This window comes from Panicum virgatum, chromosome 9K, assembly GCF_016808335.1.
Source record: "Panicum virgatum strain AP13 chromosome 9K, P.virgatum_v5, whole genome shotgun sequence".
Taxonomy (NCBI): domain Eukaryota; kingdom Viridiplantae; phylum Streptophyta; class Magnoliopsida; order Poales; family Poaceae; genus Panicum; species Panicum virgatum.
Genome location: NC_053144.1, coordinates 1,663,991 through 1,785,584, shown reverse-complemented (window position 1 = coordinate 1,785,584; position 121,594 = coordinate 1,663,991). Strand labels below are relative to the sequence as shown.

Here is a 121,594-nt window from a genome sequence, read left to right as displayed (position 1 = left end):
CAACTCAAACTTTACCTTGTGAAGACCTTTGGTGAGGATATGAGGAGTATGCTCTTCTAGCTCGGTAGGCACCATATTAATCTCTCCCTCGTGTACCTTTTTCCTTATGTAGTGATAGTGAACTTCTACGTGCTTAGTCCTTATGCGGAAGATTAGATTTTTCGCCAAACGAATAGAAGATAGATTATCATAGAAAATCCTTACTTGGTATTCTTGCGGCTGGTGGGAGATTCTCCATTAACTACTTGACATAGATGCTCTATTATGCTCTCTTGGCTGCTTGTAGAATTGCTAGGCTGCAGTAGGCAGCCAAACAGCAGCTGGTAGCCATGAGCCACAAGCCCAGCTAGCTGCTTTCTAGCCGAACAACTGTAAAGCTGTAAAGACTTTCATCTTCTTCTACAATAAAGAAACCCCAAACGTGATTGGACATTTCAGTAGCCAGCTGATACCCTAGAATAGCACCTGAGTGCTGCGCGCTGTCGATGTCGACACAAACCTAGGAGAGATCCAGCCAAGGCGGCCTGGAGTTTGAGAGGAAAGCGCCAGTGCCCAGACCCAGGCCCAGGGGTATTTGGCGGTGGCGAGTTGTGGTGCCTGTGGGTCAAGCAGATCCGTGAACTCCAAGCCAAGTCCATTCTTGAGAGCCATCTTGTCTTCGCCTGCAGTCCTATTGAAGGATCGAGTTCGGCCGCCTCTATTTATCTGCCGCCACGAACCGATCAAGTCCGTGGATGGATTATCGTCAGCTCGTTCCATGATGCGAAGGCGTCGAGCCATCGGAGGAGTTTGTTCCAGCCATTGTCCATGGTGCGGTGTTGCCTTCCCGAACGGTGCCGTGGCTCCCCGGACCTAGGTGCTACCTTCTCAAACGGTGGCCACCGCTCACCAAACCTCTGCGCGTCGCCCACACAAACGGAGGTCGCAGGAGGAAGACAATAAGGCGTCATTGATAGTTGTCCATGTGATCGAGACCTATTCAATGCATCAACAATAGTCACAGTGGGCAAAGGAAATAAGGCTAGTTTTTGGCACTCAAGTTGGGTTAACGGAGTGGCACCAAAAAAATCCGGCACCAAGTCTTTGAAAAAAACAAGGAGAAAAATTTTTACTGTACAACAGGCTTTGCATAATAAATTTTGGATTAATCAGGTGTTCTCTTTACATACGGGTACTAAACTGGAGTATACAAGTCTGTGGGAACAGATCGGTTTACTTAATCGCAATTCAGATATGGATAATGAGATTGTTTGGAGATGGACGTCGGATGGGAATATACAACTAAGAGTGCATATCGCATCCAGTTTGTTGGGTAGGCAGGAAGACAATCCATTACCCCAATTTGGAAGGCAAAGGCGGAACCAAAATGTAAATTCTTTGCATGGATTTTGCTACACCGAAAGATATTAACAACAAACAACTTGAAGAAAAGAGGATGGTCCCATGACCCGTTGTGCAAACTATGCAACACAACACCAGAGATGCCAAAACACCTTTGTAAAGACTGCTCGTTCACTTTTGCAGTTTGGGGTTAGCTAGTTAATTGGCTCAATTTACACCAACTATCGGCCAGCGGTTATGTGAGTTCTATCTACAGATGGTGAAAGAAATGTCGAGCGATGGTTGCGAAAGATAGTAAATCCTTTTTTGACGGACTTGTTATTTATTTTTGGTGGAACATTTGGAAGGAGCACAACAGAAGAACATTCATACAGGAAGAAAAGACTGTCACATAGATAACTTATCTAATCCAGAAAGATGTCCGGCAGTTTCAGCAGGAAGATGTCCAGTGTTCTATCTACACCTCCTAGCGTTTTTTTTTTGTTTCTTGCTATTTTTGTTGTTGCTGTGGCGTTCTTACTGGTAGTTTGCTGTTTTTGCTGTGGGCGTGTGCTGGGATGCATAGTCGGTTTGGGTGCAGTTGTATTTTAAATTTTTCATTCTAATAAAAATTCGGTAAAACTCTTGCTGTCTTTTAGCAAAAAAAAAGGATCTGTCTCCTTGCAAGTTGACTTACATTTAGCTATGTGTAAGTCACTATCTTTTTTACGAGTGACTTATTTTTTGCTTATGTGTAAGTCATTATCCTGAACCATTGGATGTCATCCAAGGATCCATAGACCACTAAAAGTAAATTCGAAATTGGGTTCCTGTAAAGCACCATTTGAATTGTTGGATTGGTGACTGAAAGCTGACTTCCTGTAAGTCCCCGTTTGAACTATTGGATTGAAATCCAACAGTCTAGATTAAATTTTTAGTGATCCTACACAAACAGTTTCATGATGTGTATATATGGCAGCCTGGCCCGCTATATACCCTGTAAGTGTGCCCAGGTCATCTGACCGATCAGTATGTTGACAGACCTGTTATGATATTTTGAGCTGTATAGAACATTGAGCCCAATAGACCTAGACTCATTGTACCCGTTATCTTTCAATTTTCACATTACTTAGAAAAAAATAAAAATAACAGTAGCACACCGTCTATCGAAAATTTACATAAAAATTGAAAAATGATAGTAGCACACTATCTGTCCAAAATTTACAAGTATTTGGCATTCAAAATTTGAATAAATAAATAAATAAATAGGAAATATTACAACATTGCTATGGACTAGTTTCACACACTAAAGCTGTGATCGATTCTAGACCTGCTAACAACATTTAGGGAGGCATGTCAATCTAAAGTAGAATTCATATAACACAATGCCTTCTATGGTGATTGACTGGCAAGTCAACTAAGCTTCTAACATTAGAAATGTCTGATTCAGAATCGTATTGCTAGTTGAAACATGATGACATATGAGTGACTTATCATAACATATTGAACACATTTGCATAGAAATAGAAGTATACACATCTGGGTCATAAGATTGTGTTTTCTTTCAATACACGGCAAGATACACAAGAATACTAGTTAACTTAGCACATGTACTTACATATGAGAAATTGCACAGCATGGTATAATAATATAATCTTGTTAGAGCACTAGCTTGGATATGTATATTCTGTATCAGGAAGCCAACTTTGTGGAATGCTTCAATGACTGAATAAGATGTACTTCCAGTGACTTTTCAAACCCAATCTCTTCCGGTGACTTTTCAAACCCAATCTCAAGTCTGAACATACAAATGGAGAGGGAACCAAGCCACAAGATATTAAGAGAAATCAATGTATTCTAAAGAGAACAATCAGATTACTCTGCACTAGAGTAGAGAAACATCAATATATCAGCACTGCAGTCATGATGGAGCAATACCAAGTCATGCATGTTTACACAAAATTCAGTATGCAAATAAGTATTGGAGATAGCAAATAGTACAGAACTGGAAGCTTACCTTTGAGAAATAACAAACTTGATTTGTCAAAATCAATGACAAAGAAGCCCACCAGTGGAAGCATACTGAAATTAAAAGTAGCGTTCCTAACATTAATATATTACTTTCAAGATTGATGGGTTTTAGAATAGAAATTGGAGTGCAGAAGAAATATGCTCAACAAAGTAGGTTCAGAATAGTCTCACTTTACAGATTGCAGGAACATGGTGAGAGTGAGAGCCTTTAATTAACATAAATGCATATAAACAACCAAACAGTATAGCCTGCCTCAAGCCTATCAGATATGGTACATATTTAAGGAGTTGGAGGAAACTTAACAGACATGTTTTTCTTTGCCTGCTATACAAATTTTGCCTAAATTCAAATAAACAATAATGGCCAAGTGTAAAACTTATATCTAATTTTGACCTATAAAACAGCACAATTGCTCACTAAGGATCAGCATTTGCACTTCACAAAATAATCGACTATGCTATGTCTAAACAACCGTGAATGACAAATCACAACTCTGATCAAAACTACTAGCTTAATTATACAGTTTTTGCATGTTCTAGATTTTTTTTCATTGCAAAAATTAATATCACTAAACTAAAAAAACAGTAAGAAATCAGATATGGAGACAGATCGATGCAGCACACTGATGGGTAACTGATAGGGATAGTCACCAAGGATGTGCACAACCCTAGCAGGACACATGCAAGTGCAAATTACTACTAGATTGATCTCAAATCCAACACAAATAAATAACATATCAATTCACGGACATATAGACATATGTTGCACACTGATCGGTAACAACATATGGAAGTTATTGTATGCATTTGTGTCTAGAAATCATTCCCAATTCAAAATTTGAAGAAGAAAAATCAAGTTCCGAGTCACTATCTGTCTATTGCTTAGACTCAATTATAAGAAGCAATGGGCCGACCTACTTTATGAAACAATTATAAGAAGCAATGCAGGTTAAGGATTCTGTCGTGGTGCTGCAAACCACAGCCGGGTGGCGGAAGGCACCCGCCTAAGCCCAGAGGGTGTGTACTCAGGGGTTAGCTAGTCCTAGTTCAATCTCGCTCAAGAACACGATGAACACAGCGGGATTAGAGTGGTTTGGGCCGCCGGAGCGTAATACCCTACGTCCACTGTGTGTTGTATTGCCTTGCCTCGAGAGAGTTCGCGAGGGCTTGTGTGTGTCTGGAGAGCCTGTTTTGCCTGTTGTGTACAGCGAGCGCCTCCCTTTTATATCTCAAGGGGGCGCGTACATGGCCGTTGGGACCCCGACAGGTGGGCCCAACGATGCAGTACAAGATAACGTACTGTTCATAATTATGGCGTCGCAGGCGAAGGAGATCCCTTTCCTGGATTCCATTGCCTGCTCCCGGAATCCTCCGTCCGGCGTGTCCAGGCGCTGTCTTGTTGGGCGGCGCCAGGCATAGCTAGCGGCGTTGCCTGCCACGTAGCTGAACAGGCCGCGTAGCTTGCGGCGTAGGAGGCATGATGGAAAAGTGCCGTGCCGTCGTATCCAATTAATGCGGCAGACGGGCTCTGCGCGGGTGTGACACAGGCAGCTACACTGTGTACCTTGGTAATACACGGTGCACAGTGAGGCCTAACAAAGGCTGTCCCGCGTGCCGCGGCGACAGAGCACGCCTCAACCATCTGCATTAAATGCGGTAGGTGCGCGAGTCTTCCAGCGGAAGACTCGCGCACAAGTCCGCGCCCGTGCCTCCGGGCCACGTGGCGGCTCCGGACTCCCGCGCGGTAAGGGAGGTCCGGATGGACGCAGGAAGGTCCCGGACCCCTATAGGGGGTCCGAGGCCTCGGCTGTCAGCTCGGAGTTTTCCTTCCTTAGGGACATGTGGCGTCTCCGGACCCACCCCCAGGCGGAGGACAGGTCCGGGGCCATTGGCTTGGTGAGGAAATAGCCTGACCCGTGGGGCCTGGCTACTCCGTCCTTTGCGTGCAGTTACGGATAACTACGCGGGTCCTGCCTTGCCGCAGTAAGAGTGGGTATCCCTGTTATAGGGTACCGACAGTGGCCCCCGGGCCCACCTTGGGGGAGGTACGAACCCGCAGGTGGGGCCACTACTGAGATTTGGCTCTGCATAGCTTGAAGCTTCTTACTGCAGGGGCCTTGACCGGCTTTGACCATCCGTCGGGTTGTTTGCTGCCTCATCACTTCGCAATGGCTTACTGACTCATGGCCCCCACGCACAGTGGTTCACCTCGTCACGCGCGCGACGCTCGGCATTGTTGCGGCCGGAGTAAACGGTACATTTACCACCGGCGCAGTTCCCGAAAAGCTCGGCCACGCCAGCGCTTAATACGCGCACGTCAGCTCAGTTTCTGCCTCGCTTCACGCGTGGGCGACGGTTCAGATCCCGCCTTTTCACACCTTTGTTGGTTACCCGCCCTCCCTGACAGATGGGCCTGGGCCCCCTTGTCAGGGACTGGGCAGTTAACACCAGGTGCGGGCGTCGCTTGGGTTCCAGCGACGGTTTCGGGGCGCGCCGGTTGAGTCAGGCTTTATAATGGGGCGAGCCGTATACCGCGGTTACTTTCCCACATTCGCCTTCTTCCTTCCAACCTTTGCGCCCCTTTGCCTTCGAGCTTTCCTTGCCCCTTGCTCCCCCACGCAGGCTGCTCCTCACCTCCACAGAGAGATGGCATCCCTCGCTCATCCCCGCCGTTTCCAGTCCGAGGAGGAGTTGAACACGGTGCGCCGCCTGCTTGGGTGGAGTGCTCAGGAGACCAGCTGGGGGGTCCGAGCAGGCTCGGTTCCCCTTGGCAACCTCCGCGCCGGGGAGTTTGTGCTATTCACCTCGCACATCTCCACCGGCGTGGGGCTGCCAATCTCTTCGTTCCTGCTACTGCTGCTGGAAGACTTCGGCCTCCAACTTCAGCACCTGACGCCCCACTTCCTCCTCCTGACGTCCATCTTCGTGCATTTGTGCGAGATGTTTGTGGGAGTACGGCCCTGCGTCATCCTCTTCCGCTACTTCTTCGTCCTGGTGAGGTCCGGAAGGAGCAAGGACGAAGTGGGGGGTACTACTTCCAGATGAGGAGTGACCTGCCGACGCCTTACATTTCGGGCCTTACTGGCGGGAAGTGGGAGGAGTGGCGCAGGGATTGGGTGATTGCCACCACCGAAGCCAACGAGCGCCTCGCCCTGCCGACCGAGGGACCTGTCACCGACCGTGGATCCTGGAGGGCCAAGCCGTCCCTGCAGCCGGAATTCGACTCTGTGCTAGGCAAGATCAGGTCACTGGCGGAGAGCGGCCTCAGCTCGTGGCACATGCTCGGAGATTTCCTGAAGCACCGGATCGCCCCCCTGAAGCAGCGGCCGCGCCCTGCTTGGAGCTTCACCGGCCTCAACGACTGCAGCAGGACCCACCACGGAGAGGGGAGCGACCTGACTCAGGAAGCCTTGGAGGTCCTGGTGCGGGCTGTGACGGGAGACGCCTTCATCCCGGAGAACCTGATCCTCCCTCAGGGTATTGTCCCCCTCTGCGAGGATTCCGCGAGGGCGGCGGTGCTGGCTACCCTGCCAACACTTGACGATGCGGGGCTGGCCCCACGCCAGACTGGGGGCGATCCGAACCATGGGCTCCGGATCCCTGGCGCGTCAGGGGATCAAGCTACACTGAGCACCGCGGGGTCCGGCGCCACCACGAAGGGGAAGCAGGCCGTGGCTAGTAGCGCCGCCACAGCCGGTTCCAGCCAGGTACAGAGCAGCTCCGGTGCGTCGTCGGGGGATGCAGGCCGGCGCAGGCTACTCAGGGGTGACGGGACCCCAGTCACGAAGCCCGCCACGAAGCGTCAGAGGGCCGCTGAGGGCGCGGGCCAGGGTAACTCCCGGGTCACCGGCCCTCGCGGGTCCTCCGGGGCGACTGCGCCGCCACCATCGCCGCCGAGAGATACCTCCCGCCGGCAGCAACAGCAGCAGTAGCAGCCATAGGAGCAGCTGCAGCGGGCGCGAGAGCGGCAACAGCAGCAACAGGTACAACCCCGGGTTGCACCCGTGCCGCAGCCACGGGAACAGCAGCAGCATCAGGAGCAAGCCCGGGTTGCGCCTGCATCGCAGCTGCGGGAGCAGCAGCAGCAGCAGGAGCGGAGGTCGGGCCTCCGAGGACGCTGGGTACCCGGCACATCTGGGTTAGTGTTATTCTTCTCTCTTCCCCTATGCCAGGTGCTCTGCTTTTTGCTGAAGGTTTCTCCGCTTGTTGCCAGGGCTCCTCGCCCCAGCAGTTCTTCTACCATCGCCGGCTCGTCGGCTGGTGCCCAGGCGACCGCGGCCTCGGCGGCGACAGCAGCGGCGACGGCGGGTGCGGGATCCTCAGGTACAGCAACCTCTGCCAGTCCGGTGGTGCCTGATGTGGTGCTGACAGGCGCGTCATTACCAGACTCAGCAGCACACAACGCTGCAGCGGCGGGGGTGCCTGTGGCGGGCACGGCAGATGCAGCGGCGGCGGAGGCGCCGGTGCTGGGCGCAGCCGCACCCGACGCAGCGACGACGGAGGCGCCGGCGCTGGGCGCAGCAGCACCCGACGTGGCGGCGGCGGAGGCGCCGGCGCTGGGCGCAGCCGCACCCGACGTGGCGGCGGCGGAAGCGCCGGCGCTGAGCGCTGTAACACCTTGGGTGTCTGCACAGTAATTAAAAAGGTGTCTGCACAGTAATTGTGTATGTTTGCTATGCATCATGTGCTTGAATTGCTTAAAAAAGATCTTTTTGTAATTATAAAAGGCTATATGTGTAATTATGATTTTATGCAAGGTCCTTTCTTTAGTTATTTCTGAATATAGCTTTTGTGGAGGGTGTTTTTGCAAAATTTCAGTGCATTTATTGCATGGCAGCAAATTTTGCTTTTAAGTCTATGTTTAAAGTGAATTTGCTTTGAAAAAGACAAAATTCCTAGAATTCAAAATCCCTTCAATGTTTTTTAATTTTAGATCTTGAATCTTTGATCAAATGAATTTTTGCACAACATCAAAGTTGTAGATCTTGAAAAGTTGAACAACTTTCATGTTGAGCACTTTTTCATTTGAGCCCTATTTTAAAAGTTATCGCTGGTTTACAGAGTGGTCCCTGGAATTTTTGGAAATTTCAAAACGACCCTTATCCCCATCTCCTCCTCCCCCTCCTGTTGCCTCGCGCTGGAGCTCCCCGGCCGTGCCACGCGCGCCGCCGAGTCCAGAAGCACCCGCGCCGCCACCACCTCGCCGTCGCGGTGGAGAGCCCGCTGCAGAAGCCGCCGCACCCTTCTAGCGAGCGCCTGAGCACTACAAGAGCCCCAGAAATCCATTCCTCTCTCTTTTTCTTTCCCCTATCTCCCACGCCTCGGAACGCCGCCGCCGCATCACCCCGAACCCCGGCGAGCTCACCCCGCCGCGGAGCCGCCACCACAGACCCGCTCCACCCCAATAGCCCCCACCATTAGCCGCGCCTCGTCCTAGCGCAGCTCCCAGACCGCTTCCCCTCGCCCAACCCTCACCGGAGCACCCTCGCCGTCGGTTGCCTCGGCCGCCGAGCCGCCCTGCTCCGTCGAGCCGCCGCCTCCGAGCCCCTCCCCGCAACCCTAGACCACCCAGAGGTGCGCCTTGAACCCATGAAGCTCACGCACCCCTCCACCCTCGCCGCCGGTGAGCCCCTCGCCGGGAAACCGCCGGTCAAACCCGCGCTCCCCCTCTGACCCGACCCGAGGACCTCGGGTTTGAAATTCCAGAAAACCCGGGGGGTTATTTGAATAGACAGAGACTCAGAGGAATAGTGCTTTGAGTTATTTATTTATTAGCAAACATGGAATTAATTGCTATAGGAATCAACCACCACTCATTTTATGAAGTTAGTCAACTTCTTTTGTGCTGTTGATCATGATGCCTTGTGTAGTTAAATTTGGTATTTAACTACTCTATAAACGATTGTCCATGTGTGTATTTATAATGTTGTTCTTGCATTACATATAGACACGACTGCCTTATCGGACGGGACGTACGAGCTGATTCCGGAGTCCGACGGAGGTGATCTCGAAGCTCAAGTAAACACTGCTGAACTAACTGAAGCCCCGAACCAAAGTTCGGAAGAGCCTAGGGCTGAAATAGTTAGCAACTACCGAGAAGGCAAGCCCCGGACATAACCTATATTTCAAATTATTACCATTTACTGTTATTATTTACTTGTGCATTTACAGTTCTTAGGATTTGAATTGAAACCCTAGATGCATGATCCTAGGAACCTATGTACTGAACACTAGACCTAAGTTTGGCTACTTGCTAAGCTTATAGGACCGGTAAAAGTCGAGTGATTGCCTATCACTTGCGAGCTTTATAGGCATTGCTTGTTTACTTCTGTTATCAATATAAGGACGATGGACGGGGTTGTGATCGATATCATAACTTCATGTGAGACCCCGTCTGTGTTGATGAACTTGCTAAGGTCGCGGTGTGTGGTAGCGATGGTTAAGTCTTTGAAAGTACTAGCCACATGCCGTCAATATGGTACGCGGCAAGCCTAGTAGCCGATTGGACCGGGGAGTGGATATACCTGACACTCTCTCTTAGGGATAGGTTTTATTTTTATGTTGCGCAACACTGCGACTTCAAGGGACAAGGGTGGACCTCGTAGAAGGGTGGACCTTGGAGCCCTGTAGTCGGGGAGAGTGTTCCTATCCACAAGCCGGAAAGAAATGTCAACGGTTGTTTGGGAATGACCCGACGGTGTTCCAGACGTGTGTGCTAGGTTTATCCTTGCAAGGTTGAATTTCGATTCAGAATCGTCCGCCTCTCACGATGAAATGAGACTGCTTGATCCCTTTGCCACACAGAGTAATAAGAGCAACAATATTATTTATCAATCTTGATGTTTGATTAGTTTTCTACCATAATTGAATAGTAGTTGCTTACATAGAATGATTAATCAACTAGAATCTTGAAAGCTAAAACTTGAAAGTAAGGACATACTCTTTATTGCTTTTCAGCAAAAGGAAAACCAAAGCCTCACAAAACCTTGCATAGTCTAGCTAAAGTGGGCTATTTATACCCGTTGACAGTTAAGTCTTGCTGAGTACTAGAATACTCAGCCTTGCTGTTGAACTTTCTTTCAGATATGAGTTTTGAGGATCAGATCGCTAGCTTGACCTACCCTTGCTCGTTGCCTCCTGGCTGGTCCGTAGAGTGGGAGACGTCTGCGACCGGCAATGACTATGACGAGTGATACCATGCTTGGGCTAGCCTGGTGTCCTTTTGCGACGTGTTGTAGCCGTCGTGTTTTATCTTCCGCTGTTTTAAACTCTGAACTTATAGTTGGGGCTTGTATAACTGCTTTACTACGTTTGGTCTAGTATTAATGCTTTAGAACTGGTTTGTAATAACTTTTGTGCCTGTGATGTAAAAATTGTGGTTGTAAAATCTCTGGACTCGCCTTCGTGCGGGGTATGCTTGTTCGATCCGAGAACCGGTGGTTGTATCGGGACGTTACCCAACAGACCAAGAATTGTTCCGTTTGAAGTGCGTTTGAGCCGGTGTTGCCTTTATGGTGATGGCCTGCGCACTTGAGCCGGGATAATTTAGGCGGTTCTGCCACAGCTGGTATCAGAGCTGCCAGCATACACCAGAGGTGTTGGAACCTTAAAAATCGTTTTCCGTATAAAACGGAACAACAAAGGATTTCGAAAAACTACGTTGGATTCGTTAAGGGTTGTGCATAGAACGTAAAGTCCTAGGGAATTTACGGGAATTACTAGGTGGCTATTTGTGTATGGTTTATGTTATCTGACTTCCAGCACTTTACATTTTGTTAAACCATACTCACAAGCAACTCTTAATTCTTGTAACGACGCACCTACGTTGAGGTAAGAAGGTAAGGATCCTCAGTCAGCTGAGGGAGTCTGACCTTCCCGTCGGTGATGCGAGCCGAACACTGCCCTCAAGCAGTGGCTTACTTGAGGTGCTTCCAATATATCGATGATTAGTTGACTATATTGGAAGTAAAGTGTGCTCAGTCAGCTGAGGGAGTCTGACCTTCCCGTCGGCGATGCGAACCGAATGCTGCGCCCAAGCAGTGACCTACTTGAGCTGCTGCCAATATACCGATCTCGGTCGACTATATTGGGAGTAAAGGAACTTGTGAATACGCCACCAAGTAGCGTATATTAAACGTTGGCCATACGGCAGAAATTGTATGGCTGCCGCTTCTATAGTGAGCGGTAATGTTTGGGGACGCTTTCATGTGTGCTGGCATGAAAGGTTCAATGGATATATATATATATTCTGTCAATCTTCTGCAGGTACACTAACCACGATTTGATATGTTAAGAACGGTTAGAGTGTATCGACTAGTTATATAGGGAGAGCCGTATCTATGTATGCCACCGTGCTAACCACGTAAGCCCAACCATAGTTGGCAATTGTTTATCTTGTGAGAACGGTCAGGACGTGCATGCATATTTGGTTGATGTTTGATTTTGTTCCTAGTATGAATCCTCATAGATAAGTGTTAGTGTGCTTAAGCCATAAGTAAGTTAATTTTGAATTTAGAGAGCATGTTTGTTGCAATACTTAGATATTCTTGGTTGAAAAAGATGGTTTCGAGTCGTGTGTTCATTCTAAGCCCCATCTTGTTGTTATAAGGATCTTTCCATTCCTTTGAATCTCAAATGATGAACCAGTACCGATTGTGGTTTATTATTTTCTGAGTATGGAACCATATCATCTTTGAATTAGAATCACATTTGTTTTACCGCAGTCTTCTTAAAGCTTTATTTGAGAAGTCTTGAGATAATTGTATTACTCACATTTGAATCCTAAAGACAAGCCTGCCCACTGGGGCATTTCTTTGTGGAGGCCTGGGTGGAGTGTTTTGCACCAGACGATACCTCGGTGGCTGAGCACTCGAGGGTCCTGTTGGTGCCTTTCGCTTCTTTTCGGCATGATGCACAGCAGTACAGTCCTCCTGAGTAATGGCCATATTAACCAGCTCATTATAAGTATTCGGCTTTGAGATAATTGTATTACTCACATTTGTTTTCCTTGAGCTTGGTTAAGGAAGCCGCACCCGTCGCAGCGGCGGCAGAAGCGCCGGTACTGGGCGCCGCCGCACTCGACGCAGCGGCGGCGGAGACGCCGATGCCGGGCGCAGCCGCATCCGACGTAGCGGCGGCAGAGGCGCCGGAGACAAGTGCTGCAGTGGAAGCTCCCACCTCCAGCTCCGATCCTGCTGCAGAGGAGGAGTTGGAGGTGGTCTTTGGCAGGCAGCTCCTGCAGCTCCAACTCCCGGAGGAGGAAGCGACTCCCCTTCCCCAGGTGCTGACTCAGGTCCGGCGGTCGATAGTGGAGGCAACCTCCTCCGCCGAGGCGGCCTTCCGGCGGGAGTGGTCTGCCCTGGAGAGCGAACGCCAGTGCCTCTTCGACTGGCACTCCCGCCTGGAGGCACACACGAAGGCGGAAGCCTCCTGTGCTGCGGAAACCCGGTCGAAGCTCAAAGCCGACCAGGAGGCCTATCGAGCCAACCTTCTGAAGGTATTCAACCGGGAGCTTGCAGTATCGAGCCGGGAGAAGACCCTGGCCCAGCGGGAGGAGACTTTTGCCTTAGAGGTTGTTGGCTTCGCGGCTCAGCGGTCCGACCTTGACACTCGCCTCGCGGCCCAACAGTCCGAGCTAGAGACTCACAGCCAGGGTCTCGAGGTCCGGAGGCAGGAGCTCGACGACCTCTCTGCGACTCCGCAGGGATGGCGCGAGCAACTGCAGGAGAGAGCCAGCAAGCTGACTGTTGCTGAGGCGGATCTAGAAGAGGATCGGAAGTCCCTCACCAAGCGGGAGGCCCACGCCACCGGCATAGAGAAGGAACTTGGGCACCAGCGATACTCAAGAAGCTAAAGGAGTAGTCGGAGAAGAGGAAGGCCGAGCTCGAGGAGAGGTCCCGCGAGGTGGAGGTGGCCAAGGCGGCTCTGGACTCCCGGATGCAAGAGGCGGTCCAGGAGGCGGTCCGGAAGCACCAGGAGGACCAGCGCGTGGGGGCCCAGCAGATCGCTGACTGGGCGGCCGAAGCGAGCCTAGCACTGGTGCCACTTGGAATGAGCCCAATCCAGGTGGCGGAGCCGCCAGCTTCGATAGCTGACGCCCTCCCAGTGCTGAGTTCTGCTTCGGATAGGCTCCGGCGTCTAGAGCCGGTCCTTGCTGGTCAGCTCGAAGCCGAGGGTCGCGAGCTGATCCGAATGGTGGCGGAGCACATCCTGACCTGCCTCCGGAGCCACGACCCAGCCATCTCGCTGACGCCCGTGGTCGATGGTCTTGTCGCGGTGATGGAGGCCGCCGCTCGGGACAGCGTGCGGGAGGTCGTCGACTTCGTTGCCGCCTACTTCAAGCGGGAGTCTGCAGACCCTTGAGCTGGGCTTTGTATCTTTTGCGTTATGTAACAAACCTTGTAATAGTTGAAATTTTTGAAATAGAAGAAAACTTCAACTTAGTTGTTTGTCAGTTACTGATTTGCGGTATGCAGCACCCCGGCGCCCTGGCCCCTGGCGGATAGGTTCAGTTGTTTGGACCTGTCTGCCACCTGAGACGTAGAAGATACTCCGGATCTCCTTGGGCATAGGTGCCGCATAGTTTGCAAGGCGAGCAAGCGTCTTGTTTGCTGTGTAGCATACAGAACTACAGAGAGAAGTATCAAATTCGCTTATACGGTAGTAATGATACTGCAACTTAGCTGTTTGATGCATGCAGAATCCATTCATGATGTCTGGGACAAAGAGGATGCTCCGGGCCCCCTGGGAGATAGACTCAGTTGTTTTGAGTCTGTCTACCATTGAGACTGCACCGTGATCTGCATGAAACCTTTGAAGCGGATGCCAGGACCCCCTGGTAGGTAGGCTCAATGGTTTGAGGCTGGTTACCATCAGTCAGGGCTTAACCTGTGTACCACTTCAAAGTTACAGCTTAGTAGCAGGCCCGCGGGACTCATCCTGGACCGGTCCCAGGCTGGTACCAGGTCCGGGGCTCTAGATGCACAGGTCCAGGTAGGTCAGTGCTTGTTACAGAGTGGTGGAGTGCGTAGCCTTAGGGTACGGAACCAGGCTAAGGCGCTACACAGGGCTCCGAACCACTCCAGGAAACAGCACGATCTTTCCGGACCTGGTTTCATCGTCCCAGACCCTTCGCAGCAGTGGGTGAGGTCACTTTGTTGTACTCGATCCTTTGAGATATAGGGATGGACATGCCGTGTAGGACTTGGGAAGCCAACTCTTGAGGTGGAACGAGGTCCAGGCCCCTAATTATCCAACCCCGGGTACTAGGGCACTCATTACAGGGTGGTGGAGTGTGTAGGCTTTGGGTACGGAACCGGCTAAGCGGCTACACAGGGCTCCGGACCACCCTAGGAAACAAGTACCCCCTCTCCGGAGCTGGTTCTTAGGGGTCCGGACCTCTCTCCCAGCAGCAAGAGGGTCCGGATCTGTACGGCAGTCCAGCGACTCAATACAGATCTTAGTTGTAGCAACAAGAGTAGAGGTCCACGCGGGGGTTAGAAAGGTAAAAACTTCGAGAATCAGAATGCAAAATTAAATTTTGACACAAAGACAGAACTGGGAGAAATTATTTCCTTTGCAATCTTGATGTACATGGCCTTGCGCGATGGATGCCAGAGGCCGGGTTTACGAGGTCGGACCTCTACCGCTCTGAGCCGCGCGTTAGCCGACGGTGCGATGGATGCTAGAGGTCGGGTTTATGAGGGTGGCCCCCAACCGCTCTGGGCCGCACGCTAACTCTAACTTATTACAAAGGAAAAGTTTATTTCTCTGCTCTGCCTAGGTGTAAAACTTACGCAGATGCTCTATGTTCCATGGGTTGGGCAGCGGCACTCCATCTTCTGTGGCGAGGCGAACGCATCCGGGCCGGCATACCTCTGTAACCTTGAAGGCCCCCTCCCAGCTGGGGAAAGTTTGTGGAACCCAGCTCGGTTCAGAATCCGTCTGAGGACGAGGTCACCAGCCCGGAGCTCCCTACTGTGCACGAACCGTTGATGATAGCGCCTGAGCGCCTGGTTGTAGCGTGTATTTCGGATTGCTGCTCGCCACCTTCGTTCGTCAACGAAGTCCACGTCGTCACGCCGCAGCTGCTCCTGTATGGATTCGTCAAAAGCCTGGACCCGTGGTGAGCCCAGGTGAATTTCTGGGGAAGGCATGATTCAGCCCCGTAGACCAGGAAGAACGGAGTCTCCCCGGTGGTTCGGCTGGGTGTGGTCCGGTTGCCCCATGAAGCGTCCCCCCATAAGAGAGGACTTAAATGTGATACAAAACATCAGTCCCAGGAGGCTGATGCCACATTTATTACATCAGATGGTTCAAAACCGTACAAACCTTGGAGGACATTCGATACAGATGATAACAAGGATTAACCAAGCTACGACAATACACCAGAGTGCTACCAATACGGGATCTAACTCAGGCTCAGAGTACTGCGACAGCGGAGGCATCTCGACAGGGCCGGTACCACAGGCAAGGTTGGGTGTAGAACGATAACCCTACTCGGCGTCGACTGGCACGAAGTCGGGGTCTTCTTCTGTAAAAAGTAAGAGTGGGGTGAGTACAAACGTACTCAGCAAGTCCAACCACACCCACGGAGGGGGTTATAACAGAATAATATGCATAGGTAAATCAAGGGATAGGTTACGGTTTAATCTGCAGAAAAACGATATTTTATGCAGGGGTTCATTTAACAGAAAACTTTTTTTTTGAAATCAGTTTTTGCAGTAACACAGAGTTCAGGTTTTAAAGCTGCTACCGGACTCCCCGTCCGTCGTAGCACACGGCACAACTGCCGGACATAATTCCAAAACAACTCACACCAGCCCATCCCAAGGAAACACTAGTTATGTGACCACACCGTAACTCGCCCAATACCGTGGGCACGGACTATTCGAATAGATTCTTAACTCTGCAGAGGTGTGCAACTTTACCCACAAGTAGGATACCACAACTCGAACACCGTCGTGTCGGTGTAGATCCCAACATAGCCATTACCCACCATAGCTAAGCCTGACTAGCCATCACGGGATGCACCAAGGGGTCATTGACCGTTCACTTAGGTATAACCGGGCATAAGTCACTCGGGGCTTATCCCTTTTCCTTAGTTACCCGTTGCTCTCAGCTCTCCTGATGGCTATCACACCAACTAGTGGGATTTATGCTACGCCGTTGCCCATACAACGGTCGAGTGGTCTGCACGATAGTGGAGTTAGGTGAGATGACACACCAACTCGGTCCTTAGACACGACAAGATGGATATCTCCCTTCTTTGCCCTGCCACACAGGCATAAGCACACCAATCGGCAAATCACACAGAAATGCCGTCCATCCTGCCCATACTCATCTTTCGAAAATCCACCTTTTTATCCCTTCCCACACGCACACATTTTCTTTATAAATCAAATAGTATTATGAGTAAAGTCCTAAACATTCTAATATCGATTAACGTCCAAACACAAATCAGACATTAATCTAGGTGGTCAAGGAATGGTCATCACAAATCAAGGGGTGGCTATCCAACCGTGTTTTCATGCAAGCAAAACATATGCAATTTTATAAAACAGGCCATTGGGTTGTGTTTATAAAAATTAGGACAGAAACATGCATCAAAGGATGGGATTGAACTTGCCGTCTTCAAAGCCTTCGGGGAAGTCCTGTCCTTCGGGCTCGGGGTCGCGGAACGGGTCCTCGTTCACCTGCTCACAGCACTGCTCGCCAACGGGTTCTCCTTCGTTCACTCCGTGGTCTACAGCGCACACAAACAGGCACACAATCAAAATACAGAAAGTAAAGATCTGTCGTTGAGCTCGAAACGGGAACACATGAAATATAGAGCATAGAGTATTATTTTTGGGCGGTTTCTGAATAGTATGGCCAGAACTGAGTTAGGAGAGGCGGGGTAAAATTTTAGGTTAAGCTGGGGTCGTTAGGCACATAAAATGATAGGTCAGGGGAGCGTTTAGGCCCTAAACAGGGGTCCAGGGACCTAATTGCAATTAAAATTAAGTAGGCAGGGGCTTGGTTTATATTTTAGAAGTTTCTTGGGTTAATTAAAAAGGGTCAGGGTGTTATTTGTAATTAAGTTTATATGGTGGGGGTTTGTTTTGGAAATATAACACAAAAAGGGGTTTATTTGCAAAAATGCCAAAAGGTAGATGGGCTCTTAAACAATTAGGAGAGAAGGGAAGGGCCTAGGGGCAAATGTGCCCCTTCTTCCTCCCCTCTCCACGGGAGAACAGGGGAGGGGCCGAGCGGCGCCGGCGGCGGCCGATTCGGGCGCCCTGCGCTTCGGCGGCGGCCCGGGGTAGGGGAAAAAGGAGCAGGGAGGTGGGGCGGCTCGATTCCCCCACCTGGCTCGCCTTGGGTTGGAGCGAGGAGGCGGGTCTTCGGGGGCGGGCGGCGGCGGCCACCGGGGTCCGGCGGGGCGACGCTGCAGCAAGGGAGAGGGGGCCGTGAGGGGGTCAGTGAGGTCGGGGTGAGGTGCGGAGCTCGGAGGCGAAGGGGGTGATGCTAGGCGCCCATTTATAGGCGAGCTAAGGCGGTTGGGGTTCGCCGGGACGCTGCGGAGGCCGGCGACCGGGTTAATGGCGGTGGGACTGACTTGGTTCTGTGCGGGCGTCAACGCACGGCTAGCTGGTGAAGCGACGGCTCGACGAGCGGCGCTGTGCTTCGTCAATGGCGCCAGTGGGGGGGGGGGGCGAGGTGACAAGAGGCGGCGACCACCGCAGGCGGCACTGCACTAGGGTCGCCGGCGCTGTGCGCCGGGGCAGCGGCGTGCGCGCGCAGGGGGTTTGGGGAAGGCGCGCGCGCGGGGCGCCCGGTGGCAGGCCGAGCGGGGCAGGGGTGGCGTGCCCGGAGGCGTGCTCCGTTGGGGCACGGTCGGGCGAGCAGGGGGCGAAGGGGGAAAGGGCGCGGGCCAGGCGTGCGCGGCAGAGAAGAAAGGAAGGGGAGAGAGGGAGATGGAAAAGAAAAAAGAAAAAGAAAAAAGAAAATGGGAAAAAAAGAAATAAAGAGAAGAAAAGAAAAAGGAAGGAAAATGGAGAGGGGGAGGGGCGGGAATCGCGCTGACGCGATGCGGCCCCGGCCGGCCACGCGCGGCGGTCGCGTGCGACGAGTACAGGCAGGATTCGCGGCGTGGTCTACGGCCGGTCGGCCACGCGCGCGTCGCGCGGAGAGGAGGATGGGACAACGGGTGTTCGGGAAGGAGAAATTATCTCGGGATTTGGGTTTAGGGTTTTAGAAGGATCTCGAGCTCAACGACGAAACACAACATTAGCGCATGATTTATTTTAGTCCATTTTCGGGATGTTACAAACCTACCCCACTTAAAATGAATCTCGTCCTCGAGATTCGACTGGTTCCTAAATAGGTGGGGAAATTCCTTCTTCAGAGCATCTTCGCGTTCCCACGTAGCTTCTTTTACTCCGTGTCTGCTCCACTGAACTCTGCAAATTCGTACTTCGGAGTTTCTGGTCCTCCTGGTGACGGTGTCTAGGATCTTCACCGGTATTTCCTGATATCGCAGGTCTGGCTGCAGATCTATCGTTTCAACCGGCACATGCTCTACTTCGGGTATCCTTAAACACCTTCTCAACTGCGAGACATGGAATACTGGGTGGATATCCGACATTTCTTCTGGTAGCTCCAAACGGTACGCCACCGCTCCAACCTTCTTCAGAACTCGGTATGGTCCAATATACCGAGGGGCCAATTTTCCTTGTACTTGAAATCTTCGGGTTCCTCGAATAGGCGATACCTTGAGATACACGAAATCTCCTGGGTTGAAACTTATTTCCCGTCTTTTCTTGTCCGCATAGTTCTTTTGTCGGGACTGGGCTGCTTTTAGCTTTTCTCGAATCTCGGCGACTCTTTCTTCGGCTTCTTTTATGAGTGCGGGGCCGACTAGGGCTCGTTCTCCAACTTCTGACCACATCAAAGGGGTTCTGCATTTTCTTCCGTAGAGAGCTTCAAACGGTGACATGCCCAAACTTGCTTGGTACCCGTTGTTGTATGAGAACTCGGCATAGGGTAAGCTTTGTTCCCAATCTTTGCCATAAGTGAGGACACATGCCCTCAACATATCTTCCAAAATCTGATTTACCCTTTCTGTCTGACCATCAGTCTGCGGGTGATAAGCGGAACTAAAGTCCAGCTTGGTGCCCATGGCTTTATGCACACTTTTCCAAAATCTAGAGGTGAACTGGGTTCCTCTATCTGAGACGATTCGGCTGGGCACACCATGCAATTTCACTATGTTCTCTATATAGAGCTTAGCTAGCTTCTCCCCGTCATAGTTGGTCCGTACGGGTATGAAGTGAGCTGATTTAGTAAGGCGATCCACTATTACCCATATGGAGTCATGTCCTTTCTGGGTTCTGGGCAAGCCCACCACAAAGTCCATTCCCACTTCATCCCATTTCCACACCGGAATGGGTAGGGGTTGCAGTAATCCTGCCGGCTTCTGGTGTTCAGCTTTGATTCTCTGGCAAGTATCACAACGGGCGACAAATCGTGCAATATCTGCCTTCATCCCATTCCACCAATACTTCTGTTTTATGTCCATGTACATTTTGGTGGATCCTGGGTGAATTGAGTAGGCCGAGTTATGGGCTTCATCCATGATCATCTGCCTGAAATCTCCTTTCAGGGGCACACAAATTCTGTCTTTATACCACAACGTTCCCTTATTATCAACTCGAAAGTCTGTGGCCTTATTTTCTCCGGTTTGCCTCCGGATTTCCATCAGTCCCTTGTCCGATCTCTGGGCTTTCCTGATTCTTTCTTCTAGAGTGGATTGAACGTTCAGCACTTGGCTGGAACCTCGAGGGACAATGTGCACATTTAATCGTGCCATTTCCTCTTGTAAATGGTCATTCTTGGGCCCATAGGATTTCCGACTTAGGGCATCGGCTACTACATTAGCTTTACCTGGGTGATAATGAATTTCCAAATTATAATCTTTGACTAATTCCAGCCATCTTCTCTGCCTCAGGTTTAGGTCTGGTTGGGTGAAGATATACTTCAGACTTTTATGATCGGTAAAGATTTCGCACTTATTTCCAATCAAATAGTGCCTCCAGATCTTAAGTGCGTGCACTACGGCAGCAAGCTCCAAATCATGAGTCGGGTAATTTTGCTCATGAGTCCTGAGTTGACGGGAAGCATATGCAACGACTTTCCCATCTTGCATCAGCACACAACCCAATCCTTGTCGGGACGCATCACAATAGATGACAAAATCCCGATGAATATCCGGCAGGGTTAGCACTGGGGCTGTCGTCAATCTTCGCTTCAACTCCTGGAAACTTCTTTCACACGACTCCGTCCAGGTGAATTTCTTCTCCTTCTTAAGCAGCTCCGTCATGGGTCGGGCTATTTTAGAAAATCCTTCAATGAATCTCCGATAATAACCAGCTAATCCAAGAAAGCTTCTGATCTCACTGACATTGGTCGGCGGCTGCCAGTTGGATACTGCTTCGACCTTCTCGGGGTCTACTGCCACTCCTTCTGCGGTCAAAATGTGACCAAGGAAGGCTACTTTCTCCAGCCAAAATTCACACTTGCTGAATTTGGCGTATAGCCTATGCACTCTCAGTTTTTCCAAAACTACCCTCAGGTGCTGCTCGTGCTCCTGAATGCTCTTCGAGTAAATAAGTATGTCGTCAATGAAGACTACGACAAACTTATCTAGCTCGTCCATAAAAACTTTATTCATGAGGTTCATGAAATAAGCAGGTGCATTTGTTAGTCCAAAAGACATTACTGTGAACTCAAATTGTCCGTATCGGGTGACAAAGGCTGTCTTCGGGATGTCGCTTTCCCTAATCTTGAGCTGAAAATATCCGGACCTTAGGTCGATCTTGGAGAAGTACTTGGCTCCTTTTAACTGGTCAAAAAGGTCATCGATCCTGGGGAGAGGGTACTTGTTTTTGATAGTGACCTCGTTCAGTGCTCGATAATCAACGCACAACCTCATACTTCCATCTTTCTTCTTGACAAATAGGACCGGGGCTCCCCAAGGAGACGAACTTGGCCTGATAAAGCCAATTCGTTGTAGTTCCTCTAATTGTTTCTTTAATTCTGCCAACTCAGAGGCTGCCATCCTATAGGGTCTTTTGGCTATGGGGGCGGTTCCAGGAACAAGATCAATGATAAATTCTATGTCCCTATCTGGTGGCATACCGGGAAGTTCTTCGGGAAAGACATCGGGGTATTCATTCACTACTGGGACTTCTTCCAAGGACTTGGCTTCCATGCTGAATACCATCGGGTTTGCTCCACATTCCCGGGTATGACAGGTCACTCGGACTCCCTCCGGGTTTGTTAGATGGACTACTTTGTCCGTACAACCTATGAGGCCATTATGTTTGCTTAACCAGTCCATTCCGAGGATCACATCTATCCCTTCTGACTTAAGTACTACTAGGTCTGCTAGAAACTCTACCCCACTTAAATTGATCCTTACCCGTAGACAACCCAGTTGACACCTGATGTCTCCTCCGGGCGTCCGGGTTATTAGGGGTGTTTTTAGTAGTACCGTAGGTATTTTATGTTTCTCCACAAAGCTCGAGGATATGAATGAGTGTGATGCTCCAGAATCAAACAGTACTGTTGCAAGAGTTGAGCTGACTAGGTACTCACCGAGTACTACGCCCTGGGCTCCTTGAGCTTCCTGTGCGTCGATGTGGTTGACACGGGCTCGTCCAAAAGACTGCTGGGATTGCCTCTGCTGGTTATTGTTGTTGTTGTTGCTGTTGCCACGGAGGGGCACTCGGTTGGCACCGGTCAGAACTGGCTTGGGTCCGTTCACCGTGTTGGAGAAAGCTGATGTAGCCGGCTTGTTCTTAGCATAGGGGCAGTCGGCAATGAAATGACCCGTCTCTCGACAGTTGAAGCAGGCCCTCACGTTGTTGTGGTTGGTGACCTGGCTTGCGTTACTCTGAGGGGCCCTCATGGTGTTCTGGCTTCTGGGCTGTGTGTTGGGGGCCCGTGGTCCTGTCACTTGAGACTGAGTTTTGTACTGCATTGGGGCTTGGGACCTTGGTGCGTTGTAGCTGAGACTTCTGGTCTTCTGAAAACGATCCTGCTGGCGAGACTTACTCTCCAGAAACTTGCGCTTGTTCTCTTTCCTTTCATCAATCTTAGCCTTCTCGGTGAGGATTGCCTTATTCATCAAGGTGTTGAAATCCGGATAGATCTGAGGGGTGAGCAAGGTCCTGAGTTCTGGGTTTAGTCCCTTCTTGAACATGTCCTGCTTCTTCTCGTCGTCGTTCACTTCATCTGGCGCATATCGAGACAGCTCCATAAACTGGTGAGTATACTCTTCCACCGACATACTCCCCTGCTGAAGTGCGCGGAATTCATCTGCCTTGCGCTTCATGGTGGCTGAGGGGATGTGATATCGGCGGAACTCCCTCACGAATTCATTCCAGGTGATGGTGGTGGCATCTCTGGCAGCAGCGCAGTAATTCTCCCACCAGGCTAAGGCAGTCCCGGTGAGCTGATGTGCAGCCAGAAGAACTTTATCTCGATCCTGGCACCCAAATGGCTCGAGCTTCCTCTGGATCACGCGGAGCCAGTCATCTGCATCCAAGGGATTGCTAGATCCAGCAAAAGTGGGTGGCTTGGCCCTTAGAAAAGCTGTCAGCTTGTCATTAAAGGTCTGCTCTCGTGGCTGCCTGTTTACTAGAGCATTGGCCAGTGTCTCCAGTATGAGAGTCTGGTTATGGATTACTTGTGCCAGGTCCACGAAAGGTGGTGGTGGTGGTGGCAGCTGTGCACCAAGATTTTCTCCTCTGCCCTGACTCACTTCTTGTTCTTCCTGAGGATGGTTTTGCCCGTCAGGGTGTATTCCTGCGTCAGCGGCTGCAGGGTCCCTGACTCGGGAGGCCCTTGTGATGCTTCGGGAAACCATCTGCAGAACGAGTGGATTGGGACTAAGATTAGGTGATGTTTAAGTTGGTTAAGTCGTATTTTTGAAAAGGCAGTATCTATTTACTGCCGGCAAGCACACAATCAACAAGCAATCATCACAAACAACAAGCACAAGCAACTTTATTACAGCAAGGGTGGTACAACAAGGGGGACACGACTAGAACGCGTACTACACGTCCGGGTACACACTTCAAAAGAAAAGGGCACAGAACTTCTTCGGACCACACGGCTTCATCCCTTGACGGTCGCCAGCACTTTAGGCTGTCTCTTCGGCTTGAGTGGGTTCCTCCCTCGGAAAGGAACTCACGATCTCCGGGGAAATGAGTGGTCCTTGCTCGCCGTCCTCTAGATCTCCGTTTTCCCGGGGTTGCGTTGCGGCTTCTCTTGCGGCGGCGGCCGTAGACCTTCCAGGATTCTCGGGTGGGGCTAGTGGGTTTCCAACGAGTGGTCCCCATCCTATGACGGGCGTTCCGAGCAGAACATGGTCTTCTCCTATTGCCGGGACTGGGGTTCCACTGTTAGTCCATTCTTGCATACGCTGGTCTCGGGCTTGTCTGAGGCTCTCCTGAGCAACTGCTTCACTGCTGACCGCGGCTGCGGCTCTTGCCTCGGCTTGGACTGCTCGGATCTGCTGCAATCTTAGCGCGAGCTCTGCTTGCTCGGCTCGATGGGTCTGTTCCCTCAGCAGATTGGCTTGCTCATCAAAGAGCTGATCCAGGGAGGCTAGGTAGGTAGCCACTTGGTACAGGAGGACTTCTTCATGGCGACGCCGTTCCAGGCTTCTCATTCGGGCTTCCCAAACTGGAGTTCTGATGGCTGGTGGGAAGAACCTCATTGGTGTGGGGGTGAGGTGTCTTTCGAAAATCCGGCACAGGTAACGAAGTGCTTTCCTGACGGCTAGGGGATAGGTGTCCTGGTGCCTAAACCCTGTAGCAGTCACTCGCCATGACAGGATGTCGGGGTAGCGGTCACTTCTGGCGACGACTAGGATCACCCTGCAGCGGAGAGTGCCATGATGCTCGTACTCTCTGCTGTAGTACCTTGGGCGTTCCGTGACGCCAAGGCTCTCCAGGGCGTTGATCAAGAGACTGGGGAAGCCAGGTGCAGCTTGGCAGTCGCCCTGGGTCCATCCTTCCTCAGCCATCTGAAAACAAAGATATGGTGAAAACTTGCACAATTATTTGAGGTACACAAAGGGGTAGATGACTTTTATTTATGGCGTCATGGGGGGTACAACTTCATGGGTACATGATTATTATTAGAGCAAAGGTTCTAGCTTGGAGACAACTCCTATCACGGAGACTCTTCCTCGATCCTTAGAGGGCGTTTCTTCAGTGGGAGATACTGATCCATCATGTCATCCTCGGTCTGAGTTCCTTTATCCCAGTGGGTCTCTTCAGGTTCTTCTTCTTCAGTTTGAGTTCCAACATCCCAATGGGTTTCCATGGGCTCTTCTTCTTCGGCCTGAATGCCTACATCCCATTGAGCCTCTTCGGGTTCTTCTTCTTCGTCTTCTTCTATCCATCCACCTATTCCCCAGCGAGCCTCATACCTCCGCATGCGAGCTTGGAGAGCGGCTAGCGAGTCCTCAGCGCGTGTGGCTCTTGCCCGTTGCTCTTCCAGTTCTTCTTCCTTTTCATCCATTTGAACTTGGAGGGCGGCTAGGGAATACTCGGCATGGAAAGTCCTCGACCGTTGTTCCTCCATCTCCTGGGTTGCTTTTTCTGCTCTGTGGACCTGCTGTTTCAGTTGTGCTGCTTGCTCGCGATAGAGCTCATCCAGGCCGGTGAGATAGATGGATAGGTGAGAGACCGTGTCTTCCAGGTCTTCTTCTTCTCTTCCAAGTCCTCTCATCCTGGCAATCCATGTGCGTCCTCTTCCTTCAGTCGGCGGGAAAAATCCCATAGGAGTACGCTGGAGGTGATGCCTGTAGATCACACGCAGACGCCGCAGGGCTTTGCGGGCGGCCTTCCGATAGGTATCCGGGAAACGGAATCCAGTGGTGGAGATGAACCAGGGGTCCACATCAGGGTAGCGGGTGCTCCTTGCTATGAAGATCATCAAGTCACACCGAAGAGTGCCCTTGGAGTCGTACTCCCGGTAAAGAAATTCTGGCGGATCCACAACTCCAATGCGTTCCAGGCTGAGTATCAACAACTTAGGAAGGCCGGGCTCTGCGAAACAGATTCCGCCGATCCATCCATTGTCAGCCATCTGGAACAGGGCAAGAACCAAGGGTAAGTATTTGTGTGAGGAAAGGATTAAGGATCGAAAAGTCTCAAGGTGAAAGGTCCTGAAAACGGGTTTCGCTCCTAGGGTCACGTCCTACGGCCAACCTACGGCTCTGATACCACCTGAAGCGTCCCCCCATAAGAGAGGACTTAAATGTGATACAAAACATCAGTCCCAGGAGGCTGATGCCACATTTATTACATCAGATGGTTCAAAACCGTACAAACCTTGGAGGACATTCGATACAGATGATAACAAGGATTAACCAAGCTACGACAATACACCAGAGTGCTACCAATACGGGATCTAACTCAGGCTCAGAGTACTGCGACAGCGGAGGCATCTCGACAGGGCCGGTACCACAGGCAAGGTTGGGTGTAGAACGATAACCCTACTCGGCGTCGACTGGCACGAAGTCGGGGTCTTCTTCTGTAAAAAGTAAGAGTGGGGTGAGTACAAACGTACTCAGCAAGTCCAACCACACCCACGGAGGGGGTTATAACAGAATAATATGCATAGGTAAATCAAGGGATAGGTTACGGTTTAATCTGCAGAAAAACGATATTTTATGCAGGGGTTCATTTAACAGAAAACTTTTTTTTTGAAATCAGTTTTTGCAGTAACACAGAGTTCAGGTTTTAAAGCTGCTACCGGACTCCCCGTCCGTCGTAGCACACGGCACAACTGCCGGACATAATTCCAAAACAACTCACACCAGCCCATCCCAAGGAAACACTAGTTATGTGACCACACCGTAACTCGCCCAATACCGTGGGCACGGACTATTCGAATAGATTCTTAACTCTGCAGAGGTGTGCAACTTTACCCACAAGTAGGATACCACAACTCGAACACCGTCGTGTCGGTGTAGATCCCAACATAGCCATTACCCACCATAGCTAAGCCTGACTAGCCATCACGGGATGCACCAAGGGGTCATTGACCGTTCACTTAGGTATAACCGGGCATAAGTCACTCGGGGCTTATCCCTTTTCCTTAGTTACCCGTTGCTCTCAGCTCTCCTGATGGCTATCACACCAACTAGTGGGATTTATGCTACGCCGTTGCCCATACAACGGTCGAGTGGTCTGCACGATAGTGGAGTTAGGTGAGATGACACACCAACTCGGTCCTTAGACACGACAAGATGGATATCTCCCTTCTTTGCCCTGCCACACAGGCATAAGCACACCAATCGGCAAATCACACAGAAATGCCGTCCATCCTGCCCATACTCATCTTTCGAAAATCCACCTTTTTATCCCTTCCCACACGCACACATTTTCTTTATAAATCAAATAGTATTATGAGTAAAGTCCTAAACATTCTAATATCGATTAACGTCCAAACACAAATCAGACATTAATCTAGGTGGTCAAGGAATGGTCATCACAAATCAAGGGGTGGCTATCCAACCGTGTTTTCATGCAAGCAAAACATATGCAATTTTATAAAACAGGCCATTGGGTTGTGTTTATAAAAATTAGGACAGAAACATGCATCAAAGGATGGGATTGAACTTGCCGTCTTCAAAGCCTTCGGGGAAGTCCTGTCCTTCGGGCTCGGGGTCGCGGAACGGGTCCTCGTTCACCTGCTCACAGCACTGCTCGCCAACGGGTTCTCCTTCGTTCACTCCGTGGTCTACAGCGCACACAAACAGGCACACAATCAAAATACAGAAAGTAAAGATCTGTCGTTGAGCTCGAAACGGGAACACATGAAATATAGAGCATAGAGTATTATTTTTGGGCGGTTTCTGAATAGTATGGCCAGAACTGAGTTAGGAGAGGCGGGGTAAAATTTTAGGTTAAGCTGGGGTCGTTAGGCACATAAAATGATAGGTCAGGGGAGCGTTTAGGCCCTAAACAGGGGTCCAGGGACCTAATTGCAATTAAAATTAAGTAGGCAGGGGCTTGGTTTATATTTTAGAAGTTTCTTGGGTTAATTAAAAAGGGTCAGGGTGTTATTTGTAATTAAGTTTATATGGTGGGGGTTTGTTTTGGAAATATAACACAAAAAGGGGTTTATTTGCAAAAATGCCAAAAGGTAGATGGGCTCTTAAACAATTAGGAGAGAAGGGAAGGGCCTAGGGGCAAATGTGCCCCTTCTTCCTCCCCTCTCCACGGGAGAATAGGGGAGGGGCCGAGCGGCGCCGGCGGCGGCCGATTCGGGCGCCCTGCGCTTCGGCGGCGGCCCGGGGTAGGGGAAAAAGGAGCAGGGAGGTGGGGCGGCTCGATTCCCCCACCTGGCTCGCCTTGGGTTGGAGCGAGGAGGCGGGTCTACGGGGGCGGGCGGCGGCGGCCACCGGGGTCCGGCGGGGCGACGCTGCAGCAAGGGAGAGGGGGCCGTGAGGGGGTCAGTGAGGTCGGGGTGAGGTGCGGAGCTCGGAGGCGAAGGGGGTGATGCTAGGCGCCCATTTATAGGCGAGCTAAGGCGGTTGGGGTTCGCCGGGACGCTGCGGAGGCCGGCGACCGGGTTAATGGCGGTGGGACTGACTTGGTTCTGTGCGGGCGTCAACGCACGGCTAGCTGGTGAAGCGACGGCTCGACGAGCGGCGCTGTGCTTCGTCAATGGCGCCAGTGGGGGGGGCGAGGTGACAAGAGGCGGCGACCACCGCAGGCGGCACTGCACTAGGGTCGCCGGCGCTGTGCGCCGGGGCAGCGGCGTGCGCGCGCAGGGGGTTTGGGGAAGGCGCGCGCGCGGGGCGCCCGGTGGCAGGCCGAGCCGGGCAGGGGTGGCGTGCCCGGAGGCGTGCTCCGTTGGGGCACGGTCGGGCGAGCAGGGGGCGAAGGGGGAAAGGGCGCGGGCCAGGCGTGCGCGGCAGAGAAGAAAGGAAGGGGAGAGAGGGAGAAGGAAAAGAAAAAAGAAAAAGAAAAAAGAAAATGGGAAAAAAAGAAATAAAGAGAAGAAAAGAAAAAGGAAGGAAAATGGAGAGGGGGAGGGGCGGGAATCGCGCTGACGCGATGCGGCCCCGGCCGGCCACGCGCGGCGGTCGCGTGCGACGAGTACAGGCAGGATTCGCGGCGTGGTCTACGGCCGGTCGGCCACGTGCGCGTCGCGCGGAGAGGAGGATGGGACAACGGGTGTTCGGGAAGGAGAAATTATCTCGGGATTTGGGTTTAGGGTTTTAGAAGGATCTCGAGCTCAACGACGAAACACAACATTAGCGCATGATTTATTTTAGTCCATTTTCGGGATGTTACACCCCATAGTACACATGAAAGCTCATCAACCCATTTGGCACCATGCTTTTTCAAGCAGTTGTAGGTGCGGGTCTTGAGTCCCCTGAGGATCTCTGCATTCGCTCTCTCAACCTGTCCATTGCTGCGGGGATGTGCCACGGACGCAAAGCATAGCTGGATGCCGATGTCCTCGCAGTACTCTTGGAAGAGTCTGCTTTTGAATTGGGTCCCGTTGTCCGCGATGATGTGGTTTGGGACGCCAAATCTGCACACAATGGACTTGAGGAATGCGACTGCTGATTTCTTTGTGATATTCACCACAGGGGTAACCTCCGGCCACTTTGTGAACTTGTTGATGGCGACGTAGAGGAACCGGTACCCGCCGACGGCCCGGCGGAATGGCCCCAGGATATCCACACCCCACACGGCAAATGGCCATGAGCGCGAGATGAAGGCCTGGAGCGTTTCTCCGGGTTTTTGCCTCACGGCGTGAAGGTGTGCCTCAACACCATGCTGCTGGTATGCGCTAGCGAAGTTCGCTGTGAACCTCGCACAGAGCTCCTCCCAGGACTGGATCGTCCCAGGTGTGAGATTCATGAGCCAAGTCCGGGCTGGCCCAGACAAGGCTACATGAAAGTAGCTCGCCATGACGGCGTCATTACCATCAGCTGCTGTGATGGCGGTAACGTACACCTGCAGGAATTCCGACGGGTTAGTGGTACCGTCGTACTTCTCCGGCAGGTGCGGGTGGAACTTGGACGGCCATGCCACCGCGCGGAGGTGCTCTGCCAGCGCAGCGCAGCCCACCCCAGCCACCGGGTTGTACGCCTGTATCTGGGCGTTCACTGGAGGCTTGGGTGCTGCCACGTCCAAGCCGGCGTTGAGGTTGCGTCCCTCAACGTTGAGACGGCGCTCTCGTGCCCTCTCGATGGAGATGCGGGCATCCTCTCCCGCACACCGGCGGTTGAGCTCCGCACGCAAGTCTTCTGTCCGTGCACCCCTCACGGTGGGGGAGCGCACAGATGCCGACGCACCACCCTGGCGCTGGTGGTAGGGTACCACCGCATTGCCGGGCGGAGGTCGTTGCCCAGTCCTTGCAGAACTGGGGGAGGCCTGAGCCAGATGGAGGAGACGGTCAACGTCGTCCCGCCGCTGCCTCAGGGCGTCTGGCGAGGCTGCAGCAGCCGGAGGGTTGCGAAACAACTCCCTAGCCGCCGCCAGCGCTCCGCCGCTCGCAGCCTGCGAGGGGGCCCGTGACGGCCGCCCTGTCCCTTGCCGTCGAGCAGCGCGCGCTGCCGCCGACGGTGCCTGCCCCACAGGCACAATTGCCCCTGGAGCAGGAACTCGAGAGGCATGTGGCGTGGAGGACGCCACACCCTCCGTCATCTCCACATCGTCCACACAAACCATGGAGACGGGGAAGAGATGAACTGTGACCAACTTCCCCCTACCTGGCGCGCCAAATGTCGTGGTGCTGCAAACCACAGCCGGGTGGCGGAAGGCAGCCGCCTAAGCCCAGAGGGTGTGTACTCAGGGGTTAGCTAGTCCTAGTACGATCTCGCTCAAGAACATGATGAACACAGTGGGATTAGAGTGGTTCGGGCCGCCGGAGCGTAATACCCTACGTCCACTGTGTGTTGTATTGCCTTGCCTCGAGAGAGTTCGCGAGGGCTTGTGTGTGTCTGGAGAGCCTATTTTGCCTGTTGTGTACAGCGAGCGCCTCCCTTTTATATCTCAAGGGGGCGCGTACATGGCCGTTGGGACCCCGACAGGTGGGCCCAACGATGCAGTACAAGATAACGTACTGTTCATAATTATGGCGTCGCAGGTGAAGGAGATCCCTTTCCTGGATTCCATTGCCTGCTCCCGGAATCCTCCGTCCGGCGTGTCCAGGGGCTGTCTTGTCGGAGCGGCGCCAGGCATAGCTAGCGGCGTTGCCTGCCACGTAGCTGAACGGGCCGCGTAGCTTGCGGCGTAGGAGGCATGATGGAAAAGTGTCATGCCGTCGTATCTAATTAATGCGGCAAACGGGCTCTGCGCGGGTGTGGCACAGGCGGCTACACTGTGTACCTTGGTAATACGCGGTGCACAGTGAGGCCTGACAAAGGCTGTCCCGCGTGCCGCGGCGACAGAGCACACCTCAACCATCTGCATTAAATGCGGTAGGTGCGTGAGTCTTCCAGCGGAAGACAAGCGCACAAGTCCGCGCCCGTGCCTCCGGGCCACGTGGCGGCTCCGGACCCCCGCGCGGTAAGGGAGGTCTGGATGGACGCAGGAAGGTCCCGGACCCCTATAGGGGGTCCGAGGCCTCGGCTGTCAGCTCAGAGTTTTCCTTCCTTAGGGACATGTGGCGTCTCCAGACCCACCCCCAGGCGGAGGACGGGTCCGGGGCCATTGGCTTGGTGAGGAAATAGCCTGACCCGTGGGGCCTGGCTACTCCGTCCTTTGCGCGCAGTTACGGATAACTACGCGGGTCCTGCCTTGCCGCAGTAAGAGTGGGTATCCCTGTTACAGGGTACCGACAGATTCAGATTTTTCTAATTTTCTAATGCTTGGAGCCAATCTGACGCTGGTTCCAAGAGATACCCTACATGCACACAATGTGCATTCTGAAGCATATGCAAAAGGTCCAAAAAAATACAAACAAAAAATTACAAGGAGGGTGTAATTCTCACTTGACACACTGCCTTCTCACTTGTAAAGCATGCACTATGTCATTTTTTACAGTTAAAAATGAGAAAATTACAATAATAAATGAGGGTGTAATTCTAGAATAAGTGTACTCATAGATTTCTTGTCATTGGTTAGGAGTGATAATTAACAAAAAAAATGACCAATCAGCAACCACATATAAGAACACATATAAGAATGCATGTAAAGAAAATCCTAGTACCGAGAACTTGACTCCACGTAACGCTAGATTCACATACTTAGGGGAGGCAATTTAGCCATCCCTATCAAGTAATATTTCCCTTCGAAATGCAGGCATTAAAGACTATCCAAAGTTTAAGAAGATGAACACAACCTATAAAGTTATTCTTATTATGTTGTTTTGTGATGTAGTGTTTACCCAGAACAAAGGAACTCCAAAACACATTTGAGCTTCGACAGTTGTTCTTGTTGCACACCAAGAAACCTTACAAAATGGAATTTCTTATCCCTAAACCGAGCTTTGGAGGTTTACATTTGGATTAGGGTGGTCACCATTCAAAACATGTTGATCAGAGTCTTTAAAATAGGCAGGTTGCAGTACCTGCAGCACACCAGAGGTGCAATCTCTATAACATCAGCAGTTGAAACTACTGGAAATCAATTCAAAATGAATACAGGGCTATGGAGATTTAGTTGACAACACTTTCATGGCAAAGTCTGTGTCTAACTCAAATTCAGAAAGGATTGCCCTATTTTCTACATTGTTAAAACTACATGAAATCAATTCAAAATGAATACAGGTCTATGGAGATAGAGGTGGCAACACTTTCATCGCAAAGTCTGTTGAACTAACTTAAACATTCTACAGTAATGATGTCCAGTATTTATTGCATGATATCAACAGATGATTAGTGCTTAGTGCCTAGCAGCAGGGTATTATTGTGGTCAATTTAGTATGCAAAAAAAATGTCTAGTCTAATTTTGTAGATAAGACAAGCTAAGAAACAGGTTAATTGCACTCTCCAAGGTTTAGTGGTGTCAAATTCTGAGTGTTAACAAGTAGAAAAGTGGCTAGGAGGCTAGGAGGATGCCATTAGTCATTTTACTAAGGGTGTAATTTTCCCTATGACACTGACAAACAAGACATTTAGTTGAAAATCAAAGTTACTTTCATCAAATTAGCACTCAGTGAAACTTTTATGAAAAAGTTAGGAACAGGAAATTCTTTTAATTTAGAGAAGAGCGAAGACATATATTAATTTAGAGAAGATCGAAGACATATATTACACAAATAAACAGATGAACAGTTCAACAAGAAACTCCTTTGGATTTTTATGACCCCAATTAAAGACTTATGCAACTCACAACGACTCATAGAAAACTAGACCTACTGCTAACAGTTTTTAGTTAAGGTTTTGTAACTTTAACAACATACTAAAATGCTAAGTCAAATCTTTGCAGGAAAGGAGTTATTCACCTGAGTTCTCCCTCTATCAACTCATCAACTCTGGTGATGCAATTCCATAAAGTAACATATTAGTTATGACACATCCACGTTCAGAAAACATGTGCAGCCACAAGAGTAGAAAAAAGGAATCTACCACATACCTCGCAATCGAACCACAAATCAGTACGCACAAAGGGGCAACCTCAAAAGCAAATCATGAATGCAACTTTAACAAACCTGACTGCAGGCGCAAAAAAAATATCAAGGTAGGTGAAGCAATAGTGCTTGAATTGTTGAAGACAAAAAAACACAAGTATAGCATACATAAGAGCTAGTATTATGGTTCAGGATCAGTACGCACCAAGCTAGCACTATAAAAATAGAGAAGAAAAAGAAATCCTTCTAAAAAAAGCTTGAGCCTCTGCCTTCTCACATGTATAGCATACAATATGCCGTATTTTACAGCTAAAACTAGGAAATTATAGTATTAAACGAGGGTCAGGGTGTAATTCTATAATAAGTTAATAGTAGTTTTCTAGCCATTGATCAGGAGTGCTAATTAAACAAAATAAGTAACCAATCAGCAATCACAATTAACAAATACTGTATATAAGACTATACTACTAATGAACAAAAACAAGGGTTAATATATCAAACTAATAATCCATTAGCCTCTAAAAAAATGCTTCTATGGTAACCAAAACAAAAATGTAAAACTCTAAAACTAAAGTATGTGCAGGAAAAACTCTAAACCAAAGTATGTCCAGGTAACATTAAAAAGCATACTAAATTCTTTGATGAATATTTGTAGCGAAGGAGAAGTTCTTCACCTGATTTCTCCCTCCCTCAACTCATCAACTCCACTCCTGCAATCCTAGAAAGTAACACGTCAGGGAGAAACTAAAATACTTGCGTATATTTGGCATAGAAAATCCTAGTGAACTATTGCTGACTACTATGTTTTATAGTAACAAACTACAAAATTACAACACTAAATGAGGATGTAATTTTAGCATAACAATCCTAAAATTTCAGGCAATATTTTCATATTTACTTGATTGCTCATATCGAGACTGGAGATCAAAGTTTAAATGAAAGAAGTTTTCAATCAGGAATGAGTAAACCAAATAACCAATAAAAGGGATATGACAGGTAGGAAGAAAAACATTCAGTCAGAGAGTAGCATATATAAGAAGACTTTATATGGACCACTGGATAACTATATATTGCAAAATAGAGTAAATGATCCACTGGATAACTATATATTGCAAAATAGAGTAAATGATCCACTGGATGTAATGACAATTTGAGAAGAAAGTGAGGTTGCAAGCAATCTTTATATATCACAGCAATCCAAGTCTAGTTAAACATTGTTGTATTTGTCAACATTAAGCCCCACTCGCAGTCGAAAAACAAAGTATGGAAAAAATATATAGATTACAACTGACCAAATTAAATGAAACATTTCAGATCAGAGTGCAGATAATCCAAGTGAAAGATGGAGCATCACAAACATAGATGGCAAATAAAAAAATTGGATATAGTAGTTCCTTAGCTTATAAACTACTAGACCAACAATCAAATACATGTTAGCTTGCAGCCTGATGGATGAAACAAATGTCTAGATGAAAATGAATTGCTTAGTCTAGATAAGTGGCAGACCTTGAAGTCATCCAGAGGGGGCTAATCTAAGAGATATAGCCTGCTAATTAGCATATATATGAAAAATCTAGATGCAGAAAGGGACACTCTCCGGTGGAAAAATAGCATCAATAATAGATATGCAATAAGTTTTGCAAAAAAGCTCTTTTACTTACACAATAAATCGTGAGATACAATAAAACAAGAGACATCAAGTGTATTTTTAAGAAGCTTGATAGCTGAACAAAAGAAAACATCAAATTCTATGGTCTATTCGACAACATTTCTCACAGATAACAGTTTTCAGTTGAATAAGAGTAGGTAGCTTACACGCAGCTTGCAGCTTGGCAAAATATCAAATTCCACTAGACAGATTAAATACAACATTTCAGATATTTCAAGCCAATGCAAGTAGGGGTAGGAGATAAAGAGATGGCAAACATACTTCACCTGGTACTTCCTCTAACCCAAAACTGTAAGACTGCAGATAAAACTCTGACCTTGATAACTTCTAGTCTAAAAGGGCAGCCCGGTGCACGTAGTTCCCGCTTGCGCAGGGTCCGGGAAGGGTAGCTTCTAGTCTAAAAGGGCAGCCTGGTGCACATAGTTCCCGCTTGCACAAGGTCCGGGAAGGGTCCGACCACTTTGGGTCTTTTGTACGCAGTCATTCTCTGCATTTCTGCAAGTGGCTGTTTTCAAGACTCGAGCCTGTGACCTCATGGTCACAAGGTAACAGCTTTAACGCTGCGCCAAGGCTCCCCTTCTGATAAATTCTAATCTAATGAAAATAAAAGGCTAATAAAACTACAACCTTGACAACATCTACAGACTGCAGATATTTGAGGCCAATGTTGGTTCATTACAAGCAGAGGTGATCAGGTGGCTAAAATATAAATTGAAACTGGACAAATTAAATACAACATTTAAGATCAGTTAGTGTATCACAAGCACTGGTTTAGGGTTTCTAGTGTTCAGGATTCAAAATCACATATAAGCCTAACAAAAATTGCAATGAGAGGTGCACACCTTGCAAACAGATCCATGCACATCCTAAACATAAGTAAAAGAGTATTTAAATGCACATAGAAATATGTTTATGCTCACGGTGATGACTTTCTAAAGGCATAGAAAACAAGACAAACAACACACAAAGGTGTGTTAACATTAAAAAACAATTTTGAAGTAAGCGTCCAGGAACAAGGTTGCTTTCATTCAGTTATCTTTCAAAGTACCAGAATCAACATTAAATGTCGATCCAAAATAAGGATTGCAGCATACCAATGAGTCTTTCAACACACAGCAGCACAACCTAAGAAACAGCAGCATAACCTGATTTTCCTAAAGCAAACATACATAAGTATTGCCACATTATAACCATGATGGTTTAACAGATAGAATGATTTTTTCAACACATAAACATCCACATAAAAAAGAACAGATTAGATTATGACTTTTTTCAGGTAATCAAACAAGAAATATAATGTTCCAACATACTACACAAGACTTCAAGATAATTAACATGGTGACTACATGATGGGGCACCTGTATCGAGTTAAATCAAGATGCAACCAGAGACTAGCATGATATGTACAACTTAAAAAAATGAAAGTGAAATTTCATCAGGTCAAAAGACTACAGCCATATACGACATATTTTATGAATGATGCTCTTAAGATATTTCACAAAGATATGTCCCACATACCACAACTACAGAGACGTGCATGAAAAAAAGTTTTTCTTTGCCTACTATACTATTTTACCTAATAAATAAATGATGATGCTTAAGTATGAAATTTATATCTGGTTTTCACCTAGAAAAAAACCATTGCACACTGAGGATCAACATATGAACTACACAAAATAATCAACTATGTTGTCGATCACAAAACGACATGGAATTACATATCACAACACTAATGAATGTTGTTACTCTGCTAGTTTAATCATACAATTGCTGCGGGTTTTGGAAAATTTTTAACAAAAAAAAATTGGCACCACTAAACTAGCAAAAGAAATGAGAAATGGAGGCATATTGTTGCTGGACACTGATGGCCAACTCAATGCATGTCATAGTTGTTATGCAGAGTCAGTAAGGATAAGCAAACAAATCCTAGCAGCACACATGCAAGTGCAACTCACTTGTACATCTCATATCTAACACAAATAGACAACAAATCTACTACTGCAAAGATCAAATTACCAAAAATAAGGGGGCAACTGATACAACCACAGGACTTATACTCGTCAAATAACATGGGGAATAATGGACAGACACAAGGGAAGAGAATCCCCAACATCTGAAACCTGACTTCTGGAGATTAATTGCCATCAAGGTCCATGACACAGCAGACTAGGTCTCCGATTCACACCCCACTCGTCGATCTCAGTTCAACAACTACTAATACCCTGAACCTAGAACCCTAACCAATAGATAATCCTCAAATCAAAGCCACATACATCTCAATTCAACAACTTCAAGACCCAATCGAACAACTACAATCTCGATTCGAATCCTAACAAATCCCATCCCATAAGTCTAACTGCTCCTCGCGAGAGAGGAACAAGAGAACAGGGGAGACGAAGAAGAAGTTGACGAGAAAGCGTATTCGTGACCGATGGAGTTGACGCCCCACCATGCTCCAGCTACCGATGTCCTGCGACCCCCCCCCCCCCCCCCACACACACACACTCCAAGAGCTCGACCTCGAACACATCTCTAGGCCCACCGCCGACGGCGGCGAGGAGGCCCGAGTTCGGCCGAGGTGGGGACAGAACAGGCGGAGGCGGCCATGAGGAGCTGCTAGTGGAGGGACCGCACAGGGGCATCACACGTCGCAGCACCGGACTGCAAAGGATCTGAATCCCACACGGGGCGGCGGGTGGGTTCTCGGCGAGGGCGCATGGAGGCGACTGGGAATGGAGAGGAACGGTAGGAGGAGAGAGAGGATCGACACACTGGTTGAATGGACAATAAGCAAACAGGTACCTAGCCCACTCGGCGTACATCACAGTTCACATACAACAATTGACACTGATAGAGAAAACCACTGACTGGTTGCCCACAGGTCGGATGCTCTCACGATCGACTTACACAAACACAGAAAATAAGTCACCTTACATCTAGCAAATCTGTAAAAAAAAAGATAGTTGTCCCTGCCAATCTCGGCAGCACGTGTCCGATCCAACGGCTATAGCAAGCCCAGGGCTGGACAGTATCTGATTTGCGGTCCAACCCCGGGGTCGCCGTGTCGCTGGCACACCGCCGTGCTCTGGCCGTTCTCCCGTCTTGGTCGTCGTACCGCAGGCGCTCTCTCACCCCATGATTGAGTTGGGCACGGGGAACCGCTCGCCGCCCGAATTTGCATTTGCCTCAACCGGAGTGCTCTCCCGTCCTCCGCTACTACGGAAAAGATTTGGCCCTATTTATTTTCGCTTATCCTATAATTTAAGCGTGGCCGGGAGAAACGAAGATTTTCTCGCTTCTTGATTCTCACTTCTCACTTCTCATAGTTCAAATCTTTAGAGCGGATTACCACAGAAGCAAAAATAAGAGAGATGGTTGGTGGGATTATCGTTTATTTCCACTGGTAAGCCTATTATAATCGGAAACAAACACAGGTAACGCGACTGTCCTTGAAAATAATTTTAGGGAAAATAATATCCTAGCCAACCAGCCGCCGGCGTACCTTCTTTACCATCACACTATATAATCACTTGTTACTATATTTTTTTTGTTTAAAATCACTTGTTACTCTATGGGATATGCTATTCTTTTATATTAACTTTAAAACTGATTTGTGGTGGCGGGTGACGCCATCACCTGCCCCTACAGATCGTTTCTAGAGCGGATGATGACGCCACCACCCTCACATAAAAATATTTTTCTATTTTATCCTAAAATTTATTTAAATCTTTACATATAGTAAAACAAATAAAAAATGAAACTTCTACACTATGGTTATTGTGAACTACAGAAATAAAAAAATATGTCATGTATATTTCAATGTATATAAAGGTTAAGATTGTGGAAATATCAATGTATGACTTGAGTTATATGAGATACTATATAATTATATCTATTAGAGAACTTATAATAAATTTTTGAACCACTAAATGACCTTAAATAAAAAGGTTGTCAACTACAAAGTTTTAGATCCCGTCATTCTCTACAATTTTGATATAAAGTTTGACTTCATTCTAGATCAAATGAAAAAATCATATTTTTTGCGTGGAGCCATTTGTAGGGACGATAGGCCATGCCATCACGCGCATCTAAAAATGCATTTTTAGAGGCGAACGACCTCATCATCTGAACCTAAAAGTATATTTTTAGAAACGAATAACGCCATCACCCGCCTCTAGAAATGTATTTTTAGAGACGGATCGGTTGCTCGATAGCCCTACTATTTTGACCCACCTCAAAAAAAGTGTTGTTCCTACAAATTGTTTATGTTAAGCCGCTGGCCGGCATCGCCACGCCGAAGGGATCCAACGTTGCAACGCTCAGGAAACGATGACACCGGCGATGGAGAAGAACAGGAGCCGCTGGTTGGGTTATCCGGCAACGAGTTGCTTGCAGTTCTTGCTGTTTTGGATCATGACTTGCGGCGGTTCTGCTGGAACAAAGCTCGGCCGCTCCTGCTTTTCGCGGCCATCTTCCCCTTCTCCTCCTGTTCCAAGCCGCTATCTGTGTTTAATTTCTTCTTTTCGCTCGTGGAATGGAAAGAAAAGCCATCGAAAATGCGGGAAATTTCGGCACTATCTTTGTAAAGGTTCAGGGGACGGTTAACTTAACCTTGAAGAGGGTGCGAGATGCAGGATCGACGATAAGAAGATCAGAATTCTGAACATATTCAGCCTGGAGTTGGTCACCCCCAGGTCCAGGCGTTCGGCGGCGGCGATCTGACCAATGCAGTCCGTGCGCCGCGCGTCGTCGTCGTCGACCCCTTCCTACGCACGAGGGAGCTGGACGGTGGCTGCAGATCAAGATTGAGTGCCCCGCTGCTAGTGACAACGACGCATCGATCCGAAGCAATCTGCCATGTCCATCAGAGGAAGTTTCTGCGGCCGCTGTCCATACCGCCTTGTCGGGTGGTGGCGCGGCTCGCCGGAGGCCGGACCTCAGCGTATCGCCGAGGGGGCACTGCGATCGCGCGAGGAAGACAACAAGGACACGTGTCCGATCCAACGGCTACTGGGGATCCGCGGTGAACGGTATTTGGGATACTGTCCGGGGTGGTCGGTATCTCATTTACAGTCCACCCCCGGGGTCGCCGCCTCGCCGACGCACCGCTGTATGCCGGCGTTCTGCAGTCTTGGTCGTCGTACTGGAGGCATCGCCGAAGGCATCTGTACTTCAGGCTTCAGCGTCGAGACGCGAACGTCGCAAGTTGGGACGGAGATCGCCTGCAGTCGCTACTGCGACTGCAAGATAGCGACTGCCTCCAGTACGAGAAGAAACAGTTGCAATGATGACAACGGCGGTGGAGAAGAAACAGGCTGCCGGCCGGATTTCCCGGCAACGTGTTGCTTTGCTGAGCTCAGCGGCCCGCGCTTTCCCCAGCCGTCATCATCTGTTCCTGCTGTTCCAACCTGGTGGTGTCTTTGTTTCTTCTTGTTGCTCGTGAACTGGAAAGTGCTAACGAAAATGCGACAAATTTCCGCACTCGATGGTCAACCTACCATGACGAGGTTGCGAGATTCAGGATCGACGATAAAAGGATCAGAACTCTGAACATATTCAGTTCATCAGTTAGGTAGGTCGTTTTTGCTGCGGGCAATTTGGTGATTGCACAATTAAAAGGCGTGTTCAGCACACTTGCTTGGTCACAACAAGAACGGTCGCTCCTTTTCTATTGAGAAACAAATGATACATTAATTTATATGCATATCACAGATACGAGTCTCAACCGACCCCATTCAAAGTTTTCTAGTGTCTGCTGCACTGGAAAAATTTGCAGGGTGCTGCGTGCATTAGAAATGTTGCGTTACAACTTACAAGACGATTCCACTTTCTTAAGCGGTAGACGAAATACCACATGCCAAAGATGAACAAACACCTTCACTCCCTCGCTCTCTCTACAAAATGTAAAATCTCCATGCCATGCGTATGGACTATATGTTCCAAGCGCAAAAAATGTACAGCGCTACAAAACTACCAGACTATTTGGGTTCTGTACAGAGGCCACCAATCTCACAGTTTCGAGATTTTTAGTGTCGAAACACCAGTTCCAAACTTCTTGATGTAGTCATAGACGTGCTCACTGATTTCTTGTGCTCTTTCCTGCTGGATGAAGTGCCCAGCGCCCTTGATAACCACCACCTCCTCAAGCATAGGCACATCCCTCTTGAGCCCGCCCTTGTGGATGTAGCTTTTCACTCCAGAGTGATGGTATGCCAGGTCACCGTCCCCAACAATGAACTTAGTAGGAACTTGCACTTTTGCTCCTGTCCATGGAGCCATCAGTTCCCAGTTCCTGTGCACACATGTCAGCTAGATTGAACTACTTACTGATACATGCATGATGCAGTATGCAGGCAATGATGATGCATGATGCAATTATCCATTCTACAATGATGTAAGATTGTGACGATGGATAGAAACAAAGTAGTTGAAAAATACTCTAGTAGTCGAAACGATTTGTAGTTCAAGCAGGAGTTGCTTTATGGCTAATATGTTCAACATTTCGTGGCAACACAGTTCAAAATATATTTTACAAAGAAAAAGAGATGATAGAGATCTTTCCAGCATCTTGCAAACATTGATGTAGGTTTCCAGTAACTTACTAAAATTACATATTATACCATGGTTTATGTTAATTGTGAGATACTGCTGCTCGAAAAAATCAATGTTACCATTTTGGAGACATGAGGATGTGGCGATTCTTATATTATTGATGACTGCTGAATGACATTACAGCAGCAGGACGATAAGGGAGGAGAATGATTGATACAAAGCAATGAGTTGCACAAACAGTCAAGCACGTCGAACTCGCAAGGTAAATTGAAACAAAATGTAGTGATAATCATACATATCTCTGTTTCTGATTTCTATCCTACAATTGCTGCTGATAAAATCCTAAGGCATAATATTTGAGACAATAGCATTGCCGTTGATATCAACATGTTGCAAATTGCAATGCTCTACACTGCATCTCACTACTGCAGCCTGTGAGTTGCATGTAAAATGGAAATAGGTGATACATGTGTGGTTTAGAAGATGGTGTGTGCCGAAAGGTTTTAGGAAAATGTTATGTATTCAGAAGATCATGACTTGATTTCACGCTTATGAAATTCAAATTATTTGAAAACTTACAGGTCTAAGCAGCGGTAGTAATTTACCCCACCAGCAAATCCAGTTTTTGCATACACATTTGCAAGGTAGCTGATATCTTCCTCAGAGAGCCAAGAAGGGAGTTTGATTTCCTTATTGTATGCTTGCATTTTTCGAAGGTTCATAGTAGAAGAACCTATGGTTTGAACAGTCAATGCCAATTTGAAGAAATTCTTCAAGTCAAAAGCAGTGAATTCAGCTTCAACTCCAGGTTCCTGCCAATCAATGTGACACTTAGAAGGTAAGTTTTCAAAATCAGCATTACTTCTCTGACCTTTTTAGGTTCAAAATATGGAAGTTCAAAAACAGATAGGGTCCCAAGTTGATGCAAGTATTCCACAACTTCAAATTGCTGGTGATAATTACTCACATACTAGAGAACAGATATCGGTAAATAACTCAAACGGAAGAATAACTATTACCCAACTAAGAAAAACAAAGGCAACTTCGAAAGATCGGTTGATGGGAAACTTCAAGGCACCAATCCAGAATTTATTGACATTTTCAAGGGTGCCACTAATGCATCATGATGAACACACATGAGAGCACCACTTTGGGATTAGGTTTGGACTCTCTGGAGCACCACTATAGTCTGCATCAGATTCAGTAAATTGGCACAAAGCGGAATCTCATCTCATTTCTCCTCTCTCCACAAGCAAACCACACAGCCACTCCAGTGCCACCTCATTCCACATCGGGGAAACCTAAGAAGCACACCAACAGTGCACAAATACTAATCACGTTCAAAAATATGCTCGAATTAAAACAAATAGCCAACCAATCCGCGGATGCCTAACATTTATTTGCAGAAGCGACATTGCCTTCGATCCCTCTGCTACTGATTAGGTGGGAAAGGCGCATCCACAGGGTCACAGGAGGAGCAATTGCTCACCTGGAATCGGCAGACATAGTAATCGTCGCCGTATGCGGCGCGGAAGTACTCGACGGGCTTGACGCCTGGGCGCCTGGGCATGAAGGCAACGCTGAGGTTGACAAGCGCGCGCACCCGATCCGGCCGCAGCAGGCACAGGTTCCACGACACGATGGCGCCCCAGTCGTGCCCCACCACGAACACCTGCACGCGCAAAGCCAGCACGTCAATCTCCACCCACGGCAAGTACCCACGGTCCAGTAATTTCCGCGAGGATTGGGGGGTACCTGCGGGAGGCGGAGAGCGTCGAGGAGCGCGATGAGGTCGCCGACGATGTGGAAGGCAGTGTAGTAGAACGGTTCCGGCGGCGCGGTGGTGCTGCCGTAGCCCCGGAGATCGGGCGCGACGCAGCGGTAGCCGCGCGCGGCGAGGTACCCCATCTGGTGGCGCCACGAGTACCACAGCTCCGGGAAGCCGTGCACGAACAGCACCGCGGGCGCGGCGCCCCCCTCCGGGCCGGCCTCCGCGACGTGCATCGAGATGCCGTTGGCCTCCACCTGCCGGTGCCTCACCGCTGCCTCCGCCGCCATGGTGCTCTCTGGAGCCCCGTGCCTAGGTGCCGTGCTCCCCCGACAACCGCTGCTGACTGCTGACTGATGTTGTGCGTTGATCTGGACAGCTTAGCGGGCCCGTCCTTTCTCACATGGGCCTAAGTATATATGGTGGGTTGGGCCAAACTTGAACCGCACTGGGCCCAAGTAGCTGATGCAGTCCATCTGTATCCAATATCCATCGATACGGTCCAACTCAATTAACTCACTTTCAGTTTGAGTTATACAAACTGAAACTAATTAATTAAGTTGCAGTGAAGTGAATCGATGGGCTGATATCCATGACCATCCCTAATCGTATCAGCACAACAATTTATTAGAAGTTGCCTAGCCCCGCATACAATTGGGAGCAATGGAAAATCCTTGAGGTCTGAGTCTGACCCAGCATCATATAGTTTAATCGTCTGTTCTTCCTTAAATTCAATGTAAAACACATCACAGCACAAACTCAAGAAAACTACCAGAAAGCAACTCCCGATGACAGCACTATTACACAGGACAGCAATTTGGTGGAATTCTTAATCAGTTTGATGACCGCAGTTCTGAAGATGCAGCATGGCTCAGTAACCAGAGTTTCAGGTGATGGCGGCGTCATACACAACACATGACAACAGTTAAACGCAACCCAAAATTGCAGGACACAGTTCTGGATTGAAGGAAAACAATCTAGAGCAGAGGTGAGCTCGCTGTTTACCCTTTCTTAAACTGCATAGGGCCCGGTTTGTCCGTGTTCAGGACGAAGAGCGACATCCAATTATCCAAGTGCATCATTTCCCTTGTGCGCACGGGCTACCACGGTGATGGCGCACTCCCTGCAGCAGGAGCCTCGTCGAGCCCGAGCGGAGGAGCGGCCGCCGCACCGCGCTTGCCACCAGTGCCGGCCATCTACCCATCTCGACTGGACTTGTCTCTGTTGGCTCCGTCTCCTCGCTTTGTGGCGTCGAAAAGGTCGAGTCGTCGAGAGAGACGGAACGGAAAGGGTTCCGCTTTGCCTGCGCCGGACGCGTCTGCCAACACTCCCTGACAAGTGGGGCCAGGTCCATTTCAATCTACTTTGGACCCACTTGTCGTTGCAGGGTCTTCCTTGAAATTTCAATACCAAATTCCATGTTTCAGTGTGTTTTAAAAAATTCCATGTTACAGTTTGTTTTTAATTCGAGATACATGTGAGCTTCAAATTTTGATGTGTTTTGTCGAGCAAAGCCACTGGCTCCCGTGAAAGTTAACAACCAAATAAACAGACATGCATCCATATTCCATAGGGATTAATTCGAAACACGACACCCAATTCCATGTTTCACCACATCAGCCGAGAGCTGCTGATCCATCAGACGAACTTTGAGATGAAGTCGTAGATGTGGTTGCTGACCTCGTCGGCCTTCTCCTGCTGGATGAAATGGCCGGCGCCGGGGATGACGACGACGTCCTCCAGCAGCGGCACGTCGGCCTTGAAGCCGCCCTTGTGGATGTAGTCCTGGATGCCCGGGTAGTGGTACGTGAGGTCGCCGTCGCCGACGACGAACCTGGTGGGCACCGCCACCTTGGCGTCCGCCCACGGCGCAGCCAGCTCCCAGTTCCAGTCCATGTTGCGGTAGTAGTTGATGGCGCCCGTGAACCCTGTCCGCTCGAACTCCGACGCGAACTGGTCCACGTCCGCCTCCGTCAGCCACGGCGGGAGCGGCTCCTCGTCCGCCGCCGCCGGCGGCTTGGCGCCGCCGGCCGCCTCGGAGGTGAAGCGGTTGCACAGGATCTGCCTGACGATGTACCGGGCGTTGGCCGGGGAGAATTCCTTCTCTGCAACCCCAGGCTCCTGCACCAAGAACGTGCAAATGTTAGAAAAAAAAAATCCTTGTTCATCACCCTATCCGTATCCGAATGATCGGCGCCAAGAACAACGTGCAAGTTTACATGCGCGATGCATGGAAGCGTACGTTCTAATTCATATGGAAAGGGATCGAAGGATGCCACCAGACAAAATCAAATCACGCGATCCCATTTCCCCCGCACCTGCTCGATTTGCTCCCCAGCCCTCTCTTCTCCATAAAGCCAGCCATTGCCGCACCCAGTTCGTTCTAGCTGCACGCACACTCCGATCCGGCCACCACGCAACGCAAGAGGCTCGGCGGCCATGGCTCCGGTGATCCTCCGCATGGACGTGCACTGCTACGGCTGCGCCGGCAGGATCCGCAAGGCCGTCAAGAACCTCCTCGGTACATACGTGTCCGATCCTTCTCGTGCTCTCGGGTCCGGCTCCGGCCGCCCGGCCGTGCATAAGCCCGCCGCGCTTGGATCTAGTAATTAACATGGCCTTGCGTTGCAATGCAGGGGTGGAAGAGGTGTGGGTGTCGGTGGACACGGGGCTGGTGGTCGTCTCCGGGTCGTCCCTGGACGCGTCGCTGCTGAGGTGGAAGATCCAGGCGCGGACCAAGAGGCCCGTCGCCATCGTCAGCGACGGCGGCGGCGCGGAGGAGCCGCCGCCCCCGCAGCAGGGGTACCCGCTCCCGCCGCGCTACAGTGGGATGGTGCACCCGGGCCCGCACGCGCCCTACGCCCACTACCCGTGCGCCGGCGCCGTGAGCTGGGTGCCCGCGGCGGCGCCGCCGCAGCACCTGCTCCAGTACGTGCCGCCCGAGATGCTGCACGCGCGCCACCAGTACGTGCCCAACGAGGCGCCGCTGTGGTTCAACGACGAGAACCCCAACGGCTGCTGCTCCGTCCAGTGATGAAGGACTGGCCGCCGGCGATCGACGACGTGCACCAGCGGCGGCGCTAGCTGTTTCATTTGGTCGACGCCGTTTAGGCCCTGTTTAATTCTCTTTACATGTAAACGCAAAAAAATTTTGCGAAGGAATCTTGCCAATTTGAAGTACTAAATGAAGTCTATTTACAAAACTTTTTACACAAATGGGTTGTAAATCACGAGACGAATCTAATGATGCTAATTAATCTATGATTAAGTAATAATTAGTGGATGATCACTGTAGCATCACTGTTGCAAATCATGGATTAAGTAGGTTCATTAGATTCGTCTCGTGATTTACAGCCCATCCATGCAAAAAATTTTATAAATAGACTTCATTTAGTGCTTTAAATTAGCAAGATTCTTTTGTAAAATTTTGTGTTTTTGTGTTTACGGAGTGAGAACTCAAGGCCTTAGTTTCTTGCTTGCCGTGGTCGTGTCCCGTGTGCCGTGTTAGATCAGATAGATGTCGCAGCTGGCAGCATGCAGTAGTAGGTTGGTTCAATAAGATATTATTATTAAGTTTGCTTATCACAGACATCATGCCATTTTTTTTGTCCTGCTGATCTGCTGGTGATCTAGTATCGCCTCGATAGGTTATCAATTTGCTGAAATCGATCGCATCACTCTTTTATTTGGAAAAAAATAAATTTGCTGGAATAAAAAAGGCAACAATATATCTGAAATTATGGACGCCGTGTATGGTACGGAAGGAAGGCGAGATATCTACGGGTGGTCGGCGGCAGGATCTGATCGATCCGCGGCATTATCCAATGCCAGAAAGTTAATTACCGTACAAAGTGATACGATACGGTAGAAATGCAGGGCAGGTAATTAATAAGGCAAATCCCTTATAGTACTAGTACTTTATACTAGTATACCGTATAGATAGAGTGGCAGTATATAAGTAGTAGTGAGTACCTGGAAGCGGCAGATGTAGTAGGTGGGCCCGTAGGTGCGGTTGAAGAAGTCGGTGGGCTTGACGGCGGCGGCGCCGGCGCGGATGAAGATGTGGCGCATGAAGGCCACGCTGGTGTTGACCAGCGCCGTCACGCGGTCCGGCCGGAACAGGCACAGGTACCACGCGATGATGGCGCCCCAGTCGTGACCCACAACGAACACCTGCTTCGTCAGTTCGGCGTCGATTAATCACAGATTCACAGTGCAGCAGCAACCATGCATATACACAAAGTCACCGTCAAGGTTCACTTCAAAATAGAGTTAATTCCAATGCATCCATCCTACTCAAACTAGCTAGCACGTTATTGGTACAACAATCTCTCTTCTTCTTCTTCTTTTCAATTTTTCAATGCCTGCAACCTTGCTAGTGGCCATTTTAAAATTTCAGTCTCAAGGGACAGGGTTTCAGATTAATTAGCTGTTTTATTTTATCATTTGTATTTTATAGGAGCAGGTGAAGCGGCATGCGGTGACCGCACGCATGCACATCATGTGTTGACTCGTGTTTCTGGACGGCACGGAACAAACGATCCAAAAAACCCTTTGGCTTCCTCCTTATTATATAGTATATATATTAAAAAAAAATTTGGCTTGCCGTCCCAATCAAGCCCCGCTAGGCGCTAGCATCTTCTTCAGCTGGTTGGGACTTTTCTTTTAATTTGGCACGTCTCCAAAAATTCGTGAAATGGAAAAGAAGCCACGCCCCAGAAATAAAACATCAAGAAAATAGGTCGAGAGGTTGACGTGGGCGTGCTTCCCAATGCAATTCTACTCTCGAGTCTCAAGGTATAGCGATGTGGACATGGAGATGAGCAAGCTGCAGCGTGTGCGTACCTTGGCGAGGCCGAGCGCGTCGAGGAGCGCGACGACGTCGCCGACGACGTGGAAGGCGGAGTAGGAGGCGACGTCGGGCGGCGCGCCGGTGCCGCCGTAGCCGCGGAGGTCGGGCGCCACGCAGCGGTAGCCCCGCGCGGCCAGGTGCTCCATCTGGTGGCGCCACGAGTACCAGAGCTCCGGGAAGCCGTGCAGGAACACCACCACCGCCCGCGGGCTCGTTTCCTCCTCGCCGCCGCACTCCGCCACGTGCATCGCGATGCCGTTCGCCTCCACCGTCCGGTGCCGAATCGCCGCCGCCGCCGCCGCCCCGTCCATGCTAGTAGTAACAGGCAGGTCGCTCGCTCACTTGCTTCTCCTCTCTCTCAAGCCGTGGTGTCGATCGATCTTGGTCTTGCTCTGCCGGTCTGCCCGCCGAGCTGCTGCCTCTGGCTGCTATTTATGGTGGAGCCTAGCGTAGTAGCGTCCTGGCTTTTGCTTGGGAAGGGGAGGAAGGAGCTGAAGAGTGTGGACGGACGGAGGGGCGGCCGGCCGGGAGGGTCAAACACTCAAATTCTCTCTCTGTGTGTTGCGCAGCTGTGACGTCAACTCTGACGCATCGGCCGGGGGCGCTCCGTGCCAAATGGCCGGCCGGGTCGATGGGCACGGGCTAGCGGCGTTTCCGGCGGACATGCGTGTGTCGTCGGCGCATCCACCGCCAGCACTTGTTGCGACTGTCACTTGATTCTCCTCAGCACGGATAGACTTTATTTAAATCATCACGGGTTCCCGCATCACGTGACGGACCGAGGTCGTGTGCCGATGCGACGCCACAATCTTTTTTCAACTGATGAGGAAGATATGATCCGTTCACCAATTCCATCGGTTTAGACCGACAGTTACTATTCAAGCCTGGCTTGAGTAGTTTCTGAACTCTGAGCGCGTGATATATGGTTTCAAGTGAGAAGGCAAGTTGGATCTCCAGATCACAGCCGAAGAACGCAGGGCACAGATCATAGACGGCCCCAAAACCCTTCATGAATTCTTTGTATCCTTGTACGACGAGTATCTGACTTCTGAAGAAGACGAATCTGAAACAGTGGTGCTCATCAACGAAGAGGAGATGCCACACTCAAAGCCTCATGTGGGCTGTAGGCAGTAGCGTACTAGCATATACTTGTAACAAACATGCTACAGGCCGGCCGTTGTTTTCTAGCATGTACGCTAGCTAGTTTTTTTTTATTATTTATTTGATTGAGGCCGGCCTTTCCATCTTTCAGATTAGTTGCCAGTAGCGTTCAATCCTTTACTCCACCGGCTAGCTAAAAAGCAGTCATTTTCCTTTCCCTTGCCCAAGCAAAAACAGTTGCCAGCCATAAATCTTTTTTATTTGGCAATCAGCCATTACTATATAAACGCATTAAATATTTTTTAGGCAGCCGCTCAGCATATTAACTGCTAGATATTTCAATTAAGAAGGATATGGAGAAGAGGGAAGATCAAGAAAAAGCGAGCGGAGACCGTACGTAGACCTAACAATCACACCAGCACATCGTACAATGTACTAGTAACTAACACACGCATACGCACACGCACATATGTTGGTCTTCTGTAATTCTGTCGCATGCCACAACAACACGGTCTGGTGCTAAAAGCCCACGCTGTTCCCAGGAACCGTGTGCATTGTCAAATGCAGAGTCTGTTCTGGTGCTCAAGTTTCTTGAATGAAAGCATACAGTGCAGAAGGTTCATCACTAACTCACAGCCGACTAATGGCCAGCCCTATTGTCGGTGTTTTTTTACCACCAGCTACTAATTCTCAAGGATTGCACGCTTAGAGGCGGATAGTATGCACGAAGACACAAACATTATATTAGTTCGGACCGCTTAGAAGCGTAATATCCTACGTTCAATTCGCTGCAGCTCGTGTATCATGCTTCATTTTGCAGTAGAGGGATACAAACGAGCGAGAGAGAGACCGACGTCCCAAGTCTCTGGTGTGAGTGTGAGTGTGGGCTAATCTATCATCTAGTCGGGACAGCCCAGGAGCTCTGGTCGGGCAGAGTCCCACGGCGACCAGTCCAGAGAAGTGTGTTCTTGTGTGTGGAAAATATATCAAAGAGAGCCCCCCTGCCTTTTATACGTCAAGGGAGGGACGGAGAACAGTAATGTGACGGCTCAAGTTTTTAAATATCCACTTCAGGGTAATTAGCATCAAATCATGCATCATTAAATAGGAAACCTTGAATTAATGTATGTGTATGTATGAATATGCATGTGTATGTATGTGTGTTTATGTGTATATGAAATTTTGCACATAAAATGACAGGTCAAATGAACCATAGTATTCGAGGTTTTAAACAATTTTTCAAATTTTAAACAAATATGCTTTGAAAATAATTTCTAAAATATAGCTCAACTGAATTTTTTGTCCAAAACCAAAGTTGTAGGTTTTCAAAAGACGAACAACTTTTGTGTTCAAAGTTTTTCGAGTTATCACACAAAAATGGGAGAAAATTTTGAATTTCGAAGCATATAGTACCTTTTCAAATACACTCAAGTTTCAAATTTTATTTTTCAAACGAAGCCTCAAATGAAAAAGTGCCTAAAACAAAAGTTGTAGATCTCGAAATTTTAAGCAAGTTTGATATTCAAAAGTTTTTCATTTAACCTTTGGAATAGGGATAAAAATGGAGTTTACAAACTGGAGTTTTGAACTTCACTTTATTTACGAAACTGCCCTCACTCCATCTCCCTTCTCTATTTCTCGCCGTGACGGCGTTCGCCGCCGGCGTCGGCCACGCGTCGCGCCCCCGGCCAAATCCACCTCGCACACCCTCGGTTTCGCTCGAAACCGCTCGCCCTGGCACCCTCCCGCGCTCGCCACGCGTAGGGATGAAAACAGTCGGGAAAACCCCTAACTATTCCCACAACCATATTTTTTGACCGGGAACGGGATCGGGAACGGGAATGTCGGACGGGAAAACGAAATCGGTATTACGGAATATCGAGAACGGAAGAGTTCGATCAGGATCATGACGATTACGATCGGGAATCAGGAACTCAAGACGGGAATATACATGTAAGCACTTGAAATATTAAGCTTGAGAAGATAGTTCCAACTATGCATAAATTACACACAAATAAGAGACATAACCAAGCATTCAAGCAAGTGATGTGAAGGAACGCACAGTCACACAGCAATAGAATTCAAATATTCGTGATCCAACAGTTCCAACAGAAAGCAGACAGAGAGTACCCAACACAAGCATAGCAATTGCCAAAGCCTCCAGCACCTTTGATAAAAAAATGCTTCCAGCAGCAGTCAATAAGTCGTCCTACAGTTTAAGCATAAAAAAATTGTGAGGAGATCGGAGGCACTTGGTGTCGGCACCCTACTGGACTAGGACTAGGGGTGAGCGGGCTTGGGAGATGGCCGACTGCATGCTTTAGGTGCGGCGGCGGCCAGCTGCAGGCTTGGGTGCGCGGCGGCCTCGGGGCTGGGGGTGGGACGCCAGGACGCCCCACCGCCTACGGGCGCTGGCTGAGAGATGCGGCGGCCTGGGCTGAGGGTGACCAGGTGGGGACGGCGGCGGCCTGGTCGCCCCACTGGCCAATGCCTGGGGGCGGTGGCGCCTGAGAAGGGCGAGAGCGGGAGGAGAGACAGAGAGACTGAGGCTAGCTAGCTAGGGTTCGGCAGAGGCTGGAGTTTGGGCGGGGTGGGGGCTCGGGCGGGGGGCAGGTAGGCAGCAGTGGGTTGGGCCGAAGAAGTAAACGTGGGCTGAATATGAGGTTTGTTAGTGGAAATTCGGGAATCAACCGCGGGAACATTCCCAGATAAATACGGGAACCGCGAAAACAGTCCGGAAAACATCCCAACTGTTTCCGTTCCCGCAACCGCCGGATTTTCCCGGATTTTTTTCCCGTTTCCTGTTTTTCCTGCTAATACGGTATCCGATTGATTTAAACGGTATACGGTGCCGGTCGGGACGGGATTTTCCTGTTCCCGCTTTCATCCCTAGCCACGCGCCCCGCCACCCTCTGCTCGCCACGACGTAGAGGATGGCCGGCCACGTGCCGCTCGACCCGTGCAACTCGTCCACGACCCGCACAGCACCTTCTCAGCTTGCTTGCGTCCCCATCTCACTCTCCTCCCCTCCCTCGACACGGAAACCCGGCCCCTGCCCCCAGCTGCTCGCGGGCGAGCTCGCCGTCGCGCCCATGGCGCCGCCGCCCACGGCCTCCACGTGGAGCCCCCTCCTCCGCCCTCCCTCGACCCGAGCCACCCCCGAGAACGAGTCCCTCTCGGCTCACTGGTCCTCCCCGACCCCTCCACCACAGCCCAGCCACACCGGAGCGCCACCGCCCGCCTCCATGAACGCCGGCGAGCCCCTGCTCGCCGTGGCGCCGCCCGTCCGCTCTCCCATGGCCCAAATCGAGTACCCCAATACCTTCCTAGACTCTCCGTGAAGCTTCTCAGCCCAGCCTCGCCGCCCCTCCCTCACCGGAACACCGCCTCCGCCGCTGGCCGCCGCCGCCGGAGCAACTGCTCCGCGGGGAAACACCAATCCGGCCTCCCCAACCCCGTCCAAGACCATCTACAGGTCCCTCTCGACGTCCTCTTGCTCATCCCCCTGTTCCCCTCGCCGCCGGCGACCACAGCCGCCGGAAAAACGGCCGGCCGCAACTCCCCTGTTCTTCTACCTCCGGCCAGGGACCTCTATGCAATTTATTTTTAGATTCCAGGGGGTTTTGTGCAAGATCCAGGGGCTATTCTGTAAAACTAATTTGGGTTTTCTTTATTTCTTGCTGCAAAATTTGAAATTCTTTTAAAAATCGTAGAGAAAACAGAAAAATGCAAACTTAATTGTTCTGAGTTCCCCATGAGTAGATCTACAACTTTCTATACATGCACTTTTCTATTTTCGCAATGTATTTTTCTCTATGTTAAATGCAATTTTATGTGTCACTTAATTAGATCTCAAGTTCCATGTACTGCATGGCCACCATTTTTGGCCAGTGATCTATATGCTAGTAGAGTAGTCTTGTGTAAAAATTTGATGGCCAGTCCTCACACCTAACTTAGGTTTTGAAATAGATCTTGATTTATGCCTAGGTTAGGTGGTTTTATTGCTCCAAGTTGTTCTACTATGTTTCATGAGTTGAAACTTTTATAGTACCTTTATTTTGGTTCCTAATTACTATATAAAAAGTTTGAGAATTTTTAGTTAAGCTCAACTTGACCAAATGATTTTTGGTAAGGAGAAATACATTAAATCATGAAAAATAGTTTTTTAACTAAAAAATCTGATATTTTTACTGGAGCTTTTATTTGGTTACATCTTGATTCTGGTAAATTATGAGCTTCTGAAACATAATAGAACTAGCTGTAGAAATTTATCTTTATACATGTCTTAGAAAGGAATCTTATTTTTTTCATGCTTTCTGGGTAGATCCTTTAATTCTGAAAAATTTACCACAAACTCATCCTAAGGAGTACAACCTTTAGTTAAAATATCATTACCAGCACTTACATTCCCTAGCCTGGAGAATTATTTTTAGGTAGAAATGTTTTTTCTGTACTTATATAAAAAAAGCAACACACCCAGCTCTTTTATGAGTTAGTATAGATAAAATTACTACTCTGTAAATGACTGCCCAATAAGTAGAAAATAAAATAGTTATTTTCTTAACTTGAGTTTTATTGGACTACAACTTTATCGTGAAGAAGAAATAATAACATCTACATTGTTGAGCAACCCGAAACTGTGCATTCATACATATGCATTGTCACATTTCATTTAGGTACGATAGAAGAACCGCGTGAATGACGTGATATCGGAGCCGAGGCAGAAGACGGTGAATGGTGGATACGTCTAGAAGATGGACGGGTGGATCCCGATGTACAAGAACGAAGGAAGCTGCTCGTTGAGCAATTCTTCTCTAACTAACACTGACCTAGTGTTATTCCCAGGCAAGCCTCGGAGCATGTCCTTCTATTTTAAATTTATGCAACTTATTATTATTCCTACCTACTTGCGCATTTAAGTTTACAGGAGTTGCTTGGAACCTTAGCTGCATGATCCTAGGTACCTATGCTTGAACACTAGTATGTGTAGGTCGCTAGTTGGCTAGGCTAATGGTTCGGTAGAAGTCGAGTGATTTTCTGTCACTCGCGAGAATTTTAGGAATTGAATGTTTATTACATGCGGAAACTATAAGCTCACGGGCGGGGCTGTGGTACTTGTGATGCCCCGTCTGTTTAGTGAAAAATGATAAGGCCGCAGTGTGTGGTAGTGGTGATTAAGCTTTTGAACGTACTAACCACATGCCGAGAAATATGGTAATTGGTAAGCTTAAGTACCTGATCGGCCCGGCGAGTGGACTTCTCCCTCACCCTCTTTGAACGTTGTTCTCATGCGGCCACATGCGGGTGCAAGAAGGCTCACGACCCGACGTACTGTGGCGTGGATTATTGTAGTCGAGGTGGGTGACCCTGATCCACAACCCGGAAAGAAAGGGGAAAAGTCGTGTGGGTGACTTGTTCCCATACGTGTGTGTTAGGTCTGCCTGGCCAGGTTAATAAATTCGATTCGAATCGTCCGTTTCTCACGGTTTGGGACTGCTTAATCCTTTTGCCACATAGAGTAAGAAGTGAAAGATGATGATGATGAATATGGTTGATTGGATGATAAAAGATAATTGTTTTCACCATGTATGCTATTGGATAGATGCTCACCTAGAATGGTTAATTGAACTAGAACCTGCAAGCTAAAACCTGCAATTAAGGATCTACTCTTACTGTTTTTCGGCAAACCAAACCCCTCAAGCCAAAAACCTTGCATGTCTAGATAAAGGGCTAAGTATACGCTTAGTCGGGTAAGTCTTGCTAAGTATTAGTATACTAAGCCTTACTTGTGGCTTTGTTTTTCAGGTGGTACATCTGAGGATGTGGCTGGCGTCATGTACGGGCTTCATCATGATGTCTTTTTCGTCGCTAGACTATCGTTCGTTTTCCGTCAAACTTAAAACTCTGTTGTACTTTTATAAATTAAAACTTGGTTTGCAATAATAATTCAATTTCATAGTCTGTGCTGTAAAATTTGTGGAATGTTGCATTCTCTAGATTGCTTTGTCGATCCTATTTCAAGTGGTTTAATCGGTATTTTATCCGACAGCACTGCCGGATTACTTCGTTTTAAATGCATGTTAACCCTAGGTACCGTTTCGATGAAGGTTAGCGCAGTTAAACCGGATTAATTTAGGCGGGACTGCCACAAGTATATAGAGAGAGGGGGAAGTCATGTTGCCTCAGTCCTTGAACGAATGCAGGGCGACGGCCACCAGCTCCTTAAACGAATGCATCTCGCTAATTCACAGCCGACCAATGACTGAAACACCACCAGCTCCTTGAACGAAAGCATCTCGCTAACTCACAGCCGACCAATGACTAAAAACTCAGGAGAGGAGACAGCACTCACGGTTAATTAACACCACTGTATATAATTTTTTCCCTAGAGACACACACTACATATAGCAAAACTTGCAAAAAAAAAAGCATGAAAAGAAGAAAAACTCTGCAAAAACGAACTACAAGAAGAAAAACTCTGTAAAAACGAACTACATTACGTATAGGAGCTGTTCTTGTTCTGCTTTCCACTCGTATTTCAGTACGTAGTTTTCGGAATAAATAAAAGTTCCCTACAGTGGCTAATTTCCCTTGGTCAAACTCAAACCTTGTGGTCGACGTCGTCAACCACCACCATCTTATAGGCGTACCCATACTTTCGGTACTGCTCGAGGATGGCCGTCTCATGGTCAGCCAAGGCCTGGCGTTGCTCCAACATCTCGGCACAGCAATCCCACAGCTCCCGTTCCTCCAGGGAATCGGCGGACCACAGGCGGACTTCTTCAGGAGGACAGATCGGCGGGGGCAGGGAGCCGTCAGTCTCCAGGCATTTGATTTCCTCGTCGCTCACAGGCACCACCTTCGTCTTCTTCCCTGGCCTCACCGGAAAGGCCGGCACGGGGGCCGGTACTTCGACCTTGTTCCCCGCCCCGGCCGCCAGGTTCTCCATGTCACTCCAGGATGCCGCCTTCACGATTCCTCCCCCGGCCGCCGCCGCCGCCTTGTTCCCAGCTCCGGATGCCGCCTTCACGATCCCTCCACCGGCCGCCGCCGCCGCCTTGTTCCCAGCACCGGATGCCGCCTTCACGATTCCTCCCACGGCCGCCGCCGCCGCCTTGTTCCCAGCTCCGGTCCCCGCAACCGATCTTGCGCTCAGCCTGGGGACGCTTGGTGACGACGATATTGTCGAAGAAGGCGCCGACGGCCGCCGAATCCTCCTTCGCAGGCTTGGTGCTGCGACTCGGGAAGAGACGACCGTAACCCGGCGCAGACACCATCCGCATCTCGCTCATCTCCACCGCTACCGCCTCCATCGCCATGGGCGCTTTCTCCCTCCCTCTCTCTCGAACCCTAACCTCTCACCCTCGAACCCTAGATCTGAATTGTGAGGCCGCGGCGGCTGCGTTTGTCCAGCGGAGGGACCGGGCGGTGGAATATACTGTGTGACCTCTCAAAAAATTCACCAAAATAAATTATTCGTTAAAAGTAATTTTCAAAATCTTTTTCGTCGTAGAACCCAAATCTATTCAAAATCCTTTACCGCCCGATTGATTAGCAAAACACACGGACAGACAGAAACCACCCTGTGTCGTGGACACCGTAGCATTTTTATTATTATGTTTTTTTCTTGCTTCGACCGTACTTAAACATTGTGCTTTTTAATTTTCCTTTTTCAACAACAAAAAATGAGTAAATGTTGAGCTAGTATATTTTATTTCAACATTTGAAAATAAAGGATTCAATAATACTCCAACTCTGTTTTTATATAGTTATGTTGAAAGCATACCTAAAATGTTGAAACTAAAAATAATAATAATATAGTCATATGGGTTTTAGAGAGAAAATTTAGATTGAAGTTTGCAAATCAAATCTCCCATGAGCCAACAACATTATGCCACCTGTGTCCATCCTCTCTGTCCACATCCTGCTAGGTCCCAGGCTCCCAGCACATGCTAGCACTTAGGCCATCTCTAGTGACCGAACCGTCATCTCCGACATGGATCTCCCGAAGTGAATCTTCACCACTGCAGCAATTGAATCATAGTACGAGAGAGAAAGAGTCGAATCGTATTTGAGAGTCGACTCATGCAGACTAAACAATGAATTGACCCTACCTGACCCATGGATGAGTGGCTGCCAGACTAACTTGAGCCAAGGGCGTGTGACAGGAGGGATTTTTATTTGTTTTTTCAAGGGGGCCACATTACTTTGGTGCAGGAATCAACTTCTACTTTTTGCGTACGTGGCTGTCTCTCTCCTTGAAAATTCGACTCGCTGATGTGGATGCTCTTATGGTTGGTCCGGTCGCGGCTAACTCCAGATAGCATTAAGTGATTAAATCCAGTATGCTTACATTCAGGCCATTAGCCTAAACATATACACGTATCTTAAAGCAGAAGATGGATAAAAAACTTTCTTTCGGAACATACATAGGAGTTCCGCTCTGCCTGTGCCTCTGACTCGTCTCAAGCTCAGGCCGCGCGCGCCTTGTCCTTGTTGATGGATCGGTGAGAGGAGACCTAGTTGAGCCAATTGGGCCAATAGCCAACTCGTCGCCTGGTCCGGTCCACCATGGGAGGCTGCTGCGGCCTGCGGCCTGCGACCGGCGTGGGGTTTGTTGGGCTTGTTCATCTTGTTGATGGCAGCATCTTTTGGAACTCGGTGAGGCTCTGCACGATGAATATGATGAGGCGCTCCTTGCAGCTGACCGAGCACGACGACACGTCGGTGAAGGAGCGCGACGCCAGGTTCGTTCTTGGCCACGTCTGGTCACGGAGCAGTTGCCCAGGCATAGTGGCACTTGCGGAAGTCGGGCACGCCGGCTTCCCCTCGAAGATGGACGCCGCCTGTAGGGCCACGGCCACCAGCTCCTTCACGTCCACCCGCCTCGGCGCAGCCGACGCGATCGCCGTCTGGATGTCCAGGAGACGCTGCCCCCGCTGACGCGGCGCACGCACAGGCACAGCTTGGAACGGGCCCGTCATGCGGTGGACGCAGCTGCTACTCTCCTCCCACTGCTCGATCGAGGTAGCATATATATATACGGCGGCGGATCGCTGAAGGAGTGGCTCGCGGTGCTCGTAGTCGTCGGTCTAGTAGTGTGGTCGGGAGGCTTTTCCGACGAGACAGATGGACGCATGGCAGGCCGCGCGAGAGCAGAGGAATCGGGGCGAGCTGTTCTGCTCTGCATGTTTCCTACTATTGTTTTTCTTGGTTTGCATGCCATTACCCTCTGCAACATTCACTTAGTCTCGACGAGCATCTGACTACGCGATCATTGACATGATGGCAGGGAGAACTCGAGTTGGTTGAGCGTTGACGAGCAGGACATTCTCTGCATTTCTGGTTTAATTTTAAGGGTACAAGGACCTACCTGACTCACATACCTACAGCTACATGTGTGCACGTCTAAGGAACAAACATACAGTACTGAAACAACTGAACACAAATTTGTATGTTGTAACCCATGAACATGCATGAAGGAACACTTGATGCAGGCGCAAAAAGAAAACCTTGCTTAGGTTCAGGTTGTGTTGCGGTGATGCTAATGAGAGAGTTTGGTTGGTCCCACCTCATCCAAAAGTTGATGATGGTCGGAGCCGCAACATCTCATAGCGGTGCCAAACAGAAAACAATGTGGCATTAGTAAGAACTATACACAAAAGTCTTGTACGACTAGTGCAAAGTGATATCATCATCAGAAGCTCGAAAACAACGCTCACTGAACATTTCTTTTTGTCTAAGAAATGCAGTTACTTGAACATTTACTTACAGAGAATTGGGAACACACGGCCTTTCAAAGTCATGCGTGACTAATGCAAAATGGTACTACCTCCGTCCCAAAATATAATAACTTCTAATTTTTCAAAATCAAATATTTTCATATTTGACCAATAATATCTTCAAAAATTAGAAAAGGTTAGATGTTATGATAGTTGGTTTTCATTATGAATAAACTGATATCACTTTTATGTTGTCAATCTTTATAATTTTTTTACCATCTACAAATCAAATCCATTTGATTTGTTCGGAATATCTGGAAACTCTGAAGGTTACTGACAGATTGTTTTAAGTGTTATAATTTCTAGTTTTCACTATTCACCCCCCCTCTAGTCGACATTAGGGACCTTTCTGTGCTGCAGTGTTTGGCAGAGAAACCCTGGATGAAACCCCTAGAGGACACCGCGAGTCTATAATCGGCACAACTTGTCTTGTGCTATATAATTTTTTGATACAAATTTGAAATATCTGATGGCATCACATTTGTCACAAATCATATACCAGCAGAGTTTGTTGGTCATTACCTTACTCTAACAGAATTCCTAACTATTACTCGAGTATACTCTAATTATGTAAGTTCCGATGGAGAGTACTTATCATCAATCAGAAACCATTATATGTATTTTTTTTCTGTCTGTTTGGAGCTTTGGATGGCTGAAATCTGGAATGGACCTTTATATGGCTGGCATAGTCTTTAATCATATACTAGTAGAGTTTGTTGGTCATAACCTTACTCTAATGGAATTCCTAACTATCACTCGAGTATACTCTAATTATGTGAGTTCTGATGGAGAGTACTTATCATCTATTTTTCTGTCTATTTGGAGCTTTGGATGGTTGAAATGTGGAATGAGCCTTTATTTCACTGGCATAGTCATATTTATCACCATAACAACACAAGATACGTTATTATCTCGAAACAAACATAACATAGACAGATCTGTCACCACAACAGTGCATTAATTATCTCGAAACGAACATAACATAGACAGATTTTTCACCACAACAGTGCATTAGTTATCTCGAAACAGACAGACAACAATCCATTAACTCGAAACAACAATTGAGATTACTCATTAAGGCTACCATTAGAAATTTTGTATAGCTAGCTATCATATTTGTTGTTTGATGAACTATCTTGTGAAATAGCTAAATCCATTTCGTCTTAATAATTGCGTCTTTTTTGAAATTTGTCGTCTTAATAATTGACTCCTTTTCTTGAAATTTGGCAGTCGTGATCGCCCGCTTAGTTAACATGATGAAGAAAATGGAGATCTTTAGGAAAAGAGAGGTAGGTCTTCTCACTTACGAAATGTTAAGCTACCATCGACACTGTGGTACCTTACATGGTGAATGAACTGAAGTTCTATGACATTGGTTGGGGGATATTGTGTGCAGTATGGATCCTACTACATGGTTAGGATTGCACAGTTTTGGACAATGTATGCCATATTATTGGAAATTAGGGGTGGCCCTAATACCTATTAAGCTGATAATCTACACCTATGACACACCAACTCACTCTAGAGTCGATCGCATTTTTTAATTTCTAGTTACTTGTATTGGGTCCTTTTGACAGCAGTATCGTCTTTTCATTTCCGGGTGGTAGAGGCTACCAACAAATGAAGCTGGCTTTCGAGTGATAGAGCCAACCTTCAATAAAGCACACACCCTTTTGTGATCTCGGGTGATAAAGCCAACCTTTGATGGATCACAACTTATACACTAAGCACTTATAAACTATATGGCTTAACCGAGAGACTGACACTAACAAGAACAAGACTTTATTACAACACAATGGTTCACAAGAGCATATAACACTCTCTTCTTGAGTGGCTAGCCTAGCACTCACCCTTCTCTCCTAGGATTACCACCTCTCATCTACCATGCTCATGGATGGATGCCATGGAAGAGAGGGGGTTCTCTATTTATAGGCCAAAGAGAGACATGATATTTAGACAAGTGTCCCCTTCTAGCCTAAACATTCTAACATTTTCTAAATTTATTTATTACTAATTCTAGAGTTCTTCATAGAAAATATCTCATTCTTACAATGTGAAGAATTTGTATGTTGTAACCCATGAAGATGAAGGAACACTCAATGCAGTCGCAAAAATAAAACCTTGCTTAGGTTTAGGTTGTGTTGCGGTGATGCTGAATGAAACAGTTTAATTAGTTGGTGCCACCTCATCCAAGCTGGGTGATGGTCGGAGCAGCAACATCATACATAGCAGTGACAAACAGAAAGCAATGTGACATTATTAGGAAGACTTACAAAAGTGTTGTACGACTAAGCAAAGTGATATCATCATTAGAAGCTCAATGACAACCTGCACTAAACATTTTTTTTGTCTGAAAATGCAATTACTTGAACATTTACTTACGGAAAATTGGGAACAAGAGACCTTTCAAAATCATGTATAACTAATGCAAAATGGTATAATACAAAAATGATATAGATAGCGTCATACATTTTTGTGTCTGCTTACCTGAAAATTTGATATGGACGGTTATTGGGAAAGTCGTGTACATATGACTGGTCCAAAATGATATCATCAAAATATTATGATAGCTGGCGCCAAAAACTATTACCATTTCTTGTCTGAAAGTGTACTTACCTGAACATTGATATGGAAGATTAGGAATACAATATATCTGCGCGAAGTCGCATAGGACGACTAATCCCTAGTGATATCATCGAAGATTGTGTGTGCATTTTATTACTAACACATTTGTCTTGTTAGACGGAGCATGCAAGGCTAGATAGATGATTCTTTATTTGATACCAAGTACCTCTAATTTCTTTTTCCGTCTTATTGTCCTAGCTCCCGTTAACAATCATCCATGTTGGCACCAGCAGAGTTGAACGTACGCATCAGACGTTTCTTGGCTAGGCAAGAAATAGAAATCTGATCTCCAGCGAATTTACAATCAGCAACGACCGGCTGAATAATGTTGCGTCGTCTCAGTTATTAAGGATTGGGAGCTGAAGTTAAACTGATGTTATTAGCATGTCATTTTTACTTCCTTCCGATGACAGGGAGATTATATTAGCACTTGAGGAACACTTCGTTTTCCTTGAGGATCACTTAAAATCTACATTTTTTTATTCCAAACCATGGAAGAACCAAGAAATATGTAGTAGTCCTTTCAAAAAAAAGAAAAGAAATATGTAGTAGTAACAAAAGAAAAAGGAAACGTACATCACTCCGTACTGATGATGTTTACATGCACATTTCTTTTTGCTGGCTGATGCAAGAGACCAAACACACACACAAGTAATGAAATAAACACATAGCAGTACGTACGTAGTACAATCCACCATGCACGAATATAATTCGAAGCAGCAAATTAAATAAACTCGTCGACTGATGACCATCATCAGCACGGATGACTGAGATTATGAGATGAGATCGTCCATGATGAGCAAGTAGCAAGTTCAGCGGCCCATGCCCTGTGCGGCGGGCGGGTACATGGCGCTGGCCCTCTGGGCGTTGAGTTCCCAGCCGAGGTCCGGGTCGAAGCCGCGGGCCTTGAGCTCCTTGTACTGCTGGCAGAGCGCGCAGGGCTCGCAGCAGAAGTGGACGCAGCAGTCGCAGCAGGGGTCCTCGGGGAGCCCGAACTGGGCGCGCATCTTGGCGCGGTACATGCACGAGTAGATCCACTGGCCCATGAGGCAGGCCAGCACCGCGTACACCGCCCCGCTCGTCCCGCACGACGTCGCGCCACGGTCCACCATCTCCGCCACGCGCCCGAACGTGATACACGGGCACCAGCACGTCACGCAGCACAGCCCGCAGTCGTCGGAGCAGTCCAGCAGCCCCGAGGACCACTGCCCGGCGGGGACGCCGCCCACGGGGACCCCGGTCACCGGCGCCGCCGCCGCCGCCGCCGCCTCGCCGGGCTTGGCCGGATACATCGTCTCGACTCGACGATCTAATGCTAGCTGCCTTTGAGCAGAGAAGCAGTGGTGTGTTTGCTCGGTGTTGCTGAGTTGCTGGTGTTGGTTGCCGGGGATCGGAGGAGCGAGCCGCGTTGCTCCTATATAGCGGGAGCGGGCCGGGCCAAAGTGAGGGGGGCGCTAATTTACGGTCGCCCGTAAATTGGGCTCCGTACGGTGGATTCCGACCGCACTGTCCGGGCCCTTTCTGCATGTTGAGCTGATGTACCCAGTCCCACTGTCACATCACGTCATCTCATTTCGTTACCAGCTGTGTGAAACAAACTGCCGTGACAAATCAAGATATCACAAAAATACGAACTTCCACATGGAGTACTAAATGTAGTCTATTTTACAAAACCTAAAAGGACAGATGTAATTTTTTGAGACGAATCTAATGACGGAAATTATTGATGATTTGCTACAGTAACCATCATCTAATCACGCGTCAAAAAGTCTCATTAGATTCGTCTCGCGATTTGCACAGGGGGTTGTGGAGGTGGTTTTGCAATTAGACTTTATTTGATACTCTAAATTAGTGGTCAAAGGTGCAAAAAGTTTTCGCAAAAAAATTTTCAGACTTAACCAAACACGGCTACTAAACTATACTAACTTATACAAATAAAAAGTTAACCAAACTCATACAAACAATTTTTAACAAAGTTTTGAGAAAAAATGAAAGAAAAAAATTCTGAACAGAAAATTTCGTAAAATTTGGATTAGAATATTTTGTGATCGATAAATTTTGGAAAGAAAAGTTGGGGTGCAAAATTTTTTCAGCAAGCAAAAATTTAGGAGCCAAAAAAGTCCATCAAAAGATTCTGAGATAGAAAACTTGGAGAAATATTTTGACACAAAATTTTAGGATAAAAAAAAGATTAAAGACAAAAAATAAAACACATGAAAGTTAGTAAAAGATAAGGTGAAGTGGAGCCGGAAGAACGTGCGCAGCCCACTAGCCCCACGTGCATCGGCGCGTCGACCGCGGCGAGGGTCGACCGCAAAACCAGTATTGCGCCAAAGTGCAGATGTGCCAAGTTGGGGGATCGGCCTGATCCGGTTGTGTTCCAATGCGCGTCGCAAGTAGCCCGCCCGCCGCCGGTCTCAGCCTACTACGTACCAACGGGGTTGACTGACCGGCGCGGCGGGGAAGGCGGCTCGAAACTCACCTCCTCTACGCAGCACATGGGCCAAACTTTTTTCCAACTAGCAAGTGCGCCTGGGATGCGTTTGATCTGATCAATTCCTTGCCGTATAACGTGTTTTTTTTTTGGCCCAAGTCTGCGGCGGACTCTGCCCCTGCCGACGTGCCGCGTACGCGAGTAGTTCGACGAGCGCGCGTCCGTGCGATGCGATGCGATGCGATGCGATGCGATCATGTGCTCGGCGGTTGGTGGGCCCCGAAATTCAGCCTCCATGCATCTTCCTCGGTTGCTTGGCGGTTCGTTCGTTCAGCTCAAAATGGGGGTGGGTCAACCTTAGGTTGAACCGCCACCGAACCACCGATCCATTTGCTAGCTAGAGGAGCACCCGACGATCCATTTAATTAATCTTCTGACATGCGGTGCACCAGTGGATATCAAGGTTCGATTCTACGTGACCTGACCTGCCTGCTTGCCGGAGAGTCTACGTGACTTGCCTGTCTGCCGGAGCTAACATGTACATTCAAATTACAAGCACATGTACGTACAGTGCCACCCACTACTGCATAAATATAACAACCTAAGATGGTGAAAAAAAAGTTCAATGCAAGATCACAACTGCAGTGGACTTGAACAGTAACTAGTTCAATAAATAAAAACAAAAGTTTCTATGCTTTGGACTTGATCTGCAGTGGAAAGACAAGCTCCTCTGAACAAAAGTTCACAACTTCTCAAAGCAGATCAGTCAAGTGCTGCACACTACTGCAGCCACCCACTACTGCAGCCTTGTAACAGACTTGACATGGTTTAATTTACAACTTCTCAAAGCCTTGATATGGGCATGTGTGTCCCTTTACACTCCTGGTGCTAACCTGCAAATGAACTGCAAACAATTCAAAGACAAGAGCCTGCAGCTGAACAAGTTGTTCCATTGAATTGCAATTCTCATAAGTGTCATGGCAATTCTCATAAGTATTAATATTATATCCCAAACAAAAGGTACTATAATTGAACAAGCAGTTCCATTGAATTGCAGCTGAAATGGCCACAATACACTTATATTTTTAAATAAGGCTCCAGTGAGCATTCTAATTAATCCTGAATCCTGGTATCTGACCATATCCACTAGGCTCAGTTTGTGCAAACTATTTGCGTTGAAGGTAGGTTTATCTTTTGCTTTAACAAAGGTTCATATTTTAGTAGATGAGGCATCCCATTTAATCACATACTTCAATGTTCAGAGACACAGATTTCTCATCTCCTTCTCCTACTTCACAATTCATTGCTTTCATCTAGAAGACAACGATCAATCGACTCCATGCTAAATTTGGTTGAACCAGAAGCATGGAACCAGTCCTGTAAGCACATCAATTCCTCCACGGTCTTTGGAGATAAGCGGCTTCGAAAATGAAACCAGTCCTGCTGAATGATTTCTTCAAATTTCTGCTTCCGTGAAGTGGACCCCTGAACATACTTTACACTTTCCCTTATCTTGTGCACAATTGGATTGATGATTTCAAGTCCTGCTTTGCATATCAGATTCAGCACGTGTGCTACACATCTCTGATGCAGCAACTTCCCTTTTTCCAACAACATTTTTTTCTCCAACAAATTGGACTTCAATAGCTTCATCATAGCATTATTGTTGCTGGCGTTATCCAATGTGACTGCAAATAGCTTATCTTCGATGTTCCATTCCTGAAGAAACCTCAAAACAGCATTGAACATGGCAACACCCGTGTGCGGAGTCTTCATGAATGAGAACTTCAAAGTTCGCTTGTGCATCTTCCAATCATCATCAGTGAAGTGGCATGTGATGCACATATACTCCAAGGTCTGGTTAGAGGTCCACATGTCCATTGTTAGTGAAACTCTACCCTTGACATTCTTCAAAACATCTAGCAGAACTTGTTTTTCTTCCTGATACTTCTTTGAGCAGTCATCTGCGATTGTCCTCCTAGAGACCATTTTGAACACAGGATTTAAGCTTGACACAAACCTTCTAAAACCATCATAGTCCACAACAGCCAGAGGAAATCCATGAAGTGATATCATTCGAAGCAGCTCTTTCCTAGAGGTATCTTGGTTAAATCTCCAATCTTTCAGAGCTATTCCCTCTGGAGACATAACAGTAGACTTTAGTTGATTCACAACTCGATTCACACTCATCCTAGCTTTGCACCGCCTCAAGTGTGTGGACATAGCACTGGTTCCCGCTCCACGCTTAGCACTAATCTCCGCGTTGCAGTGCATGCACTGTACTTTGGTGACTACACCGCCAACACGGATTTTTGTGAACTCCTCCCAAACCTTTGATCTGAACTGTCTATTTTCTTCACCATGCAGGAATCCGTCAATCATATGTGGCTCGATTACCCCCTCAACGGTATAACCTCTGTCAAAGTCATCTGAATCTTCACCTCTATAAGCATGCTGTGACCAACCCTCACCCATTTGAGCATCCAAACCAACACTTTGATCCAAACCCACATCCTCTTCAGCCTCATTACCAACAAACACTTGTTCTGCCACTTGTGCTCTTTCAGCTTCATGCATTTTAGTTTGACGAGGAGTTCTTTTTCTCTTGAATCCACTGCAGGTAAAAAGATGACTGGTATATTAGAATCAAGTATTACAATATATAGGTAGGTAGGAACATGGCATACATGCATGCAAAATCCTCTCACAGTTAGTTACATGACTCACTTCAGAGACTGCAACACTGGTGTGGAAGTAACAGCGGGGTACAAGATGTCAGGCGATAGTAACATTTGCTGAAAATAATGTACACAGGATTTAATCTATGGAGTCAAACTGACACACTGAATGGTAGTGTCTGACATATATATATAATGTTACAAACAGCAGCACATGTAAATTTTTTGAATGAAATAAAGGCAAAAAAGTTAAAAATCACTTGCAAACATGACAAAGAAAACACTGAACTGATGTAGCAGCCGTGGATGGTGGGTTATTACCTTGGGAGGAGGAGGGCGGGAGCAGGATGGCGCCGGCGAGCGAGTGCCGCGTGGTTCGTGGCCGGCAGCGTCCCCGGCGAGAGTGCGATGACCTCGGCGTCCAGATCTGCGGCCGCAGAGAAGCAGTGGCGGGTCAAGCAAGCCGTCAGAGGAAGCACGCGAGTCCGTCAGAGAAAGCACATCAAGGGTCGGCACAAACCTGGCATCCCGGGGAGGTTCCACTTCTTCTGGACCGTAGCCGGCGCCGCAGTCGCCAATGGCACAGTCTTCGCCGACGCCTCCTGCTCGGTCCCCGTACCCGCCGGCACCTCCTGCTCAGTCCCTGCCTCCACCGGTGCCTCCTCCTGCTCGGTCCCCGCCTCCGCCGGTGCCTCCTGCTGGATCCCCGCCTCCGCTTGCGCCGGCACCGTGTGCGGCGGCCATTAGGAGCGGGTCGAACCACATGATCGACCTGTTCCGATCCAGCGAACCTATGTGCTGAAATAGATCGAAGGAGGGGCCCTAAAGGATCGTTTTTTGGGGCCGGTTCAAAGATCCGATGGGCCGAACCGATCCAGCCCCATTATGACGTTCAGCCACTTGGCTCTCTCGCTCGTTCGTTCAGGTCAGCTGGCCTCTGGCCAGGTCAACAATGCCGGCTCCTAACGATATTTTTGTTTACTTATTTTAATTCGAGGATCCTCGTAGTAAAAGGGCAGGATGTGCGCATGCATGCAACGGTGGCATAGCTGTTTCGATGGCACGTACATTTGGAGCTAATTCGAGTGCACGCGCGACGCCAATTGAATTGCACCACGCAAGCTAGTACTAGATGGTTGCCTGTTGCTTCTACTTTGCTGAGCCCATTAAGGATGACTGGTAAACGATCAACGAAGCGCGTAGGCAAAATAAAAGCACTGCCACACGGTGTTCTTGGATCAGCTAATAAGCTAGATCAATTCAGCTGCTAATCAGACCCGGCACCTGCATTGTCTAATCAGAACCTGCAATCTGTCAGTAGTTTCATTCTTTCCCCCACAATAATTGCAACGGAGGCTTTATCCCCCACAATCAGAACCTGCAACCTCTTAATGAAAAACGTGCTCAGGCATGGTCTCGAAAAAAAATCTTGTGTTATGTGGATTAGTAAAAAGTGAGATGCGCCATGCATGCATCCGATTGCACGGAACCCGGCCGGCCGTATACTTGTACCAATTGGCCACAACTTGGGCAATACGTACTGCACCGACTCATCAATCAGGTTGGTATGTAGTTCAATCATGGACTCGTCGTTTGGCATATGTATAATATAACCCCCGTCATCATCTTCGTCACCTCTAGATTAAATTGCTGAGCAGCCAAGGATCGACGGCTGTAGATAAATTATTATAAAAAACAACCAAGCAAAGGATGCACATCCTTGAAAAAAAAACATTAAAGAAATTGAATCGGGTTGCATCATTTGATCGATCCTTTGGTTGCTCACCGAAACCGTTAGGACATTACCTGTGTTTTCAAAGAACGCGTCGACGATGACGTACGATCTGCAACGTCAGCTATATACCAGCATGTGATCGAGAGTAGCAACTAGCAAGGCAGGCGCGCGCGTGCAAGTGCAATGCACAATGCAGTGCAGCCAAACCAGCAGCTTCACTGCTCCTCCCTTCCCCCGATAATCCAAAGTCCAAACCCATCTACGTAGTCCACTTCCTTGTAGGATCCCATCTGCAGCAGTGGCGGAGCCAGGATTCTAGAGTTGGGTATTCCCATCTTCTAACTCAGAAAAAAGAAGAAGAGTGAACAGTAAATTTCCCGCCTCATATGTCAAAACTGATAATCAAAAAATAAAGATACATGTTCTTCAATTAATCAATTCTAAGATATCCATAAATGAAAAGAACATACAAAATTCATAAATTACAAATTAGCTCTAACTTTCTGTTGCTTCATGGCTTCTAAGGGTAGCTCTAACTTTGTGGTCCTTCATGACTTGGAAGCGGTTAATGATATCACATTCCTTCACTTGCAAAACCAATTCGTGCTCAATAAATGTGACCAAGCAATCATTCAATTATTGCGATTTGGAGAGGGAAACAGCAGCAGTGCGGCAGGGAGGAGAAGTAGAGCGCTCCCAGAGAGAGAGAGAGGTCGTGGAGGGCTGCTGGGCAGCTGTGGTTGGGCTGGGCTACATTTAACACAAGAAAAGAAGAAATTGACCCAACTATATATGTATATGTGTATAAATTTGAAGTATACTTCATTTTTTTCTAGAAAAACTTGGGTATTCTTGGGAATACCCAGGCATCACTGTAGCTCTGCCCCTGATTTGCAGCTTGACACCACAAGGCGGCTGCAACTTGCTACGGCGTTGCCCGCCATCCTGCGGCGACCGTCGACCAGCCGGTCGCAGCTCCCATACTGATACAGCAGTGAGTGATATGTATGGACGGACGGGACCACCGACTCACCGAGCATACAGTAGAGCAGTCTGAAATGCAGCCCACCCAGCTGTTTTTTAGATTACACAGGACAACTAAGACACTCATAACACACACACCCACACCCCTATGAATACACGTATGTAAACCCTACCGCTATAAACATCTTCGAATACTGATCCGGCAAATCCTCAAGATTGACGAAGTCACCACAGACGCCTCGTTGTCAATGGGAACGTTGCCTACCACCGAATGCACAACGCCGTTAAATCTCAAAATAATCGTTTCCATGGGGAGTCGAATCCAGAACCTCAGGTGCTACTGCTACACCAAGAAAGGGCTAGGCCCAACCCATGGCCAGATTCCTGCCTGATTAAAAAAAAGATAAGGATGAAGTAGCCCAAGATTATTCAGCCCAGCCCAAGATTTATTCAGCCCAAGAAAGGGCCAGGCCCAACCCATGGCCAGGAAAGAAAGCTTTGGTTTAAGAGGAAAACTATATAAAAAAAAGAATATCAAACATGAAGCTTAATGTTTTTTATTATTTCTAATAATCATTTTCCTACACAATGCATGAACTAGATAAACATCTTCTTCCTTTTTTGAAATCTGAACTAGATAAACACCAAGTACCCTCCTAGCTAGTACGCATTACTACATGTCAAGACAAATAAATGATTTTCGCAGCAAGCTAATCGATCGAATTAATAGTGACACAATACCAAGGCTACAACAAACATTATATATGGCGCGCGCGAATCAGTTGATTACTAGCAACGTTACGAGATCTCGATCTCAGGGCTTGGTCTTGGGCTTGGGCTTGGACGCTGCGGCCGAGTCGGCGCCGCCGGTGGACCGCTTGATGAGCGCGAGGGCGACGGACATGAGCTTCTCGAAGTCCTTGTTCTTGGCGAGCAGCGTGGTCTTGACGGGGGTGTCGGCGGCGCCCCTGCAGCTCTGGTCGCAGTCCCACACGTCCTGCTCCGCCGTGTCCAGGAAGAGCTTGACGTCCTTCATCTCGCCGTCGTCGATCTCGCCGTCCGAGTCGTCGAGGTGGGAGAGCGCCTCCTCGATGTCCTCGGCGCACTCGTTCAGGCACTGCCACATGCCGTTGTCCTTGACCGCGTCCATCTCGCGCCGCGCGTAGTCGCCCGCCGCGGACCCCGCCGCCGACGCCGCGCGGATCGCCGCCTCCGCCAGGTCGCGCGGGGTGGCCGCCGCCTTGACGTCCGAGTCCTTCTGGAGGGCGCTCACGCACACGTCCGGGTGCGGCGTCGCGGCGCACGAGCCCTTGAGGTCCGCGCCGGCGCCGGCACCGGTGCCGAGGGAGGCGGAGAGGAACAGCACCACCACCACGGCGAGGAGGGAGCCGCAGTACCAGCTCATGGCCAGTCTCGCCTCCATGACGGACACACGACGACGTCGACGACGATAGGTGGCTGGGGGGACGCGTATGCTTGCCTGATCAGCCGGCGTCTCTCTCTGTCTCTCCGTCTCGGCGCGGAGCCAGAAATAGAATGCACGGCTGGCGTGCGAGAGGATCGGAAATATATATATGCTGCGCGAGCGGATCGGAGCTAGGTCATGCATGGAGCCACCGGACCGAGGAGGCCGCACCAACGTCTCGTACGCACCTGCGGCCGGGAGCGTTTTGCGAGCCAACTGCTGTGCATGTCATTGGCATGGGGCCGGGGCTGCAGCGACAGTGTCAACACGTATGATCGCACCCGATTTCTGGTATCCTGGCGGTTCATCGTCGGTCCCGTGCATGGAAAACCAAGACTAGAGGAGTTGTTTGGTTTTCCTAGAGGTGGAACTGTTTACAACTTTGACCACTAATTATGAGTATTAAATAAAGACACTTTACAAAATCAACTCCAGAACTCCTGCGATAGAAACCCTAACAAATCTAATGAATGGTTACTGTAGCATCATTGTAGTCAATCATCGATTAATTATCATCATTAGATTCGTCGCAAAAAATTACACACATACACGAAGAGGTTTTGCAAATAGACGTCATTTAGTACTCTATGCATGCAAGAATCCCCTAGAAGGGAACCAAGCAACTTCAGCACTTCATCGTGCCGCCATACATGTTCCCTCCAACAACTCCTCTAGTCTTTTATTTCCTACCTATAATTCGATGGCGGATCCAACATGAAATACCTCTCTAGGTAAGAATAAGATGAAAGAAAAGAGGAAGAAGATGAACAGAGAGTTGCAAATGGCGTTGTGGTTGATGTTGTCAGCATGTCTATAACTTGAGTATCAAATTCTTTTGTATATTTTTTATTGAACTTTTTTAGTATGGTACAACTAAAATTCACTTTTGAATACATTTTATTTTTTGCGGTTTTGAATACATTTTATATTAGTAATTGCTGGACATAATAATAATGTACAGGTAACCGTTCATGATATATATTTTTTAAAATCGCTGGAAGAGGTATACAATTCATTGATAACACGTACAAATTGGTCATTGCTATGTTGTACAGTGGAATAGGAAAACAAAAATGCAACAACGGTGTGACAGGTTAAAAGACACGTGCCAATAATGCACCATACATGCATCCGTCTTCTCATGCGTTGCGATTATGAACGGAAGCATCGGCGAGGGACAGGGCGATGGAGCACATATTGCTGAGGTCCGAGATCTTGTCGACGATGACCAGCTCCCCGCCGCCCTCTATTCTGTGGCAGTTACTCATGCACGAGTCGCCGTCCGTCTTCGCCGCCGCCAGCCACGACGACACGCCGGTGGCGGACGCGTCCTTGGACTCCTGCATCGCCGTCTTGGACCGCTGCAGGTCGGCCACCGCCTCCTGGAACTTGCTCACGCAGTCCTGCAGGCACTCCGGCGGCATCCCGCCGGGCATGTCGGCCAGGCCCTTCACGAACGTCACCGTCTCCGCGCCGCGCTGCGCCGCCAGCGACAGCGACAGCTCCGCCAGCCCCGGCAGGCCGCCCTGTACGGCCGCCTCCTTCATCGCCGGGTCCGCCGACGACAGGGCCGTCACGCAGAACTCCGGGTGCTTCGTGTACTGCTTGCACGCCTCCTCCACGGTGACCGTGGCGACGGTGCGCCGGAGGAAGGACATCGAGACGGCGAGGAGGAAGACGAGGACACGAAGGGAAGCAGCATCAGCCATGTTGTTGATCAGCGGGAGCGATGGCAAACAGGAAAGGCGAAATCCTTGCCATTCCATTCCGTTCGAGGTGTTCTCTTGTAGCGTGAGGCCAAGTTTGCTGCCGGCCGGATTGCACGGTGAATCCCGAGCGTACGGACGAGGGACACGGCAAGCGGTCAACGCAAATTGACCGGCTAAATTTACTCTGTTGGTGCACTGTTTGGTTGGTATGGCCGTGTGGCTTCAGATGAAGGTCGAAACTGGAAATTTGTACAGAGCCGCGATGCTTACAGCTTCTAATACAAAGTTTGTCTCTAAAGAAGTATTTCGTTTGAAAATTTTGGTCACTGCTGCCATGTGTATCAATTTCTGTTCTGCAACAATTTATGTAGAAATTTCAACTTTATTACTGTTGAATTGAAATCTGTTCGTTCCTCGGTACATATACCTCACAGATTTATTTGAATTGACCTTTTAGCACCAATGGTGTTCAAGTTTAATTTTTTGTAAATCAGTAACAGTATTTTGTTGCATGTGTATTAACAGCAACAGGATCGGATTCTATCATGTCACCAACCGTTACAAAAAAAGGATTTAGTTACCTTCATGCTATATATTGAGGCATATACATACTCCCTCTGGTCATTATAATAGTTGGCGTTTCAACCAAAATCCTATCATACTTTTAAACCTTTGAACTTTAGCAAGATTTGTCTTGAGAAATGCGTTCATAACCTTATGGATATTCGCTTTATTTTACAAATATATATTCTGAAGGAAAATAAGGGCACACACAGTACATGACGACCGAATCATGTCCAGTACGTCAAACGTTTTTTCCCCTCTGTTGTTTTCTCCTACGCTTGTTGATATCTAATGTAGAAAGTGATGCTCGTTTATATGACAAAAGGAGTAAAAAAAGCAGGCGTCTCCTTTTTATTTGTTCATTTTGTGTACAAGCACAGATGGAGTTTCAAAGATGATGAGCTTTCGTTTCCACTCTTTCTTCGTTTTCGGGATTTCATATACAGCTCTTTTCTATAAAAATGCCATTGGATGACAAGAACGGCAAAAAGATATGAGTTAGTTCACTCAGGAACTATTTAGCGACTTTACAATGAAAAAAGATAACACGACGCCAACATTACAACACATTGTATCGTCAGATGTATAGCGAGTCAATCTGAGGTGGAGGCCGGCGCCGGCGCCGGCGCCGGCGCGTCCCCGCCGCCCCCCTCCGGCGTCAGCAGCTTGGGCAGCGCCTTCTCGCACCAATCTGGGTGCGCCGTGAACTTGCACGTCTCCTTGACGTTCACTGAGGTGGCCGCGCCCCACAGGGAGACGGAGACGGCGAGGACGACGACGAGGCCGCGAAGACAAGCAGCACCTGCCGGGGAAGCCATGTCGATCAGAGGTCAGAGCGAAAGGGAGCTCCTGATCGTTTCATGGAGCAGGGGTGCTCCCTTCATCTCTTGTAGCTTGAGGCCGAGAGGATTCGCCGCGGCATGCATGCCAGCTTGTGGAGGTCCGGAGGACGAGCCAAGCGTACGGTGGACGTCCATTTCACGAGGTCAACGAGATGTTTTCCATTTTGACCCAATAATAAATACTCCTATATTACATTGTAGGTGAATCATTACTGGTAGAATAACGTGTCAACAGTCAGGCTCAATCGTGCAAACGATTTGAGAGAGATGTGAGCGACAGCAAGAAGAACAGACATTGCATAATGAAAAAGAATGGGATTAATCAGAACTGAGTTTTGTTACATTATAATTCACAGGTCGTTTGATGCGGTACATCGTCCTTCTGAAGCTGTTCCAATAACGATTCCATTGTACTTATATAACTAGGCATGTAATGCTCTTTAATCATATTTGGCGCAAGCCTTATTTTGCCATATAAATCTCTCGGCGTCTCGTAAATTCCAATGATCTCGTTGCTGCTGGTGCCCTCACCAGGAGTTGAGTCCGGAGGGGGCTGTGCAACCATGTGAATGATCCTCCCAGGAGGTAAGAATTGGCGCGAACCGCTGGCAGAAATCGGTTCTTTCTGTTTATCATTTCGGGTGCCATTCTGATTCAGAACTTCTCCATCATTTGTTGTCGTGGATGATTGTTGAGTGTCCAATGCTCCATTGCTATCAGAATCTTCTTGTGATGTGAAGCCTGAAACAGCAGACTTCACAGAGGTAACATCTTCATTGTTAACTACTAGTGTGACCCTTTCTTCAGAGGCAACAACTTGTTGCCCCCTGCGGTCGATGCTGTATCCATTTGCTGGGGGTTGTATCCTATCTGCCGAATTTTTGAGCAAAGGCTGCATGGCAGAAGGAACAACTTCTCAAAAATGGTAATTTTAGTTTCGAATAAGAGAAAAAAATATTTATTTATTTTTACAGCATGCTCACACTATGGCAAAGTGACACTAGCACTTACTGATGTAATCAGAAAACTCAAAGAGTCCCTTATAAAAATATTGGTTGGTCGGTTCAACTGAAGTTAATATTCACATTACTTTGGTTGCCATGGTGAAAGAAGGGGTATCCCAGGAAACTCAGAAATAAGCAGAAATGTACTTGGCAGAAGTGAGAAGTGTGCAAAGGATTTTTTTTAATGATTGCATTGTCAATGAAAGAATAATCACTGGAACCAATATGTACGGGCTACTAAACACTAGAAAAGACGAATTGCAGGTTCACAGTTGCTAGTGGACTAGTGGTATTGCTAGTGATTGGGATGGCGCACCAGAAAGATTATGTGGATCTCAACTGCTACTTGTACTTTTAAAAACCTGGGTGATTAATATTATATTTGCGTAGGACTAAAGATATGCCTTAAATACCTTTATTTCGAGATAGAAAAATAGAGATATCATTGTGTTAATGACTTGGTGGTTCCAGTAACCGAAGGAGCCATAAAAAGTTCATGAGTAGGAACTGGAGATTTTGAGGGATTTTACCTCAGAAATACTAGAGTTATGATCTGCAATCTTCCCTGTTGAATGAGAGATGGAAAGCATATGGGACCTGAAGAAGGCAACACGCTGACTTATACTGGAAAATAAACCATGGTCAAAGTGGTCCTGCACATCATCCAGCTTTGATGATACCATTACCTGCATTAGAGAAATAAGATAAAAAAAATGATTAAGGTATGCATTGCTGTCTTCTTGAAAAATGAAATTTCCGCGAGGAGTACTTCGTAGTATTTTGATACTTTTACTCATTAACTACTAAAGGAGTCTGTGTCAGCTAGACTCCAGTTACAGCTATAAGCTGCTGCAAAGAGTTGCCATCAGGGTACCTCAGATCGCAGGCTCTCCATAGAAACTTTCGAAAATGATGGTACCACATCATTTCTATTGACAAGAGAAGTGATGAATTCTTTGCCAGACTCCGCCAGCTCCCATGTCATACAGGCAGCTAAATAACATAAAAGGTACTTCAGAATTCTGGAAATCATTTCCTATGAAGGAAATATGCTTCTGTTACTTCTGGAAATCTCAGTCAAATCTAGTTTCATTAACACTGCATTCAGCAATGATATTGCTAAAAAGGCTTTATTATAACTCTACTTTACAATCATGGTTAACTGATGCAAATTCAGGAACAAATTTCCACAAAATAGTTAGCATGGATGACAATCTTCTTTAGTGACTTACTTTACCACCATCCAAACAGAGATGACTAATGAAAGAGACTGAAAGTGACCAACCAGCCAACTTGAAACAAATAAACCAATGGAGCATCTGAATGCCAGACAAGATCTCTAAATGGCAGTGCAGGGACTTTGGGCTATCAATAAAATGTAAAGCAAGAACTTTAACATCTATGGTAAACAATCAACAAAACTGAAAGTTTGTAGATTTCACTTACGAGGAGCAAATGCCAGACAACTGCAGGACGAGAACTCATAATGCTCACGGAGAATATATGTCAGAATGGCTCCAATGCCAGCTCCCATTGAATGTCCAATGACCTAGTACAAAGGGTAATACATGTTGGATTATATCACTTTTAGACATGTAAACATGGTCCAGAAAAAAATCTAATACGATTATAGACTATACCCGCAATACCTATTAAAGGCAAGCTTATTATTTGTCCACAGCACTAATGCTGGCCTTATGCAGCAGTTTGAAGAGAGCCAGATGAACTCATATGCTTAAGAGGTACATGCCCAAACCACATTATCAGGCACCTCTATAAAGCTCTACCGATAGTATGCCAACATAGGTAGAAAATTAAGTAGGCTTGACAACAAGATGACCTGGACATTAATAATTTAATATCCATACAGCCCATCAATCACCAACAGCTAATTGTTGCAAATTAGCACTGTCAACAACAAGCAGAGTAGACAAAAAAGGGGCTGTGTATTCGGATATAATAAACTGCAGCATGATGGACATGTATGTGTTTCATTCACACGAACAGGATTAGTGAGGATTACCTTTATTTGGTACCCAGGAAATTCTTGTATTTTGTTATGAAGATGGGGAATAGCTAGTCTTGCAATCCAACGAGCTCCAGCAAGCATCCCACAGTGTGCATAACCTAAAACTACATTGCTGATCTGTCCTTCACTTAGAATTATATGGTGAAAAGGAACTTCAGCAGCAGTTGCTGCCGTCAGCCGCTCTTTAGTACTGATAGCACCCCGAATAAAAAGCAGAAAACACTTGGTCCTTTTGTCACACACCAGTGCGAAAGAAGGCTGCATGAGCTGCATTAAGCAATGAACCAAGAATAAGACACTTTCTAACTAAAAATGGGATTGAACGTTAATTATGACCTTAAGTGCAAGTTAACGTCAGTGATACTTACTCACCCTCGACCTAGCCTTGTGAATGAGAATGTCTTCTTGTTTGTACCCACCAAACTTAAGAAATGCTGAAAAGCATTTCTTTGAGAAGAACATGCAAAGCTTCAAGTACTCAAGGAGAGAAGTAACTTCAGCATGTGCCAGATGGCCTCTAAGTTGACGGCAATCATTTCCACTGTACTCATGCTGCAAATTACCCTGAAGTGGCACAATCGAGGAAATAAGCTACCACATGTTTTCTTCCATTGCCTATGTGTAAACTGTGTACAAGAAAGGATTACAGAAGCAAACTGGTAATATTATGCAGAGTTGAACCACTTTCAGCGAGCATTGTTTTTTTAATATAACAAGATAATGCAGATGTGAGTCAACATATTTAGCTGATTTTCAATCATGGAATAAACGGTTTATTGACTTGACATGAATGACTTGGCATGGCACAAGGACACAGAGCTGAATATGTTGATCTTAATGCGGAAGCGGAACAATTGCCTGGTTCAATAATATTCATGCAACCATAACCAAATAAACGAGATCCAACCAAAAGTTGACTGGATGTGTCATCAAAATGACTGAAGGTAAAAAAAAATCATTGGTATTGTGCATCCCGAAAATATGTACTTCCATTTTGATGTCAAATAGAATGGCAACATTTCTTTATGCCTTCAATAACATGATCACCATTCTGAACTTATATTACTCAGAGAACAGACAAATCAGATCTACTGTTACACATCAAACTTCTGACATGTATGCAAAACCGATCTTAATTCGAGCTCAAGTACTGAGAACGTCATTATGATCGGGACACCACAAGTGCCAGGATCCTAGTACCGTGGTCGTATACAGGCAAGCAACTGACCAATAATTCAAAAAAAAAAAGTATTACCCAAAAGTAAAGAAAACCCAGACCTGTCTTCCAAGTCAATGCATGTCAAACCGTAAAACGGTCAGAAGCTCAGCCTTTACACAAACACTTTCAGCAAGTGGATAATAGGAAACACGCTACTGAAACTCTGAAAGCAACTAGATAATAGTAGCTTCAGCACTGGGGCCAACAGGTATCAATTTCACCAAATGCAGCAGTTAATTACAGCGGTCATTTGAGCTCTGTGATCATTCAATTTGAAAGCCGTTGATCAAAACATGCTTTGATCCAATCAATAACAAAGCAGAGCAAAGGGAAACAGAACACGCGTAGGAGAAGCAGAGAACATGACACACTCTCAGAGACAAAGAGAACTAGATCACGTGGAGAAATATCGCACACCTGACGTTTCATGTGGCGCTTAATGCCGAAGGCGAGGCCGTGCAGGCCCCATCGCCCGACGGTGAGCTCCCACGCGCGCCGCGCCGTGCGCGCGGCCACCGCGGCCGCCTCGCAGCAGGTCATGGGCTCCCTGTGCGGCCACGGCTCCTCCTCGCGGTCGCTCTCCGCCTCCCTCCCCCGCGCCGCCCCGGACCCCGACAGCAGCGGCGACGTCCCGTCCTCCTCTCTCCCCCTCTCGGCCTCCGGCGCCGGCTGCGGGCGGCAGGTGAGCAGCAGGTACAGAAGGAGCGCGCCGCCCGACGCTGCGGCCGCCGCCGCTGCGACGGCGGCGGGCATCGGGGGCCGGCGGTGCGGGGGCCCCGCCGGATTTGCGGCGAGTGAGCAGGGAGGAGGTGGGAAGGATTTGGGCGATCGCGAGCGCAGCGTTGAAGTTGAAGTGGCGACGAAGATGAGAATGAGGGAGAAGATTAGTGTCCGCTTTTATTTTGGGAAGGACCGATATGTAAATTCTGCAAGTTGCAAGTGAGCCAGGCAGGCTTATTTTGTCAGCAATGATTTTGGTTGGGAAAATTATCAGTTTCCTTAGGACATATTTTGATCAACAGTAGCTTGATTGGGAAGTGATATTGTACGTGTTTATAGAGTTATTAATGAAAATGTGCCAGGTGTTGATAGCGAGATTTCAAAAGTTGAAATGGACCGCTCGATCCTCGATGTGGTCCGGTCGTAATCATCTCTACGAATTAGTGAAGTGGATATGACATTTTTACATGTTTCTAAAACAAAAGATGTTGGAGTGGTTATATCGCGTCTTGCAAAAAGCATCACTGACCTCATGCGACATTCACAAGTTTGAAAAGTTATGCCCAAGTGCACTATTGGGACCATACAATAAGCAGTAGCAAAATTGTTGTGTGAATTAAACTATTTTTTATGTATATGCAACTAAACTCTTGCTTACCTGAAGAACTTTCTTATCTGACAATGCCATATTTTAAAATTCAAAAAAGAAAAAAATAAAGTAGCAAAATGGCTGCATATTTTCAGTCTGCCAATGCATATTTCAAATAAATCAATACTTCTTTTAAACCTATTTTATTGGAAGATCGTTAGTGGTACGTGTAAAACAAAATTTTTAAAACATACAACTTTTGATCATGCCAAACTATTTGGCGGCACTTAAATCCTAGCATGATCAAGTTAAGGAGTCATGCCGTAACCCAAAGACTATTTCTCCAAATCTAATTTTCCATGTGCCATATTAACAACTTAGAATAAAAAAATGCTAAAATAAAACTAATAAAAAAGTCTCTAGACAGCTTCCAAATTCCAAATCTGAAGTCCCAATGCGCTCATTTTGTGAATATGACCTCTTACAAATCTGTAATGGGAACCCACGGCATTAGCCTTTAGCGAGCTCAGGATGCTAAGGCGGTGAAAAATTGTTGGTTTTGATACTGTAGTACATTTCATTGTTACTTGACAAATAATATTCAAATATAAACTAATTAGAATTAAAAAATTCATCTCGTTCTAATCAGTTAGACTATGTAATTAGTTATTTTTTAATTGTATTTAATGCTCTATGCATGTGCCCGAATATTCGATGTGACGAGTACTGTAGATTTTTTTTTGAAACTAAACATGGCCTAATTATCGAATGAGGGCAACGGGTGGGCCCGGGAGGACAGCGTGGCTCACATGGCTGTCTATTGGTCAGATCGGCATGAATCAGGAGAGCAACAGGGCGGCACAAATGATTGACCACAAACTATCCCCTACCACAATTTTCGCTACACGCCCATTCAGACCGACTTGTGGGACCAAGCTCCGTGGGGCCAGTATGACCGCTTGTGGGTAGCTTTGGGCCGACACCACGTGATTTTAGAAAAAGAAACGCACGCAGCCCACTTGGGTGGGCTGGAGTGGCTGGCGTGCGCTGCGTCAGAAGATCGCCGGTAAGATTCCAGGATACCTCTGACGACGTGGGCCTATTTGCAGTGGGCCGCATCCAAATGATTCTGGAAACTCAGAGTGGGATGCTTCCTTTCCTTTTTGCAAACAAGAAGAGGCCACGAACTTGAGGTCTCCTTGGATCCCCTGACTAGTCAGACTTGGTTTGTCTGAAAATTAAACGACGAGCATGCTGGCAGCTCCTCGTCAGCGGGTCATGGGGAAGAAGCCACCAGTATGTTGGATGAAGGTCAATACTGATGCTGCCTTTGTTTCGACTGCTGGTGATGGAGCAGGTGGCGCTGTTGTGAGGAACTCACAGGGCGAGATTGTGATGGCAGCAGCAAGTTTTTACAAACACCTACCGGATGTGTTAACAAGTGAAGCAATGGCTGCGTGGGATGGTGTGATGCTGGTAACACTGAAGGTGAACCTGAACCTGTCCGTCAACTACATGAGTTGAAACCGAGGTCAAGCTAGCTAGGCAGCTAGCTAGTACATGAGTTGTTTTGTTAAAACTGAATCTCTGATTTGCAGCTCAGGCTAGAGCTACGTATCGCGCCAACAAGTCTTGAACAAACCTACAGCATTGGTACCTGCGGGCTATGGCCTACTCTGTAGTTGAAAGTCTCAATGCAAGGCATTCCCTTTGACCGTGTTTTTATACCTTCTTTGTCAACCAGCCTCAGGCAGGTGAGCTGCTGCTGAGACATTGCTGTCAGGGTCTCACGGCTCAATAAGCTTCAAGCACAACTCGTCAGCTATATTTTTTAGTTCGCACATAGCATGATGTTTACATTCCTACCACGCGCAGATTAATCGGAAAATCGATGCATGTACAAGAATGACAAGGACGCAAAGCAAAAGTATGAGCTAGCATGAACAAGCTGCTGGTTCCTGCAGCCGATAGTTAACACTTTATTATTCCTTTCGCTGGGACATAAACTGATCGTTTGAACTGTTGGAAGCTGAAAAATCAAACGCATGGTGTTCTTGGGCATGAAGAGTTCCAAGTTGGAAGCCAAGCGGGTGGTTGAAACCTGATCGCCGAGTGCAGAGCAGAGCATGGTCTCAATCCCATGATCTGTGCACCCACCAAACCAGGATTAATATCGATTATTATTGTTATACTGACTGCCACCGGTCATCACCGATGGAGAAACACATCGTCGGCGAAACCAAAACCAGAAAGGACACGAAACCAAAACCAGAAAGGACACGATGACTTTTGCTCGCCGCTGGCAAACCTAAAACCTTCGGTCCCAGCAACAGGACAAGAGTGTCTTCCAGTCCCCGCCGGTTATCGCAGCTCTGCGTACAGACTTGATACTCGCAATTCACATTAGCGGTGATACCATGGTCGCGTTGGCAACGCGTACCATGAGCTGGTGACGTGTCTCATATTCATGATTTTTCTCTCTCTCGAGAGCACGTGGGAGAGACGTGTACAGAATTGAAATGATTCAAGACCTGTTTATTTTGTGCCTTGTGATGACATCGTTTTGCTGCGAGTCTAAAAAACAAAAATCAACACCAAACAAAAAATTGGACAAAAAAAGTGCATGCGACTAGAAATCATACTATCGCACAACTCCACTGAAATAAAAATATTATAGAGACAGAAAATGTTATAGAACAAAATAAAATATTCAAAGACAAGATTAACATTATCTAAAGATAGAAATATTTCCTTTTCTCGTGGGCAGATAGAAATTTTTTCGAAACAAATAAAAATAAATTCTAGCGATAGATATTATTCCGAAATAAATAAATATTTTTAAAAATATCATCTAAATATAATTAAGTACTCCTACAATAGAAATATAGAATAGAATAGAATAGAATAGATGTAATAAAACGCATGTGCGGTAACCCGCTCTAGATTAGAAAAAAAGTATCTGACGTGTGGGCCCGTCTCTTCGTTGCATGCCCTGCTTCTTCCTTCTCGGTCTCTCGATACCTGTGACTAGCCTGGCTTCTCCGTTCCGTTGGTCGCCTTTTTCTCCGTTTCGAAACCGTCGCCCCCCGCAATCCCCGCAGCCCAACCTATCGTCTATCGATCTCCCCCACGAACCCCGACGCCAGACTTGTCATCTTCCCCGTGTCACCCAACTGCCCCCGAGTCGAGGACGCACGACACGATCGCCACTTCACCACCACCTCGCCCCGCCCGATCCTTGCTGGGTCATGGCCACCGCCGCGCACGGTGCGCGTACGTGACGTGCACACGTGCATGCGCTCGGCCGCTATTACTCCCTCCTTCCCCGTTTATAAGGCATACACATATATCAAGATTCAAACTTTCTCATCTTTGACCAATAATTTGACTATTAAATTTTTATTTTTATAATGCAAATTTCATATGATTGGATTCATAATCAAACATAGTTTACAATGATTATAAGTTTATAATCAAAAGTGATATAATATATGATAAATAAATGGTCAAAGTGTTGTTTAGAAGACCGTGTCATGTTCCACCATGCCTTATAAACGGGGAAGGAGGGAGTACTAGCTAGCGCGCGCCGCGGCCGGGCAGGGCTTCACTGCTGGGGAGTCGAGGGGGTCCGCTCCGCCGCGTGCATGGCCGCCGCCATAGTCGTCCGCCGATCGGGGATCGTCGTCTAGTCGTTTGACGCCGGCACGCCGCCGCGTTCCGTTGGGCTGGGCTGGCGGGCTGGGCGGGGCCGGGCGATCGAGCAATGGTGGGCGCGGGGAGGGAGCGAGACGCTGATACGGCGGCGGCGGACAAGGCGCAGGCGGCGCGGGAGGTGTGCGCGGCGTCGTCGGCGTTCGCGTCGTGCCCGCACCGCCGCCGCTCCCCGCGCGGCGGTCGGCCGCACTTCGTCGACTGGTACCTCGTCCTCGCCGTGAGTAACCCGCACCCACCCAATGCGCATCGCCTGTTGAATCCGACTCGCGCATTCCACTCATCCTCTGAACCTTCCGTTGCCGTGGTGGCGGCGTGCAGATCGGCGAGGCCGCGTCGGAGGACGCCGTGCGGCGGCGGTACCGGCAGCTCGGTAAGGCACGCATGCAGCGGGCGCAGGCCTCCATGGCACCAGCTGACTCGAGCTCGTCCGATTCGTCTTCCGTCGCGCGACGAGCAAACCGATGGATGATCAACTAACACCAATTCTCGTGTGGTTTTGGATTTGCATGCAGCGCTGCAGCTGCATCCGGACAAGAACAGGCACCCCAAGGCGGAGGTCGCGTTCAAGATCGTCTCCGAGGTGATGACCCGCGGATTCCTTCCCCCATTTCTAAATTCTTCATTCGTACGTTCATCGGGCCGGCTCCCGGCCCCTTCTCAATCCTCGCGATGCTTTCGCCTCCCCCTTTATTTCGAATCTCTCCGAGACTTTCCGCTGCCGCCTCGAGCGTGCCTTCCCATCCACCAGCAGCATTTTAAAAATCAATCGAATTCGACAGTACATGGCCATGGCCTCAACAGTAGCAGTTCATCAGTGAGCCTGCAGTTGTCTGTTACGATCGATCCGATTCTCCTGGGAGGAGAATCATAACTACTCCAGCCTGCTGTTGCCTGTTGGTTTCCATCGGATGGATCTCGGTACAGCTCATGCTGGGCAACGGGTCGTTAATGGAGTCCAGTCCTTGGCTCGCAGAGTCACGGCGCCCGTGCCGCCAGGGCAGTAGGACGTGGCGCTCGCGATCCGACGCGATGCCACCGGCTGGCGTACGCGTGCAGGCGCTTCGATTTCGATCACGCGCCCTTGTTACTGCCCGCATTTACTACATTACCAGCATGGAGGGGGAGGAATTCATTTAATTTAATTTAATTGATCATCAGACGCGCTGCGTGTATGATATCTGATGTGTCGCTGTTGCCATGCATGCAGGCGCACGCGTGCCTGACGGACAGGGCGCGCCGGCGGGCCTTCGACGCGGAGCGGCGCGCCAGCTTCTGCGCCGCGTGCCACGACCGCCACGCCGCCGGCGGCAGGCTCCGCGCCACGGCCGACAACAAGCAGAGGGCGGCGGCGGGGTCCAGGAGCAAGCAGCAGACCCGCGCCGCGCAGGCGCTGCGGGACGTGCAGAACCGGCTGCGGGACGAGTGCCGGGTCATCGACGGCTGCCTGCGGGCCAACACCGCCGCGGCGTGCGCGCGCCGGCGCCAGTCGTTCTCGTTCCCGCTCTTCGACCCCTCCGACCGGCGCCGCTTCCCTGACTACCCGCACGTCCGCCCGCCGCCGGCGCCGCCGTTTGGCAACGCGGAGTTCTGGCGCTTCGAGGAGCGCCTTGGGCGCGGGGATAAGGACCAGAACCAGAGGTGGTGGTGCAGAGGCGAGTCGCCTGTCTACGAGATCAGGACGGCGGCGGCCGCAGAGGGCACCGCGCGAACCAACCGTGCGTGGTGAAGACAGCGTTAGCATAAGCACATGTTTTTTTGTTAGTTTCCTTCTTTTCCATCTCGGGAAAGAAGCGTTCAGATTTACATTTAGATCCATAATCCTTCATCTTTGTCAAAACTTGTTTTTAGATCAAAAGCACGGAACATACCCGAAAAGCATTTTTCAATGAGAGAAGTTATCTGAAGGTGACAGAATCTCAGATCCGGATCCACATTGATATAAACCTTTTGAGAAATGATTAGCAAAATGTGGTGATCGATGACAAAATCTCACATATTTGTTTACTTTGAGAAATGAATTGCACTGATCAATGGTTGCTTCAATCATCATATGCATATGATCATATAAACGAGACAAAATATCATCCATCAAATTCAAATCAAATAGACAAATACTGCACTTAAGAAATAAAAATCATATATTACCTGTCAAGTGAAAAATAATACAAATACAAGGACTGTTTTCGCGCTCACAAAGTACTGGATCCGATTTACTGCCTATATAGGGTACAAAAGACTGGCATACACTCGACGAATGACAACAGTTTATGGGCACGTCTTCGGGTCACAATAACTTATAGGGTACACAAGAATGATGGCCCCCGAGTCATTTCTGATGCAAAATTTTCCGCCCCCGTCATTTCTCCATAGCTTTATGGTCAGGCACTTTCAGAATGCCAGTATCAATCAGTGATTGCAGCTCATCTTTTGCAAGATCCTTCACCTCGGAACTTGGAGATTCCAGGAAAGCTGCAACCACCTTGGAACTGCAATAACAAGATGTCCAAAAAAATATAAATAGTTGGATAGAGCAAATAATGTTGAACTGTTGAAGGTTCACAATCGATAATGGAAAATCACTTAAATATTCAGCATGATTACTCAAACATTTACCCACATGAGTATTGGAAGCTCGAGTACATGGCATATCATATCGACAAGTAAAACAAACCTGTGCCCTTCAGCCCATGTCTTGCATTTCCCTTTAAGAGCCTTACTCCAGAGAGTGACGGCAAACGCTGGACAGTCAATTATCATTCTTCTGATCACACGGCTGGAAAAGAAGTTCTCAAAGGCATGTTCAATATCTTCCGTCTTTGGTTGGGCTGCATCAGAAGCTATTGCATCATGCAACTTGTGGACCATGTCAGTTACGCCCTCCAAAACATTGTCTTTTCCACCAACAGCAACCTTCAGGTTTGCAAATGGTAAGTCAGAACAATCATGGAATTTATACAATGATGACACTCCAGAATAGACAGACGGCAAACAAGGGCAAGAATAAAAATAATCTATTTGTAGTTACATAGTTATTCCTAAAATCCTGGTAGATTCATCACTTCAAAAAAGTAGAAACACGTCCCAAAGAATAATCACATTAGTGATACAAATTTCCCCATATATTAGATAAAGAATCCATACCAGATTTACATTGTCCGCAAAATTCACCATTTGTCAGTAAAATTTTGGACTTGTACATAAATTAACAATTTAACATGTCATGAAAATGAACAAAGGTCGTCATTAGGTTAAAGAAAGGTTATCCTACGAATTAATGCTACAACAAGGGATTTCTTTGGTGGACATGGAGATGCCAAAAGAGTAGCACATAATAACTCGGAAACAATCGATAGAGCAGGTTCCATCATTTGCATGCAGCCATGACATAGGAGATCACCTGATATAATAATTCCTTGCTAAAATTTGTTCGAAGTAATTCACCAACATTTTCAATGCAAGATTGGACAAGAGCCTGCAAATAATATAAAAAATAAAAAATTAGGAAGGTAAAATTCAATATCATAAGTTCAGAGCCAGATTACAATTTAGCAACAGGAGTAAATGTAACCTCCAATACATCAATTTTCACGCACAAGGTGCAAGCATGCTATTTCTACCCAAATAAGTGCAACCACAAGAATGGCCATGGCACAGAAATATAATCAGCATGACTGGTAAGTTCCAAAAAAGTAGGGTAATAACTTATATATTCCCTAGGATACAAAGGCCATGTTTGTTCTCGCTTAGCTTATAATCTAAGCGTGACTGAGAAAAACGAAGATTTTCTCGCTTCTCGCTTCTCGCTTTTCGTAGTTCAAATCTTTGAAGCGGATTATCACAGAAGCGAAAATAAGCGTGGCGTTTGGTTTTCCACCGATAAGCCGATTATAATCGAAAACAAACAGGGCCAAAATAGCCCCCAACACAGACAAAAAAAGAAGACAATGGATAAACAGGTAATACTGAGGGAGGCCTACAACTGCAGAGTTTACATTTTACTTACCTTGATCAGTAGGGTTAGTGAATGCAAATGCTGTGATTAGAGTTTCTGTGAATAATTCGGTCATTCAGGGTTCTGTGACAGTGTCACCTACAAATTCTACAAATCATATCTAACTCATGTCGCAAGAATTAGTGTACTATTCAAATAATGATAAGGCTGCATGTCCCTGTATCACTGTAGTTAAATAGGTACGAGCATCACCTCAGCAAGCTCACTTTTGATCAACAATTCATGTCGCCTTTGTGATGGATCCTTCTTGCTCTCGGACACAATCTTATCAGTAACAGCATCAACTTTATTTTCTGATATAACTTCGGTAGCACTGTCTGATGCCTCACCCTGAACCAGAAACAGAAAATATTTAGCATGTGTTTCTCTTGAGAATATTTAGAGATAAGAGAGTTGCTAACTTGCCTCCCTTGAACTAAGAGAAGGCACATTGTAGCTCAGACAAGCCAGATCAGCTGGAGACAGATAGCGTGAGCAAAGTGGGTGAAGTAGTTGTAGTAATGGACGTCTCCCATTCTGTTCTAGCAAGGATACCCATTAGTAAATTTTCTTATGTGCACAAGATTTCAAATGATGAAATAAAGATAAACCATTTGGCCAAAGGGAAACTGTACTTTGTCCAAGATGAGTTGCTTTAAATTCTTTGCCAGCTCTTGGATCACAATCTACCAGGCCAAAGGAAAAACTATCAGTGTCGCCAATTTCTAACTGCTTGTAACAGAGGATGATTCTCGCAGCGAGCAAAATGCAGTAGCTAACCAACCTTAGAAACAAGCTTTGTGTCATCAACAATAGAAATAATGCTGATAAGGAACTGGAGGAAAAAGAGATGTGTTAGTACATAGTAGATGTCTGAGGGTAAATCCATATCATGTGCAAGGAGAAATTGAGCTTGAATCCTATCTAAAATGGAAAAAAGACCATATGAATACACAATAAAATCACAACATTTCCCAAGTTAAGAGTGAAAAGAATTGCAAATACAGTCATTACTTACTAGGCATCCAAAATCATTTAGAGCAAGCTTCATAATGTGCCCCTTCAAGCTTTTAATAATCTTCTTCCTGTCCTGTAATTCATTGCCATATCAATTTAGTCTTGTTTATGAAGATAAACCATACAGCAGAAAATAATAAAAAGAAAACGAATACTGAGTATGGCGTAGTGCATAAACAAATTTGCATTTTAGAAGCACCACAAAATTTAGAAAATTAAAGCAACGCCAAATAAAACACCATTGGATAGTTGTTAGAAGGTGATTGGCCTTAAGACATAATGAGAACTTGTACGGAAAAAAAGTTAGTAACTATGATACCTTTGCACTGCCATACTTGAGGCAACTAATAGCTAGTTTTAATCCTTCCTTTGTATGCATGATCTGAACGATAAGTGGCTCTGACAACCTTTTCATCTTAGCTTTTGTTTTCTTTGGTAGTTCAGTAGCAAGTGATGGTTCATCTCCATCTATGATTGATGCTCCTTGAGTAAGAAGCGGGATAAGTTGGCGAATCACATCCAAAGCTGAGGTCTAACAAACCATGTATAGATTACAATTTGGTAAACTGAAGAATAAGTTCACAGGAAAGGGCAGGTAGCCTAACATATGTACACAGCATACAATATGATTACCTTGTCTGCAATTGTAAAGTACTCCAATATTGCCGTGTGTACTATGGAATACTCAACAGTACCCTTCTCCAAGATTTTCTGAATCTCAATAGTCATATACTGCAGGACAGATGATTTCTGCAATCCAAGCTTGGAGATTGTCTCTAACAAACTGAAAAAGAAGTTGAACTAGGAATTTACCATAAAAAAAAGAATCCATGGAACTGTAATATCTAGACAGAAAAAAAATCCATAAGGATAACTACAATTGCAAAGATTCCCCCTATAAGTTGAGAAATTCATAATAAAAGTATAAAACAGGTGGGGAAAAAACATGCTAAGCTCTAGCTTATTACCACTGTTGAAAAGGTGTTCATAGAAAATAAATAGCAAAAAAAAAATCAAAATACAAGACCAGGATTCCAGGACGTATATCGTATCAACCTGCACGAACTTTGCACAGTCAGATCCTTGAATAGCTGAAGCTCGGTGGAGTACAGTTCCAATAACAACTGTCTTTTCTGAGGTTGTGTTGCCCGCTGAAACGCATAGTCAACGACTGAAAGAGAGAACAACAGATTAGTATGGGATGCTGATCTAATTTTAATACCTCTTTTGTGGAGGGTGTGTTGGTGCTAGCTCGGTCAGGAGCTTTGTTCTGTGTAAAGCTGGTTTTTCCAGTAACAATCTGCTTTCAATAGAAGCTGGGCCAATGCCTTTGGTCTAAATTTTTTTTAATACTTTAGTACTTTACAGAATATAGGATATGCTCATCCAAGTGGCACACAAACATTTACTCTGGTAGGTCTACGCATATGACAAGAGAAAAAGACAAGTTTCAAACCATCCACTACATATTATACATACCTGCAGCTCCTATGGTATGAGGAAGAAGTTTGGCAACCTGGCCATGAAGAGAAGAGATGAAACTGGCAAACTGTTTTTTAGTGGCTGCAACCGCAAACAGGAGTTAAGTTAATGAAGACAAGGGTTACATTAAACCATCATGCAACATTTTAACATAGCCACATATGATCCAATCCTCATATAAAGTTAAGCAACGTTTACCGAGTTCTATAAGCTTCTTGACAAGGAAAACAGCATATTTCTTGCGAGAGAGACTGAGCAAATGTGGCTGTAGATTATCGAAAATAGCATCCCTCTCTGACTGTGAGCACCACTTTACACATGTCTGCAAAAAGAAATAATCAGATCATCAAAACCAGGGCACAAGAAACATAACAACATACACAGCAGATTGATAAATATTGTATGTGATCGGCTTACTTGCAGAACACGTGCAGTAACATGGGATCCGACAATATCCAAGTACTTCCCATCCATTTTTCGGATAGCCTCACTTACTAGCCTGGAAAGGTGCAAATTCTGTCAATGTTTGAGCAGAAACACAGGATACAAGGCTTTCGATCCTAATGCTTACTTGGACCTCTCCTCTTTGCTCACATCGTGGCATCTCATCTTTTCCCATAGTTTTGTTAGCTCCTGCCAGTATTAGGTGTAAACAAAGCAAACAAGAATTGAGATTGGCAAACTGATGGGTTTACTAAACGTCAGTCAAGGTTAAGCCCAGGCACACATTAATATCAGATACCATAGTAAGATTATTGAGTTTGGACAGTTGCCACACGATAGTCAAGAGTGTACAACCTCCTTACTGAATACGTAAGTAGTGCTACCAGAAACTGACTTCTGGGCACTACATACAGGTTTAAGTGTGGACATAAACTCTAGACACTACTGCAAAATGCACTGATTGATTATAATGCAAGTTATGTTGCAGTTTGCCGCAAAAAGTGGTACTGCTAGAACCATAACCTGAGCTGAAAACAGCTGCTGCGACTGCGAGCCCCGACCTAGAACATGCGGTATAAAAATTAGCACTACAGTACCTTCTCAAGGCTGTAATGCCGCTTCCTCTTCATCTTCCTCGCCTCCGAAATCTCCTGATACAGTCCAAGACGTCCAATTTCAGCCCAAGTACAAAGCTAACGGCGCCTCTATCGAAGCCCGTGCTCGAACAAGTTGTGACCACAGACACAAACGCGCACTTAGAGATACCTTAGCAGCCAGGCGCTTCTCCTTGGGGGTCGCTGGCCGCTTCTTCTTCGCCGCAGCCTCGCCGGCGCCGCCGCCATGGGCCGCGTAGCCACCAGCACCCGAGTGCTTCTTCCGCTTCACTCCGTCCCCTCCTCCCTTAACTTGCGGCCGCGGCTTGGTCTTCCCCTCCACCTGCTCCCGCTTGCGCTTCTTCGGGCTCTGGAGATCGCTGCCGCCGGCGGCCATCGCGCGCGCCGCTCGTTGCTACGAGGAGGCGAATTGGTGACGGAGGGCGAGAGGAAGGTTTTTCCCCAAACTCGATAGGCCTAGGGTTTATACGCGCTCAGTTAGTGGGCTGTAGTATTGGGCCCATTCGGTTGTTCGCTCACGTCTTCTATTGGGCCCACGTAGTGCCCGCCCGCATATGATATGTCCCAACGAACCCAGAGAGAGGCCGGCTCACGATATTTCAGAAGCTTTGCTCGGGCCGAGCCCAGATGGCGCGGTCTGACCAGTCAAAGCGCGCGAGGGCGTTTGCGTCAATTCAGCGTGGGCGGGGAAATTGAGGGTTTTCCCGCGGCGGACAGCGCGGGGCCTGCGCCTCTGCCCGCCAACGCACCCGGCCCTCCGCGCGGGATCGGCTGGGGGCGGCGGAACAGCAAACAGCGGGTGGCGTTTGGTGCGCCGAGCCGCGCAGCGAGGCGGGCGGCTCTGCTTTTCTTTTTGGGTTCTAGTGTCGGTCTGGTCCATGATCCGGTGCGGCGCGGCCGCGCGTGAGCGGGCGTGCGGTGCGGGAGGCAACGGTCGCGTTCGCGTCGCGCGCTCCTGGGCCGCACACGGTGAGCCCCCGCGCGCTCCTCGGCCGTGTTTGGTTTGGCTCAAAAAATTTCGCGAAAACTTTTTGTTACTTTGATTATTAATTTAGAGTACTAAATAAGGTTTAATTATAAAATCATCTGCAGGATCCTTGGTAAATTCGCGAAATCAATTTATTGAGAACTTTGATCGCGTAATTAGAGAATAGTTATTGTAGCATTACCGTAGTAAATTAATAATTAATTACCGTCATTAGATTCGTCTCGGAAAATTACACTCATTCCTAAAAATATTTTGCAAATAGACTTCATTTAATATTTCATGTGGACATTCGTCTTTTTTATAATTTTGATGTGATGTTTTACCAAACACAGTCGAGGTGGGGTTGAAAATTGGGGGATCTCACTGGAGGACTGAGCTCTGCCGCCTCCTGTTACCTGGCCACCTGGGCCAGCTATATGCTTTGGAACACAAGAAGCAGAACGACTCGACAGAGGGGGATCTCCACTGTCCTGAACGCTGGTGTGGGATCTCCAAAATTATGTTCCAGGAATTGTCGGCACGCACAAGAATGAAAACATTTCCGGTCTTCTACGTACTGTAGTATCTTCTTATGAAAATGAATATCCATTTTTGTTGAAAAAAACCCTGAACTTCCACTCCAAAATCATGGAATCGAGCAGCTCTAGATGAATGAATGAATGAATCAGAAAAAAATGTCGCTGACCTAAATCCTACTATGTAAATCACCAAATCGAGAAATTCCCAACTTTAACCGTGACAATTTTACCCGCTCAAGTTTACCGCCTGCCTAATCTGTAATCTCGCACACCACGGCCCGAGCTGCTCAAAAGTCTCGCGGAGGTTTCGCGCAAACCCTACGCCGCCGGCGCGCATATACGGCCCAAATTTTCCCCGCTTCCCTCCATGGTTTTCTGTTTCCCTCCACGCCCCGCGCCCGTCTCTCTTCCCTCCTCCATTTTGAGATCAAAACCTGGGGCCAGCTCGCCCTTTTTCTTCTCTGCCCTCCCCTCCCTCCACCCGTCCATCGCATCCCACCCATCCCCCCCAACACATCGCCCGCCTCGGTTCCCTCCACTGGACGCTTCTCCCGCTCCTAACCCCTAGTCCCCTCTTCTGCTACTCCGCCGCCGCAACCCCCAGCGGCCAGATCCGAGCGGCGGGGATCGTCCCCCACACGGATCGAGCTCCCGATCCGCGCAGGGGAGTGGCGGCGCTGGAGCGCCGGGGCCCCGAGAGGCTGGAGCCGGAGGAGGGGAGTAGTTCCGCGGTGGTAGATCCGCTGGCCATGGCGCCCGTGATGGACTCCTCGGTAGAGAAGGTGAGCTCCGATCCGCGCCCTCCTCGCTCGATCTGCGGTCCGAGTGTTGGTTGCGGGTCCTAATCGGGCTCTTCTCTCTTTCTGTCGCAGCAGGGGAGCGGGTCCGCGGATCCGGACGAGCGCCCGGCCGCCGGCGAGCCCAAGGCCTGCACCGAGTGCCACACCACCAAGACCCCGCTCTGGCGCGGGGGGCCCTGCGGACCCATGGTGAGTCCCGATTCGACCTCCGATCTCATTTCCGGGGAACCCTAGCGCCGCGCTGGGCCTCGCACAATCCCCCGATCTGTGCGTTTTGGGCTGATCCGCTCCGATCTGGGTGTTTTCTCGTCGCAGTCGCTGTGCAACGCGTGCGGGATCCGGTATCGGAAGAAGAGAAGGGAGGCGCTGGGCCTCGACGCCAACAAGTCCGGCGCCGCCGAGCAGCAGCACCAGCAGCGGAAGAAGAAGGCCACCGCCACCGCCTCCAAGAGGGAGAGGGAAAAGGAGGCGGAGACGGATGAGGTCACCGTAGAGCTCCGCACGGTGGGGTTCGGCAAGGAGGTGGTGCTCAAGCAGCGGCGGCGGATGCGCCGGAGGAGGCGCCTCGGCGAGGAGGAGCGCGCAGCCATCCTGCTCATGGCCCTCTCCTCCGGCGTCGTGTACGCCTGACACCCCGCCGCCACCACCTAGCAGCCAAGGCACCAAAGGCGATGAGAGGAAGGGAGCGGCTGCAGCTGCAGATTTGCTTAACATGCAGCATGATCTTAGCCCAAGAGAGATGCGTCTCTCTCTACCCCTTTTTCCCCCTGGATCTATGCTAAGTTTTCCCGGCTAAGTAGTTGTTGGAACAAAAGCGAGTTAATAATCGTGTCGCGCTCTAGACTATTAGCTGTTCTTCCCTGTTACTGTTGCTGTTCTTGCCTAGTTGTAGTGTTACTGGTAGTAGTGTGGTAGTATCTTGTAACCTTGCAATGTAAGGAGAGCTTATTGATCATCCTCTGTTCTTGCAAGAGAGCAGCTGCAGCTCCCGGATCTGTGGCTAGTGTGCGGGAAACCGTGGCCAGAAATGCCGGCCTCGGTGCGCTCCAGTTCTTGCATGATCTCCGCAGTGACCAGTGGCTACTGCTGGTGACGACATGGTTGTTTCTGCTGCGCTGTGATCTGATGTATGTGTGCGTGGCTGCTTCTGCGTCCCAGTTGACCTGCTGATGAGGTTTCTGATGTACGTGTGGCGTCTGATCTGCTGGTTTTCGCAATGCAATGTTAATCCTTGGATCTGAGAAAGTTAGAAAGGTATGGCACTGCATCTGCTTGCTAGTGATCTAGGCCGTGTTTAGTTCTCTTTAAAATTTCCAAAAAATTCTAGTGCTACAGTAATTTCGAATGTTTGGCCACTAATTAGAAATTATAAGTGTGGATAATTGGCAAAACCCATTCCATAACCTCCGGGTGTAATTTTGAGACGAATTTTTTAGGCCTAATTAAGTCATGATTGGACAATGTTGTGTTATAGTAAATAATCTCTAATGATGGATTAATTAGGCTCGTTAGATTTGTCTTGCAATTTAGAACTCATTCGTGTAAAAAATTTTATAAATAAATTTCATTTCGTACTTCTAAATGTCAAAATTCTGTTTTCAAAATTTTTGGAAAACGGAACTAAACACAGCTAGTGTTTGAATCCTGGTATGTGATGGAATGGTCAGCAGCGCAGCACCCACAGATGTTTCCTGAAAGGGAAATTCCATCACTCGGCTGAGCAGTCAACACTCTATCCCCCAGTCGAGCAGTGTTTTTGCAGCCACACTTGCTACTGCTTGCTCACCACTTTACCAGGCAGGCCATGGATGGTGGGCGATGCTGCTGCAGGGATTGGAAAGGTCCTTGGGAAATTTTCCCCTTCTGGAGGGTGCATAATGCTCACCGGGATCTTTGCGATGGTTCCATCTCTGTCTCGGATGATCGATTGATGTTAACAACAAATAATGCGCACGCCTGCGGCCTGTGGGTATCTAGTGATCCCTGGTTATTGGGTTGTTCCGTTTTGTTCTCTTGCTGCGAGAAAGTCCCTGATCTTGTTTTCCCTTGTGGCGAAACAGCGCCACACGGGCCTTGTGCCGCCGCTGGTGGCAGCGCTAGACAGACAGTGACAACGCCGGTGGCACATTCCGAGCGGGGTGATGATGATGCCATGGCGCATGATTTGGTGATGGTTGCTAGTTTTGGGATGGAACCGAGCCACGGTTGCTTTGCTTTCTGTGGGTTGATGTCATGCCTATGGAAAGGACCCAGGTGAGGTGAGTCTTCTTTGTTTGCCTGGCAGGGGTGAAGGTGCAGGGCGAGGGAACGGCAAGTGGCCACATGGCTGCGACTTGCCGCCGCGTGGCCGTACGCCGTGAACACGGCAGGGGGTCATGGCACGGCGGCATGGGTGAACTATCTTTCTTTCTCTGCGTCTCCATCCGTGGCTGCTGCATCCACAACAGCTACAAGGTCTCGGTTACCTCGACGGGTCCCCAGAGTCATGGACAGACAGAGACAATGGATGGTTGGTTCGTTCCTTTTGATGAGAGAGCTCGTTCCCTCTTCTGTCCAAACATTTCCGGCCTATTCTAATGACGTGGTTTGTTGTAGAAGTGGCAAGATTTTCGTTTTTAGCAAGGCCCAAAAAAGTACCTTTATATGCTGAGCGATAGCTTGTGTTATTACTTATTAGAGCTGTGAACTTAGCTGCTTGGTCCTTCCTAAATTGCTTCTTTCACTGCTCGCTCGTTTACCGCCTTTTATTTCTATGCACAAAATATAAGCAAATATTGTAGTGACTGAAGGAGCTTCTTTTACGTAGTAAAGCTCCGGAAAAAAAGTGCAGCATCATGTTTTAGCCTCGAAATTTTTTGTGTAGAATAAGGAACTGGGACATGCCTTTGCTCATTATGTGCTCAAAAGAATTGTTTTGTCCTCAAATTTTTGTGTTGAGGGAGAAATTGAGACATCCTTTGCTCAGTGCCTCAGTATGTGCTCCACAGCATTGGCATTGATATGAAAAGTTGCTTTCGGGAGAGGTTGCTCGTTTGACAGTATGGCGTTCTTTTTGTTGGGCTCCCTGGTTATTCTAAATTGTAACTGAACTGGCTAACGTTTTGTGATCTTTCTTGAGGGCAATGATAAAATTTCATTTACTAAGTTCATGGTGAATAGTTTTGACTTATTAGAATAATACATTGGATGCCAAATATCGATTACAGAAAGGGCAACTATGAAACCCCACAATGTCTAAGAAAGCAATGAAGGGAAGAGATACAAATGACGTAGAATCAAGGGCCCTACAGGAAAAATGTGGCTGACTTAACACTACCAGAAAACTAGTCATTCGTCCATGAGTATTAGTATCGGTCGCATTTAGGACTGGTACTAAATGACCTTAGGGGTGCATTTAGTATCAGTTCTAAATTTTGACGCCCCTGATGCAATTTAATACCGAGTCATAATACTACCCGGTACTAAAATTCACTTTTTAGTACTGGGTGATGCTTTGGCCCGGTATTAAAATAACGCGGTCATTTAGTACCGGCACTAATATGATGCAGTCATTTAGTACCGGTCAATAACACCGACCGGTACTAAAGGATGTCATTTATTAGCATCGGTCGGCGTCTTAGCACGGTACAAAATAAGCCTCCACAGCTACTTCGAATGTAAAGCATCTCGCATTCAAATCATATGTGATGTATAAGTGAGGTGGCAAGGAAGGTACACGCGAGGCTAGAGGTTGTGAGTTCGAAACCTCACAACAGTGTTCACTTTTTTCATTTCTAGATGTGGATGCCGTGGGTGGTGTATTTAGTACCAATTGCTCCTAGGCAGCTGATACTATGAGACTTTGTATGAACAGAGACGAAAGGAGAGATCCCCTTGTTTTCAAATGTACTATGATCACTAGATCTAATTCATACCATTTTACACCAAGGTGATGGTACAATGGAAAGTACAACTATTTACCTGGCCGTACAATATTACCATACGTAATATATAAACAAAATCTTATTCTTTTTCTATGCTTATTGTCCTTTGTCTTCTTGATCAATTCTCTCTATCTTTCCTACCACACCTATTATACACGAGATCGTATCTAATTATCTGCAAATATCATATTTCTTCAGTATCTTATCAACAAAGGAGAGATCCCCTTGTTTTCAAATGTACTATGATCACTAGATCTAATTCAGACCATTTTACACCAAGGTGATGATACAATGGAAAGTACAACTATTTACCTGGCCGTACAATATTACCATATGTAATATATAAACAAAATCTTATTCTTTTTCTATGCTTGTTGTCCTTTGTCTTCTTGATCAATTCTCTCTATCTTTCCTACCACACCTATTATACACGAGATCGTATCTAATTTTCTGTAAATATCATATTTCTTTAGTATCTTATCAACAACTTAAACTGTAGCAGCACCGCCCAAATTAAACCGGCTTAAGTGCGCTAACCATCATTTTAATACTTAATCAAGTCACTGTGCACTTAAAACGGTGTAATCTGACAGGCTGTCGGGTAAATCCCGATTAAACTACTGTACTCCAGGATCACAATTGCACTAGTAGACCCGTACGAAGACGAGCACAGGTGATACCAGCATACAAAAATCTTCAAATTAATTTACAACACATGTTTTACATAAAAGCTTTAAGTACAAACGACAGAGTTCAAACACAACGGAAGTTTAAAACCGAGTTCGAAATACAATACGATAACCACGACGATGATAGCAGGTGAGCTCCACATCCTGCCCACCGATGTGATGCCAACCTGCCCGATCTTCACGGGGAAGACGGGGCCCACTCGGCGGTCCACCCAGGAGGAAGCGTTTGTCCAATCCAGGACGCACATACCTCCTCGAAGTCAGCGGGGACACAACCTGCTCAGAAGGGTTACAACAACAACCATGAGTATACTAATACTCAGCAAGGCTTATCCGACTTTGGGTATACTTAGCCCTTTACCTAGACATGCAAAGCTTTTTGGCTCTGGAGTTCTTTTGCAGAAAGGCTGCTAGCAGTGAATCCTTACTTTCAATATTTTAACTCCATTTAGTACAGCGAGTATTAACTAAATTCGCCTAAACATCTAGAGCACACATGGTAGATCAGATTAATTCTTCAAAACAACAGATACAACCTTCCATTTTCACCTTTCAATGCTTATTCCACTTCTTACTACGATGTGACGCAGTGACCAAGGTTCTCTTAACCGAGAGAGATGGCGAATCGATTCGATTTAACCTTGCAAGGTGAACCTAACTCACACGACACATGTAAGCCCCGTCGGGCCCCGCGCGTCAACTGTTTCCATCAATACCACGACATCTGAACCACGCCTGCTAAAACCCAGGTGATGGGCCCCTCCCGGTGAACTCCCAGAGAACCCGAAGGCGGCATCCTATCCAACACCCGCCAACTTTCACGCCCAGCGTAGCAGGTCGGAATTCAAACTATCATTGTAAAGCAGTACACAGCTTACCGGTTTCGACTACCTCCTACTTCCGGCATGTGGTCAGTACTGTTCAATCCTCAGTCATCAGGGCCAACAACGGTACGGTCCTCAATCGACACAGGCGGAAGTTCATTTTCTCATCTATTCCATTTCTATACTCCAAATCATTCCCGCCCGGTCTCCAATTCTATTTTCCTCTTTGGTTCATCCTTCAGTAACTTTGCCATTAAACAATGACTTATAACACACGAGTGACAGGAATCACTCGACTTCTGCCGAAATCCTATTTAGCAGAGCATTTCTATCGACACCTGCATACTAGTATAGACTCATGGGCACTTAGGGAAAACATGCATTCTACGGTTCCAGACAACTCCTAGAACATAAATGCACAAAATACTTAATTAAACAGTATTATACTGAAATTATGGGTTATGCTCCGGGGCTTGCCTTGCAGGTCACCGGGGTTAACAAGATCTTCTGGATCTGGCTCGGCGGCTGCTTCGGCTTGCAGTTCCCCTGCTTGCGGCTCCGGGGTCGGCTCAGCGACTATCTCGTAGACGGCTTCGCTCGTGACGTCTACACGTAATGAAAAATGTCTTGCTAGAGTCAGAACCACAGCAGTGCATGAATGCTCATGAAGCGATGCAATTCGATACAAAGCAATTGAAAGGACAGACAGAGCTGACATGCATCGACTGAGTAGCCACTACACGAAAGTAACAACTGAACGATTTGAGTGCTTAGGTGCGGTTCCAAAGTTCAACTCATTTTAGCCTGAAGTGTTTCCTTCAAAACAACAACTACTAAACTTGCTTAGGGTAGCATGGATTAAGACAGGAGTTTGTTTTGTTGCGGTTACACATGCATGAAATAATTAACTAACAACATTTATTAAAGAAAAGAGCATAACTAGGGGCAATTTTAAAAGCAAAAACCTAACTTGCATACATGCTCTAGAAACAAAAATTTACCAGCTTAACGTAAAATTGATAAAGCATGCCATCTAATTTTTCCAACATTTCTTGCTGATAAAAACATTTAATTAATTCTAGCAAGGTAAACGAAACATAAATAGATTTACACAAAAGTGCACAACACCAGCACATGAAATTTCTACAGTGGATTACACATGCAAGGAGTAAGCCACTGCGGATTTTTCATAATTTTTAGAGAAATAGAACAACCAGTATTAAATAAACTATATTAAGCACAAACCGAATTTTTAGCAGGGGCAAAAGTGACATTTCCCACTCACAAGTATTTTTCTTCTGCAGATCTTGATTTTTGAAACCTAAGAAAATTCATTTAGCATTTTTATATATTTTTCTATAAATTTTTAAAGTTTGCAGCTGAAATAAAATAAAATGAAAAACATAAAGAGGGGGGCTGACAGCCGGGCCCCACATGTAAGTGGGCACCGGCCCAGCTCCCGTTCCCCTCCCCTTCCCCGTTTTCGCCCGTGCCAGGGCCGTGGCCGTGGCCACGGTGGCGGCGGCCGACCGGCGGCGCGGCCTGGCCCACCCGCAGCCGGGGCAGCCCGACGGGGCCGGCACAGGCGGGGTAGGGGCGGCCGCGGGGAGGCGCAGAGGGGGGGCCGCACGCGCGTGGCGGCCCGCAACTGCGCAAGGCAAGGCGCGCGGCGGCCCGCTGCGTTCCGGCCCGGCCACGGCCGGCCGACGGCGGAGGAGGGCTGCACCGCCGCCAGGGGGCTTAGGCGGCCCTGGGCGTGCGGTGGTGGCGCACGGCCCCGCGCAGGGAGGCCCGGCGGCGTGCGCGCGTGGCGCGCAGAGCGTCCGTGGCGGCCCGGCGGCGAACCGGCGGCAGTGGCGCCGGAATCGAGCGGGAAGAGGGTTGGGAAGGAAGAGGGAGTTGCGGGGGAGCTCACTGAGGGCTCGATTTGGGCGGAGGAGGGCCGGAGGAGGGGGCTCGACGGTGAGGGGCGGAGCTCGGCGGAGCGGCAATGGCGGACGGCGATCTGCGGGCTCGATTCGGCCGGCGGAGGGCTCAATCGAGCTAGTGGAGGGGCGGAGGAGCTGCGGGGCGAGACTAGGGAGGTCGGGGCGTGAGGAATCGGGGCGGGATGGCGAGGAACGGCCGGCGCGGCGTCGACGGCGACCTCTGCTCGGCTTGGCTCTGCGCGAGCGCGAGGAATGGAGGAAGGAATGAACGGGATTGGAAGCTTCCCGGGCCTACGCGAGGAGAAGAGCGGCGTCGAGGCACGATGGCCGACGCATGGAGGGACTCGCCGCCGGCCACAGTCGCCTGTATGGCCGGCGGGCGACACCGTGGCGAGCACAGTAGCCAACAGTAGAGCTCAATGAATTTTGACCGAATTTGGCTCGCGTTTGACCGCTCGAAAGTCAAAATTTGATATAGGAACTTGAAATTTGGCCAAAATAAAAGTTGTAGAGGAAAAGAAGATCTACAACTTTTGTTTTGGGCAAAAGTTGATTCGAAGCTCGGATCATTTAGAAAAACGGGGTCGAACGTAGCTACGTCGAAAGTTACTATGCGAACTCGATTAGCGCTAATGACGGTGATTAGCCTTAATTAGTGATTAAGCACAAGATTAGCGTTCAAATTAACACCGGGGTGTTACATAAACCCATCACATGATTTTATATATGCATCTTCATTTAGTCGTGCTACTGTAGCGAAAATGGCCTCTCATGCCATATTTCAATATAATGTTTTGGTGATTGATATAGACAACACAACATTTGGACTAATATGAGTGTTAAGATGATCATTCTCAGGCTTTTAGGTTCAAGTGATGACAAAGAGAAAATAGGCATAGCTAGGCCCGAAGGGCCTCCCCTACGGGGGTTTGCATCCCTCTTCGGTCCAAAGGACAAGAATCGAAGAGACCGTGAAGGAATTCAATACACCGGTTGAACCGATGATAAGGAAAAGACACACGCCGGTGTAATTGTCCAGAAACTGGAAACTGAAGATACACTCACCGGTTAAACCGACGTTGAAGAAAATGCATACGTCGGTGCATTGCCAAATGAAGATCAGGAAAAATACATACACCGGTTGATCCGATGTATCACCGGTCAAACACATCGGTGCAGTTGTCCAGAAGGATGGTTTTCCATGGAAGGTGAAAAAGTTACACTCACCGGTTGAACCGACGTTTATATTACATTCACCGGTTGATTACGTCTGTCGATTGAGGTAGCCGTTGAAGTATAACGGCTAGTTGGAAAATGCACTCACCGGTTAAACCGGTGATGATAAAATTAGGAGTATCGGTTTAACCGGTGATAGCACTTTTTGTCAGCCTTTTTCCAACGACTAGTTTTGGGTGTGTGGGCTATATATATGCCACCCCACGGCTCATTTGAGAGTGCTGGAGACCAAGGAAGTATACAAGAGCCAAAGATCATCTCCAACCACCATAGAGCTTCATTGCACATCATAAAGGCTTAAGCACACTTGTGAGAGTGCTTAGTGCTTGTAATAGGGATTAGTTCTTGCGAGAGCTCCCTTGAGAGAAGTCTTGCTGCGGCAAGCAACTTGTGATCCGTCGTGTGACCCTCCGACTTGGTGTGGAGTGGCAACGACACTCTGTGCGGGCGAAGAGGAGACCCCCTCATTGGTGGAGAAGCTCCGTAGTGGATTTCGGCCGGGTGACCGAGAGAGACGGTGGCGGTGCACTAGACTCGGTGTCTTGTGGGCACTTGCCTTTGCTTGCCGGCATCGCCTTGGTGGCGTAGTGCAAGACGGTGATCGGAAGAGCCTCGGTGTCCCGTGGACGTAGGCGTTTGTGCCGAACCACGTTACATGACCGTATCTACTCGGGAGTTTGCATCTCTCTTGCACTTATCTCTTTACTTACCATATTACGTTTCCGCATTTACTTTATTTTGCATGCCTTTACTTTCCTAGTTAGTTTGATTAGGATTGGCTATAGGTTGCAAGTCTTTTAGGGGTAAGTAGAGAGTAGCATAGATAAACCTTAGTCATAACTAGCATGTATAGGACGTGTTAGGTTTATCTTATGCAAGTACTTTGAGAACTAGGTTAAAAAGCGATTAGTGACCCTATTCACCCCTCCCCCTCTAGGGTCGGACACCCCGGTGATCCTTACAGCTACGAAGACGATAAACAACACGTAAGATCGTATCAAATCCGTATTAGATACCATATCTTATTGGTTGAGCTGTTGACATTGTACTCTTTGTCGACTCCAATATAATTATATATCCCATCATATACCTCTATATGTGTACTTAGCGCGCTAAATAATGATGATTTAGCGTTCATGCGCTACCATTTCCCAAATAAGATACCTTGATGAAGAAAGTTTCTTCCATAGCTCTTTATTAGCCTACAACAAGGGCAGCTTATTCAAGCAAGAGAGTCGCAAAAATGTCCCCAGGAGAAGAAATTGGGCTGGATCTTCTCTTCAATTCTCCTCACAGATGGACGGGGATCCCACAACGGTGAGCAAGAGAGCAACCAACGCGGCACAACACAATACAACCGCACCTGCGTCCGTGTCTAGTGCCTATAGTTGTCCAAACGTGCGGCACGACACTACACGGCACTAACACGTACCTAGCACAACACGGCTTGGTACGACACGGCTGGCACGACAGCTTAGTCGTGCCGTGCCGGCACTACATGCCGGCCAATCGACCCAGGCACGACACTATAGGCACTTATCCGTGCCGTGTCGTGCCGCTAGCACGGCCAGCACGCCGTGACCGTGCCGGCCCAGGCACTAAGTCACAAAAACACTCAAAACATTCAGAATTGAAAGACAATTTCAAATTTCTAGACAAAAAGATAAAATATGATCAAACTCATAACAAAATATACAATCCAACCAAAGTCATGTGAAAACATGATCTTAGAAGCTTAGATCAAATCCACAAGCATATCAAATAATCTTAGAAGTCAGAACCTCAAATCAAAACCACAAGCACAAAGAGACAAACAAATTTTTAAAAGTGTGAGCTGGTGCAATGGCTGCCTCATTAAAAATCTATCTAGGTAAAACTCACATCTCGTGAGAAACCCTAGATAGGAAAAGAGTACAGCCCAGCTCAATCAATACTTAAAAGTGTTCATTATTAGATATTACATAGTTCAAATTCAGCACACAGCTGCACACACATTACAGATCATCCATCACGATACATCTCATCGAAACTTTCTTCGAGCTCTTTATCCTCCACCGCATGCTGCGCTCTTGATTCAACGGCCTCCCAATCCTTGATGCATGATAGCATCTCCACCATTTCAGGGGACAGTCGTCGCTGGCGCTCCTCGATGATCCTGCCAGTTAAACTAAAAGCAGACTCCGAAGATATGGTAGAGACAGGCACAGATAAAACATTTTTAGCTAAGATTGAAAGAACTGGGTAGGTTTGTTTGTACTCATGCCACCGGTTAAGGATGTTGAAATCATCATCAAAGAGGGTAATATTGTCACTATCCAAGTCGGAAGTTAGTTCAGAGCTAATACCAAGACCAGCACCAGTGATTGCTGCTTGAAGCAATGCACTTGCAGAAGATCTTCTAGATAAAGGGGAGGGGGTATAGGGAAAGGGAACATTACCAGAATTAAGTCCAAAGTTTGATTGACCAAAATCAGAATCAGAATCAGGACCATAAATCTTACCCCAGGCATTTTTTTTCTTACCAGAACTGGCTGGCTGTGATGGCCTTTGCATCCTCACTGTACCAAACTTGCTGTCATACTTGTTAAACATGGTAGAAAGTTGAGCTCTTACCTCAGTTAAGTATGGAGAGTAATTAGTACCAGAGAGGTTAGACAGCAGAGCTAGAGCTTTGTTAAAACCCCTAATCTTAGCTCTAGAATCCATTATGAATGCAATAGAGTAAAGCATAGGTATGTCCCTCCAGTACTTAAGAAACTTATCTTTCATAGGCACAACCACTAATCTAAGCAAATTATCATTTTTATATTTGTTTAGGTATCCATCTATCTCAATTATATGATGCAAGATTTGAGCAGATGTAGGATCATACACAGCAGACAGTGCAACAGTTGAATCATAGAATAGCTCAAGAAATGACAAGATGTGTTCAGCAACATACCAGTGTGATTCTGTCAACAACATAGGATCACCTTCTCCTCTTGGGTAGTGAGTTTGGATAAACACGCTGAAACTACTCTTATGAGGGACAAGATGCTTAAGCATGAGGTAGGTAGAGTTCCGCCTCACATCCATATCCAAACCAAACTTCCTAGGACGTTGATTAACTGCAATGCAGTAACTTTTATACGCAGCAATGCGCTGGTTAGAAGAGTTCAAAAAAGATATTGTTGTTCTAAATGCATCAAAGTAAGGGCTTAATCTCTTCAACCCAGACTTCACAATTAGATTAATTATGTGGCAAGCACATCTTTGATGCAGGAAAATAGTACCCATGTAACTAGAAATTTTAGGAGTCAAAATGGTCATAGCAGAAGCATTAGCAGATGTATTATCCAAAGTAACAGATATAACTTTCTCAGTTAGACCATACTCCTCCAGCACAACATGCACACGCTCAGCAATGTTGTCACCATTGTGTGACACATCTATAAGCCTCAAACCTAGAATTCTTTTCTCTAGTAGCCACTCAGAATTAACAAAGTGAACAACTATACTAAGGTAGTCCTCCTTAGCGTTACCCGACCATATATCAGATGTGATAGCAACAGAGGTAACACCAGAATTCAAGCACTTAGTAAGCTTAGAACAACAATCAGAGTAGTACTCAACAAGATTCCTACTTGTGGTCTGCCTCGAGATAGAAGAAAACCGAGGATTATGAGCCATTTTAGGCCGTGTTTGGTTCCCAAATTCCAAATTCCAAAAAATTTTTTCGGCACCTGCATGGAGACTTAAATCTAGACGAAATAAAAAACGCATTGCGACTGCTGTCTGTAAATGGCGAGACGAATCTAATGAATCTAATTAGGTTATAATTAGATGCTAAATTGCTACAGTAATGCTACAGTAAATAACCTCTAATGACAGATTAATTAAACTCATTAGATTCGTCTCGTGATTTACAGACGAGTTCTGTAATTATTTTTGTGATTAGTTTATATTTAGTACTTCAAATATAGAAAGATGTTTTTTCAAAATTTTTATAGTCTGCAACCAAACACGTACTAGCGCCCGTCGCTCCCTCTTCCCGCGATTCTCCTCGCCTCCTCGTCTTCGCTCGCCTGCGCTCCCTCCCCTCCCGTCGCTCGGTCGCTCGCTCGTCTCAGATCCAAAGCCCCGTATTAAAAAGCGCTCAAAGCCACCAAAACCCTACCCCTAATCATCCCAATTCCCCAATCCCAGTCCCCGCAAAACCCTAGCCCAGCCCCACCTACCCATCCCTCTCGCCGCCGCCGCCATGGCAGGCTCATCCGGCGGCACTGCTTCCTCCTCCCGTACCGTCCCCGAGAACCGATTCTACAGCCCTCCCCATGTGCGCCGCCAGCAGCTGCAGCAGCGGCTGCAGGGGCAGCGGTCCGCGTCCCCATCGCTGTCCCCGTCGCCGTCTCCGCGGTCGGCGAGGCAGAAGCCTCCGCCGCCACCGCCGGGGGCTATCGCCGTAGCTGTGGACGCGTCGTTGGATGTAGACAGCCGGGTGGATTCCGACGACTCCTCGTCGACGACGTCATCGAAGCCGTCGGTGGCGTCCGCGGCGGCGACCACCACCACAGCGGTTGAGGTGAATGTGACCACGGTGGGTGCCGCAGCGGCGGAGGAGGCTGGGAATTTAGAGAGATTTCTTACCTCCACGACGCCCTCGGTGCCCGCACTGTACTTGCCCAAGGTATTCTGGGGCTTAAACTCTTTGCTACTTCAGTTGGCTGCAGTGTGGTATCCGTTGTGTCTGATAAGTAAGGGATCTGATGAAATTGTATAGTCTTTACCATCTCTGCTGCATTTGCATAGGCAAGCCGATGATTCTGGAGAAACACTGCAATTAAGATCAGAGAATGGTTCATAATTTGGAATTGTCTAAAGTTTTTGTTTAGCTCTGATCGATATGTATTGAAGCCACAATCATTCTTTGATGTAGGGTGATGACCAGAACTGCTTATTATAATTTGATATAGATTGGTTATCGCCAAAATATGTACATCCAGTGCTGCTCCGTATAGCACTTTAGGTCTTAGTTTTCAGCTATGTTTTATACTTCACATGTTGTTAGTGACCATTGTGGTGAAATGGGAAAGGGACACTCTCAACCTTCCAATTTCTTAATCTCTGAACAACTAGTGTAACTTTTGCTTGTTGATTCTTCAATCTAGTAAATTACTCAGGTCATGTGGTCACATCTGCAGTATCATTTAATGCATGTATGCCCTTAGCTATCTCTAAATTTTGCATTTCTGTGAACTCTGAAGAATAATTACACTCTGCATTCTGCAATTGGCAGAACAACTTATTTCTAAATCATGTAGTGCTATATGTGCTATATTCTCCTTGCGTGAAGATTTTCAGTTCTTTGGTTGAAAGACCACTTCCTATTAAAGAAGCTCTTTTTTTCTTTTCTTTTTCTTTGGGCTGCTGCAGACAAGCTCAAGGTTGCGGCAAAGTGATGATGCTATGGATTCAAGGCCTTATTTCTGCCTTAGAGATCTTTGGGAATCTTTCATGGAATGGAGTGCTTATGGGGCTGGTGTTCCACTGGTGTTAAATGGCAGAGACTCTGTGATTCAGTATTATGTGCCGTATCTTTCTGCTATCCAGCTGTATGCAGATCCATCTAGACCCTCTTCAAGGAACAGGTACGTCTTAATCTATGTCACACAAGAGTCATAATGTCTAGAAAGTTTCCATCGGCCTTAGAGACCATAAGAGGGCCCACCTGCATGCTGCATACCAAACTAGTTTCAATTGTTTTGTCTTTCTTTATTTATGCTTCAGTTAGTTTGAGCTTAGATTTTCATATATAGCAACAGAAAACTAAGTCATAGTATAGTTACTGATGCTTGAATAACTATGCCGATAGTTTTTTTACATCTATGTTGATCTATATTAAAATAAATAACTATGCTTGAATGCTCTTGTACTAGAGCTCAAGGCAGATTAAGCATTCCCAACGTTTTCCCGGTTATTTGACCTCCACCCTTTCCAGGCAAATGTCTCATGTTGCTGATGTTTAGTGACATTGTTTGTCGAGTAATTCTGTATGTAATAACATTTTTCAGATTTGTTCTATGATAACTTGTGAGAATGGCGAGAAGAGAGTTGATAGCTTTAGGCACCACCTGATGTCCACTATGAATGGCTACGATTCCATGCATTTTAGTTCAATGGACATAGATGGAAAGAAATGAAATAAAATGAATGTTGGGAAATATGTTATAAGTAGATAATACAATCAGCACACTGTTCAGTGCGGTTGCTTTTATTACCTTGGTGATGTCTTTGATAGTGTATAACTTTTTCTAGTTAATTTTCTCGCTTAAGGCGTCTTGGGGATGAAAGTGATGGGGAATCTATGGATACTAGCAGTGAAAGCAGCAGTGAAAATGATGTCGATCGGCTACAAGTCTCAGCAGTGGAAGCTACACATCGGCTGGAAAATGGTGGCCTACAAAGTGATGATGGTGAAACTAATGCATCCTCAAGTTTTCCAGTGTTTGAGTATCTGGAGAAGGATCCTCCGTATGGTAGAGAGCCTCTCACAGATAAGGTGAGTGTTTTTTTTTAAACAATGCTTACCATAGGTGTCTTCTGTATAGAAGCTAACTATGCATGGCTCTCAGGTATCAACTCTTGCGGATAGATTTCCAGCTCTGAAGACATTCAAAAGCTGTGATCTGCTGCCATCTAGCTGGATGTCTGTTGCATGGTATATTTCAAATACTATTGATTTTTGTTCATGCAATTTTTACTTCCGTTTTACCAACGATAAGGCTTATTCTTTATTGCCATGATGCAAATATGCTTCTCTATTGTTGTACTCACAATGATGTATGGTATGTGTTGCGTGATTGCGACTAGTTCTGTAGGTCATTGTTGAGGTCCAATTTTTCTTGTGATTTAGTTGTGATATAAGAGCAGCTTATCATTTCCAGACTCATCTGCGTTAAGGTGATATCATGTATTTATTATCAGCAATGATCTAGTTTCATTGCCATAATGTCACACTTCTTTTTTTCTGTAGACCATGTTATAGTTTTTAGAAACTAGAATGATGCTGTTGCAGTGGTCAGAGTTGTGACATTTGCCGACTGTCCTTGCCCCCATGCAGAGGATGCCTACCAGTTGCAATGCCTAACAATGGCTTGCCTACTGTGCTGAATTTCAGCATAAGACACAACCTGTGTAGAAGAGCAACGCTGCTAACCAGGTGTTGCTATGATTCTATACGTTACTGGTTTCATCCTCATGCTTCCAATTGCAGGTACCCCATATATAGAATTCCAACAGGACCAACATTGAAGGATCTTGATGCCTGTTTTTTGACATTCCATTGTCTAGCAACACCTTGCAAGGGTAAATACTAAGTGCCTTATAGTGCCATATGGAATATGGGTTTTTACTTTGCCTCAGATAAATGGCAGTGACACCTGTGTGACATTTTGCCTCTCTAGATGCGACTTTGGGTTACATCGATTGTGTAGAGTTTTTACTCTCCCATTGTTCTTGCAGATTGTGACCCTTCTACGCCAGCATGCCCTGGCTTTGGGGGAATCCACCGCTGCGCAAATGCTACAGGGAAACTATCTTTGCCTATTTTTGGGCTGGCACCTTACAAATTCCGTGCCTCCATTTGGGCATCTGATGGAACCCAAGAGCGGGAACGTGTCACCTTACTGATGCAGGAGGCTGACAGCTGGCTACGCAGGATACAAGTAAACCATCCGGATTTCCGGTTCTTTGCCTCCCATTTCAACACAACGAGGAGATGACTCTTGACTGTAAATGGTTATTAGTTTGATGAACTCTTTGGCCTCTGAACTGAATTGGTTTATGCACATCTATCTAGGTCTCATAGAGACCGAGTACCCTCTTGAAACGGGGGTTGTATGAGTTAAAAGCCTGCATGCTAACTCTTCTTGTCTCCAATAAGTTATCTGTTTTAGGTATCTTTTGTGGGAAAGTAAGGATGTATAAGTAGAAAAGCAGAATTGGAGACTTGAACTGAAAGAAACAAAGGAGGGGGAAAAATAGATTTTCCATTAGAGCTGGAACACATAATGTGCATCAGTGTATGGATTGTGATTTGCTGTCAGGTTCTTCTGAGAGGGCAAATATGGCATGTACTATACCCTGCCGAATTTTGCATTAACCAAAAACGTGCAACCTTGTAGAATGCCTTTTTTTTTGCACATTAGAATGTTGTTTCAGATTTATCTTTCGGCATATTGTATGTGGTTTTCATTGCTTATCGGTTCTCTGAAAAAAACGCACTGGAATTACAGATGCTGATGTTCTCTTCTAGTCTTCTAATTAATTGCGGGTTTCTTCATTTTTTTTAAAAAAAATAGAGGGTTTCTTGAGGTATATGCTGTGAAGATATCAAGAAACGATGCGCCTGCAGGAGATGGCAGCGCGCTACTCTTCCACTTGCACCCCAGCTGTGGCCCGAGTCAGGCAGGCGAATCACAGCTACTGGCCGGACGACGGGACGAGGCAATCAGCATCAGCTGAGATAATCAGCGTCAGCTGAGAGATCGGTCTCGCCCGACGCAGCGTGCCGTCCTCACCTCACCTGCTTGTTTTTCTTTCTTTCTCTCGCCAGCCCTGGCATGCCATGCCAAGCACCAACGACGAGAGCTCCACGCCTCGCTGCGTCCCGGCCCGGGTCGCGATGCCCCGGCCGCCCCGTCGTGGCCGGCCGCTAACTCGGGACGGCCGCCTCTACATATATATATTCGCGCGCCGGCCTGCCCTCCTACCATGTCCAAAACCGCTCGAGCTGCGTCGTTGGCAGGAACGACGCCGGGCGCGCACCGCCGCCGGCACGCGCGATGAGGGACCTGGAGGAGTTCCGGGGCGGCGGCGAGGGGGAGCGCGGCGCGGGGTCCGCCGGCGGCGTGTCGTCGCCGTGGTGGTCGGACGACCCGGAGGCGAAGCGCCGGCGGCGGGTGGCGGGGTACAAGGCCTACGCCGTGGAGGCCAGGGTCAAGGCGTCGCTCCGCAACGGCTTCCGCTGGATCAAGGACCGCTGCACCGGCCTCGTGCGCCGCTACTGACCTGACAGTGACAGCTCGTCGGCGATCGAGAGGTGCTCGTCGTGCGTGTCAACCATTTTCATCTGACTGTTCTGTAATCTGTGTTTGTAAAGGTTGGCGCGAATTAAAGTTTGTTTTGTGCTTCTTGCCGCTCACGCCTGACTGTTCTGTAACTTTGCCGTCACGTCGTCGTTGCCGCTCAAGCCTGCAGAGGGATTTGCTAGCACTGACGGGCCAATAGCACCAGGGTCCATGTGTTAGCTAGCGGGACGAATTCCTCTACAGTAATGGAGAGGAGTCTCGTCCCGCAAATGCAATAGACACATAGACAGAAACACTTCTAGAAATGTTGGTCGTACTACTTCTGAGTAGGCCTCCTTCCCCGAAGTGAGTCGTGTTACCCTTGATCAAATGAGATCCGTTAGTTTTACTTGTTCTTATATAAGGAACATGGAGCGATCATTTGGTTGCTTTGATCTCTTCTCTCAAGATCAACTCGCAAGCATGGATCTTTTCAAAAAAAAAAAACTCGCAAGCATGGCACTACTTAATTTAACATCCCAAGCTAAGGACGTTCCACCATGACACCATCACCTCAATTAACCATCCAGCTTTACTTGCCTCTGACATATCGAATAAGCAAGCAAGCATCCATCCATCCATCACCATTAGTTTTTTTTTGAGTGCAGTACAATGCAGACGCTCATAACATGCACGCACACTCACCCCTATGAACACATGTACGCAAATCCTACCCCTATGAGTACCTTCGAAGGACTGGACCAGTAGATCTGGAGATTCCTGAAGTCACCATTGGCACCTCATTGTCGAGCAAAACATTGCTTACCACTTAAAGCATAATGCCGGAAAATTTTGGAATAAATTCAGGAAATTGCGAGTGATCGCTTTCTTTCACATCGTGGGCCTCTACTCCCGAAAGCTGGGCCGGATGCCAGAGGCCCAGGTTGGCGAGCTGATCAGCCTCTGCCTCTTCTGTGCCTGCTGCAAGCATGCAACCCCTGCACATTGTCGTCTGCTTTGCTTCGGGTTCCTCAAGGCCCTGTTTGGTTTGACCTAGCACAAATAGCACAAAAATTTTGACCAATAATAAGGGGTACTAAATAAAGGTAATTTACAAAACTAACTCCACAGCGCTGTACTACTTCGCGAGACGAACCTAATGAGTCCTTTGACCCCGCGATTAGAGGATGGTTACTGTAGCATCACTGTAGCCAATCATCGATTAATTACCGTCATTAGATTCGTCTCGAAAAATTACACCCATCTGTAAAAGGGTTTTACAAATAAACTTTGTTTAGTGCTTCATGCAAGCTTTTTTTCTCGGGAGTTGTGTGCTACTTGTGCTAGATGAAAACCAAACGGGGCCCAAGCCTGTGAAGCAGACAGACACAGGCCAGCAGCCGAGCAGAGTGGCTGGCAGTCACAGTCAGCTGTCAGCTCGCCAGAGCCAGTCTCGCCAGTTCATTACTCCCCTCCAGCCAGAACTCACAAGTCAGGCAACGGGCACAGGGCCGAATGAATCGCTCCGAGCCGGGTCGTGGCTGAATGTCCCCGTCCACCCAGACCCAGAGATCACACTCGGCGAGTCACCCCTTGCTTCGCTGCCGGTTCGCTCTGTTTGTCTCGTGCTGAATGCCAAGTCCGGCGCGCGGCGCCATGACCACCAGTTCTTCTGCGGTTTTCTGGTGTGAAAAAAAAGGAATCTGGCAACTGGTGGATACGCACGCAGAAGAACTGAAATGAAGAAGGCAAGGCACCTGCCGCTGATCTGGAGAACGCTTGCTCCCCATGCCGCGCTGTCGGTCGCCTCTCGCCCTCTCCCTACCTTATTGCTTGCGTTTTGGTGCGTCGTGTTTACCAAGTCTGGCTGCTACTCGGCACATGCCGCCGTTATCATTCATGCCAAGGCCCAAGGATGATGATGCAAGAGATGAAAAACGGCAATGGCTGTGTTTAGTTCCAAAAAACTCCCCCTAATTCTAAATTTTCTATTACATCGAAACATTAAATATAGTAAATGACGCATGCATGGAGTATTAAATGTATGTAAATAAAAAAACTAATTGCATAGTTTTGATGTACACAACGAGACAAATCTTTTGAGCCTAGTTAGATCATAGTAGGACAACAATTATCACAAACAAACAAAAAGTATTACAGTATACTACAGTATATGATATGACTTTTCGCATCCCTTTTTCCCTCATCTAAACACAGCCAAAGTGCAGTACAAGCATACGAAACCGAAAGCTGTACCTGAACCCGAGTATGGTATGGATTATGGAAGCAGGAGCATGATTGATTGCTCTGGCCCTGTGGCGCCATCTGCGATCGACAAGTTTGACCAGACCGCCTCAGTTGCTGCTTCTCTGAGCCAGCTGTGCGCGTTATTACAAACAGTTGTGCTTCTCTGAGCCAGCCTGCTTGTAATCTGTAGCTTGAAGAAGAACAGTAAAAGCACATGGGCATCGCGCTGCGTGCTCCCCGCAATTGCGTTTTTGCGTATCTCTGCGCGCATGGTGTCGTCTTTTTCCTAGTGCCGCACACGCGCAGGCTCCTTGCGTTGCCTACTTGGCTTGAAAAGGTGGCCATCTCGCAGCGTCTCCAAGGCTCGACCAGTCGACTCCAACCAAGAAAGCAAGCAAAGGCCTCTGTGCCTCCGCTCTCCATGGGGGAGCGAGGAAAAGTTTAGGGGAGGAAAAGTTGAGGGAAGGGTGAAAACAGCTTTCACCGTCACCGTCCCGGCTTTCCTTCTTCCTTCTCCTTTGTGGTGGACTGGTGGTGCTAGATGCACCACTGCACCAACGCCCACCACTACTCCAACTGATCGTGCACCTGCCTGCCCGACAGACCACCTCGAGCGTAAACCTTTGCTTATTACCAGGGGCAAAAGAGACGGCGGATACGTCTGCCATGGTGACAAACAACCAACCAGGGCAGTATCTGCAGACACGTGCTCTTCCACACGGCTTGCGTGCTGCGCGCAACAAGAGCAAGGAAGGAATCAGCTTCGGTTCAGAATCAGATCGGTCGTCATGCTGAGCCTGACAGCCCATCACTAACAATCCTTGAGGGGATTATGAGCGGCGAGACCATCTGCCGCCGGCGAGACGCCGCCGTGCTGTCCTACCTCCTATCGCATCCGATGAGCTGAGGATTCGTGGGTGGCAGTGGATCCCCGTGTCGGCTTTCGCCGGATAGTCGATCGCTGGTGCCGTGGTTGTTGAGGCATCCTTGGCTCCCCAGCAGCAGCATCAGGAATCGAGCGTGCCCTGCCCGGTAGGAAACCCTGATCCTGATCGGGCTTAATGCGGGATCGCTCGCCACTGTCAACCTCGCGTAGTAATTAGGATGGTCAGTGAGTCGGGGTCGGGCCGCTGCCTACAGGCGCAACGACCGACATGCTCGCCGCACCCGAGAGGCGCATATGCGTGCCTTGGGCAGCACAAGAGAAGCAGCCTCACTGCATACGGGTCTTTTTGGTTCTCCTAGCGCACACAAATCGAGAAAAAAATCTCACATGTATAAAGTGTTAAATAAAGTCTATTTCTAAAAAATTTTTAGAGATGGATATAGACCCTATTTGGTTTGCGCTACATTAGGAGCTGTAGCAACTTTGGCCGCTAATTAAGGATATTAAATGAAGGTAGTTTACAAAATCAACTCCAGAACCCTTGCGCTAGGAACCCTGAAGAATCTAATGAGACCTTTAACCGCACGATTAGAGCATAGTTATTGTAGCATCACTGTAGCCAATCATAGATTAATTACCGTTATTAGATTCGTCGCGCAAAGTTACACTCACCCTAAAAAGATTTTGCAAATAAACTTCGTTTAGTACTCCATGCATGCAACATTCCTTTCCTAGCGCAAATTGCGCTAGGAAACCAAACAAGACCATAACTTTTCGCGAGGTAATTAATCGATTATTGGCTATAGTGATGCTACAGTAACCATCATCTAATCACGCGGTCACAAGCCTCATTAGATTATTCAAGGTTCCTAGTGCATGAGTTTTGAAATTGATTTTGTAAATTAACTTTATTTAACATTGTAATTAGCGGTTAAAAATTTCTAGCACTCAACTAGACAACCAAACAGGACCACGGTGTGTGGATGGCGGTGGTTGAGATGTTCAGTCAGGTTCAAGCATACGTCTTGAACCAGATTCGTTCGTTCGTTCCGTGTCAAGTGTCAGACAAAGGCCGACGACCCTTGCTTGGCCCGCGACGTCGACGCAACGTACCTCCCTCTCTGTGTCTCTCTACTTGTGTGTGCACGCTGCAGCCCTGACCCTGAGGGGATGGATGGATGGATGCCGAGTCCCCGTGGGCAAGGCAAGGGCGTGGCATCATCGCGCTCGCGAGGCGGTTTTTTGGCGTGATTAGGAGGAGGGTGCGTGATGATGCCGCCGTTCCTTCAATTTTTTTCTTTCTTTCTCTTTTGTCCGGCGCGGGCCGCCGTGATGGCGCACCGCCACCAACCAATGGCGCACGGCGCGCCGCCGGCGTCTAGCTCGGTTCACCCCTGCCGCCGTTCCGCGCCCATCCTGTCATACGTGCTGTCAGGATATGACAATTGAGGAGTACTCGAGTAGTACAAACAAGGAACCCTTCCTTTTTTTAGACAAAAAATAAAGACCAGGCACTTGGCTTCAGATCACTTTGACCGCTGGAAGCTAACAAAGGTTAGCTTGGCAAAGCCCAGAAGCACGGTAACAAGACCAAACGCGATGTTTAAACATGCAAAAAGATTATCGTCTTGCACTTGTGTTAATAGTAGGTTGGTTTCGCCCGGCTACACTCGGTAACCTTTTGTTCTCTACAAACCGACAAGGTGCCGGCCATTTCGGGCGCGTTTGGGAAAGCTCCGGCTCCGGCTCCGCACGTCGCTTTCGGACCGGAGAAGCCGGAGCCACACCAAACAGCCGCAGCAGTGGAGCCGCTCCTAACCATCTGCAGGAGGAGTTGGAGCCAAATTGCAGCTCCGTGGCTCCGGCTCCGGCTCCACACACAGAGCCCTCGGCGAGGAGCCCAAACAAACATGCTCTTCTTTTAAGTAAAAGGATCGCCAAACCGCTGGAAATGCTATAATTTCGCAGAAAGGTAGAGTAGTGGGAATCAGACGTTGGTCGCCACTCCATCCGACACAGAACTAACACGGTGTACGCCACTGCACTGTGCACCAGTTAAGACCCGGAGAAAGAGATCTGGAGCAGCCATTGATCTCGCTTTTTCTTTTCCTCCTGGGATGGAATTCCATTGGGCTCCACAGCAACAAGAAATCATTCTTTTTTCCTCCATGACTAACTAACTGCCCAAGAAAACTCCAAAAACCTGGCGCCAAATCACCCAATCCAGGCGCCCAAATCTCGTTGCTTACATCACCAAACCGACCAAGCCGATCCCAAAAAGGTCCCCCAAATTTCTCCTTTTTCAAGAGCAAACCCCAGCTACGACCGCACCAGACGAAGAGTACACGCACACACGGTGGGAGTGAGAGAGGAGGTGCCTCCTCTCCTTTTCTTCTCTCCCCTCCCTGGCTCCCTCCAATCTCTCTCTCTCTCTCCCGCCTCACGCAGCGGCATTAATGGATTCCACAGCCGCGGCCACCTCCCACCCCCGAATCCTCCTCCCCGCCTCACCGAGAACCCTAACGTGACGCCCCGACCCGCGCCTCGCGCGGATCCTCCTCCGCGGCTCCGTTTGCTCGAGGTGTTCGTGAGGGAGAGAAAGGTCGCTGCTTGGGGGAGCTTGCAGGGCGAGGGAGGCGCGGCCCAATGCGGCTCGATCCGGATTGGTCTGCGCCGCGATTTGGCTCCGGTTGTGCGCTGCCTCGGTGAATCCCGCGCCGTTGACCCGTGCTGCTGCTGCTGCTGCTGCTGCTGCTGCCTCGAAAAGGTTGGATCTTTATGGCGTTCTTTGCTGTGTGGGTGGGCGACTTGTGGATTCTCGGAATGCTTTGTGTTGGACATTACCTGCATTCTGGTTAAATTCGTAGAAGTTTGCTGTTAGGATGCGGGAGTTAGCTCATGGTTCCGGAATCTCTCGGTTTTCCTGCCAGTTTTCCTGGTCAAATTCGGGATAAAGATTAGGTTCTGGGAGCACAGACTAGATGTTGGTGCTATTTTCATTAGCTAATCTACCTGCATTTGGGCTAAATGCGTTTACCTCTCTTGTATTCTGTTGATTTTTTTTTTGTATTTATACGAGCAGTTTTATTTGCAGGTTTAGATAGTGAGGAGTCAAGATGGATGTGGAGAAACCTGCTTCAAAGGGGCATGGATTCTTTGGTCTCTTTGATTGGGGTAAGAAATCTAAGAAGCGGCTTTTTGTTGGAAGCACGAGCAGTTCTCCGGATCCGAGTAAGCAAATTTGCTTTGCTATATGAGTTGAGTGATTGCTGCATACTGGTTACATTTTTACAGGGGTCCGGCTAATTTAATATGCAAATTTTTCTTTGCAGAGAATTCTGGTGACAGTAAGGATGTTGATGACTGTACACCAAGTACACTGTCAAATTCGGTGCGTCCACTTGTTGCCCTAATTTGTTTCCACCTGTGCTGTTTGGTGTGTTCTGTAAAATATAGAATGGCTAAAGCTCTGTGTATATAGCAGATCCTTGAAGATGCGCCTAGCTTGAAAGAAAGCAGTGAGCATAGTTGCTCATCTTCAGTAATTGATGAAGAAGCTCAGTCAAGGAGGTGTCCCACTGTTGTGGCTAGGCTCATGGGTTTGGATTCCATGCCCGCGGCAAGCTCATCTGAATCCAATCCCATGCCATCAAAAGTGCAACAACCCTTCCAAGCCAACAACCATGACGATTTTACCGGCAGAAGTTATGCTGGTAGCCCCCATAAGATGCCGGGTAGCCCTATTGATCGGTTTAAAATGGAAGCACTGCCTCCAAGACTTGCCAAGAGGACACTGTCTGTTGCTCAATATAAGTTATTGTCTCCCATGAAGAACCCTAATCATATATCCAGCAGAAATGCAGCTGATATAATGGAGGCAGCATCACGGATCATTAGGCCTGGTGTTGAGAACATCAGTTCTTACGGAGTCCATGATGTTGGGCTCGCAAATGCTGCGCGGGCCTACAACCCAGGAGAGATCATAGTAGTCCAACAAAGGTCACAGAAGCTAAATGAAGCACTGAGGAAACGTGATGGCCCTGCATCTTTTAGGCCACCAAACGGGAAATCTTTGGATGGAAGATCGAGAAGTTCAGAGGGTGCCTCATCTTCTAGGATCTCACAGTCAAATGGATGTGCTCCAGTTGGCCCAAAGGTCAGACCCAGCAATAGATCATCAAATGTTGCTCAAGCTGTCCGTGCCCAAGGAAAAGAAGGCACAAGAAAAGGTGGTAGAAGGCTTGAAACTCGCAGGAACCCTGAAAATAGCCTGGTTGAGAGAAATGGGTTCGACCAACAAAAGGATAATAATCAAATGGGCACAACAAGTTCGTCCAGTATGCTTGTGCCAAATAACAGAAAGCAGAATGCTCTGGCCACCAAACACAAGGTGAATTCAAACCCAGCAAACCCCAGTAGACAACGGAGCAATATTCACCCAGTAAATGCCTCTCCCAGAAAGGTCGGGGCAGCTGGCACATTTGCTGGAATCAGTACTCAAGCTAGCAGAAAGGTGGACTTGCAGCCAACTGCTCATGCAAATGTAAGAAATAATTCCATAGCCAAAGCAATCCCCAAACCAAGAAGGTTACAAAACAGAAGATTGTTACACTCTGATACAAGCCAGTCAAGTGATAGTATTAATTCTAACAGAAGCCAGAGGCGGATTCGGCACAATATTGTGATAGATGAGCAATCGTCTTTTTCAACAAACAAAAAGAAAATCAGCACTGAAATTGTTTCATTCACATTTACCTCACCAGTTGACAAATCATTACACGGCGCCCACTTCCCCAATCATTCAGTGGAAAAGCAATTGATAGAGAATCTGAACGCTGTGTCAACTTCAAGCAACACATCAAACACAAAACTTGATGTCATCGATGGTGATTATTTGGGACTCCTGTTGGAGCAGAAATTGAGAGAGTTGACGTCAGGGGTGAGATCGCCCTACTCTAAGCCAGCCAAAGGTGTTAAAGTGTATGGCACTTCAACAGCTTTGGAAGATACGGCATCAGCATGTGAAACATCTAGCATTGCTTCTACTGATTATGATAGGGAGTCATTGCAGTCTTTCAATGATGGAAAAGCTACTGTCCCCCAGACAGATCTTACTACTAAAAGCGGTCAGGTATGTACATCAGAGACTCTGGCGCACCTCTTCCAGTCAAACCCTTTTGCCAGCACAATCTTATGCATATTAATTTCCTAGTCCTGAGCATATGATGATTGTTACTGCAAACTTGAAAGTGAACACCTTTATGTTTGTTTAGGCATATGCATTTCTCTCCATATAGCACATTTGGTAAGACATGTTTAGTTCATCTGGTATTTGAAGTTTGGAAAGACTTCCCTTTTTTGTGAATGAAGATTGGAAAGACTTTGACTGTGCGGTAGCTGATAATACATCAAAGATACATATATTTTGTTCCTGCGCTGAATGAGGCATGTTTGTATTGCTCACCAAGTTACCAGAAAGAAGAGCTATGAAGTGATAGTTTGTGCCTCTTTTGACTTGTGCAACAATATTGTCAAACAACTTTTTGTAAATGCTTGAAACCAGTTCCCAGCCCCAAACTGCACCTCTTTATCTGGTGGGTTTTTCCTGCCGGACTTAACTTGTGCAGCAGAAAGGTGGTACTGGTAACAGTGCATATGTTTGCACAGTTAAAATAGTTTAAATGATAATCTTTAATTTTCATTACAATTAGGTGCCCCTTCTCAGTAGATTAGGCCCCCTTTTACATCTATTCTGAGGATACAAACAATCAGATCAGAGCAATCTTTGAAGCACTGAATTAATGTTATAGATCAATACATTTTGCTGCCGAAAACTGTAAACTGACACCAACACAAAGAGGGCTGTGTTGATATTAATGTAGCCATAACAGGTTAAACATTAATCTGTATGCTAACATATCTCCCTTTAATCAGCCATTTCAACCTGCGAAGGACGATCATGATGCCACGGATCGAGCAGAGTTAGAGCATCTTCGTCTAAGTCCCCTCTCAACGTGGGAAGCTTCCATTTCAACGGAAACCTGCAGCTCATCAGAGAGCTGGAGGAGTGCAAATGGTAAATAGAGTAGTTGGGTGTTTGCTGTTACAGTTGCCATGGACATTTCTCAAATCTTTTTCTGTTTTACTTTTGCAGGAACAAGATTATTTGGTTCAACCGAAGGAGCAACAACTTCTGATTCAACACACTTCAACAAATTCCTCGAAGCAGATGCCTCATCAGAATATTCTGACACAGCCTCATCAATCACAGTGGCTACTGCAGAAATCCCTCGATCAGAAAGTAGCAGCTTATGTCATATGGATCATAGACAGGAGGTGGAGTTTATAAGAGAAATACTGAAAGCTAGTTCCTCTTGTTTGGAGCGGTTTGGCGATTCGGATATTCTAGATCCACATCTGTTGGAAGAATTGAATGGCAGTACTAGGTTGTTGGCTGGTGGCGAGGGCAAATGCTGCAGATTGAAGCGGAGGCTGCTCTTTGACTGTGTCAATGAATTATTGACTGTGAAATGTGCGTACTACTTCAATGCTGGCTACGGCTCATGGTTCATCGGGATGGCAGTCCTGCAAAACTTGTCAGCAGAAGAAATCCATCGAGAGATGACCAGCCTGAAGGTTGCTGAGGAGTGGATGGTGGATGAACTTGTGTACAGGGAAATGAGTAGCACTCTGGGGAGCTGGGTTGATTTCAAGATGGATTCATACCAGGCTGGTGGAGACATAGTCTCGGAGTTGTTAGCTTCCTTGATTGATGAAGTGGTTGCTGATCTCTGACTGGCTCGTTTTTATAGCAGGCCTTATCCCCTCACTAACGATACCAGTTGACAGCCACAAGGTTTTTGTTCCATGTCACGTCTTATACTGTATCTGCACATCGTGACTTGCTTGTACAATTGTGTAGCGTTTATTAAGATGATGAAATGCCACTAACTTGACATTATCCGATGACTGATTCACGTCTGCAGTGGGGGGGGGGGGGTATTTAGGGATATTTATTTGGTTCATTTTGGGTAGATACTGGCTAGGTGTTGGTCAAATATTCAAATAGTCTTATGCGAGTCTTGAGTTGTCATGGTGCAAGAAAATAGCAGGACGTGCTAATTTTGCAAACATCCATGGGTGTGAATGGAACTGGTATTGTATACTTGTTTAAAGTGTTCGACCTAATGAGTATTAGAGGTGTGTTCTGTGTGAAGTGGATCAATACTGAAGTTGTTCTTTCTCAGTGATAATCTGATCTTACCTTCTACATTCAACTGTATACATCTCAGCAGTGAAAAGGCAAGATTTGGTTGCCCTGGCGTTGCAGCGACACCACTGTACTGTCATTTTAGTTTTAGCAATCTGAACAGAGGAACCAGCAGGTGATCAATGATCAACCCTGCTTCCTGCGGCTGTGAATTTGTGATTGACATCTGATAATAGTTTTTTTTTGAGAAACCGGGATTGCATTTCATATACTATAAAAGGTAAGGTGTACATTGCAACTTATGCAAAGGCACCCTTGGTAAAAAAGGAAAATGACAATGCAGTCCAAACAAGGGTCTCTCGGTCGTCTTCGTCGCCGCACCAGCGGTTGGAAGAGGAACGCATGCAGCTTGAAGCCAAAGCCCTTACCAATGAAGAAACGAAGTTTTCGATTGCCTCACCGAGTAGCACACCGAAAGCATCGGCATGCTGTCGAAACGTTGAACGCACTAGCAGTAGAGGATGACCACCGGCCATCTCGACGCTGTGGAACTTGGGTTTTGTGGCCACTAGCACCGCCGGCCACCCCAACACACCGAACAACCTAGCAACCCAAAGGGAAAGACCGCCCAAGCAATTGTAAGTAAACCACTCCATCAGGTCCTCAAGAAAGTGGTAAGCAAACCTACCTGGATCCTCACCGGAGATGGCTCGCCAACGGTGCCGTCGCCAAAGAAAACGAGGCAGGGACAAAAGAACTCACC

At 47.6% G+C, this 121,594-nt stretch overlaps 12 protein-coding genes and 2 long non-coding RNA genes across 22 annotated transcripts; 5 read left to right on the top strand and 9 right to left on the bottom strand.

Annotated features, from left to right (window-relative positions):
• Positions 1-31,680: 31,680 nt before the first annotated feature.
• Positions 31,681-34,032, bottom strand: LOC120648457. Its single transcript, XR_005664952.1, has 4 exons — positions 33,627-34,032; positions 32,958-33,037; positions 32,827-32,856; positions 31,681-31,950 (listed from the first exon to the last, which is right to left on the bottom strand). It is a non-coding gene; the product is annotated as an uncharacterized LOC120648457 (long non-coding RNA).
• Positions 34,033-40,334: 6,302 nt separating this feature from the next.
• LOC120649200 (epoxide hydrolase A-like) lies at positions 40,335-43,370 on the bottom strand. 2 transcript variants are annotated; one of them, XM_039925923.1, is made up of 4 exons: positions 42,929-43,302; positions 42,663-42,845; positions 41,753-41,985; positions 40,335-40,913 (listed from the first exon to the last, which is right to left on the bottom strand). In XM_039925923.1, the coding sequence occupies exons 1-4, from the start codon at positions 43,229-43,231 to the stop codon at positions 40,631-40,633; spliced, it is 1,002 nt and encodes a 333-aa protein (XP_039781857.1). In that variant the 5' UTR covers positions 43,232-43,302; the 3' UTR covers positions 40,335-40,630. The 2 variants fall into 2 exon arrangements, with proteins under 2 accessions (XP_039781857.1, XP_039781858.1); XM_039925924.1 differs by having other exon boundaries at positions 40,714-40,884; positions 42,929-43,370.
• Positions 43,371-44,342: 972 nt separating this feature from the next.
• LOC120649201 (epoxide hydrolase A-like) lies at positions 44,343-48,310 on the bottom strand. Its single transcript, XM_039925925.1, has 3 exons — positions 47,787-48,310; positions 46,914-47,114; positions 44,343-45,062 (listed from the first exon to the last, which is right to left on the bottom strand). Exons 1-3 carry the CDS (start codon positions 48,102-48,104, stop codon positions 44,580-44,582), a joined length of 1,002 nt encoding a protein of 333 aa, XP_039781859.1. The 5' UTR covers positions 48,105-48,310; the 3' UTR covers positions 44,343-44,579.
• A 13,446-nt stretch (positions 48,311-61,756) lies between these two features.
• Positions 61,757-62,675, bottom strand: LOC120649198 (cell number regulator 10-like). The gene has a single exon (XM_039925922.1). It carries the CDS (start codon positions 62,591-62,593, stop codon positions 62,114-62,116), a length of 480 nt encoding a protein of 159 aa, XP_039781856.1. The 5' UTR covers positions 62,594-62,675; the 3' UTR covers positions 61,757-62,113.
• Positions 62,676-64,152: 1,477 nt separating this feature from the next.
• LOC120649199 lies at positions 64,153-67,075 on the bottom strand. Of its 3 annotated transcripts, none has more exons than XR_005665198.1 (4): positions 66,934-67,075; positions 66,735-66,840; positions 66,463-66,530; positions 64,153-64,318 (listed from the first exon to the last, which is right to left on the bottom strand). It is a non-coding gene; the product is annotated as an uncharacterized LOC120649199 (long non-coding RNA). The 3 variants fall into 3 exon arrangements; XR_005665200.1 differs by having other exon boundaries at positions 64,153-64,315; XR_005665199.1 differs by lacking the exon at positions 64,153-64,318 and adding an exon at positions 65,699-65,713.
• Positions 67,076-69,675: 2,600 nt separating this feature from the next.
• Positions 69,676-70,653, bottom strand: LOC120649197. Its single transcript, XM_039925920.1, has one exon. It carries the CDS (start codon positions 70,553-70,555, stop codon positions 69,947-69,949), a length of 609 nt encoding a protein of 202 aa, XP_039781854.1. The 5' UTR covers positions 70,556-70,653; the 3' UTR covers positions 69,676-69,946.
• A 920-nt stretch (positions 70,654-71,573) lies between these two features.
• On the bottom strand, positions 71,574-72,717 carry LOC120648456. The gene has a single exon (XM_039925236.1). The coding sequence runs from the start codon at positions 72,361-72,363 to the stop codon at positions 71,737-71,739; it is 627 nt and encodes a 208-aa protein (XP_039781170.1). The 5' UTR covers positions 72,364-72,717; the 3' UTR covers positions 71,574-71,736.
• A 1,290-nt stretch (positions 72,718-74,007) lies between these two features.
• Positions 74,008-78,837, bottom strand: LOC120649196. Its single transcript, XM_039925919.1, has 7 exons — positions 78,382-78,837; positions 77,118-77,309; positions 76,740-77,012; positions 76,163-76,265; positions 75,591-75,709; positions 75,247-75,402; positions 74,008-74,604 (listed from the first exon to the last, which is right to left on the bottom strand). Exons 1-7 carry the CDS (start codon positions 78,715-78,717, stop codon positions 74,056-74,058), a joined length of 1,728 nt encoding a protein of 575 aa, XP_039781853.1. The 5' UTR covers positions 78,718-78,837; the 3' UTR covers positions 74,008-74,055.
• A 4,012-nt stretch (positions 78,838-82,849) lies between these two features.
• On the top strand, positions 82,850-84,917 carry LOC120648455 (chaperone protein DnaJ-like). Its single transcript, XM_039925234.1, has 4 exons — positions 82,850-83,204; positions 83,306-83,357; positions 83,500-83,567; positions 84,195-84,917. Exons 1-4 carry the CDS (start codon positions 83,037-83,039, stop codon positions 84,711-84,713), a joined length of 807 nt encoding a protein of 268 aa, XP_039781168.1. The 5' UTR covers positions 82,850-83,036; the 3' UTR covers positions 84,714-84,917.
• A 158-nt stretch (positions 84,918-85,075) lies between these two features.
• On the bottom strand, positions 85,076-91,131 carry LOC120649194 (pumilio homolog 24-like). 2 transcript variants are annotated; one of them, XM_039925918.1, is made up of 17 exons: positions 90,687-91,131; positions 90,518-90,571; positions 90,049-90,110; positions 89,895-89,976; positions 89,676-89,799; positions 89,475-89,558; positions 89,052-89,166; positions 88,629-88,779; positions 88,315-88,527; positions 87,997-88,068; positions 87,763-87,813; positions 87,614-87,664; positions 87,405-87,515; positions 87,192-87,329; positions 86,385-86,459; positions 85,659-85,897; positions 85,076-85,473 (listed from the first exon to the last, which is right to left on the bottom strand). In XM_039925918.1, the coding sequence occupies exons 1-17, from the start codon at positions 90,909-90,911 to the stop codon at positions 85,344-85,346; spliced, it is 1,977 nt and encodes a 658-aa protein (XP_039781852.1). In that variant the 5' UTR covers positions 90,912-91,131; the 3' UTR covers positions 85,076-85,343. The 2 variants fall into 2 exon arrangements, with proteins under 2 accessions (XP_039781852.1, XP_039781851.1); XM_039925917.1 differs by having other exon boundaries at positions 85,103-85,473; positions 85,605-85,897; positions 90,687-90,979.
• A 1,238-nt stretch (positions 91,132-92,369) lies between these two features.
• Positions 92,370-93,812, top strand: LOC120649193 (GATA transcription factor 16-like). 2 transcript variants are annotated; one of them, XM_039925915.1, is made up of 3 exons: positions 92,370-92,823; positions 92,914-93,030; positions 93,157-93,812. In XM_039925915.1, exons 1-3 carry the CDS (start codon positions 92,791-92,793, stop codon positions 93,469-93,471), a joined length of 465 nt encoding a protein of 154 aa, XP_039781849.1. In that variant the 5' UTR covers positions 92,370-92,790; the 3' UTR covers positions 93,472-93,812. The 2 variants fall into 2 exon arrangements, with proteins under 2 accessions (XP_039781849.1, XP_039781850.1); XM_039925916.1 differs by having other exon boundaries at positions 92,440-92,823; positions 92,917-93,030.
• An 11,637-nt stretch (positions 93,813-105,449) lies between these two features.
• On the top strand, positions 105,450-109,605 carry LOC120649191. Of its 3 annotated transcripts, none has more exons than XM_039925913.1 (6): positions 105,450-106,107; positions 106,854-107,068; positions 107,799-107,979; positions 108,053-108,138; positions 108,694-108,785; positions 108,942-109,605. In XM_039925913.1, exons 1-6 carry the CDS (start codon positions 105,682-105,684, stop codon positions 109,199-109,201), a joined length of 1,260 nt encoding a protein of 419 aa, XP_039781847.1. In that variant the 5' UTR covers positions 105,450-105,681; the 3' UTR covers positions 109,202-109,605. The 3 variants fall into 3 exon arrangements, with proteins under 3 accessions (XP_039781847.1, XP_039781846.1, XP_039781845.1); XM_039925912.1 differs by having other exon boundaries at positions 107,796-107,979; XM_039925911.1 differs by having other exon boundaries at positions 107,754-107,979.
• A 350-nt stretch (positions 109,606-109,955) lies between these two features.
• Positions 109,956-110,943, top strand: LOC120649192. Its single transcript, XM_039925914.1, has one exon. It carries the CDS (start codon positions 110,264-110,266, stop codon positions 110,486-110,488), a length of 225 nt encoding a protein of 74 aa, XP_039781848.1. The 5' UTR covers positions 109,956-110,263; the 3' UTR covers positions 110,489-110,943.
• Positions 110,944-115,958: 5,015 nt separating this feature from the next.
• On the top strand, positions 115,959-120,846 carry LOC120649189. 2 transcript variants are annotated; one of them, XM_039925910.1, is made up of 6 exons: positions 115,959-116,388; positions 116,716-116,852; positions 116,954-117,012; positions 117,106-118,752; positions 119,556-119,697; positions 119,776-120,846. In XM_039925910.1, the coding sequence occupies exons 2-6, from the start codon at positions 116,738-116,740 to the stop codon at positions 120,414-120,416; spliced, it is 2,604 nt and encodes an 867-aa protein (XP_039781844.1). In that variant the 5' UTR covers positions 115,959-116,388; positions 116,716-116,737; the 3' UTR covers positions 120,417-120,846. The 2 variants fall into 2 exon arrangements, with proteins under 2 accessions (XP_039781844.1, XP_039781843.1); XM_039925909.1 differs by having other exon boundaries at positions 115,969-116,388; positions 117,103-118,752.
• The last annotated feature ends 748 nt before the right edge of the window (positions 120,847-121,594 follow it).

Coding starts and splice junctions, on each gene's coding strand:
- LOC120649200 (XM_039925923.1), bottom strand. CDS start 43,231: ATGGCGGCGGAGGCAGCGGTGAGGCACCGGCAGGTGGAGGCCAACGGC. Junction 41,986..42,662: donor ACTATGTCTGCCGATTCCAG/GTGAGCAATTGC, acceptor ATTGATTGGCAG/GAACCTGGAGTTGAAGCTGA. Junction 40,914..41,752: donor TACTACCGCTGCTTAGACCT/GTAAGTTTTCAA, acceptor ATGTGTGCACAG/GAACTGGGAACTGATGGCTC.
- LOC120649201 (XM_039925925.1), bottom strand. CDS start 48,104: ATGGACGGGGCGGCGGCGGCGGCGGCGATTCGGCACCGGACGGTGGAG. Junction 47,115..47,786: donor ACGCGCTCGGCCTCGCCAAG/GTACGCACACGC, acceptor CTGACGAAGCAG/GTGTTCGTTGTGGGTCACGA. Junction 45,063..46,913: donor ACTACATCTGCCGCTTCCAG/GTACTCACTACT, acceptor TTCTTGGTGCAG/GAGCCTGGGGTTGCAGAGAA.
- LOC120649198 (XM_039925922.1), bottom strand. CDS start 62,593: ATGTATCCGGCCAAGCCCGGCGAGGCGGCGGCGGCGGCGGCGGCGCCG.
- LOC120649197 (XM_039925920.1), bottom strand. CDS start 70,555: ATGGAGGCGAGACTGGCCATGAGCTGGTACTGCGGCTCCCTCCTCGCC.
- LOC120648456 (XM_039925236.1), bottom strand. CDS start 72,363: ATGGAATGGCAAGGATTTCGCCTTTCCTGTTTGCCATCGCTCCCGCTG.
- LOC120649196 (XM_039925919.1), bottom strand. CDS start 78,717: ATGCCCGCCGCCGTCGCAGCGGCGGCGGCCGCAGCGTCGGGCGGCGCG. Junction 76,266..76,739: donor TTCCTGGGTACCAAATAAAG/GTAATCCTCACT, acceptor CCTTTGTACTAG/GTCATTGGACATTCAATGGG. Junction 74,605..75,246: donor ATAACTCTAGTATTTCTGAG/GTAAAATCCCTC, acceptor TCTGCCATGCAG/CCTTTGCTCAAAAATTCGGC.
- LOC120648455 (XM_039925234.1), top strand. CDS start 83,037: ATGGTGGGCGCGGGGAGGGAGCGAGACGCTGATACGGCGGCGGCGGAC. Junction 83,205..83,305: donor ACTGGTACCTCGTCCTCGCC/GTGAGTAACCCG, acceptor GGCGGCGTGCAG/ATCGGCGAGGCCGCGTCGGA. Junction 83,358..83,499: donor GCGGCGGTACCGGCAGCTCG/GTAAGGCACGCA, acceptor ATTTGCATGCAG/CGCTGCAGCTGCATCCGGAC.
- LOC120649194 (XM_039925917.1), bottom strand. CDS start 90,911: ATGGCCGCCGGCGGCAGCGATCTCCAGAGCCCGAAGAAGCGCAAGCGG. Junction 90,111..90,517: donor GGCATTACAGCCTTGAGAAG/GTACTGTAGTGC, acceptor TAATACTGGCAG/GAGCTAACAAAACTATGGGA. Junction 87,814..87,996: donor TAAATGATTTTGGATGCCTA/GTAAGTAATGAC, acceptor TTTTTCCTCCAG/TTCCTTATCAGCATTATTTC.
- LOC120649193 (XM_039925915.1), top strand. CDS start 92,791: ATGGCGCCCGTGATGGACTCCTCGGTAGAGAAG. Junction 92,824..92,913: donor TGGACTCCTCGGTAGAGAAG/GTGAGCTCCGAT, acceptor TTTCTGTCGCAG/CAGGGGAGCGGGTCCGCGGA. Junction 93,031..93,156: donor GGGGGCCCTGCGGACCCATG/GTGAGTCCCGAT, acceptor TTCTCGTCGCAG/TCGCTGTGCAACGCGTGCGG.
- LOC120649191 (XM_039925911.1), top strand. CDS start 105,682: ATGGCAGGCTCATCCGGCGGCACTGCTTCCTCCTCCCGTACCGTCCCC. Junction 107,980..108,052: donor GAGAGCCTCTCACAGATAAG/GTGAGTGTTTTT, acceptor CATGGCTCTCAG/GTATCAACTCTTGCGGATAG. Junction 108,786..108,941: donor TCTAGCAACACCTTGCAAGG/GTAAATACTAAG, acceptor TTGTTCTTGCAG/ATTGTGACCCTTCTACGCCA.
- LOC120649192 (XM_039925914.1), top strand. CDS start 110,264: ATGAGGGACCTGGAGGAGTTCCGGGGCGGCGGCGAGGGGGAGCGCGGC.
- LOC120649189 (XM_039925909.1), top strand. CDS start 116,738: ATGGATGTGGAGAAACCTGCTTCAAAGGGGCATGGATTCTTTGGTCTC. Junction 116,853..116,953: donor GAGCAGTTCTCCGGATCCGA/GTAAGCAAATTT, acceptor TTTTCTTTGCAG/AGAATTCTGGTGACAGTAAG. Junction 117,013..117,102: donor CAAGTACACTGTCAAATTCG/GTGCGTCCACTT, acceptor CTGTGTATATAG/CAGATCCTTGAAGATGCGCC.